The following is a 144,179-nucleotide window of genomic DNA, read 5'->3' on the forward strand; positions in this document are numbered from 1 at the left end:
CATCACAGTGAAGCGAATTCAACGAAAAGGCTAGAAAATAACAGTACAAGAGGTCGTTTTCAGCGTCCCCAACATATTAAATTGGAGAGCGGTAGCGCAGTATGTTCAGTTTGGCAGTGATTCGCACCCATTTACTTATTCGAACTTCAGGCAATGTTCATAAGGAATCAAAACCCTATAACGCCTTTCCCACCTCTGGCCGCTGGATCTTTATTCTTAGAGCTCACAACAGCAGTAACGCGACTGCACATTCTTTCAACGTCACCACAGAATTGCGTGTTACACGAGTTGTGTAAAGGCTGTAAAAATTCAACTGCAAGGTCGATGAAGGAGGAAGAAAACAGGCGGACAGGATGTCGTCGTTGTTTATCGTATCCTAGACTTTAAATGATTTGGTGAACGTTTGTGTGAATATCAGTGCAATATCTTCATCATCAACATAATTTGTTCTCGTGATAGAGAAAAGCACCTGCCAGCGACTTCCAACCACTGTGAACTGCACTGCTCGAGTTAATTCTTTTCGAAAGGAATTTAAAATTCATTCGTGTATTTAGGTTAAGGTATTTTGTTACTCCAAGTACTGTCTCTCGGTAGACATTTTGTAACCTCATTGGTCCACTTGCGTTTCATCTCATTACTTGCCAAGCCGAAGTCCATTGCTTTTTCGTTACTTCAACTATCATATGACAATAAATGAGAACAAATGTGAGAAGAAATGAGAACAAATATGAATGATGACAACATATTGGTGGAAGCCAATATCTTTTCTCTGACTCGGGATGCTTGTTTCCTGTCTTGAAAGTAGCCATAAAGAAAAAATAGAAGTTGCGTTTATTAGAAAGAGTGCTTAGTCCTGATAAAAATGATAGCAATATCATCGCATTCTTCGATCAAATAACGAAGATATGAAAGAAAACGTGTGAAGCAGTCGCGACCCCCAAGCCAATTTTCCGCAACTTTTCTATGACGTCACGGAACCTTTTTTGTACGATTGGCGGCCGCCTAACTGACCTGTCGCGACGACACTTGACTGGACGTCTGATGGGGACTCTTGCTCCATTTGACCGCATCACTTGAATGCTAACGTGCAGTTAACGCCCTGAAAATTATGTTTTATTGTTGGCCCGTATGACGTCATTCTTGCTCATAACACGTCACTGTGGCGCAAAATGTGAAAGTTTTTAAATACTTCCTGCTTGTTTTTTCGTTAAAAAGCATATTGTGTGGCTGTAATGGAGTTCAGTGAGATACTGAATTCTAGTTCTCTCAAAATAAACGAAGTTGTATTTACTTTTCATGTCTCGTTTAAAGGTTAGTCCAGCGACCTTTGTTCCATGGCCAGTGGCGCCTATCTAAGCTTTCTAGTTGCACAGTAGGCCACTAACTGTCGGCACAGTATTTCATAACCAGTAGAAGGTATTTGTTGTGTACATTTTTTTCTTAGTAATAAAGGCAGCCTATATGTATACTTTTAATTATTTGGCATTGCTTGTCGAATGTAGCCCAGCCGTTACCTACTTTGTGTCGAATCCACTCTGAAAACCTCGCCAAGGTAGTTATAATTCCTTGCTTGCATTAGCTTTCCTTTGCGAGCATAAAGAGGGGGCTACCAGCATGTTTGTTTACAAATTATTTATATTTGGTTTAATATATATTTAGCCGTTTGAGCAGGTTTTCTTACGGTGATCGTGTCTCCAAACGCTTTGATGCGCAGCGCTCCACGTGACATGTGTGATTTCCCTGAGTGCGCTATTCTATTTACCTGTGCTGAAAGAATCCTGCTGTTAAGGCTCTGTAGCCTCGAATTCGAGTTCCGTGTACCGGCGTAGACGGCCTGGGATCGAGCACCAGCGGGCCTAACTTCTAATTTTTTATCGAATGTTTTCTAATAAACTCAATAATAATGGTTGTTTGGTATGCTTTAGGTGGCTGTAGGTTCTATCTACGCGCAGCATATGACCATGTTTGATTAAACTTGAACTTCATGCGAAGAAGCGTGTCACGTGGGGTGCTCAAAAGCGAAAAGTTAGGAAGTACGCTTACTGAAGGTCCTCAAGCGCTTTGCAGGCGTTCTCCAAATTCACTAATCAAGAATATGCCGTCAGCAAACCTCAAGGGGCTCAAGTTTTCTCCATGTACCTGTAACACGTGTTTCACCCCGTGTAGTTTCTTAAATGCCCCTTCACGAAAAGCCGTGAAAAATTTCGGTAACATCGGATCCCCCTACATTACTCCCCTTTGATCGGTAAGTTTTCTCTTTCCCTGAGCAGACTTAACCTGCCAGGACACCTCCTGTGGGATCAATTCAGTATCCGTAAGTACGTTTCCTTTATATGGCATTTTAAGAAGATCCCCCAACGAATTTTTAACTGATTTCTTGAAATAATACAGGCATTCACACCGTAGTCATTAAACCCATCTACATCTTATATTAGGGCATCGTAAAGTACCTCAGCCAAAAAAACTGCTTCATGCCCATCAGATAATTCGGAGTCTTGCTCAACAATGTTTTCTTTGCTGATCGGGGCGTTTTTCGGCAGCTGAAATTACGTAATTGCAGCGGCGTAGCGGCCATTGGCCACCTTTCCTTTAGCTACAGCAGAGAAAGCATTCGATAGCAACCTCTAAAGAAAGCCACAGAATCAACGCTGAAGCGGAAAGCGTATCTGCTGTGACGAGAAAATGAGACAGTGCCACTGATGCTGGCAATAACTGTATCTTTCGCAGTGCTTCCAGACCAGAGGGAAAGAGCACAAGCATTTCTCGGATGCGTGGCTTAGTACCTTTATAGCTTCTGGTTCTCCTGCGGTGTGTGCTGAAGCAATCATAAATGCTACCCGCCGTGGGGTCTCAGTGGCTAAAGTGTTGCGCTGCTGAGCACGAGGTCGCGGGTTCGATTCCCGGCCGCGGCGGCCGCTTTTCTGATTGAGGCGAAAATAAAAAACGCCCGTGTGTACGAGATTTCGGCGCACGTTAAAGATCCGCGGGTGGTCAAAATTAATCCGGAGCCCTCCACTACGGCGCGCCTCATTTGCCTGCTTTGCTTCGGCGCGTTAAACCATACAATCAATCAATCAATCATAAATGCCAAAAAAGTGATTGAAAAAGTCTTGCTCATTTTTCTATCACTTGATCTAGGACATGGATGTGCTTATTTGTAGGATATCATTTTCTCAATCGAGCCTGTTCGCTCGGTCGTTCGAATTACTGGCCGTTGCTTACGGCCTTAACAGCTACACTGAAAAACTTTGTGTCACGTAGAATACACTGATAGGGCTATAATTCTTGGTCTCTTTGACGCCTCCCTGATTATGAATCAGGGTAATGCTGGCGTTTTTCGTGGCTTCTTTAAATTTCTGATGCGTTCTGAAAACGTCTGATCCATCCCCGCATTCTTTATGTGATCTACGGCTACGCCGTCTTCACGGGCAGCTTTTCCTTGTTCATGCCTCCGAGTGCATTGCATTCTTTCTTACTGGCTACTGCCCGTACCTGACAAGCTAAACCTTACAGTTCAGTAACCATCCCTGTTTCCACGGTGTTGACGAGCAACCTGGTTTTAATCTGTTTTTCTATTTGTTATCACATTCAAGATTTGCTTTGTCTAACCCAGCCCGCTTCTGAGTGCGTACGCTCTATATTGGGCATTCTAAAATTCAGAGTCCTGTTCATTATTTCGCAGAAAGGTCTGTCATCCTTACAGTAATCTTTTACGCCAAACCAGTGTAAGTCCTTGCGAATTGTGACTACATAATCAAATATTCTCATGTTGCCCACGGACCTCTATTCCCGCGTGCATGTCGGCCTATTGTTGCATAAAATCTTCAATCACAAGCGGTAACCTTCCTTATTGCTTAATTATTGGTGATTTGACCTCCTAGCAGAAACCTTCAATGGACTCGTCGTCGTAACTACACGTTCTTGCACAGGTTGGTGCTATCTGTAGCAGGTATCGCTTGTTTTGCTTCATTGTAGCAGCAGCGACACTGAGTAATGATGAATGTTTCTACGTTACCTGCTATCTCTGTGTGGACAAAACTGCAACCTCTATTCTCTCTTCTCTTGACGTCCTCAGCAGCCACACATTTCCTCACTACTACACCGTACGAAGCTTTTTCGTGTTCGTTGAACCTCGCATAATTTTATTATATCCCAGTTATTCTCAGAGGGCTCCCATAATAGTGTAGCTAAGCTTGCCCTTCCAAACGGAGTTCGGCTATTCAACTTTGCCAAGTTTGTCTTCTGGAAGTGGCCTGTCAGAGCGAAAAAGATTGAATTGACTCTTTTATATTGCTTGCCAGATTACTACCGCCGGTGGTGGGTGTACAGTTTTGGTGTCTGAAGGCCGATGGTTAAGTGTTAGACTCCTAAAAAAATGTGGCCTACACTATACCTGCACGGCCGGACCTTTTTCTGTTGATAACGAGCTGTTTTTATTCCAAGGAGCCTTTCTAGTGAAGCGAAATATATCAAGACAAAAACAAACGTCGAGGCAGGAGCTTATTTTCTTCCCTTGTCACTGTGCCTGCTAGCACTTTAAAGCAGCGGGTTTTTTTTGTGGGTCGTATTTTGGCAAACCGAGCACATGTAGCACATTCAGCCTTATGTTGTGGGAGCTCATTTGGGAGCGCATAGGCAGCGTACCAAAACAAAATCTTTCAAGCTCACACAGCTAAAAAGGTTTTGGTGGTCTGCGCAGTTATTAGTGTGGCGTGCGAACCGGCCCCAGAGATCCAAAGGACGTAATTTCTGCAAGCAGTTGTTCGGCCGCCAGTATTTTGTATACCAGTGCAAAAAAGAGGTAAAATAGCATACTTTATGCAACATGCTGAGAAGCCAAAGAGTGTGACGACATTAAGGTATTCGGCATGAGAACATGAATTGGAGTAAGTGTTTAAAAAATATCGTTTGTCTGCTCACTGCAGAAACCAATAGAACACTAAAGGGTACAACACGTCCTAGAAAAGAGTTAAGTTTTAGTTTTTTGAAGGAAGGGGAAATATGGCACAATATTGCTTTATTAGAAGTGTTAGAATAACGGAAAAGTATCATTATCTGAGACAAGATTAATATCCTTCGTGGTGGCTCAGCGGATAAGGCATTGCGCTGCTCAGCACGCGGACACGTATTCAATTCCCGGTTTTCTGATGAAGGCGAAAAGCAAAAACGCCCGTGTGTGCGAGATTTTGGCGCACGTTGAAAATCCCCAGGTGGTCAAAATTATTCCGGAGCCCTCCACTACGGTGCGCCTCATCGGCTCTGTTGCACCAGCGCGTTCAACACTACAATCAATCAATTGTCACAAAAGGGATGACTTACATAATTACGAAAGTTATAAATTTTCCAAACTTGAATACAAGAAACAGCAAGCGCTATCCTATGTCTTTTATAAACCCTTGCAAAGGCATAAAGATAAGCGAATTATATTTTAAAACAATGCAAGAGGACATCATCCCCGGTGGTCATAAAATCCAACTCTAAACTTACGTGGGCAACACTAAATACAAGCGCACGTTCCCCATCCAGAATTTGGGGAGTGCTTGTGGTTCATACAGTGCACTAAAAACTTCACTACTTACGCTGTTTCCAAAGTTATTATAGTAATCCATGTGAAGTGTAAGACACCAAACGTAAGCATCACTGAAGCACTTTCAACTCTAACTTGTTTTCGAATAAATGTTATGCGCGTCTTTTTGTGCCCTGTACACGTACGTTAAGAGAATAAAAACTGAATATTTGATTAACCCTGGTCTTCCTAAAGCGTACGATATAACAGTTGTTTTATTACGTTTCGTAACGCTTTTATTTTTGGAAACAAGGATGGCCCGCTTCCATTATTCGCCTAATCTCTACATACGTAAGAGCTCACACAAAATTACATCACCACTTCCGTCTGTCCTGACTTTCCAATTTCTATTGTTCTATTGTTCCAGGCAATCAATCCTTAGAAAATTCGAAAATAATAGAAATATTTTCGGGGGGTGGCCTTTTACCTGTAAACAATAGAAGCTGTCGCCGTACACTTCAAGTTTTTATACAAAGACCTGTCAACTTGAAAGTTTCATCAAGGGAGCTGTGGAGGTTGCCAGGCAAAGAATAAATTAAAGGAGCTTTACCCGGTAATTTTACGCCTCGCTTTATTATAGCCGAGCAATAAAAGCTGGGAGAGGGTCGCCGTCTATGATCTAGGTGACAGGCACAGAGTAAAAACACTTTGCGGGATGTTTTGTTGGCGACTCGGTGGTAGCAATGGTCGATGATAGCAATGGCCTACGGTTTCTTTGCTGTAAACTGTCTTGATTTCACAGCGCAGAAGCGTACAAATTCTTCAAGAACGTTTCGGTGAATCGCACCCACATGCTCAATGTGTTTTAAAATGCGCTGATGCTGAAAGAAAAGCGTTTCCCAGAACTTGCAGTGTTATACAGATGCGCCATTGTGCAGCGGAAAAACTAACTTCTAATCTAATCTAATAAATGAAAAACATCTAATAAAAGAAGTTACATGCGGTTTCACAACATGATTGAAGCACAAGAGAATAGGATAGTGGTCAGTGATATCAATTTCCGAGACTGCCGCATCTGGTGGGGTCAGAAGATTGGACAATGCATGATCAATAAGAGAACCATTACTATTACAATTTGGTCTAGTTGGAATATTAATTAAACATTCAAACCCATAGCTGTTCTACGAGCTGAGATAGTTTATTGTATTAGGCGAGAGATCATCCAGTAAATAATTGTTAATATCACCCATGATAATGACATTTTTATTTTCAAGTGAAATGGTTTTAAGAGAATGCTGTAACTTTGTGGACAATTCGGAATCTGGTGAAGACCGAGAGTGGTTCAGCGAACCATTGTTCAGCAAAAAGTGCTGACGAAATTTGAACAAACAGCCCTGAAACACCCTTTAATCTTGGCGATAGAGGGATTGCTTTCCAGTCAGTTCACTTTGACGAAGCGGCATCTTTCTATAAAACATACTATCAAGCACCAGATTCAGCCATATTGATGGCACTTGCTGGCCTTATCGGTATGGTGATGGGGAGGCTTTCATTCGTCCTTACACTTAGTCGGATGTCTTCCGCAGCACATATAACTTGTGTACCTACTGGGAGAGAAAATGAACAAACATAGGGGTCCACGAGGTGAAATTTGGCGCGCTACGCTATGCCGTGATGTAAGAAGTGACTGGCTCATTGCGGCAACGCTTTATGTCACAGGAGGATACTATGATCATCGGCGTAAAAATCATCATATCAACCGCATAGGGTGACCGCCTGTGCAATGAGCACAGCTGGAATGAACACAACGTTTCTCTGGCGCCTTTTGATGGGCAGTTGACCTCGAAATAAATAGGAAATATCACGCTGCTTGTGCAGCGGTAACAGTGATATCAAATGTACGGTTGTCTTTCTGAACTAGTGGATACAGGCGCGTGCATTGAATATTCCAATAACTACCCAACACGTACATATTTGAAATATTTCAATCCAATAGGTTACGGAAAATTGTGGCAGTGAAATTTTATTCTAATTACAGTCGTGCCACAATAGAATGAAACCACTTAGCACAACAGGTCTTGCACGGCAAGCTTAAATCGTGAAGCTTAATTTATGAAAAAACCAAACTGGAACAGTTGTTTCAGTCGACCCTACTTCTAGGAATAAAAGAGCCATGGGATAATGTAATGTAGCCAGGCACGCTGAAACAGTACGTTTGGAATGACGTGTAATGTTGAATATCAATAATTTCAAAGTAAAACCTGGCTCCTTTTGATAAAAATATTGTCGCCGACCTGGGCTCGGGAAAAAGCTTCTTTCCTGATACCTCAGCCGCTACCGTATATTTCCTCAGGTCGCAGACTAGACTATGAGATTTCTCCACAGCTTGTTTCGGTGTCTTCTGGTCGACGCCAAACGGACATTGTACATTTCGGACGCCTAACGCCCTAAAACACGCTAAATTCTTCCCCTGCACGTTAGTATCAAGACGGTTCTTTTCCTGCCAGCAGTATGTTTCAAGACCCGCAGCGATGGCTCACAGGTACAGCACTCGCCTCGTATGCGGGAGGTACTGCATTAGAATCCTGCTTCCGCCGGGCACCCACCGGTGTCTTTAATGGGTACAGGCGTCCCAGGTTGAGCGCGGAACACTCGAGTGCGGACCCTTCAGTGCGGACGCCTGGAAAGCTGCCTTTACCCTTGCGAGGGGCCCCTGACCCTTGTACATCTGGCGGGGTCCGCGGCCATCATGCCGCGTTGCGCCGTGGCCGGGGCGGAAATAGTCTCGCGTCATGTCCTGCCACAGGCGGTCGCCAGTTGAGCGTCCACCGTGGCTGTGCAAGGCACCATGTGCATCGTGCGCCTTGGTGGCGCCGGGCACGTACCGGTAAATACGTATAAGTGACTCACCGGCCTGGCGCTCGGCCCTTCAGTGGGAATACAACGCTTGGGAAGTTCACCCGGCTTGCGCGTGAAGTCGCCCCTATGTGTTGGGGTGGCTGCAAAAGTGCAGGAACTTTTTTGGACCGACAGCGATGGTCGAGTGGTAAAACACTTGTAGCGCAAGCGGGAGGTACCAGGTTCGATGCCTGGGCCACCGGAGACCCACCGGTTTCTTTAAAGGATACAAGCGTCCCCGTACCGTAGCTTATGTCGACGGTGGAACAAACGCTTTGAGATTGACCACAAGCAGCCATGGGGCCAATGTGGTAGGTCCGTCGAACCCCTTCGGGCGTGGTCTGGGACCGCTGGGCACACACAAGCTCAAAGGGTACAAGCGCTCCCTGTCTCGGCAGGGGATAAAGGGCTTCAACACGCACTACCACTACGGCAAACGTGGTATGTTGCTCGGGAGCCGCTGGTCACCCACCAGAATAAAAATGAGGACAGGCGCCCCCCGTACGGGGATCTAGTGTATTGGAAACCGTTACACCACGTCGGTTTGTACCATGGTGTTCATGAATGTGGGAGCTACTTCGGTACCACAGGCAACCAACCAGTAAAATTGGTACAAAGCCCGTGATCATCGCCGGGAGTGCTCTTGACTAAAAAAGACGGCTCGATACGTATTTGCGTTGCATATTGAAGGCTTAACAAGGTGAACCGCAAAAACATCTACTCATTGCACCACATTGACAATGCTCTTGACTGTGTGCACGGTGCGGAGTTTTTGTCTTTATTAGATTTCCGATCCGGCTATTGGCAGGTGCCGATGGCCGAATCTGACAAACCGGAAATATCCTTCGTTACACCCGCATTTTATGAGCTTAATGTTCATCCGTTTGGCCTTTGCAACGCGCCAACAAAACTTGAACAGATGATGGACAATATATTAAGGGGTCTGAAGGGCAACACGTGTATCTGCTATTTATACGATGTAGTGTTTCCTCCGATTTGCAGACACACCTCATCCGGCTCAAACAAATTTTTACTTGCCTCATGGCCACAGGACTACAGCTAAACCTGAAAAGTGTCGCTTCGGAGACCACAAATTAAACATCTTAGGCCATGTGGTGTCCAAAGAGGGCGTTCTACTGAACCCGAAAGGCTGCAAGCAGTCGCAGGGTTTCTTAAGCCGACGTCAATGAAGGCCCTCCACAGCTTCATTGGCCTCTGCTCTTATTTCCGCTAGTTTGTTCGAAATTTCGCTTCTAATATAGCACCCCTAACAAGACTACTGGGCAGCGACAATGGAATATCTTCGTGGTCGCCGGACTGTGACAAGGCGTTTTCTACTTTACGGCGCCTGTTGACATCACCACGTATTTTGCGCCACTACGACCCCAGCGCCCCTAACGAAGGGCACACGGACGCCACTGGTGTCGGCCGCGGTAGTGTTCTCGCACGGCGAAATTCCTGTTATCCGGAATACGTCGTTGGGTATGCTCCCCGGACCCTCCCCAAAGCCAAGTCCAATTATTCTGTAACAGAAAAAGAGTGCTCGGCCATTGTTTGGGCCTTGGGCAAAGTCCGGCCTTATTTATACGGCCCCACATGTGACGTTGTTACCGACCACCACCCTCTATGTTGGTTGTCGTCTCTCAAAGATCCCACGGGACGGCTCGCACGTTGGGCGCTCCGGATTCAAGAATACCACATTCGCGTCGTGTACAGATCAGGGCTCAAACTCTCTGATGCCGATGCCCTCTATCGCTCGCCTTTGCCGGCTTCGACGGTGTGCCTCGATTAACCTGAGTCCATCGTATCTGCGCTCACGCTTACTGACCTGACCTTTCACCACCAACAAGACCCCTGGGTCTCGTCCATTACGACATGCCTTACCGCCACGACAGCCACCTCAAAACCTTGAGCACTACGACTGCAAGGAGCTCATTTCGCTGTGCGGGAGGGTCTTCTATACCGTGGCAACAATATGTCTGACGGAACGAAATGGCTGCTCGTGATACCACGCCATCTTCGAGCCAAAATAGGTGCAGATTTCCACGCCGACCCTCAACACGCCCGTGCTGCCGTGTTGAAAACTTACACTAGGCTTCATCAGCGCTATTACTGGAGGAGAATGTACAGTTTTGTGCGCAAGTGCATCCGTGTTTGTGAGGCCTACCAACGACGCAAGCTACCCAATCCAAAGCCTCAAGAGGAATTGGAGCCTCTACTGTGCCCTTCGCGCCCAGTTGATCAGTTTGGAATAGACCTTTACGGACCCTTACCATTCACGCCTTCTGGGAACAGGTGGATTATCGTCGCTGTAGACCATCTTACGCGTTACAGCACGCGACGGGGCCCTGTTCTATCTTCATTAATTCATCCTAAATCATGGTTCCCCTAAGGAGCTACTCAGCGACAGGGACGAGTCTATGTCCCATGTTCTCGCAGTTGTTCTCACTGAATGCAATATTGGTCACCGGACGAGCACCGCCTACTACAGGGAGACAAATGATTTGACAGAACAATTGAATTGCACGCTTAGTAACATGCTTGCCATGTATATAGCTTCCAACCACACTAACTGGGTCGTGGTGCTTCCGTTCGTTACTTTCGCGTACAATACTTCAATGCAAACCGCCACAGGGTTTTCTCCCTTTTTCCTTGTTTACGGACGCGGGCCCTAATGCACCATGGACAACATCCTCCCATACAGCCTCCATGCCTCGGAAAGCAAGCCCGTCTCCAAGATAGCGTGACACACTCAAGAATATCGCAAGTTAGCTCGTTCCTTCACGCCCATTGAACAAAATCGTCAAAAGCACCAACGCAAGGGTGGGTCATCCCACCCTCTTTCCCCCCAGGCTCTCCTGTTTGGTTATCGATACCGGGTACAACGCCTGGCATGTCTTCTAAGTTTCTTGCCAAATATCACGACCCGTGGCGGGTAACAGCGCAAACTGGACAAGAACACGAAAAGGGAGAGACCGAAACAAGGCACAAACGCATATCGCATCATAGAGCGCGCATCACCACTGAACTACCTCGTCAGGCCTCCCCCACTGTCTGGCGATCTTCGTCGCTGTGGCAGTTAGACTGTCCATGCCAACCGTTTCAAGCTTTAGCACGAGCCCATCGTCTCGCCCGCGCCGTTAAGTCGCCAGGATGGTTCCTTGTCAACCGGGGGTGATTGTAACGAAGAAAAGATCCCCAAATCAAGGCATTCAAGCGTAGGCCGAAATCCAAGCTGAACCCGGACAATCCCCACGGAAAATCCCCACACACCAAGCACGAAGCGCGCTAAGCGCGATCGTTATTAGGGCCGGCTTCACCTGCTTCTTCGGGCCTCCCTTGCTTGATCCTCTCGGTTCCTTGGCCTCCTAAACGAACTCCGCTACAATATATATATATATATATATATATATATATACATATATATATATATATATATATATATATATATATTTATAAATGGACGTTAGCAAGGCATGTAATGCGAAAGCAAGATTAAGGGTCATTAAGGGTATTAAGGGTTGGTCATTAAGGGTAACAGAGTGGATCCCTAGAGATGGCAAGAGTGGCAGTGGGCGGCAGAAATATAGATGGGCAGATAAGATCAAGAAGTTTGCGGGAAAAAATTGGTCGCAGTTAGCGCAGAACCGGGATAATTGGGGATCTATGGGAGGGGCCTTTGCCGTGCAGTCGGCGAAGATAATCTGGGGATGATTATGATGACAATATAGAAATATACCGTAAAAACCCGTGTATGATACGAACCCGCGTATAATACGAGGTGTAAGTCGGGGACAGCAAAATTAGAAAAAAAGTTTCATCCGCATATAATACGAGGTAAAGAGCACAGAAAACATTTATTTGCACTGCAGTTACCCTTCAGTCATTGTCAGTTTTCGCTGGCACTGTCTCCCGACGTCCGTTCAGTCATCGTCAGGTTCGCTGCCGCTGTCTCCTGAAGTCGACTTGTTGGAAATGTCTTCCCACAGAAAGTGGTCCTCAGTGCCATCAAGGGCGTTCGAGATATCGCATTTCTTAAAAGAGCGACTGACGAGCTCCTCTGGGATGCTGGCCCACGCATCCGTGATCCAGCCACAAAGCACCGCTGGAGAAGCCCGCGTCAGCCATTCGGTAGCTGTCACTCACGGGTCTCCTGACCTCATCCCCTCTTGGTAGCAGGACCTGTTGCAGTCTTTGAAAGGCTTGTTGATGCAAACGTCTAGCGGTTGCAGCTGGGATGTCATTCCTCCTGGAATGACAATGAGTTCATTGCGGGGTTCGCGCAACAACTTCTTCACCGAATCGGCCAGGTGGCAGCGAAAGGCCTCCAACACGAGCACTGACGGGAACCCCCAACAGTGCTCCAGGCCGCCGACACCACACAGACTTTATCAAGTCAAGCACCAGTTGCTTTCTCCACCCGCGAATGCTGCTTTCGGTGACGCCGAACTGCCGTCCTGCCGCGCAATTCCTGATGGTCTTGGTACATAAAATAACTTTTCTTTTAATTGCCGCTGAATGCTGCCTTCGTGCACCCGACATCGTGATAGACTTGCGGTGAACGTGCCGATCCTTCGCGTGGTCAAAACAATCAAAATGGCGCCAGCTGAGAGGAGCAGAAGCCAGCTAACGCCACCGCAAGATGGCCCACCCTCGGCTGACACCGAAACCTAACGTGCAAATTTTCGGCTGAAAACTTTGGGATCCACATATAATACGAGGCACAAATTGTACATAGTAAAATTTGGAAAAAAAACGTCGTATTATACGCGGGTTTTTACGGTATATATATATATATATATATATATATATATATATATATATATATATATATATATATATATATATATATATATATATATATATATATATATATATATATATATATATATATATATATATATATATATATATCTATATATATATATTTATATATATATATATATATATATACATATCTATATATATATATATATATATATATATATATATATATATATATGCAGAAACATAGGTCAGCAGTCTACAACGCCAAAGGAGGCATAGGGGTGTGGTTAGGCTCTTTTCTTTTTTATTACGGTTAATGAACTACACATTTTTTGTTAAATATACAGAAGAAAGAAAGAAAAACACGCGCCCAGAGTGGGGACCGAACCCACGCCTTTCGATTACATGTCGAATGCCTTACCACGCCCCGGGGGTTGAAAAGAAGGTCCCCTTCTCCCCGTGTAGTCAGAGTGGCGCTGGCCACCACCCTCAAGTGTCAGATACACTTCTCGTAAATATAATTAGCCCAGAAAGTGAAGGAGAACACAGTCGTCCAGATTGCCGAATTGGTAAGGCATTCGACATGTAATCGAAAGGCGTGGGTTCGGTCCCCACTCTGGGCGCGTGGTTTTCTTTGTTTCTTCTGTATATTTAACAAAAAATGTATAGTTCATTAACCGTAATAACAAAGAAAGAGCCTAACCACACCCCTATGCCTCCTTTGGCGTTGTAGACTGCTGACCTATCTTTCTGCATTTCCTCAACGAGCCCCTCATTTCCTTACTATATATATATATATATATATATATATATATATATATATATTTATATATTTGTTGTTGCTTGCTGTTTGTTGCTGCTTTTCTCCCCAAATCCCCCCTCTCTCTTTCGTTTGCCGACAAGCCTATAAATGTTGTCTTGAGAAAGATCGGCATCCGATCGAAACGTCGACCAATAAACAGTTTTGTTAGAAGCTGTACCCATTTTTTACTATTTGCTACGGCAACCAAAGACAGCCCGTCTCTAAAGTATATACATATATATATATATATATATATTTCTTGTTATAACAAAGACAGTGGGACGGGGAGGAATTTCGTTATAGGCGGCATTTTATTATAACAGAATACTCGAAAAAAGCTAATCTAGTGGAGCTTTAATTGCCACAGAACCGCAAGGAATCAAAACTAAATGTATTTAGTGAAGGAAAGCTTTATTCAGGTGCAAGGAAGGCAGCTAGCTTTGGCTTGTTCATGTCCTTGCCGGGCGCGAGCATCCACTGCTTCAATTTCACCAAAGGTTTGAGGCTGTGGTCGCGGTCATAGAAGTGGCAGTGGCCAATTTACAGGGGTGCGTGCGGACGGCACAGAACGCTGCGCGAGTTTTGCGCTGGCAAGCGAGCAAATGCCGTCGCTCGAGCCTGAGGTTGCGCTTGTTGCGCTCAAAAAACGATTACCTGCTCATTTTGGGGGCACTGCGCAATCATGAAGACTGACCGGTTTTGCACTACGGGATTTCCATGATCTCTAGGTAATTTTTTCCTAGGTGTGCATCACTGCAGTTTGCAAAAGAAGAGTTCTTCGGTGCCCCGTTGTCACAGACACTGCTAATTATACAGTTCGAGTGTGGGTGTTCACGCAGCGTCGCGTCCACGTCATTCACCAATGTCTAGGAACAAAATTCAATGACCCTACGACGCATTCGGGCCGTTTGTGCAAAGTCGGATGGCGCGAATCCAGTATGACCGGCTCGAGAATATCGCCGGGTGAGGCCAGCTTGCGTCGACCCGACATGTTGGAAGCATGACTCGCCGCTGGGTCGCCGCCGCTCGGCGATGCCTCCGCTCGCCACGTATCTCTAAGCGGGTCAAGCTGTTCGTGTACTTCGAGTAATGCGGCCTAAAACGCATGTGTTTAGATCGAGACCAGAATAAATTTCGAATAAAGCAATATTTCGAGTAAAGTGATTTCGCTACAACGAGGGATTACTGTATATATACCCAAATGCATACATCGTATTCTGCACTCAGAGGCACTGCAATACACATTCGCCTACATATCTACCTTTTCTGGAATTTTTCTGCAGCGCCATGACCTGATTTTGGCGTTTACTTTTGTACGCCGTTTAGAAGGTTTTTTCACCCGCTTGAATGCCTGCTCACCCAGGTCTGTTTAATTAAGAGTCCACTATGACAGGGAAAATAGAAAAACGAATGGTGGAGCGCAATTACTCACGCCAGCTACAGACAAAACCTACCTGCCACGGGATTTTATCTGCCACGCGTGTACAGGACACCTGCCCCGATCTAGGGAAAAAATGAAGGAGAGAGAGATGACGAATATATGTTTTGTGGCCAAATAGGGTATTGTTTCATCCTATTCTGACAGCGTTTGCAGTGCAACTGAGAAGTTCTTCATTAAGCTGCTCCAGAGTGCCTGCGTAGCATTACACCAGCGTTAAAGTGAGTAAAGTAGGCATTTTTTGAAAAAGACACTTGGTTAGAGCAGAAAATGCCAGCCTAAATAAATAACATCATCATAAGCAACGTAAAAACTATGTTAAATTTACATCAAGCAGGAGGAAACGAATTTGACCACTTTTACGGGCCAAGCGGAAAAACATAGGTTCCCTTCGAACAAAGGCCATCTTATGCACTATCTTTGCCCCAGTAAGAGGAGTTGCTAAAGATTTCGCCAACCCTTGTGCACAGGAAAAAATATCAAGTGTTAAATAATAGGTTAATTTTTAGCATGAACTTTCGGGAGTGCTTTCCTCTAAAGAACCAGGATGCAGGTTGCCGGGGGCAACCTTGCGTTTTCTCTTTATAAAAGTAAGTGAAGAGGATGGATATATACATTCTAAAGAGCAGGATATAGGTTTTGTATTCTCTCCTTGTTTGTTCAATCTCTCGCTTGTAGTTTCCGGGGTACGTGCAAGTAATGTAACTGTGAAACATATGTAATCACATTGTGGCGCGCAAATCCCTACGTACTCTCAGGCAGGCATTTGCGTACTCGTTATAAATTTTACTTCCACACAAATCGCCATCACCGTTTCAAAAACCGGTTGTATTTTAATATTGGGCAGTGTGAAAAAAAGTCAGTAAATAGGAAGGCAAACTTCACGTGTTTAGGGTAAATTTAACTACTCTACGTGCCTGAAGGGTATTTAACAATGACAACTCCTGCTAGGCCCGCCCAAGGTAAGCATATTGCGCAAATATAGGAAAAATATAGAGATGCAACAGTTCAAATATTGTTAAGACTCAGCAGCCGTCTTCGGGGGAGTGTACGAATTTTTCGATGTGGTCAGATGGACAAGCACGGATTTCCCAGTTATGGTCTTTGAGCTCCCACTTTGGAAGTGCATGGCGATAAGCGATCAAAAATCACTCTTGGAGAGTAAACTGCGATAATAAAGTGCATGAATCCGTGAAAGTGTGCCCATTGAAAAGCGCAACGGCATCAAAAAAAGAGGAGATAAATATCTAGTTACCCTTGTTGTTATGCCGTATGTTACATCATCACAGGTCCGGTTGACGAATTCTTGTAATATGTGTGAACAGGAGAGCACGCAGTTTATTGCCGAAGGCCTACACGCAACCCAAGTATACCCCATTACACCAGTAAAACTATCCTTTTGTGAAGTTAGATATAGATCATGACGGCTTTTCGTTCATGCGAAACGGCATCTCTCAAGAGTGTTGAAAAGGACGCAATGAGCTGTATATTGAATACCCGTCCCGAAATCAGCTTGTAAAATTTGAGAATATTAATAGGGGAAACCTCCTTTTGTGGCTCGTATTTTCGAAGGTTGTGCTGAGAGTTTATATGGAGCCTCGTTTTGGAGGAACCCCAGATTTTTCGTAAGACAAGTTCTTGTTACTTTTTAAACCGTTTTCACCACCATATGACCAGGCACCACTGAAGTCCTAAAAAAGGCCTGGCGCACATTTCAAGTTTAATGACAATACACAGCCCAGCGGTACTCGTCCTCTTCTAGTCGACTGTTTTGTGACTCGCTTTCTTCCAATATGACAAAATAGCAACTAGCCCAACTGACCATTTTGACACACAGCCAGAGGTTAAGGACTTATTTGATTTTAAAGGGCATGCTCAATAGGACTTTTCTAAAAACAAAGAAACGCGTGTAAGCAGTTGTGAGGCAGGCGTTGTGTTAAAAGCAGAAGAGAAAATAACAAACGCTTCTGGTGCTGCCGCATGAAGTAATGCAAATACCTGCTGCGGGGTGTAAATCACCTTGATCATGCCGTATACCAAAGATCGGCGTTTATTTAGGTTGGAATGCCATGGACACGAAAGCAGTTCTTAAAGTTTGGGAAGCGAAAGTCTGAACACGAAATGGAAGGCTTAAGACGTTGTTAGCGCTTCGCGGTGCCAGTGTTCTCCATACTCTTTCTGCTTAAGACTGTTTCCTTTATGATGACTCTAACGCTTTTAAAATTCTTTGATCGTACTTGGAGCTGTTGCGCCTATATTTATGCGTGGAGCCGTTTAAATAAAGAATTGGAGACGGCAGGGAATTTTTTGCTATCCCTTCAGTATTTCGGCGTCCTGTCGTCTTCTGTGTTTATCTGCGGTGTAGTGGCGTTGGCTGCAACATCTCGCTAATTCCAGGTTTAGGCCTGTGCCGTAGAGCTCTTCATTGTAAGGAACGCTCGCCAAAAAGCCGTTTTGCGGTTTGTATCTATGACGAAGGCTTTTTTGGTCAATGAACGAATATTTGCTTTCGCTATGAAAACGAAATGTTCTAAACGAGGAATAGAGTAGACTGTCGTTGAACATCTGTTGCCGAAGGGCACCACGTTTTGGACGATCGGGCCTCTGACTAAATTTTTTTGGACGGTTGGTCCCCCTATGGCTACATACATGAGCCGAACCTAACCAGAACATCGGTGCACCACGAAGCCGTGGTGATGGCTGTTTCCTAAAGTCAGCTCACGGTGACCTTCCGCCAATGACCGTAATCGTAAAATGAGGAGGAGCGTCGAACTAGAACGTTCCCACCCAGTTTAAAGGATTTGCGGAGTAGGCCTGGTCGTTCACAAGCATTTGTCAACAGAGTTCCCGAGCTCTTGCAGACGGAGGAATGACCGCGCTGCTCTCCACTGTCAGACAGGAAACTGAAACTGGAGATCACGTGCCCAACTGTAGCTCCTCAGGCAATCGCTGATTCCACCGTCGGCAACCGCCGGCAACTGCGCCGCCATAACAAAGGCATATAGAACGTGCTTCCCGTACGAGAGGGCCTGGACCTAAATGACAGCGGTATAGATGGGTTCTACGGCGGTATGCTGAATGCTTCTGGCATCCCATGTCACAAAGTGAAAAAGGGCATACTCGGGATCCACACAACCGAGAATGTCTGTTTCGCATGTTTTCTAAGCATGCAGCGGGACAAAAAGTAGAATGCGAGCACAGAATTCTATACCAGGCCATTGCGAACGTTGCGCCACCGAATGCCCCCAAGAGAATGGCGATACATAATAACCACGAGTCTCCTCTACCCAAACTAAACCAAGATAATTCAAGTGAGAAGGCTGCGCGGGACCAACTGAGTCACTATCGTTCTGGAAGACTAAGGAGTACGCACTGCATCCACTACCGCGGAGCAAAGTATATGATATGCGGAGAGGGCGGCAGGGTGGGACATTGGTCCAGCGTGTGCCCCCTCCAGCCAAGATAGAGAGAAACTTTGTTCGTCCAACCCGTTTTGATTATGGTCACTCCGAGCAAGTGAGTGGTTTCCCGTGTCCTGCACGCCCTGGCCATAGCCGGCCGGCCGTGCCCTATCTACCAGATAACGTACAAAAAAACTCTTGAGGCAAGAGCACACAAGAAAATAATAAATCCGTTTCAAAACGCGCTTTATGTAGACGGGGTATCCCCATAGGTGACAAAATGAGCCGGAAATGATTCGTGACCTTGTATCCTAATAAAAACGATACTCGGACAGGCACCAAGGACACCAGGACAACAGCGAACGACATTAGAACGGTGAATGAACACGGGCCTTGCGCTCGTCCCGTCCGTCCTGTGTGTGGGTTTTTTTTTCGCGCAAGGCCCGTGTTCACTCACCAAGATGACCAACTCGCCCAACAACAAGTTCTTCTAGACATTAGAACACCCGTCGTGGTGAAACATCGCCAGCACTCACGAAGCGTGAGGAGCCTGGTAAGTAAGACAATCGGGTTTATCGCTATACCTACTCCGGTCTCCCTGCTTACGCTTAATAGAGGAGGAGGAATGGCACTCAAGTAGACGCTCTTGGAGACGGCTCCGCCAGGCGACAACACCGGTAGAAATCAAATTATCAGCACCAAAGTTCTAGCTGAAAGTGCTATCAGGACTGGAAACCAGTCCAGGCAAATGTTTTTAAGCAGAAACATCTCCCAGGAGAAAAAAACAGACCAAAGTGCGGGGTCTCGAACAAAATGGCTTCGTGCAAAAACGTGGAAAAGAGTTGCATACGCAGCTCATTCCGGTAGAGGAACGGTCAGAAATTATTTAAAGTGGCGGAGATAGTCTCTACTCAATAAAATGCCCTCACGCAAGAAATTGGCAATGCAAGGAATCAAATGGTTACTAAACTGCAGCACCGTAAAATTCAGAAGAACCCGTTCGTATAATTGAGGCAGAAGCAGAAAAGCAATAAAAGTCTCAGGAGCAGGTTTTTGGAAAAGATTGATTGATAATAATGTTTAACGCGCCGACGCTGCGCAGGTGATGAGGTACGCCGTAGCGGAAAGCTCAGCATTAATTTGCCCACCTGGGGATCTTTAACGTGCGCCTAAATGTCGAACACACGGGCGTTTTTGCTTTTCCAATCAATCATAAAAACGGCCTCCGCCCAGGGAATCGGACCGGCGCCTTTGTACTCAGCATTTGGGTAAAATACCGGCCCCTTATCCGCAAATAAGACACGGAGGTGTCGAAGCCGGATTATTCATCGGCCAAGCGGAGGCAGGTGGTTAAAAATGCAGCACGAGAAAGCCTGAAAAATGAGGGAATAAGCATACATGCAGATGGATGAATGATATATCAATTCGGAAGAGATAAAGCGCGAAATCAAGGAGACCAATTGTAAGCAATGCTACCAAACTTTGCCGCAAACATTGGCACCAAACCTTGCCGCGACCATTGGTACCAGAGCATTGCCGGTTTAAAGCAGATTAACCGAGAATTTGTAGAGGCCGTTGATATACCCAACATGGAAGCAGAAGTGACTGATGCATTTGGCATTCATGTATGGTGACAGCGACAGTGAAAATAGAAATGAAGGTTTCAGGCGCCACAAAAAATCGACATGATCTTCTGACGTCGATCAAAGCTCGGATAGATGAGGGCTAGAGAGGGCAGATTGAATAACTTTTCAAATTCGAGTAACATGGAAACAACACATGCAAACAATAGCATGGTAGCCCACAAAAATGAATACCAGTACGGACGCGAATGACATTAACAAGACAAAGTGCCAAGGGAGAACGGCTATCTGGGTATATCTGCTTCGCCCGTACCCCGTACTTTCGAAGCCCAAAAAATGTTCATAATAAACAGCAATGATCCTGAGTTTACGGGCGCACTACGGCCGTGGAACAACATTGATGGCTGTACCCTTTGTGAATCGACATCAACCAGAACAAAGACTGCATTTACGTGTCGTGTTAAAGCGACCGCAAAAAAATCCGGCCAGGAGATCTGGTATCGAAAGAAAGCGGTCAAATAAAAAGCAAGAGGTTAAGCCTACTGCGTTTATGGATAGTTTGTAGCTGTTTATTATCCGTGAAGCTATATATGGCGTCAATTCTCTGGAATGCTGCGAAAAACTTAGATATATGCAATCACGCAAAAGGCGAATAAATAAGACTGGTTTCTCATAGATTGTCACACATTAAGGACGCAGCCTGCGCCAGAAGAGAGTGGGGATAAATCGAAAATAATAAAAGAATTACCGAGCAGCTCAAGGGCGAGAGAGGTTAAAGGGCACAAAACAGTGAAATAGTTCCTTTGATTCCTCGAACGTCTATTATGCAGAAAGGCAATATAACAAAGGAGGGTGCTGATTTAAGCGTTCTAGACCCAGAAGCATTTACTTAAGAATAGATTTCGGGATCATTTTTACAGAAACAGTTTCACGGCAATATATATAACTATATCTACGCTGCAGCACGATAAAAGCGACGTTGCCATCAGTGGAAGCAGACGAATGTTAGATTTTTGACCGACCCTGCTTCCACGTACAGGAAAGCTACTGTATGTCAAAAGAACCATCTCGTGAACATACAAATTTCAGTCAGTAAAAGTAACTTGTGAATTTCAGTCATCTGTTTACAAGAGAGGATACTGAAAAAGAAGATGCTTTCTCCTTATGTGTTGTTCCCACAAGTAATAAAATTAAAGATGTTATCGAAGTAGGCCTCGCCGGCTTATCCCTTTCTCAAGAGTCCTTTCACAGCGACAAACGTTACTCTATGGTAGCAAATGCATTACGGCTGCCATGGCAGTACAGTTTCACTGCCTAAGCGTTTATTGTTTGTTTTACAAAGCTGCCTTATTCGATTCGTGGATTCTTCGTTAGGAGCTTCGAATGATATTAGGGCTGGAATTTCATCAATCAAAAAATTACGGACATGCGCACTCCAATTAGCACTGAGTTCACGGCGCCTTCAGCCAGCATTGCGCATTCGACGGCTCAACGATAAGCGTAATGGTATTATTTAAAGAACTCGCTTTATAACTGGTACCTGCAATGCGCTTTTCCTGGCTGGGGACATAGCGTGGCTCAGTGTTATCGTTAGCTGAAAAGCATTCGCACATACCCTATAAAAGCAATTGGGCAATTGTGATTTCGCAGCCATGTTGCACACTCACCAACAATTTCCACAACTCATTTAACGGATATTGACCTCTAACGACGACCGCGACCATTACAGCCTCCATCCTGATTCTCAAGGCAGTAAATACTTCCCACTTTAAAAAAGTAGGCCGTGCTAGGTTCCCTCGTAATCGTTATCAAATAGTTTTACGTCACGTACCATTCTAAATTCCATAATAAGGCGTGTGTTTTTCGCTGCATGAACAGATTTATTTATTAATCAATTAATTAATTTATTTATTTATTTATTTTTGAAGTTTACCGTGGCCAAGCTAAGCTATACCTAGCCTATGGGGTGCGCCTTAGCCCCGGCTCAGGAATAATTTTGACCACTTGCGATCTTTACCGTGCGCCGAGTTTGCGCTTTTCTCCTCCACAAGAAAGCAGCCACAACGGTCGGGACTGAAGCCGCTGCAAAGTTTGCTATGTTGCAAAGTTTTGCTTGAAACAATGAGGTTTACTAAATTGCAATGACGAGATCTTCTCTCCCGAATACTACACACGATTACGTGCATATAAAAACACAAGGAGTAATTCAAGTTAATGCATGGTATGGAAATGAAACAAAGTGTGCTTAGAGAACAGCAGAATAAAAAACCCCCATCTCAGGGGCCCTTTAAAGGCTAACCAACGGTCGTACTTACAGTGGCGTTAACAACGGTGGTTCTATCTCACTACTCCGGGCAGTCTCATTACGGCTGAGCGTCGCAACACGGCGGATAGTCTCACTACGGCGAAAAGTGCGCCACGGGTGAACGTCGCAACATGGCAGAAGGGGGACAGCTTTAGCCGTTCAAAGGATATGCAGCTATAGTTCATCTCACAAGCTAGCTGCAGCACTGTGGAGGCTACATTGTTGTCCCCCTCAGGGCGCCTAACTCACCGCGAAGGAAGCGACAAAAGGCGCCGGGGCCGTGCGGTGCCACTTGCCGAGAGGGGAGAAGGGAGTGTCCTTTCAGGCCCCTCTTCACGGCGGATTAGGCGCCCTCAGTGGGCGCACTATTGATAACAATGTAGCCTCCACAGTGCTGCAGCTAGCTTGTGAGATGAACTATAGTTTCATTCGGCATTCTCGCAGCGGTGCGTTACGTGCAAGAGCCTGCATGTATATGTTGACGCGTCTTTTCATCGTTTTCGGGCACTTGTTTTATGTTTCGCATGTTTATTTTTTACGGCTGAAGGTGGTGGTACGGTTAAATGTGCGTTACAGCTGAAAGCCGCTGTAACAAATCACCAAGAGCCTACCAGAAAAAGACATCCCCCTCGCGAGGGGCACGATCAAATGCACAGCATTTCCGAGGGGGTGCGCCGGCGAGTCGTATCTCTCGATCGCGGGACCCGTGTCGCCATCTTTTGGAGGCGCGGGACAACTTGTGGCGCTTTCGAAACAAACGAGAAATGAGTGAAGGATATAAGGCGCTTTCGGTGCATCGACATCTGTGTGGGTTTCGTGGCTCGGTCGGTAGTGCACCGGGCACCTTGCGCTCCGCCCGCGGCGTCATGGGTTCGAAACCGGGCGCCGGAAACTGTTATTTCTTCCTGGCTGCGGACTACGACAAGACGCGCATGCGGACTACGACAAGGCGCGCATGCGGACTACGACAAGGCACGCCAACGCCGCGTGACATTGTGAGTTACTAAAATGCTATGCATTTAAAAGTCAGTAAATATGCAGCCGCGAGATTTTTCCCTCTGAGTTCATACCCCGGAGAAGTTTCCCAGTCAAAGCTGAACGTCATCATCCCAGGCCCTTACGTGTTTCCCGAGCTTAACCTACGTTCGCGAACTATAGTTTCGATTGCTGGTTAGGCCTGTTCTTTTCATGCGGTCAGGGAGCTTGCCATTGAAGGACACTGGAATGTTGCTCAATATCAAAGAGCTTCAAAGCACACTCTTCACTTCTCACTCGTGTCATCACTCTCTGCCTTAACTAATTCTCATGCCTGGCTTACTCTTGGCTTCCCCGTACTTTGAGCCCCTCCCCCAACAGAGCGTCCAGGTAACATCATTGTTTGAACATGTTTAAAAGGCACTGCGATGTCTTCCACGCAGCCAAGTCGAGGGAACACCTGGAAAGGATAACATGCTCAGAACACGCCTGTTAGTGTTTCATTATATATACTAGTGGGAACACTGGTGACACGGTCTAGGCAAGCCGTGCTTTGGCGAGCATGCCACCTGTTCTTGGTATAGCTTATGAATCTGCTGAAAAGTTCCCTTTCGCGAAAACAAGCAACAGTGCTAACACTAAGTATAACAAGCAAGTAAACGGCGAACAAGGTAGGCGATATGTGGTAATGTAAATACAGCATAGACATAACGAATAAAGGCTATCCGCATGAGTTTGGCAGCGTGTGTAGTAAACTGTGGAATTAACCTTCCACACATGCGCACTTCCTCTCGGTTATGTTCCGTGTCGAGTTCCTCACACACACGTGAGCACAGAGAACTGTCCAGGGCCCCACAGCCCAACACGGCCTCGTTTGCACCTGGTCGCATGGCATCCACCGTTAGAGCAGGAGTATCTGCAGGCAGGCGTTTTTCCGTCAACTGCACTTCCGCGGCGAGGCCCGTGTTCACAAGGTAATGAATGTCGCGGAGGCACGTTGATTCCGCAGGAGCTGCTGCAGGGCCAAGGGCGGGGAGCACACGGGTGCTCGCTGGCGGACCGGCCACTGGTGACTTTGGCGTACCTGCGTCGTCATTTGTGATGGTACAGTTTGATATTTGATGTGCAGGACAAGTAATTTAAAAAGCCAGCTTTCAGAACGGTTCAATACTGATGTTGCAGCTCAGTTGTGTTGCTCTTGCTAAGTCAATAGAGAGAAGCGTGGTATAAGTCACTGAGACCTATTTGCCTTTGTGGGCTGAACAGCTGTGGTGCTCGTCAGCAGAATACCAAATCGAACACAAAGTAAATTGTGTAAATGCTTTATATGGGCACTGCCCTCTTCAGTATTCATATGCTTCGTCATACGCAGACTAAATGTCTCCATCGAGCGCTCTCTCGACGTTAAAGACTTGCTCAACTTTTTGTTCTGAGCGATTGCAATCTTGCCTGGCAGCACGGCCCGCTTCGTGATCAGCCGCCTCCTCTCCGGCTGCCTAGATCTTTGTATTGCCCCTTACCTTTTGTTCGAGGCACAAATTCAGAGAGAGTTCTGCCGCCGCCGAAACAGTGACTCCAATTTTTATGAAAGCAGGTGGTTGCTCCTAGCAACGCGGAGGGAGTGACGTCGGGAGCAGATGACAGTAGTTTTGTTAGCGACGCTGTTTGTCCAATCGCATGCGGTTATATGCGCTTTCTTCTTTCAAATGCCTAAGTGTCTAATTTAGATGTTTGTGAAGCGGGCGCTTTAGCCCTACACACGTCTGATTTTCACCCAATCCCCCACGTGGGTACGTGCTCCGGGCGCTCTCACGAGACGCACGCTCACTTGCGTTCGGCATTTTCTTGATACTTTTTTTTCTGTTCAATGACGGCGCAACCAAGAGCTTAAACAGCTTTGCTGTGTATTTGTCCGCCATTCCCGTTATAGGGCAGGACAATACTCCGAATAAGGGGTGGCCTAGTACCACGTCACCTTGCCTTGCCTGACGATCGCTTTCCCATGTCCATATGCTGTTTCAAACACCGGTGCAGTATTGAGACAGGAAAGAGCCTGATTCCTTCTCCCGGTGTATGCTTTCCCGGAATCATTGTTCTGTTGAAGAGAAAAACTATACGTTTTTCTCAAAAACTGTTCGTAGATCCCCAATATTTATGCGAAAGTGTGTGCCTAGCGTTTACCGAAAAATTTCAGAAAGCCAGTGCACTAATCGCTATTCATGACTTTTAGGCCGACAATGTGGATGCTTGCAATGTTGCGCCTTTTCGAAGAGGAACTGGAGCCACTGCAAAAGACACGAAAAATAACTAGCACGGCTTTCGACCCGTGCAACCTGTTTCTGTTGGCTTCCAAATTACTCCAAATGACCCTTACAAAGCCCAAAACTACTATTATTACTGGATATTGCACCCGATACCATGGGTGGATATTGAACCAGTTAGCCGTCTCAGTGCATTTTTTACGCAAGAAAGCTATTAAAAGTTATGTTGATGTGGTTCTTGGCGATACAATGAAAAAATACTGCGGCTGCCTTGGGCTCATTTTACTAAAACGTATCGAATCTACTATGTGAGTATAAATGGCGAGTGAGGCTGTGCACAAGATACATTACGCACAATGTAGAAGAATGTATTTATTTTAGCGAAAGCCCTGAATCGCTCTTTGAGCGGATTTGAGCACCCCTAACAAAAAAAAACTGCCACTTCGGAGGCATTCCATTGAATGAGGCGTTCTCTATCACCAGGTGTGTCATGTTGGAAGCTAGAGAGAAATGTGCAGCCGCCATCAGCGTAAGGGCTTCACACAGTGCCGGCGTATAGTCGGCAGTAGAGAGAGGACGTCGTAAAGGCTCGTAAATGCAGATGAAGACAAGGCAGGAACAAGGAGCACAATTCACCTTCGTCTTCAACTGTCCCAATACACGGCGCATGCATTAGCAGCAGGGAAAAGCGTAGGATAGAGGTCGAAGCCTTTTAAAGGGTTGACGTGCATTGCAAAGGAAGACGTGGCCGCTGATAAAATACAAAACCGCATCGATGCTTCCGCGTTGAATAATGTGCGCCAGGCATTGAGCCGGAAATTCCTACTCTCGTATTTGCAGTTAATTAGATGTGCTTAGATATCATCGAATTTCAGCAACAAAGTACCTTAAGTGCCCGGGCTGTCGGTGTCTCCTGTCTTCGTCGTCTTATGCCATCAAAGTAAATAAAGTTGTGAAACGACGGTCAAAAAGCAAGTGTATAATGAACAAAATCTGGTCAGAATAAAGTAACATGATTTAACCTCATTTAAAATAAGAGTAATTGGGATTTATTTGCATTATAAAAGAAGTTTGTTAAATTATATGTCGAAATTGGTTTCAAACGACAGATTTCTCCTTTAACGCATATTTATTAGCATTCAGTGGCGGGTGACATGCAGACAACTTACGGCCAATCAGTGTGTCATTGAATGGCTTAAATTAGCTGAAAACGCAAGACAGGGCTCCACCACCTCATCAAGATCACGATTGCTAACTTTTAACTTGGGAGTCCTGCTCTGGTACCCCTGTACACCGGTCCACAATGCATGCTTCGCCACTCCTCAGGTTTCAGGTTAGTTGAGACGGCCCGATACCTTCCTCATAGTATTATAATGGTAGTCACATGGCTTGCAATTACCTATTAAAACTGAAAATGACTTGTTTTATCTAGTGCGCAAATATAGGGCTAATTGCGGCTGTTAAGAAGAATCCCATGCATTCATACAGAAGAGAATTGCACAACTTTGCAGCATTACTCTGTACTACCGATTTCTTCGTTGTATGTAAAACTTTATAACAATAATAACCATGTTTTTGACCATTTGTCATATACTTTGCTATAAAACACTTTGTAGGAAACATGAGCTGCTTGCGTAACCGTTTAATGTCTGTAGGTAGGAACGGTTAGAGAAAACAGCGAAACTTTTCTACAAATTACCATGCAACAATGTTTATGACCAATATTTGATAAGACAACTCTATCATTGGGGCGTGTTTCATATACATCTCCGAAACTGCTAATTCACAGTGATGAACAATAGAGCGAAAAACCACGGCGCCCATAACACCAGGTTTTCATAGAAAATTTCGTACGGATTGCTGAACCTCCAGTGCAATTGGGAAATAACAGAATTTCTTTCGGCTGTGAGGTAACGTAGCAGAGTCGCGTGCCTACAGTGGCCGTTCTCGCTTCCACATTTCTACTAATATGTCAGAAGAGACAGGGACTCGCACGAAAGTGGTAAAAGGTGGGCTGTTGTAATCTTCCAGGATTGCAATTAAGGAAGATGTAATAGACAGCGCGAGTAGCTGTCTTTTAGATTAAAAAAATAACGCTCAGCTTCTGGCAAAGAATGCTTCCAAGTGTATGAGCAAAACCTACGTTTTGTATACACCTCCATTCCAGACCATATTAGAAGGTAAGAAACCTTTATAAGCTGTTTTAGGTCCCCGATTTTAAGTAAACATCTGACCTACAAAGGTGATGGATCATGCGCCGGAGGAAGTTCGTTGTTTCCACCCCCTAAAATGCGCCAAGAAAGGCCGCGAGCTATATTTGTGCCCATGACAGGTGGATGGGGTAAGGGGTGGCAGTCGAGCTCCACGTGGAAGTTTTGAGTACCACAAGTAGGGTATCTTCTCATGCTTAGCATTGTTTGCCGGGTACCCCCACAGCCAGGACAGTGTAATGCCGTCCCATCACAGAAACATGCAGATTTGGCGGAAGTAACACCTATGAACGTTATAATAGCCTAAATGAAAATATTTTGTCGAACAGAAATTTGAAAACCAAAAAATAGGAAAAAGAAAAGAATAGCAAAAATTACAAACCGTTTAACACCATGCATTTCCACAAAGATCCAAATTTGGTGGGAGTAACACCTGTAACCGTTTTAATAGCGGGGATAGAGGTGATTGATCAAACAGAATTTCCATAATATCGATAAATAACATACAGAAAATAGAGAAAATGGCCAACCGTGCACCGCACTGCATTTTAAAATAATGCAAATTTGGAATAAGTAACACCCATAATCCTTATAATGGCGGAAATGGAGATAATTAGCCAACCATAATGTTGAAAAAATGAAAAACTAGGAAAAATAAGAAAAAACGAACACGACGAACTGTGTGACGCCCTTCGCTTATACAAAATTGCAGATTTGGCGTAAGTAACACCTGTTCTCGCTATATTACCGAAAATAGTCCGACAGAATTTCCAGAACAATTCGCCGTAACGAAGTCACAGTCTAGACAAGCGGAGTTATAATGCTACACATTATAAAATCTCTGAATTTCTGCAGATATTTTTTTCTTAGGTTGAAAGGTCTGTTGTAATTATCGCACGCAACTATGGACCCAACACCAGCAGCCTTTGAGGGTGATTCCTGTATTTTGCCACCCTGACAGATACCTGAAAGGCAGCCCAACAACTTGCCGACCTAGAGTCCACCTCAATGCGAGTGCCACCGAGTTCAAAAGAGTTGTCCTTGTCCTAAAAGATTTCTAATCCTCAACAAGACCTAAGAACACTCCTATTATGCCCGTCTTCACAAGCAACCTTATGTTAGAAGCTTGCTTCAAGAACGACTATGTGGAGCTTTGCCCAGCACACGTTCCGAAAAAATTCGTTGCGATCCCTATTGAATCTTGCAGTCCATTCCCCCCAATACGTAGCCTGCTGTAGCACCGAGTTAGCCCGGGGACCTCGCACTTTACGAGCCTGTCAGAAGGAAACCGGAAAGACCTTTTGCACCCTCAGAAATTAGGAGAATCTAAATGGTGTTACCACGTGCCACCTGACGCACTTCGCTGAAACAACCGTTTTCCAAAATGAACTGCTGAAAGGTGACCGTATATATGTATATTATTTGGAGTAGGAAGGAACTCCTAAAATATCATACGGCTGACAGTAAAGGCGTTTAGAGCGCATTTCACATTTGATGATTCAGGTAATTCAACATTAACCGCCGTAGGAGTAGACTGTATCAGCACCACGAGAACAAAATAGCGAAATTCTAATTACTTAAAAAGATGTTTTGACCAACTTGTGGAAAATGTGCTTGACTAGGTTGTCTCCGTGAAAAAAGGATGGTGGCCGGAGCTAGACATATTCTATTTTGTTTATATCAACCATGCTAGGCCTTAAAAATTACTTTTTTTTTGGTATCCAAGCCTGTAAGTTTTATCTTCAGACCACCGTAATGTTCAATGGGCAGTGTCAGAAACTGTGCCATGAAATTGCTTTCTTATTTTATTGTTTGCAGCTTTCAGTTGTGCAGGCTAATCTTACCATGCGCTGATATTGAAAAGCCCCTGTGTTCTTTTCGATTAAAGCCTAGTTTGATTACCCCGATTAAGGGTAAAGCAGTCGAATGTGTTGACTGCTCACCCCGCGTTTGTTTTCTTGATCGGCAATATTATCAGCTTGTTCGAACGTTTCTGAAATGAAGAGCCCTTTAAAAAAACGAATATCAATTTTCTCCGTTTTTAGTTAACCGCAGTTTGATTGTGCGCGGCCTTTGATCACATTCGTCTGCGTTTGCTGCTCTGTCATTTGCCCGAAAACAAATTTACGCTACAAAAAACCCTTATTACTATAAACGCGTAGCGCGTTTTTCGATAACGTAAAATAAATATAAATGTTCAAAGGATATTGTGCCTAATAAAGTTGAAATGTCCGAGAAGTAATAAATATTTTATTCCTGATCAGAAATGTTTGTGCCAGACATTTTTAACGCCTCCTGTGGTCATCTCACATGCTCGTGCATATATTTAGTAATTGTTGTCATTTGGTCTGTGTGGAATTTATTCGCTGCCAAAGTCGTTCCTTTAAGCAAGTTAAACTTCGTAATACTTTTAAGCTAATTGCATCGCAATCAGGTATTTCTGCACCTAAAATGTTTACTCTAAAGCCGCTTTAAAGGTGCAGCCGCGCTGAGCTCCCTATAACGAACGCATCAGTGCCCACAGCGGAAACAACATCATGTAGGTTGACTGGAAAGAGCTGCTCAGGTATTCCGTCCATGAAAAATGAGACATCGGGAGCCACTAAAGGTAAGCCGACTTCACCTCTTGCAATTTTGGTGTACTTTCTCTTTTCAGATTCATTCGCAGGCATCGTTCAAGTCCACCGAGGGAAAAGCAGAAGCGAAGAAACGGCAATCATGGGCCTTACAGGGGCCGTCATTTTCAGCGTGGTATTTGCACCTCTTCTCTGGTTCGCTCTTCAATATGTCTTAGGCCTCCTATTAAGGCGTCAATTACCGCCTGGAGCGCGACTCCCGCCAATTCCACCTGCCAGCAGTTTGTGGGGGCACGTCGAGGTCCAGACCTTCAACTTCTTTAAGACGAAAGCACTTGAGTGGGCCCGAATGTGTGGGCCTGTGTATCGGTACGTCACAAGCTTTGTCTTTTGACTCGGAAGGCAGCTTAAGAATCGCTGTAGTTCTAATAGCTGTTATTTAGGTAGTTCCGAACAGTTTGCCTTGTAAAGAACCATTTTGGAAGAAACATGCGCCGGACTTATATGGTTGTGAATGTGGTCCTTGTGAGAAAAACTTAGTCCGGCTGAGCTTAGTGGATTTGAGTTGAAAAAAAGGGTTGTAGTTGGTAGTAAGTGAATATAAAACTTTAAGAGTGAGTGACAAAGTGGCTAGAGTTTGCCCAAGCTTTTCTGCCTATTGTATGTCAGCAGCTATGATGCGCCAGGTTATATGAGTTTAAATAGTCGTAGGAAGTATATCGGCGTTATGAATTTAGAAAGGGAAGAAAGAGGGTGATGTTATCTGCTTTCACCAATGTGCTAAAAATAAGCACCTATGGCAGTTTGTCTTGCTGAAAAAGTATAGTACAGCAAGTTCACTGGTTCGTGATAAAAACTGTGTCATGAACACTGCAATGTTTTTGTATGTGATGGAATGTAGTAAGACAGAGGGCGAAAAAGTGCGGTTTTGTTGACGGAATTTCACATATTTGTGTGCTTGCCTTGAAATAACTAAGCATTCACAACGCCAACCTAACTAATGCCATAAGACAGCCTTTGCTAATAGTTGAAGCACGACACAATAAAGGTAAAGACACACTGCTTTTCGGCAATAGTTCTTATGGCAGACTTATGAAACGCAACTTTTTGTGACACAATAGGCACCTGCCAGCGGGTTTAGCATGCGACGCGGCAACGGAGTGTACACGGTAAATAGAGCGTTCTCGCACTCCTTATTATCGGTATTATACATGCGCACAGTGTCGACCGGAACCCGTCTGGCCAATTGTGCATTCGCCACGCTAGGGTGGACTAGTCACGGGGTCCGGCCCTCGCCATGCTCAGGTATTCCTCACGGTGGGGGGTTTCTTCCTCGCCGTGCCTGCGCGCGCAGGCGCAGTCGGGTGCCGGCCAACACGGTAACCACGCAGCAGACGGAGCTTAAGGCGGGCTAAAACTTTCCATTGTCTCGCAACAATTCGGTGCAGTTTCCCGGTGGCGGCAGTGTCGAAGCCCACAGAGCAGCCAGCTGCGCCTGTCACGGTTCCCTATGGAAACGTTTGTACTCCCGTCACGACAGGTGTTCGAACTCTGTATTCACTAATAGCGTGGAGGATGAAACCTACCTTCCCCCGCAACCTCCTGTCCCCCCCCCACCCCCTTACAGACAACATTTTTTTCTCGGCGAGTTGAATTCGCAAAAGCGGCCCCAAGCTGTAGGTACATCTGTGTGCATCAATCACTGTGCACTCATGCGGCGCCAGGGCACGGCCGCTTGATGGAAACTTTTTTCCATCGAGCGGCCGTAGGGTGCGTTGCGGGCTATTCGGGCAGGTGTGAGGGTCGGTCGGCACACGGGCGCGTTCGGATGGTCGGCGTTTGCAGGCATGCTTTTATAGCATTATATTTTTCCTTTTCTTGCGTACAAACTAGCGGGGCTTGAAGTAAAATGCGGTTAGTATGCCAAGAGCCACATTAAATCGAAGTTTCTCTAACGCTGATAGGGTTGGCCTTGAAACACGTTAGGCCGGGTTGAGGCTGTTGGCGCAACTGCAGTAAAAGCGTTAAAGAATGACGTCATTTCGCGTCTCAAGCAACTGAAGTGGCAATAGGCCATTTTTTACATACAAAGATTGCGATATGCCGTTTGCATCAGTAGTCTGAACATAGCCTTAGTGCCTACAAAAGCGTCAGGCGGCTTAAGTGCTACCGTTCAGCCTTTTTGTTAGTGTGATTATCATTTTTGTCAAAGATAATAACAGCACCGATTCCAAAAAAAAAGATTTAACATTTTTCAATAGCAGTCCTCTTTATTTTCAATAAAAACTGCTGCTCGCTTTTTGCCTACAGAGTGCTGAGAGGCAAATGGTATGCTTCCTGGCATTTTTAGATGTGGAAAACGTTTTTTAAGGCGATAATAGGGCATTCACTGTTTTTGTTCAGACGGCAGCAAAAAACACTCAATAATAATTCAACACTTTTTACCAAGCCCTACTGTTTATGTGAACATAGATTACTGCTTATATTACTACGTGTTCTTGCGGAGCTGTGCGCATATAGAGGGCGTTTCCTGCCTTATTTTCTGTCCTTGTGGGAAAATAAATGGCAAAGTATTCGTTTGGACAATATTGAGAAAAACATATTATTACATAATTACGATGTACCGCGAAGCCATGTTTACTGGAGTGCCGATTTATAAATTTCGCATCGCAAAAAAGTCAGGTAAAATCCACAGCTTAAGTTGTTGAATGAGTCAAGACAGAGTGACGCTGAATGAGGCAAAGCAGAAAATTTGTCTTGCAGATCAATATTGAGTAGTAGAAAGCCGCTGCAAAAAATTGCAAACCTCTTAGCGCAGTCGTGTGCTTCCTTTCAATGCCTCTATAGACTGAAGTTGAACGGCTCGTCTATGGTTGTTCTGAACGACTTTAACAGCGTCAAAAAGTTTCTGAACACCAAGGAAATTCTTAATCGCGCCCGGAGCTTCGAAGTTCGGCCGGAATATTTTCAGGGTAAGTACAACGTTTACTGGCATCTGACATTTTCCCTGGAGGATACCTAAACTCTCGGCGTTAGCATACGAGCTACAAATTTGGAAGGTTACACAAAATTCACAGCGACATTTTTCGAAATTTTGTAACAAGAGAAGGTTCGAATAAGCTTTCAGTTTCAGTTGACTCGACGAGTGTTAGGGGTTTCGAAATACGTTACCCACCGCGAAAATATCGAGCAAATTTTTATTCAACTTGGTAAAAAACAAATGTTATTGTACAAATAGTCAACAAAATATTGTGTGTATTGATTTCTACAGGAGGATGATGCGCATACTTTACTACTGACTTTTGTCGGCTCCGCCGCAGATACCATGTTTGCGGTTACTCGGAACACCAACTTTCCAAATCCGGGCATAAAATTTTATATTGTAATTTATAACATTTTTTTCGGCGTTGGAAAAAAAGAGATACGGTGACAATTCGGCCTTATTACTGTAAATGTGTGCAATTGATTGCTTGTGTTGTTTAACGCTCCCAATTTACAACCGGGCTTTGAGCCGCCCATTATTGGAGTGCTGCGAAATTATTCCGGCCTCCTGGATATCTCTAACATACGCCTAATTCTAAACACCCTAGCATTTTCCCTTTGCGCCACCACCTGAAAATCAGCCTCCGCGGCAGTGATCAAACCCGCATCATTGAACGCTCCGGATCCACGCCTTACCCACTGACACATCAGGGCAGTAAATGGCTCAAAGTACCAACGAAAGCGCACTTGGTACGATAATGGCAATCATTGGAATAGCCAGCATTTATTAGCAATCTAGTTTACCTAAATACTTTACTGTATTGATTTAAAGGCAAGCGGGCGAAATTATTGCCCGAGCTTGCTAAAAATTATAATTAGTCACTTGATAAATCTTGCTCGAACAACGTGGGTACTTCTTCTGGACAACAGCGCAAAAAAGACGTGGACGAACGGAGCGGAGGGGACAGGTGCTTTGAGCTTTGTAATTTAGCAATTCCGTTTATTTCCTATGGATGTGAACAAAACATTTTATCAGTGTTCTCTGTGTACTTTACTCACCTTGTGCCCAAATGTACCCAATTATTCAAAAGAATCGGTTATGAGGGTAGGTCAACCTTAGCGCTGTACAAATTTCTCAAGTTGGCAGCGACTGCCTTCAAGCGACTCACGCAGAAACCCTTTATTGACTCTCTATAGTACATGGTGTGGAAGCTGTACGGACTCAAATCGGTTGTTTGCACATTTTGTGTACATATTCAGGCGAAGCTTTATTGTTGTCACTTATTGCGCCTGTAATGCAAAAACGAATTAAAGAAAGAAAAAATGCTTGCCTTGGGTGCATACCAATTGTGTCCCTCACGTCATTAAACCGTCGTCTACCCGTTCGCTGTACTTCGACGTGGTCGAAGTGGTTTGGAAAACTCCAGCAACAAACAAAGAATCCGTCACAAGAAAGCTTCGCGTTCAACCATCGTCGTATTTTGATGGACGGGTACATGATTTCCTTACTTTGGGTGGCTATTCATACATCAAGAAAAAAACTATGCTCCCAGAAAAAGCAAAATAAAAATGGCGTGAAGTACCATTGCTAGCAAAACGTGAAATATATTCTATGTGTGCAAACTGCGTCGTCAGGAACGCAACGAATGTTTTCTACACAATTGCTCCAGAAAGCCTTACTTAGCATGTTGAGGCAACCCTACCTCACCACTAACAGCTTCTTTATGAGTTAGACCATAAATGTGCACCACATTCTGCTTTTTCTCGAGGGTTCTATCAATCGACAAGAAAATCGCTCTTCCCTCCTCATTGTAGAATCTGCAACAATATCATTCTAAATTTATTATTACGAGAAACTTTCAAGCTTTTTTTCATGGGCAACTCTAATTAGTTCCTTGCATTTCAATCGGAATCAGCATCTGGCGATAGTTTTTCTTGAAGAAATGACGGAGGCGTCTTGGTCTCTGCAGTTTCAACCTCCCGAACAGTTTTTTGTTTTTGTGCATGTTCCGCTCTGCTGTATTTTTTTTTAATGGGTACCGGTCGCTACAGGAGGGGAAAGACTCCATTTGTATGTGTTGTTATTGGCCGGCTTTAGTGTGGCTTCCTTTCAGCCTCGTTTTTAACGCAGCTTTGTTTTTCGTAAATTTTTTAAAGTTAAACACACAGGGGCCTCCCAACTTACGTGGGTTGTCAAGTCGCGAAGTTAGTATACGCAAATTGACTCAAACAAAATATTTTATAACAGGATAAAAAAAAGAGGCCCGTGTGCTTGTTGGCAGGTAGGCCCCTTTAGTATTATACATGCCGAGGGCGCGAGCGTAACATTTCCAGCGTAGCACCGCACAAGCCTTTATACTGGCACCAAAAAAGTTTGTACTTGGCATGAGTTCTTTTGAGGGCGTGGCCATATGAGGCGATCGCCTCAGGTAAGCGATAATAATGTATCGTTTGCAACTTGCATCACTGGAAAATGTTTCGCATAACTCTTTCGTTCCGGAGCATTGAAAACATAGGTTCGTATCTGGTGCAGGCCCGTGCATTTTTACGGGTTTGTTGACAACATTTCGTGCTTTTTTAACAAAATGACTGCTTTAGAAACTGTCTGCAGGATATCTAATGCGCAATCGGCACGTTGAAGCTTCTGGTATATTTCTATTTGCGCATAATATTCGCCACAAAGCAACTTTCATCATATTTTCGCATGTGTGATTTTCTTTGCTCTAGCAAGAGGGCAACAGTATGTAACATGCAGACTAAGCAAAACGGTTACAGCTGTAGAGTTAAAATATCATTCCATATGACTGTGCCCCTGTCCTCCACTGGTGCCGTTCCGTCCTGAAAGAGGACCAACTTTTTCAGAGGACATAAACAGTGCAACAGATTCGGCGCTGCATACACCACCTGAAATTCTAGAGTTCTATGTTTGCGCCCTCCATTGTCAAAAGTTTTGCTTTGTAGGATTGGGCTGGTGCTCGGAATGTTAATGCTCTGTCTGAGAAACTACCACAGTAATTTGAATTATCTCCGGCTTACGATAGACGTATACAAATCAAAGTCGTTGGCTAAATTTGCAAGTGAACGCACTTGCTTGTTGCCATATGGTAAGTTACGCAGTACTTCAGATAAGGTTCATGTTTAAATAAAAAAAATTATGTGGCTAGATTTCTAGCGCAACGAGCATATTTTTCTCTTTTTCTCTGTGTTGCGTTGCTGCTCTCTCATGTTCAATGCGAAGCTTTCTATCTCGACGAGCCAACAGTTTTTTCTGGGCGTGCGGCAGGGGCGGCAGCGGAGGCGCAGGAAGCTATTCACTCACGGAGCACAGCGTAGATGGCACGGCGATAGGGCGTTATTATCCACCGTTCCGCGTGTTCAGTCAAGTAGGCGCGTCGGCGGGACCCTTCCGTCGGCTTTGCCGTCTGCTTTAGCGACGGTGTTGGGCCATTTTATTGGCGAAGCTTTGCGTCCATTGCGTGCTTACTTTGCACGGCTTGATTAACCTGTTCGACAGCGCCTCCACGTTAACCCGTATCCGACGAAATTAAGTGGTTCTACAGCAAAGATAAGTTAAGGATTGTTTTGCAGTCGGGAAAACAAAATGTAGGGGCCACTTGCAGACATCTGGCCGCTAGAGAAATGCCACCTTTTACGCTGGGCTGGTCACGAACGGCACTGCGTTTTCTATATTGCTGAATAGCAATTCGGTTGTGTGTTAACAGGCTTTAGAAAAGACGAATGGAGCAACTGGTTCTTATAAATAGCGATTATAAAAGTTCCGTCAGCTTTATCGCAGTTCTCAAACTTACGGAACTATTTAGTTTCAATCTGTATAAACTCCAATCACTAAGCTCACGTCGGGTTCGATTCCCCGCTGCGGCGGCCGCTTTTACGATGGAGGCGAAGAGCGAAAACACCCATGTGGTCGAGATTTCGGCGTACGTTAAAGATCCATACGTGGTCAAAAATACTCCGGAGCTCTCCACTACGGCGCGCCTCATTGCCTCAGTGACGTCGGCGAGTTAAACCCCACAACCAATCAATCTAAGCTCACATGCCGGATTTTTTCGGTGCCTGCGCTTGGTTCGCGCCTGGTATATCCATGAACTAGCACATCAGCATGGCAAGGTTCCGCTGTTTCACCCTTCGAAACACGCTCCTCTCCATTTTCTTTCTTCCGACGCACGACAGGGCAACAGCGGCAGCGTCCGCTGATGGAGCCCTGCCGTGGCCGACGCTGCTGCGTTCGGGACAGCACCCCCGCGAATCCCTCGTAACGTCTGGCAGAATCTCTCGTTTCACTCTTTCTGGAGCCACGTGTGTGATTTCGAGTGGCATCGAATGTGGAATTGCTGTGGGGGTCTTTCACACCTGTGCTTTCCAACCACCTGAACAGGGTAGATTGGAGCCAATTTTTTAGTTATACCGTAAACGATTGTTACTTCGAACTGGAAGGAAGCCACACCTCATTTCGAATTATTGAAAATTCGAAGTAAGGAAAGTCAAGTACAAAAGCCGTACAATGTGATTGTGGAGCTCTAGAGCATGTCAGCAGCTGAATGCTTGAGAATAGATCCCTTTGAAGATGCTTTTTATCTTTCAAGGAGAAAGCCAGGCCTTTTTGCTGTAACGAGCGCAAGACCTTCTTTTCGCCTACTCCGAAACTGAAGACGAGACGGGCGGCATTCCATCCTGTCAATTCTTCCGACAAATGGCCGCACTGGCGCTTCGTCCACCCCCTTATCATGGTGACTGGCAGCGACCGCAGGGGTCTACGCTTCTGACATCAGAAATGATTCCAACTTTCAGAACTTGTGTCCTCATCCGCGTAGTCAACAAAGAAGTTCCTCCTCAATTGTTCTCAAAGGGGGTTTAGATTACTTTCACCCGATTTAATTTCTCTCTTCGGTTTTCTCCCATTTCTGAAGGCGACGAAGTCTCGTATGTAGGCTGCGGGGCTGTTTCTCTGGCCGTGCACCGTGCCCGAAGCTGCCGGTGCGTTGCGCGTAGTTCAAATTATGCGTGGCTGAGGCCCACGCGTTAGAATTCACGTCTTTTTCAATCTATAGGCTGCTATGAATATTTGGCCGTGGAAATCATGCAGTTTCAATTATTCATAAATTCCAAAAGTTCAAGGTATGAAGTAACGAGCTTTCACGATATCATTTTAAAATATACGCACGCTGATGTGTTCTGACGGGTAGAATATAAGCATGATGTTTACTGTGATCAAAAGTCGCACAAAAAGTTCATTTTGAGGTTTTTAGAATCTGCTGCAACACCATTCTCACTGATTTTCCTGTAAACAAAAAAGATAATGCGGCCCAAAGAAAACACCCCGTTATGTGACCCAGAAAAAAAACACAGCCCACGTGTGGCATTTCTTCCTGTGTGTAAACCACAGTTACTTCATCCCACAACATATTTTTTCCGCAACATTATACCCAGTGCTCATGGGGCTGCCTAACTGAAAATCAAATTAAGTCGCTGGCCAACGCACTGTCATGCGAGATAAAAACATCCAAGTAAAACACTAGTTCGTGTGCAAGTCCGCTGAAATATTCAAGCTCTGCGTCTCGTTTATACACAATTATGTATCTTCATAATAATTATGTACAAGTATGTTTTTCGTAATACGTATATAAAGCACACATAAAATTAAATGCTAACCTGTGAACTCTATTTTTTAGGAGTGGGTGACCTTAACGGAGAACCCTGGAACGCAAACAAAAGGTTTTGCATGACCATGTTGCGGGACTTGGGATTTGCCAAAACGACCATGGAAGACAAGATGATGGTGAATATACCCCTCTTGGGTGGCAGTTTGCAATAAAAGATGCTTAGATAATACCTGAATTGCAGATGACGTACAAACATAGGGCTGCTTACTATACTAAACGATCAATTCAGTCAGATTGCATTTTTAGTGCCGCAATTCCAAAACTATGTGTCTTATATCTGGCGTTGCTTGGTTGTATTAGTACCAACTTCATACCACGGCTTTTTTTCTGACACGGTAACGTCTGGTACGTGACTGCGTCAACCTTAAAAACTGGTCAGTGCCACCAAGAATGAAAGCACAAAGTCCCAAGAAAAAAGACGGGGGCAGCGCGTGTCGCTTTGCACCCTCCCGCCGGTGCGCCTGAGTGCCATTTTGCCGGCTTTCGCGCCCCTCGAAGCGACGTCCCCGACCAAAAATATATGCATTTGCATGGCGCTACCCCGCCGTTTCAAAACGACGGCCCGTAGTTTAAAAGAATTGGGCCCCACGTCTCAACTAGGTGCCTCCGAAAAAGGACGCACTGCTGCTTTTGAGCTGGTTTTATACCCCCCCGGAGGTCCGTTGCAGCCGCAACCACTTGGAATTTCTCCAATAAGGACTCTCCGTGGCCGCAGTTTGAATCCGACGAATGGAGGAGAAGCGATTGCATCAGCCGAAACCGCTGCGACGGGAAAGGAAAGGCGACTCAGCGGCGCTGTTTCGGAGCGTGTCGCTGCATGTCAGGTGCGGGCAATCGTCCGAGGCGTGATTCGGCCTAGCCGTTGCGACGGGGAAATGACAGGCGACTCTCCTGCGCCGTATCTCATGAAGTTGGGATCACGTCTGCCGCCGGCGGTTTCACCAAGGCGCGAATCGGCCCCGCCGTCGGCGCGTCTCCACGTGGAGCGAATTTGTGTCGGGCACTCTGGAGCAGCAGCTGGTCGACCTCTTCCATTTTTTTATATTTTTGTATCATTCCCTAAAAATGGAAACATTAATATTTACCAATGTGTTACGAAAATGTGTTTGTATAACTAAAAAAAATCTTGTAACACGACAAAGCAAACCTGTTCGCTACGTGAATCCGCGCTTAAGCCCAATTTAGCGACGTCTATCAACGAAATTGTTCAAGCGAAAAACCCTAAAAAATTTTGTGCTGAATGCACGAATGTTGTGCATTTCTACAAAAACTTCTTCTCACAAGAATGTAAATATTTCATAATGAAGTGAAAAATTTGGCTAAGAGGAAATTTTTCGGAAAGGCAGCCGAAATATTACACAAAGTGCTCCAGTTAGAGCTTTCAAATTTTATTGGAGTCTGCTCGTTACATTTCTATACAAATACACATAATAATATATATTGATTAACTATGAATAGGCTGCGACAGCCACATGAGATTTAAGAAAAAAACGAAAAACACTCAAGTTCCGGCACTGATAAAAATAAAAACCTATCTTCGAACTTCCTGAACTTTTTGTCCAGGTGTTTGCCTTGACGTGTACTTCTATTATAGTTAAAGCATGTTGCATTATCTCATTCCTGGAGTGCGTACAGCACGAGAGCGAAGCCCTACCCACCGCTCCACTTACGGCGCACTGTGGTGATAGACTTCACCCAATGTTTGATAAATACTATATATTCTTAAAAAATGCAACTTATCTCTTTACAGAAAAAATAACTGAGAATTAACAGTAATAATGTATTTTAACGCGCACGCTAGCGCCATAAAAACAATCTACGCCCAAGTTAAAGTCTGTTGTTTTGGTTTGTATGCTGTACGCCCAACGTGATTCAGAAACAAAATAATGGAACATGTTTTTGATGATAATGCATGCACATCAAAAACAACTATTCTCTTTTTTTCTTCCAACTTTCGTGCCCGTGGCTGCCTAGCTTTTTTTTATAGAAATATAATATTCTGCGTCCTTTTTAGAAATGTAACGGGCACTCAAGGATTTAGCTTCACCTCTTTTTGTAATATTTAGGCTCAAGTTAAAAAAAATTCTCTGTGCTAAATCTGACACTCAGTTCAAAGTATTTACATTCTTCACCGCAATAAATCTCTTTAGAAAAATATACATCAGGTTAAATACATCATCATAGATACAGCATTATCAAAAATATACATCAGCATAGAGTTTACGAATTTCGCGTGACGAATATTTTGTACAAATGCGTCGCTAAGGTTGGCCGAGGCGCAGAAGTGGGTAGCGGCTGGGGTCTTCATTGTCGCGTTTCAAGTTTTTTCTTCACTGATTCAAAATGTTTTGCAGGGATGATATTTCTGAATCTGAACATCTCTTTAAGCAATGATATATAAAATTATATTGAAAAGATCGACCAGCACAGCTTTCTTCATTCTTACATGAAAACCATCTTATTGCTGCTGCAAACAGGCCAATATAAATGCGAGTAAATACATCATCATAGATAAACGCCAAAGTTGGCAGAACGTCTCAAAATACATTTTGAATTGGAAATTAAGGAGCAGTGGCAACGTCACTCTTTGAACGCACTTGAAAAGAGCAACGTGTGCTGCCCCAAATTCGGCCTTCAGTGGCATACTTTACCCTACTTTAACCTTATTACCCTTTCTACCGTAATAGATCCGCATGTCTTATCAATGCACGCACCTGTTAGGTTTCACGTGCTGCACCGAAAACATTCTGATAGCTGAAAACAACACTCTTACTCCATGTACAAGCACTTATGAAGACAAACTTATAATGACCTGATGGACGTCTCGTCACGTGATTTTTAATAACGGTGAACTTGCTACGTTATTCGCATTGAGAAAATAAAATAAAAAAGGCAAAGTGTTATAAATGTGCGTACATTTTAACAAGGCGTTTGCGGGATCGGGTGCTTAGTAAGCAATATTCGGCTTACGTAAATTTTACGTCAACAGGTTTTCTGATTGATTGATTGATTGTAGGGTTTAACGCGCCGACGCAACGCAGGCGATGAGGGGCGCCGTAGTGGAGGACTCCGGATTAATTTTGACCACCTGGGGATCTTTAACGTACGCCAAAATCTCGTACACACGGGCGTTTTTGCTTTTCGCCTCCATCAGAAAAGCGGCCGCCGCGGCCGGGAATCGAACCCGCGACCTCGTGCTCAGCAGCGCAACGCCTTAGCCACTGAGCCACCGCGGCGGGTTCAACAGGTTTTCTGTGAACCGGCGTCTCTAAATCACCTTAACACTCATGGTGTTTTTTGTGGTTTCTAGGTATTGCGAGTGGATTCCTTAGGAAGACATTCACCACACATGCGAGAGAACAACGCTGTTCGCACATTATGTGATTGAGAACTCTATAAGAGAGCTCTTGTGCTCCAGTCTATTCGCGCTATAATGCGGCCGTTGTTAGAGTGCTTCAGGAACATAACTGAAGCATTCACGTGTGTATGGAGCGAATTTTGTAAGCTTCAAGCGTTACGTATTGTATATCAAATTTTAAGCAATCGCTGCAAAAGCCACACGACCAGTAAATGTGCTTCTTAGTGTGGCCAGCAGATCAAACAATGCCGTAATAGGTTAAAGATTAGTACACTTTTTATGTGTTGTCTGCACTATAGAAGGTCTGAAATGAATTATCGCAGGCATCCAGTATCCTTGTAGTCCTAATTGTTCATCGTTGTGTCAAAACAATACGGGCTAACATATTTTTCAGAATATTTGTCATGCGGTACTCTTAGACGGCATACAACTATTTCATCCCCTTTATTGCCGCGATGATTTTTTTAACAATAATAAAAGAAACAAAACAGCTTGAAATACACGCAAAATCTTCGGTGCGCTCCCTTGTGCTACATTTTTAGAGGAGAATTGAAAAATGTTTTCGATAGAGTGTTGAATACGTGACCTGCTTGTAAATAATCAATAGTTTCAACCACAGTTACAAAGTCACTCTTTTTCTGCGCCTATTTAGTTATCATCGACGATAAAGACTTCAACCGCCATGTGAGTCATTTTGGAATGCCTTCGCGCAACGTTCCCGCATACAAAGATTCGATGTATGTTCTCCTTGGAGATTTTAGGATTCTTTATTACGTATATAGATTTCAACGTTGCCTTGGAGAAGTACGCATACCTGGTGTGAACAACTCGCCACATTCTCATCATACTGCATTACAGAACGAACCGCTCAGTTGAGTTCATTTTCAAAGATAAAAGCTGAACATTCACTTTGCTTGGCCAGTCCCATTACAAAACTCACAAAAGAACCTCTCGTAAGATTCTCGGAGCCAGAGATTATATTAAGTTGCTGCAATTTATGTTTGCGAATATCGTTCACATACCAGGTATTTTCAACTCATAACAGATAACACAGAAGCGGGTAAAATGCAGTCGTTTTTCCGAAACCAGCAGTTTTACAGGACAGGTGCGACACTAAGCGCCGATGATTACAGGCTTGACCCTCTTCAACATTAAATGACACTTACTGGTCGATGTGTTTTTGCCTATGACTGGGTAGATAGAAACTAAATACCTTACATATCAGGGACATCTGTATTGTACGGAAATTCTCGATTTTAATACCGAAGTGGTTTAGCAAATCGTTTGAGTTTGGTATCCGCTGTTCAAAATACCAAGAAAATCCGAGCGCTCTTGTGTTCGTGCCTGGCGGTGACCTCCCAATATCTCCGGTCACGTTTGCGAAGGGAAGCATACCCATTCAGAGAGATTGGCCAAAATTCGCCGATAACAATCAAACAAACAAAATACTCCATAGTTCGCCGCCATCGTGGCAACACTTGCTCGGAACGAAAAAAACACCTCATAGCGTACCGCCCCTCTTAGATGACGTGAAATGATTATAACTTCCAATAAATGAAGCAAGCTCACACTCATGGCAACAATGATGTTTCGTGGTGGCAGCGAAGAAGCAGCAAATCAGCTGCAGTCATTAACTTAAAACGTTGTGATGGTTCTTGCCTTTTCTTTACCTTTACTCTCTCTCGTGATGGTAGTGAAGGCTGCGTACAGCTTCGCCACCTTCAAGTCTTCTGCGATAGTGTGAGCTTCCTAAATTTTTTTGAAGAAGCCGAACTCCAAGGCTAAAGCACAGTGAGCCCGTATTCACAATTTTGTGTACGAACACTGCCCTAGGCAAACCAACACTCATAGGCGTATTGTGTGTTTTCCCTGTCGACTTCACAGGAGGAATTCAGCTACCTTGACGAAAAGATAAGAAAAACAAATGAAGCACCGATCCACATCAAAGATTACATTCAGTACTGCACCTCCAGCAACATCGCCTCCTTCTTCTACGCCCGTCGTTTGCCCACTGATCACCCGAGTCGCCAGGAACTGCAAAAACTCATTACGGATGTGGTCACAAGTATTCAGACCGTACCGATGCTGCTTTTCTGCCCCAGGCCTCTGTTGTGGATTATGAGCCGCCTGCCATTCACGAAAGTTGGACAACTAAAGGCGGCTCTTACCGCGCTTGAAACATTCACAGAGTAAGACATTTTTTATCATAGGGCTGCTAGCCACGTTCTGGCGTTAAGTATGGTGAAGACATTACGGGGTTAAGAAACACGTGCCCAATATTAGAATACAAGCGCCATTTCCACTCGTAGGGAACTCTGCTCCTTGAAAATGAGAATAGCTAGCATTGAAGGAGAGTTGGCATGACAAATGAAGGCTTGCTACTATTAGTATAGTTGAAGATATGTGAGAGACAGTTATTTTTGAGCAACGTGTTCTTAATATTGTACTCAGTTATGATTAAGAAGATGTCACTATTTTGTTTGAGAATTCTGGGGAATCTAGGTAGAGCGGTTTGTTTTATAGTCTAAGTATGTCATGCATGCTCCGTACGTTTTTTAGTGCGAGGACTTGTATAACGAGTGCAATGCGCAAGCGCTAGGGGTACCTCGTTGTTTTGGCGTGCGCACGTGAGTCTGAGCCGGCGGAGAGGAACGCAGAGTGTTTGCATTGTAAAGAGAAAATGAACGGTATATATATTGTGGTACTGGGGTTCTTGCACCCGGCCGCGGTTCCTCAGAAAGACACCGCGCCCCCTAAACCACACCTGTACTGGAGTCCCGTGCCATCGAGGTCCACTCCTCAGCCAATCCGGCTCCCCACACCCAGTCAAGCCCAGCCCGCCATGTTCGAATATCAGTCATGTCGCGCCACATCTTCCTCTTCAACTGGCACATGTCCATTCCCATTCCACGGCATTTTCCCCGCCACTATTGCCGTGTTACCACTATATATATATATATATATATATATATATATATATATATATATATATATATATATATATATCTATATATATATACGTATATAGAGAACCAGAAAATGTGAAATAAGGGTTGGCAGTCAAGAAAACCTCGGAAAGCAAAGGGAAGTTTGTGGTGGGTCAGAGAAACCGATGAAGAATTTTTTTGAGTCAGAAAGAAAGTGGTGAAAAAGTGCCCGCCGGGTGGGATCCGAAGCCACGACCTCCAGAATACCGGTCTGGTGCGATAACCACTACGCTACCGGCGGGGCTCCTTCCCCAACACTTTCTCGGGTATTTATGTTAAGGTATTTTTTGTTTCCTGCATTCGGGGGATGTAGCCAGTGCCACTCGGACTACTCGGTGTGAAGGGGACCTTCTTTTCAACCCCCGGGTCGTGACTCGAGTGTCTACGACATGTCTAGAGTGGTCAACCAGCGTTGAACCTTCTTAAGCTACCCTTGACACCAAGACTGCCAGAACAGAGGCCCTCGCTAAGCATGTAGCGAATCAGAAAATGGGAAATGAGGGGCTCGGTGAAAGTAAGACAGAAAATAAGGGTTGGTAGACAAGAAAACCTCGGAAAGCAAAGGCAAGTTTGTGGTGGGTCATAGAAACAGGTGAAGAATTTTTTGAGTCAGACAAAAAGTGGTGAAAAAAATATATATGTATATCAAACAAACATGACAGACACACGTCGTTCGGCACCAATAAATATTTCGGAAACAGCCGACTAGCACTGGGAATGACGACTGCAACCGTGATATGTGTCCTTACCGAGTCCCTTGTCCCGTATTTTTCTGTCCTGCTACATGCAGTACGAGGGCTCTGGCTCCAGCAGTTCGGATATGCCAATTGCTAACCACGATCTCCGACCACATCTTACGTGGCGGCCGCTGGGATAAAAGACGTTCTAAGTCTCCGGCGGTGCTCGAGGGGCGGCGCTAGTTCACCGTCCTCAGAGCACTTGTAAATATTGCCGCGAACCATGCATTGGTTTGTTTATTTGTGTTTTGCTTTTACCGCCCGGCTGCGCCGGTCTGTGTTATCTCTGCGCCAAGGGAAGCGCGTGTTCCATTCTTCGCCCCCCCCCCTTTTTTCTCCTGTCTTGCTCCTAGCCGATATCGACATACCACGCGCACTCGCCTCCCGCGACCTTCGGCATTTCATCTTACTACCTGCTTTACACACACACGCAAAAAGGAAAAAGGAAACAAAAAGGAAAAAGAAAGAAAACAGAAAAGAAGTTCTTGAATGTACCGCAAAGCTCCGCGTGAGTTGCACCCGCGCATACCCCTTCTATTCTTCTGCGAACACTGACCTCCCCAGTCGGAATTCTTCAAACTAGAGGGGCTGTTGCTGTTTACGAGTTTTCTCTCTTACACACAGTTCTGTAACCTTGTAATGCACCCCCATGACGCCCCTCTCCTCCCCGATCTTTTCGGAAGCCTCTTTGAGGTCGCCCGGCCCCACTGCAGCCGAGGTGAAGCCGTTCCACCATATTTGCTCCGACTCTCGCGTAGTCTTCCCTCTTTCTCTACTGCGGGGTGGGTGGTGGTGGTGATTTATTAACAAAGGAGGGAAGAGAAAAGGCCTGGGGATATTGTTGAACTCAACGGGAAGTTCACCCTCATACGACCCAGTCCAGGGAAGGGGATTGGGGCTTCAAAGGATAGGAAGAGAGAAGGGGGAAGAGAAGAGCGGTAGGAGAGTGGGAGATAGTCTATATCGCGTTCGTTTAGTCCATGACTCGATGGCTACAAACGCAGCGCTAGTCCTGTTGTAACCAGGAAGTTGACTAGGTGCTGGAAGACCTCCCGTCGGATGGCGTCCGGTCCCGTGGGGAACAGGAAGTCTTCTAGCTTGTGGCTTGGGGCACCGAGTCGCTGGAGTTCGGCCCGAAGTTGTGCCCTTGCGGTGTCGTGCTGCGGGCAAGAGCACAGCAAGTGCTCTAGCGTCTCGGGCTCTGGGCAGTCAGCGCAGGTGGGGGATGCTCGGCGGCCTTGGTGGTGCAAGCGCGCTCCCACGTTGCAGCAATTGAGCCGCAGGCGAAGAAGGAGCGACCGGGCGTCTCTGCTAATGCGTCCGGGCAAGACCCGCGGGGCCTGGCCACTGACTACTCGGGCATCTGGATGCATGGCCTCCACCACTCGTGCCAGGATAGTCCTTGCAGCGTCAAACGACACCACATCCCGGGAGGCTGGAACCCCTGCCTGGCGAGCAGCACCTTTGGCCAAGGCGTCTGCAACCTCGTTGCCCGTGATGTTCACGTGCGATGGCAGCCAGTGAAGTCGCAGTGGACACCCCTGCGCTTCCACCGCATGAAGCTTGGCCGCCAGCGACCGCTCAACGTAGCCGCTAGAGCTGGCTGGCTGGTCGGCGGCACGCAGACGGAGGAGGGCAGACCGTGAGTCAGTCAGGATGATGGCCCCCCGGTCCTGGGTGCCCTGCTTGAGAAGAAGGTCTGCAGCCAAGTGGAGTCCAGCCAGCTCTGCGTGGGTGGATGAGGCAGGGAAGGGCAGGCTGCACACCTGGCTGGTGCCGAGTTCTAGGGCCGTGCAGGCGGCTCCGGCTCTGCCCATCGGCTGTTGTACAGATCCATCCGTGTACACTTGCAGATATCCGGCAGCGTCGCCCTGCAGCAGGGCAGCCACCTCTTGGTGGACGGCCTGGGGTGGAGTCGACCTCTTACTACGGACCCCCGGCAATGTGGTGAAAATACGTAGAGCCTGCCCCATGCCTGGGGGTGGTGGCTCCAGGCGTGGCCGCTGCGGCAACGCGATGTGGCTCTCGTACGTACTGAGTAGCATGCCCATCCGAGAGTTGGGCCGGCTGCGGTAGCGCTCAAGGAGTGCCACGCCGTCAGGTGTGCCCTGCAGGCGGTGGATGTGGTGGAGACCCACCTGCAGGGCCCGCATCTGGATGGGCCAGAAGCCTGCCTCCGTGTATGTCGCCGCCACCGGAGATGTGCTCTACTGCGGGGTCCTGTCACAAGAACCACACCTCCCTTTCTCTCTCGCTATTTCACTCCTTTCAACCGACCGTTGACTCACTCTGCTCGCCTCCTTCCAGCCCCGCTCTTAACAACACCTTCCCCCTCTCTCGCCAACTCAATCTGTATTTATAAAACAGTGTGCCAGAGATTGACCCTGATGCCTTATATATCAGGGTTCATCAGGCCTTATATATATATATATAAGAGAAGAAAAACTTCGAACAAGGTAAATAAAAGCACGATTGTGGCCTACGTTTCAGCAAAGAGAACTTGCTTTCCTCAGGGCCACAATCGTGCTTTTACCTTGTTCGAAGTTTTTCTTCTCTTGTGTTCTCTACCATCTTCAAAGTTCTACTACTCCCTATATATATATGTATATATATATATATATATATATATATATATATATATATATATATATATATATATATATATATATATGCTGTATATATGGGTAGCGAACCGACAACACACCAGTTGGTTAGGGTTCGGATTCGTGTGAATTATTTCTTCCAGATGAGTACTACTGGTTGGACTAAATTCCGTAGTGAATCGGTTCGATGCGTCGAATCCCCGGTGTTTTAGTTGATTATGTGGCTGCATAAAACAGCGACGGCGATAGAAGCCGACAGCTCGAGCACCCAATGGACTTGCCCCTAAAACAACGGCAGGTTGCCAATATGTTGGATAAGGCAGCTCGTCATACTGTGCGGTATTGTAAACGAAAAAAAACCCGGTCATCTCCACTGACGAGAAACTTTAGGGAAGGCGCTGCATACAGTGTATAAATGTGCTCTTCGCAGCTCTGCCTTTTAGCCCGCGGAGATTAAACCGTTGGGGGGCAGAGGTATATAGCTTCGCTGTAAAAATTTCGTGTCTTTGAAGCACGAAGCGTCCTAGCGCGTGGCGTTGGAAAACGAACGTCACGGTGTGTTCTTTTAGTACGCGCCACGTTACATTGCGAGGCGTAGGAAAGTAATCGCCCCACTGTTTCAGTACCGTTACTGCATTAAACGCCTACGACGACAGGATACGCCGACAGCACGCGCCCCTACGGCACTTCGCCTTTAAAAACGTGACTATGGCAAGGATAAAGCACGATATATAATCAGAAAACTCAAGGTCACTGGGAGAAGGAGCTAAGCTTAACGACCAACAAGCTGAATTAAGCAGCGTCAATGACGCAGAAGGGCATGCTGTCGACGTGCGGACCCCTGTTAAAAACTACAGTGACCGAACCGTCGCAAGCGCTTTCACAGAGAACTGTTTTAGAATACCAATTAGGATGATACTGTAACGTATGCCCCATAGGTGGAGATTAGTCCAGTGTCACAAATTCTTGAACTGTAGTTTGAAGACCACGTCAGTCCAACCACTTTAACAACGCAACGGAAAGCTTTTTAAAACAAGGCCGTTTATTTTTCGTGCTTCATGCAAGGCATCAAAACTCCACGCCTATCTCGCAGCAGCGTGTTCCCTGTTTGTTCAACGCCCCGTTGAGAAATATTTTCCAGCGCAGCATAACTACTGGAAAACAGTTAAGATTCAGTGTGCTTGCAATGCAGACAACATAGCTCTCAATCACGAGGAAATGGGTGAATGTTCGTGCGGATGAAAATCAGACTTTGCGTACTCTTCTCCGCGATGTGTATGAAAACACAAGAAAATACATTCACATAAAAAAAAACTTCGGAATGAGTTTGTGCCAGTTGTTTACGTTCGAAATAGACCTTAAAATATTTCGGAATTTTCATTTATTCTACATTGTTTTGTGGGTTTCTTTTATCTGTAATTTTGGGTTATGTTGTAAGGTTAGGTGCAAGACAAACGCGGAACATGCGGTGCTACGTACTGAAGTTACCTGGAATATGATTCGGAAACCAGTTTCCTGGTGAGAAAAACTAAAACGAGAAATTATACGCACGACACCAAGGTAATAGGGAATATTTCAAGTGATAAAGTATTTGTAGGTTGTGTTAAGCAATCGAGTGGAATGGAGTCAGTAAAGAAGTAAAGCATTTATGCTCGAGCGATTGAGACATTTAAGACGCGGCCATAGTACTATCATGGCGTGAGGTCTTCATGTTTCGAGAAGTTGCACTGTTTTGGAAGCCGCTGGGTCTTTATGATTTCAAGCAAGAAAAGATTTTTTAAGGAATCTTTAGGCCCCACGGGGTAATTCTCCTTCAAACGGTGTTATATCAGTGCAACGCAACTTGCCACACCGGACGAGATTCGATCAATTCTTTTAATTTGAAAACCCTAAACAAGCTGTATGCCACCTTTTCGCGAAAAATAATCGTTAGGCTTGGTGTGAACGAGAGGAAATTTGTTGGCTGGAAATATATTTATGTGCGGTTTCAAGGTACTTTTTTATCATGGACAAAGCGGCTTTCGCTGTGCGTAAAGCACCACATTGGGCCTGTATTTCTTCTGTAACAAACGACTCCTTCTTCCGCTTTTTATTAGCAAAGGGGATCTTGAAATAAAATCTCGGCGGCTTCTGGAGTGCCACGGTTCGATTGCAGCAATACATGTTTATGTCAAAATACTACAGAACTGTTTCCCCAAAAGCAATTTGTGGCAGGTCGTTCAGCCCTGTAGTGTCGACAAAAGCGCCCCGCTCAGGATATTGTTTTCGTTGGGTGAACAATATACAATTGGCATCCTTTAAACAGGTCCTTCTCATTTCGTGTTAAAAATTCGTAAATAGCTCTTCTTTGATGTATTTTTTTATTCTGCTTACAGGAAAATAACTTAACAAGTTATGCCCAACTAAGAGATTTCAATTTGCTCGTCAACCCTAAATTACCTCGAGCTGTTTGTGGTCACCTGACTTGAGACACCTGTGAATTTCATTCGCAGGAAGCAGATTTTAGATTACAAAGCTGACGGAGGGGCGGATATCAACCAGGATTTCATTCATGGGTACCTGAAGAAGATCGAAGAAACACAGCAAGACCCTCGTTCACTGTTTACGCGTAAGTAATACGGACTCAAGCTGATGCTGAGGGTCTTGTTTTAATTTATCGGAAAGCAATACTTATGCCAAAATAAAAACGAAATTACCGAACCGAAAACACCAAACTATTGAACGGCCATAAGAAAATCTGTTCACTTGGCTGAGTTTTACTCGAACGGACATGTTTGTTATGCGTTGTTGTACAAACTTCTGCGATTCTTGGCAATGTTCACGCTCTTGAATAGCTGTCCTCTTTATCCTGGAGAGAACACAAGCGGCGTACTCATGCTTTGATATAACTTGAACTAAACAAAGAGAGCACACGACAGCACCTGCTATGTGGTGTAATGCGAGCGACGACGCTGAGTGGCTACTATTGTGGCATGATACAGCACATTTGTGAGCGCACTCGTGCCGTAAAAACGGCGAGCCAAGGCTGTGCCCGAAGAGCGCGGAAATATATTTGCTACAACACGGGAACGGTCAACAATTTTCCCTGGCCATCTCTCTAACCCCTCTTCTTGGGTACATGCAAAACACTTTAAGGGCATTACCACCATCATCAACGTCATTAGAGCAAGTTAATAAAACTGGCTCGGCTGCAAGACGTTTACAACACCAGAAACGGCGCAAGTCACCAAATACAAGCCTCGTTTCAAAACACGTGTAATTATCTGGGATTGCGAACCTTGTATTCATCGTTAAAGCTGAATACTCTGCCAGTGGTCTACGTCGGAACTTTCCAGAAATAGAATTGAACATTCCGGAATTAGAATAGAACAGGTAAATCCAGTTGTTAGGACCTCTGAGTCTACGGTCGCGGTAGCGCCCCTCCAGGGTGTGACTCCTTAATTATCCATGCCAAAGACGATGTAGCGAAAGGAAAATAGAAGCCAATGGCAGTAAAGATTTCATTCATGAATATCTGGGTGTAGGGATTTTAGTTCCCTAAGAAATTTTAGCAGTGCTGCAGTTGTGTGTCGAGCTTTTTCTTCCTTCTGGTAAGGGCCATGCGTTACACGGATACTAGAGGTTCTCCAGCCAGTCGGTGGCCACTGTCGTTGCGGTGGTGGAGGTGGTAACACGCATTTATGTCATGTAAAAGGCATGCAAAGATAACACGTTATGCTTTATCGAATTTTGGTGTCTAGGGGACAGGATTACGTAATGGGAATTGGGAAAAATTTGACACATCCACTGGGGTACGAAACTAAAAGAAATGGTGAAATGGTGAAGGACAAATGTCTTGGAAAAGTTTCGTACAGTTGCCAGCGGGCGTCATTGTTTGCTCAGATTGAGAAGACTTAAATAAAGCCAATTAATTAAGCTGGGTGGGGTTGCCAATCCTCCACATTTTATGGCTTGCTGTCAACACACCGCAAAGCGAGGGCAGTCCCACAAGTTGTGTGCAGTGTCGTTATTGGTTGAGCGCCACGAACGCTGGAGATCATCTGGACTACCGTATCTTGTTGCGGGAAAGTGAGGTGTTCTGCCTACCGAGTTTTAATACAGTGAATGATAGTGCGCCAATACTGAGGAATGTGTGAACGCTTCACATATAGCGCCGCTCGTCGCTGAGACTTGCTTTCCACCTTGCGGCGTGTGTAGAATTCCGAGCTCAAAGCAGGTAAGCAGGATAAGGTTTTTCCGCTGTTCTCGCAAAGTTCTAATCCGTCTACTCGTCCTGAGATGACGTAATGGCGCTAAGACAGAAGTAAGCTGAGGAGGACGTCCATATTCAGACGAGGGTGAGCCCTGGTGGTGCAGCTTTTCCCAGTTGATGAGTCCCTTGCGGCTTTTTGGCGCAAGTGTGTGGACCTGCCATTGCCTGAGATTCCCGCGTGAGCCGGTGTCCAGAAAAAGGTCACAAAACGACCGCGCATCCGCACCGTGCTGACGCGCTGCTGGATATTGAAGATGACCTCGAGAGGTTTTATCTGGTAGTTTTAGACGGCGTAGGACGTTGATCGCGTCTCTAAAAATCACCGATTCTTTCAAACGTTATCGCTTTTCTAGCCATTGAACTCGCGTTTCTAGCCATTAAACAGGTCGCTCAATGGCTATCAGCTCGGCCATTTCATGCATCGCATCCGGAACACATGAAGGCAGCCCCTGCCCGTACAGTTAATTGGTCAACTGGGACATCGCGAAAAACCTGAGAGCCGTGTTGTAATCCTAATCTAGTCGCTTAAGTGTCAATGCTGGTCGGTCCAGTTTCTCTTCTTCGGTCTTCCAGCCATAAATTCCGTGCGGTGTCCCGGGTTTGGAGCACTTGCGGGAATATCTGCTGTCCACGGTGCTTGCGGGAACGGCCTTCTGGGGTCTTGCGGTTGCTGTTTGAGATGTTGTGTGGTGCCACGTCTGCCTGGTGTCACAACTAGGCAAAGCGCCTCTGCTAGATGCCGGTCGGAGGTGAGGTCGGCAAGGGTGTTCGTGCCAGCATTTATGTAGAGGTACAAGCTGGGAGTCTGCGCTGGAAGGCCATGTGCGATTTTTATGCCCCGCATCTTCAAAATCACGAGGTTATTAGCCTGGCACTTCGTAGGGCAGACGTATGGTTCGATGTATAGAATCTTAGATTACATAGGTTGTCGGTGTAGGTGAAGGAGCGTCTTGGTAGAACAGCGCAACTTATAACCTGCTCACCAATTGAGAATGCCGAGAAGTCGCATGCAAATATCTGGTAGTGCGCCAACTTGACTTTAGTTGCGTAGGTGTGGGTCGACTATGAGGCCCACCATGCGGACTTTAAACCTCTGATGTATTGGGAACGCCTCACCGGAGGCTCCCGCACCCACCGATAAAGGGCGCTTAACCTTGCCGAAGCCCTTTCTTCCCCCTCCCGCTAAGCAAGGGAGGGGGGAGGGAGCCTCCCATTGCTTACGCTTGGGTGACGATTGCTTTGCGCGAACTTTAGATTTTCCAAGGATAGAGCGCTTTTGTTCGTAGACAGCGCCCGTCGACTTGTGAGCCTACACAAAAAGACCCCAGCTCCGTGGTTTTACCACACTTACCCCCGGTGGAACTGGGTTCAATGTTTGGTTCTTGCGTTCCTTTTCTTCAAGGAAGGCATTGTGTTAACCCGCTAGGGTTTTTTGCTTTTCTCATTTCAAACACGTTATGTTTCAAAATGAGATTGCCCAAAAAATTTAGGCCAGTTGGGTAAAATATATAATAATGTCATTGAACGAATATACCAACTTCTGCTGTCTTGTATGGAAGCTTGGGGGCATCGCTGAAGCAGCAGAATTGCCATCCCGACGCACAGAGCGTCCCAAATTGCCAGAGAACAACTGTGGTTATCAACTGCGTTTGCGAAAGCATCATTTGCAATTGAAGGCATTTGCATTCTCACTACGCCTTTGCTCTACGGGTATTGTTGTCTAATGTTGTAGCGGGAACGTTCAGCAACTTGGCGTGGTCCGCTACCTTTCGCTCAATTTGCGTGCGAGCGCCACGAAGATGTGTATTCGTGAAAATTTTGAGCTATACTACACCGCGTTCCAGGCATTGCCAGAAGCGCTTGCTTCCTTCTCTTAAATTATTGCGACTCATGGCACATAAAAATTGTGAACCAGCCCGCAAGCCCTAAACTTACCCAACAGCTCACGCTCTATTGTGTTTTTACGCGAAGCATGGAGCATACAAGCTGGCTCCCTAATAGCGTATAAATGACCTTCGCTAGCAGCCCTGTTCTTTATAAGCGTTAGAATATGGGTGGTGGCTCGGTATTACACGCTTTGCAGTCACGTTGTATTGGAGTCTTATTTCTGGTCACATGCCGAAAAGACACTGATTTTTTTTCCAGCGCGCCATTTATTCCATCGCCAATAGAATAACCCCCATATACATATAATGCGCGTACAGCATAATTACCACCGTGGAGTTTAGCCTTTAAATATTAATTTGAGTTCCACACCTGTAGAATTGCGCAAACAGCGGAGCTTATTTCGGCACGGTAGAGGCCACCATCCGCAGACGAGTGCGTTGCCCTCAATCCCACATGCTCGGTATGCGCGTACTCCCGTCTCGCCCAAAAAGGAGTGCTTGTTTATCGGTGTTTAGATGTTGAGTTCGAGCTTGCGTCTGCCTTGCGCACGAGCCGAGATCTTGCAGTGGACGGGTGTGGAATCTACCCGAGAACATGTCTGGGCTCGCGGTATCTGACCAAATGTGGCGGGCCGGCGGAGGGTGCGTACGGCCTAAGGAGATACCCCCCTCACGATCCTGTACGGCGAACTGTCGTTTGACTATGGCATGCGTATTTGGTTCCCTCGGCACGCTGCCAAACATCTCCCGCTGGAGCGGAGGTCCCTCACAATGCCAGGCGCCATGGTTTGTACGTTCTGGAAGCGCACCCACGGAGGTGTGATAGTGTGGCGTTGCATATATACGGAGGTGCACATGAGGTGCTTGCATATATCTTAAACTGAACGGCCGTCGCTGCGGTGGTACAAAGTTTCACGCTCGCCTCGGGTGACTGGTATCATCGCGAGATATAGCGAGCCCAGAAACAGCTCCGCTTCGTTGAAAGCAATACGGGAAGCGAAGTGCCTGGGTATTGACGTTTTTTAGTCCACTGTCCTAATTTACCTCTAACGACTCACTGTTTTGAGACACCGTTGTTGACGCATGTGGCGGGTACTTCTGGGCCAACTTCAAACCGCCTGGAATCCGATGGGCATTTTGAAAGAGCTCAGTCATCGATCAGCCAATCTGAGGCATTGTAAAACGCCGTAACACAACGCCCTTTGTCGTTTTGAGTAAAAAAACTAAAGCAGTTCCACTCATTTTGAAAGCCTTCGACATCCGACGCAGCGATTCGCCAGCGCCTTTTCTTGATCAGTTTCAGTATTAGCAAGGCAATGATACCAAAAGTACTCAAGTGAAGGCATCGCTGACGCAGAAAAGGCCAATTAAAAGATAGTAGATTGAGTGTTCATAATTTTGGGTAATTAATCAATTATTTCCTTGTGTTTTCTGTATTTTATATATTGCTTACGTACATGCGGCCTATCAACGGCAGCCTCCATTTCAACGGGGCAGCGCCACGATCCCTCCCAACAATTTAATATGTGTAACCTGCACGTCCGTTGCGCAAAGTGATACACATCAGCTTCGCAACGCCAGGGGCACAGGCTGGATGCCGATCACGGCGTTTACGTTTTTGAAGCCTCTGTTTGGGCACGTGACACCGTGACCCCACCCGGGCTATGACGACCAGCCGGACTCCTTAAGAGCGCCGCAGTTAAAATCTTTTATTGGGCCTAGTAAAATTAAATGGTGCCGGCTACCGATCACTTCTAAAACTTGTCCCAAATGCCGAGTATGGTATAACCTCTCGCACTTTGAGACAAACACAGAATTCCTCCCCAACTTTTCGGTTGGAGAAGACTGCAATTGACATGGCGTTTTCTCAAACAGTTCCGCGCAGAAAAACACTGACGGCGACATGCATGTATTTCTTTGTGGAAGACAAAGGCCATTGGCTGCTGTATATGTTGGCGATTGTACCCTAGATTCTTGCGTGCGTCCTCGCAGTATACACGCAAGCGGCAGAAGAAGGCCGGAGACTCCTAGCTTTCTCCCATTTGAGAGACATTGTAAGGTGTGTCAGCTTTTTATAGGGTGTCTCACCCTACTCAGTCGGAAGGAACTTGTCACGGAACACAAGTGTTCATCACCTCGGGTTTTATTGCCAGTCTGAGCGTATGGCCCGATTGTTCCTCCCAGTAGCCTTGTGAGAGTATTAAGAGCTCAGCCGCGCTTGTCCTTCACGAAGGGAAATCAGAAACTCTCGGTGCATGGTCACAAAATATAATAAGTAAAGCATTTCCACTCAGTGTGAAAGCTGTCGTAAGTGCAGAGCAGTGATTCGCTATAATGTGTGGTGGCGTTCTTATCCACTCACTTCTACCACCCATCACGCACTTCGCCGCCCTGTCTTACTCCTTTCTAGATAAATATGCAATTCAAACTTCCCGCTTTTGCAATGCACGCGCGCCTCCTGGCTGAAACTGCGCCCGCGAGAGTTCTGTTCTATTCGTGCTTACTTTAATTTTGGATGCTCGGGCTGTTTTGCTTAATTTAGCACTAGTAATTTTTTTCTTGCGTGTCTGGAGCATTTCTGTGTCATTTTGAACGTGCTATTTGTTTCTTGCGAGGCCGCTTTTTTCGCTTACTATCGCAAAAACCAACCCAACGAACGTTATTAAATAAATAAACGCTGGCGCTGCCAGTTATATACAAAGATTTTGCCCTAAATGTAGCTAAAGTTTTCTTTGCGCTACACAACGGGGAGATGCAGGACGAGTGCAAACGGTTCAAGAGGTTGATAAGGTTATGACTATTTAAACCACGTTCTTTTTGAAGCGTCAGCATGGCTCCTTGACGACGGTAGACCAGGCTCTTCTTGGGTCTGTTATCTCGCTGCGCCGCCTTTCGGCAGTCGCTTGACATCGACAGTTAGCGAGCTACGACGACAACGGCAGCCCATAGTGTGCTTTGAACTGAAAATGGAGCCTCCCAAGACTTACCAATTGTATTTAGTATCTCCTAAAAACAATGTCTAAACATAAATCTGTATGCAAACGTGTCAGAAATTTATCCTTGCGTTGCTGGGTCAGAACCCGATGTGTCACAAATCGGTGTGTGAGAAGAAGCCTGTTTCTGTAAGTGTTCAAAGGACAATGAGGGCTCGACGCAGGAAAGGGCAGGTGCAGTGCAGGAAAAGGATTTGCATGAAGCCGGACTCCTTCTGACCCTAAAAATATACTGAACACTCTTCCTATTTGGTCGCCACACATTTTCCAACTCGATCACAATAATTACCGCAGCTTCGGGGCCTTCAGAGTCATTCGTCGTCGACATCGGAACCTTGCTCACTGTGCAAATGTTCGTCAAGTACGAATATGTTCCGCATTTGGACTTTCATCAGCCCCCAACGCTGAGCCCAAATACACTTAATATTGAACTTCACATGGAATCACCATGCCACATTGGGACTTCTGGTATTACTGAGTGGTAAATAGTGAGTAATGATTTGTAAAAATTATTTTTTTGACATGAAATGTATTTTTTTAGGCTGAAGTCGTCCATCCTGATGATGACTAATATAATGATGACTTTGTGATCTTCTATACCGTTATGCAGACCGCTACCTGGTGGGCAACGTGAACGTGTTCATCATAGCTGGTACAATGAGCACAACCTTGACGATGTGGTGGCTCTTATTAGTTTTTGCCAAACACCCCGACACAATCCAAGCAAGGATCCAACGAGAGATCGATGAAGTGGTCGGATCAGACCGAAGGCCCACGTGGGAAGACCGAAAGCAATTGCCTTTCACCCGGGCTTGCATTTGGGAGGTGGAACGCTGGAAAACTGCCTCACCGCTTGGGTTAGCAAGGGAGTAAGTCATCAATTGTTTATCTGCCAATGCCATCTCTTGTTGAACCTGACTCAAAAACGCACCAAATCGACTGCAAAATATACTGAGAAATGAAAACGGCCGCTCAATTCTTTTTTCATGCCGAAAGGAAACTGTTGCTAAGATGTCTTCTTGCTAAAGCCGAGAGGCATCATTGGAAAGTCTTGTGAAAGTGGCTAAAACTATCATTCAACTTTTAGTTAAGGCACCCAGTTTAAGAAGTGCCAAAAGCAACAACCCAGCCTGTTTCTTAAGGCAGTGCGCCGTGTCATGTCCAACACGCTTTCAGTTCGAATGCAGTCTGCAGAGCAAAACGAGGATTTGCTTTAAATACCTATCACATGAAGGCAACTTTATTAGCACGTGCGCTGGTTGTTTAATCTAGTCCTTATTCGACAATGCCATACATTGTCAGGAATGCTTATGTAAACGTATTTTCTTACGTGCGATTCTGTCTGGTGGCAAGACACACTTCGTTGCGGAAATTAGGGAGGCCAAGGTATTTTCATTAGGGGTGATAAATTTTTCTGCTGTGTTTTGTTTGGATATCCGTCCTGTATACTATCTGTTTTTTTTGTGGTGGCTCATTCGGTTCCTCCTTCATTCTTTTTTGTTTACTGAGCATACTGCCCGCGAATTCCCAGTCATTTCTGTTTGAGTATAAAATGTGCACAGTGACACGAATAATTCATATGGAATTTCGTGCTGTGGGTGGCCGTTCTTTTTCCCGTCCATGCCTTTATTTTGAAATACCGCACACACATTGTAGCAACGTGCTGAGGAATTCGCCGCTAATTGATCCAGTGGCAGTTTTGGGGCATTAAGGAAGGCGGGTTGACCGCATGCTTTGAACCCTTTTACTATTCTCTGCCATGATTAGTTGACCGTAGGGATACTCTGATGGTGCTCGGAAAAATGCCTTTTGCGTTTTCGGGAACACTTGTGTCTTTTAATGTTTCATACCTATCTGTACACGGCTCTGTGATGCCGATTACCAGTGTATATCTGCGTTTCACACTTTCAATCACTGAGCTGTTAGTCGTTAATAAACAGATAACTGCTTTAGAAACGCCCGTGTTATCGCCTTCAGCCTGAGAACCATCCTGGCATATGCACTGCTTGTTGTACCGTGCTTTGGGATACAAAAGGTCACTCGACTAGGCTGATCATTTTTTTAGGGAATGCTGTTTCTGCTGTAACAAGTACAAATCACTTTTACAATGGTCACTCAACGAAATCCTCCAGCACCACTATCATTACTCTTTGCGGGTGGCCTTTCGTCTCATTGAGCGCGATTTGTTGGGGTAGCATCTTACAATCTCACTCAGCCTATATGCGATGACTTGGATCATTGAGCACATACAATCGCACCTACAAATACATACGGAGCTCCATAACCAATATTGCGGTAATGCTGCAGATTGGAGAAGTTACATATAGCCGTAGCTCCAATCTAGAGGAACACCTCAAGGAGGAGCTTTATCGCATCTGCTGTTTATCTACCCATAGTACAAATCCCCCGACTTGGCCAAATTCCCAACCTTAGAAACAGTCTCTACGCTGACGACATCACCGTGTGCGTCAATGCGGAAATTAGCATAAATTTAACAAACCTTGCAGGAGTGTGTACAATTGCTGGTAACGGTAGCCTATAAAGCTGGTCGGGCACGCTACCTTAGCAAATCGGAGTGGCTTTTACCAACCCCCAAAGCATGACGCAAATTATTCCTGAACTTAATAGTACACACACGATATAATCCCGCACCAGAATTTGCCACCCTTCAAAATTCCACGAATGCTAAACAAAAATTTCACAGCGAGTGCGCAACTTCTGCGAAACCCTAAACGGGACGTCACCCAAGGTTATGCCTTATCCGTAGAATTTTTCATCTCTAAAAAGGCAGTTTGCCTTTCATGAGCGAAGGAGTAAACAAATTTAGGAAGAGCGAAATTAATTACACCAAAGCGAAAGTGTCCAGCGAATCTAGTAGTTAGTCCCCCAAACTATTAGCGAATGAAAAAAGTTATGTCTAAAGATGTATTACGTGTATTGATGTATTTTTGTGTTTTTTCTTGTGTATCTTCGTTGAACATGCGGGGTTTGGGCTTGCCATTGTGCTTTAAGTGATATTTCTGTTTTGCCTGTATTTGTACGAATTTCTGCTTTCTCTCTCTGCCCCCCCTCCCTCCCACTGTTATGCCTCTAAAAGGCGCTGTGGCCACTATAATCAATAAATAATAAGAAGACTCCCCCAATTCCTGCCATACTCGAAACCCTTTGCGAATCGGCGCTTCAGCCTCTCTACGCGCTTCCACTGCTATCTTCATGATCTTAGGGGTACACAGCACAGCAGAAGAGCTCAGAAACGGTCCCATTCTAACCAAATGGGTAATTTATCTGAATCCCCAAACAAAAACCACATTCTCGAAGAATTAGGAAATGAGCTCATAAATTCTCGGAATTACAGGTTGACGGTGTCCCCTGAACAGTAAGATAAGCAGACTTCAGATTCACCCCAAGGAAAACGAATGCCATATACCATGAAAAAAGTAGTGAGCTGAGGGAAAACGGTGTGCAGAAATGCTTTCGCATAAAGTGGAGAAGCGAAATCTACACATATGGAAATTCAGATATTGTCCTGCATGCACAATTTCTTTAATCAGTAATCACAACACCTCTTGCTACCATTCCTAAACTTCCCTACCCTTCTCACCTCAACCCGCGGTGGTGGCTCACTCACTAAGGCATTGTGCTGCCGAGCACGAGGATGCCGGTTCGAATCCCGGCCGCGACGGCTGATTTACTGATGGAGGTGAAAAGCGAAAATGCCTGTGTGTACGAGATTTCGGCGCATGTTAACGATCCCCAGGTGATCAAAATTAATCCGGACCTCTCCACTACGGCACGCCTCATCGCGTGGTTTGCGTCGGCGGGGTAAGCCCTACAATCAATTAATACCTTCTTATCTCAAATCCTCAGCTCCGGAGTGGTGGCTAAAGCGCTCACGGCAACTATAATGCGGACCTTGCCACAATCGCCTCCGATTCTAAGATGAACATGCAAAATATTGCCGTAGACTTCTTATACCCACAGGCATCAATAATTATACAAATGCACCCATGGCAATTACCAGTACAACTACTATGAAATTCCATGCTCGCTTGCGTGATCTGGGAAAATAACGTTCTCATATAATGGTGCCACATCCACCTCAGTCAGCATGGTCTCATATCGAGAACAAACAATGCATTGCTACCTCTGTCGCAGTAAACCCCCCTTTGCCAATGTGCTTCTGACACGGTAAAACGTGCCGACGTTGTGGTTCCGCCGAAGCAGTACCTTTCGGACCCCAACCAAACTCACCTTCAATACTGTTGCCTTGGCACCTTACCCAAGTGCAAAGCTGCCGGACGCTTTACAACCCTTCCCGACATCATATGAGGATGCATCAGAGACCCTTTTCCCATTTGCTCCTAATGCGCAGTGGGTGAAGGCGCAGGCTAGCTCAAACAAGGAGATCAAAATCTGTGTGGTCATGAGAGCCACTAACGTAGTGGCCCGGCATAAACGGACGAAAAAAAGGGCCTTCTATCAGCTCAAAGGGCCATAGAAGCGCTTTCTTTCACGTTGTCGTTCGCAGCGGTCAAGTTTGCAATGCACTGCATATCTTACGAGCGCTCCATCTTTTGCAGACGGTTGGTCTCTGTGTCTATTAATCTCTCTCCAGTTTTCTTCGCAGGCGACGCTAGCCGCTTTCTGTAACTACTCATTAACCTCATTTCCACACACTGCTTTTTCCATTGGCACGACTAATCCGGCGCCGAGTACTCGTGCATTCGTCAGAAGAATTCCGACTAAACTCTAATAAATATTCTTAGAACGCTGCCATAGACGCCAGTTATTCCAAGGTCAGATGATTTTGTGAAGTTTGTAAGCTTTCCGGCGGAAAAGAATGACATTGGTGGCTCCCGAGAAAGAATTAACAAAGAGGACACACGATATACATTGACGGTAAACGTGCATCAGGAAATGCGCTGATAATAAGCAAGAATAAGTGGCAACAACGGATTTTGTCGTTGTTCTGAGGAAGTTTTTCTAATAACGCGTATCGTACTCGTTGTGATTTCCGGAAAGGCGGATGCTGTTTGCTCGGCTGCTTTTCGGCTAATGACCCATTTTTCTGACTAGTACGCTTGCTGCCCGCAGAGCAATACTTCGTCACCGAAATCAGAACGCTGTCGTGAGTTTTGCAGGCCTGGAGGGAGGTACGGCTCGGCATTGAATTGTCCAGGCCGTTCGACGCTAGCTTTAAACTCACGGAGTAGCCGAATTCTCCTCACGCTTTCTCAAGGTGTTTTGCTTTCAGTGTATATGTTTAAGTTTTTTTCTTCCCCGCGAGAAAAGTAGCGGTAGCGGTCTACTCTCCTAGCACCTCCTAGAAATGAAATATACACTTCCAGTACTCTTTAAGATAAGCATTGCGGATCACGTGCCAGTAACAAACACAAACTCAGGAAATGTCAACCCCTAGCTCTGCAGAAGTTTTAGTACCTGTTACCTCAGCCACCCCTGCGCGAAGAATCTCTTTAATTTGCTTTCCAATCTAGTGTGTTTGAATTATGTGTTGTAATACGTGATGAATATGTCTACAAAAGGTCAAGGTCAAAGCTACATACAATGTACTTTCGTGGGCGGTGAAGGGAGTGTTGATTTCACTGACAAAAAACTGAGTGACCCAGCAACTGTAACATGGCAGAATGTCACGCCCCTCACGTTGAGTACTTTCTATTCCAGCATCTTGAACATAAAATGTAGTGACGTATACATTCTCAGGCGGCTGACGAAGCCTACGATACATTTATGGCTACACTCAAACGCGTGTATTTCTGATAATTTCAAGGAAATCGTTGTTAAAAAAGACCGCAATGCACGCAAACCTTGGATAACCCAAGATTGCATAAAAATGCTACATAAAAAAACAACAATATTTAAAAAGTGTCAAAGCACTCAAAATTATTCTGATTTCGCTGGTTTCGAGCAGTTTCGTAATAAAATAACTCGTTCGTTAAATCTGAAAAAAAAGATATCTGCAGAAGCAATTTTGCCGCGATTGCATTGCTGCTCGGGAAGAGCTCAGGTTTTGAAAAAGCCTAACTTTTTACTAAATAGAGGGTATAGTGCACATGACACTAAAGAATTGAACATCGAAGGCAGCTTGAAGTAACGCTTGGAACTTGCTGACAAATCCAAGTAATTCTTCAAAGAAACTGTGAAGACTTCACTCAATCCAAATTCTATGGGGCAATCGTTACCCTCAAAACCTCATAATATATTCCTACAGCCTACGGATGAACAAGAAGTTTGTTTAATTTTTTCAGCTCTTAAAAACAGTACTGTACGTGATGTATACAACATTTAAATCGCACCTGTCAAAAATGTTATTTACATCATAGCTCCTGTGCTTGCATACATATATAGCTTAGCATTATCAGCCCGATGCTTTCCAAAAATGATGCAGAAGTCTATAGGGAAAGTATTGTACAAAAAGGGAATATGAATGGTACAATCAACCAAAGGGCCATTTCAATACTCGACGAGGTTTCGAAATGCTTAAAAATATTCCATAAGCGCATCGTGAATTTTTGTTCGAAATATAATTTAATCTCGTTATCGCAGTATGGCTTCCTTCTAGGTAAATCCACGGAGACAGCACTGCTCGCTCAAAAACAATGCTCAAAAACAACTGCTTTGAAAAAAAAAGACTTGTGTTTTGGTGTCTTGGTGAATTTCTCGAAAGCGTTTGACTGCCTCAGCCACAACACGGTTTTCAAGAAACTTTATCTATATGAAATTCGTGGCATCCCAGCTCTTCTTATGAAATCATATTTTCAGTATCGTGAACAGTGCGTAAAACTAGATATTTTTATACCTTTATTTAGGTCAATCTCAACTGGGGTGCCACAAGGTACTGTTTTAGGGCCATTGTTATTTGCCTTGTATATACACGATATTACAATAAATAATGTTAAACCATTTACATTATGTATGCTGATGACAAAAGCATATTGTTTACTGGAAGTAATCTGCAGAGCTTAATTCCACTTGTGAACATTACAGTACAGGACATGCAAGCGTGAAGTTAACTGCCTTTTATAAAACTAACGAGAGAAATGCCATTCTGTTTCATACGCGAAAACTTCCTATTTCTCTTGACTGTCTTCTATACTTGGGTGAAATTGGTATTTCGCGTGGGGATGGTGTAAAAACCCTTGGCGTGTACTTTCATAGGGATATGTCATCGGATGTTCACGTAGATTCCGTTGTAAGAAATATGGGTAAATGTGTTGGTTTTCTTGCCAAAATGCGTTCCTTCCTTCCAGTGCTAAACACACTACTAATTTACAACACACTGATCTTGCCTCGTTTGAATTATTTTTTTTTGTGCGGGGATCGGCCTCAAATACCAACCTCAATAAACATCGTAAGCTTCATAACAAAAGCAATTAGGTACATATCTAACGTAGAATACTGTGCGCCTCGTTTTAAAATAGTGCCATTATACAAAGTTTTTTATGGTTACTTGGCCCTTCGTTACAAACGAGCTGTATATAATAACAATGAAAGCTGTTTAAGTGTGTTTCATCTGGAGAAAGCTATTTCGGTTTATAAAACTCGGAACCAAGATTACTGGTACACTTCTTTCTGTAGAACGAATTTTGGTCGGCAAATGCCTCGTTATACTGTCCCTCAAGTACTCAAAAACACTACTTGAGAACAAAATTAGCGTAGAACGCAGTAGTATCCATGTGATTCGGCAAGCGCTGTTGTAGGTTGCTATTGTTTCTTTTCTTCTTTTTTATTCTTTTCTTTTTTCGAGTTAAACTGGGAAAGTGATAGTTGTATGGTGGCTCTAATAAACTTTGTTATTGTTTTAATGTATTTTTTCTCAGAACTGTGACATGTGTCCTTTCTTTATACAATGTACGTTTATGTAGTGCACTTCTAAATATGGCTAAGTTTTAACGAAGGCATTTTGATGCTTGATAATAATTCCAAGTTTTTTAATTCCTGCAGTGTTTCCTTTTGCGTGTGTGTGCATCTTTACTAGTGTATGCGATGTACCAAAGTTTGTGTTCAAAATCTCGCTGTCTGAAATTTTAAAGGCGGGGCTCGGGCTTCCTCAATTGAAACAAGTCGCTTTTTTCCCGGGACTACCCTCCTCCACGTGACAAAACGAAATAAACGGAAACTGAAACATAACTAATGCGGTAAGAAATTGAGGAGGAAGTTTTCGGTATAGTTTTCGGTGTTTTTAAATACGCCTTTTGACTGTGTACAACGGCTCATGGCGGTACCTACGTTTATACCAACATATTACTACTACATTACTTTGCGTGTAAAACCCAATATTGTCCAGTTTAGTTATACTCGTTCATTAGCGCAGTTTCAAAGGTTAAATGAAATACGCCTCTAAAGTACATGCAACGTCGTCTGAAGCATACATGGTAATATTATCTTTTCTGTTTGAAACATTTTTCTGATTTCTTTACTTGTATCTATTGGCCAAAATGCGGGAGCTGATACTTTCATTTTTTAGGAGCTCGGAGGACGTCGTGATTGACGGATACTTCATTCCCAAAGGCACTACTGTGATTCCAAACTTTTGGGCTTGTCACAATGACCCAGCTCGTTGGAAAGACCCTCAGAAATATAACCCGCAACGCTTCTTGAATGAAGATGGAGATATTGTATCACAGAAGCCAGAACAACTGATACCATTCAGCTTAGGTGAGAAGCCGTGAAATATTAGTAATTTTGGAATGTCCTTGACTTGTCCTTTGTATGTCTTCTCTTATGTGATGTGCTATTATTTAATTAATTAATTTTTTATTCTTTATTTGTGATTTCATTTATTTATTTTTATTTATTTATTTATTTATTACCTTTAATTTATTTATTTACTGTTTTCTCCCGCGCATTAAGGTATAGTGGTGGCAAATTCTGAACTCTTTATTTTTCTTGGAGATGGCAGAATAAGGACACATCGCTAATACCGTCATACAAACACACACACACACACACACACACACACACACACACACACACACACACACACACACACACACACACACACACAAATAAAACATTACAGGGCTGACAGAAATACTAAAAATCACATCCGAAGCATTGCCTACTGTCCTAGGTAGCAGCTTATTCCACATGCTTAACAGACCGGAAGAAACAAGTTCTTAAAAATGTCTGTACAACACGTTTCAAGACATTTTCACCTATGGCCACTTTTTCGTGAAATAAGTGGTGGTATAAACAAAAAAGATGCCAGCAATCATGCCCGTTTTCTAAATATGAATACGATAAAATAAATTGTTTTTTATCCTGTTCATGTTCACTCAGCGGCTCAGAGTTAAGCTGTTTTTGTAGTAATGTAATACTGAAGCGGAAATCAGAATCAACGTCGGAAAATCGGTTGTCACGGTTGTGAACATTGTTTAACATTTCACAAAGTAGGGAAATTGTACGTCATGAGCGGTGCAGACGTCTTCAATAATGAATCTTGCATTCTTTAGACAAAGTTGTTTTACTTTAAGGGGAGCGGACATTAAACTGCGTCGAATAAAGTTAAGATTTGGGGAAGCAGAGAAAGAGACACGTCCAACCTGCATTTTCCAGGTTAGGTTGGACCTAAAGTAAACACGGAGTTAGTTTTTCAGAGTGTGAAGGTTCAGATTGTCAGGGAGTTATTTTATTAGAGTAGTAGTACGGTGGCGGGAAAACGTTATCTGGTAGCATTTTGCTACATTGACAGTCATTTCTCATTTTTGACACCTGCGCCGAATATAAAGCAGGTCGGTTTGAAGAAGTCTTGTATCAAGTAAAGTTGTATAGAGTTAGAAATGGCACAATCATCAATATACAGACGAACTTTGCAGCTTAGCTGGAAACAATATCTTTGATAAATACAATGAAAAGCAGGTCCATAAGAACAGAATCCTGCTGAACTCCGGGAGGAACACTTGCATTATCAAATTGGGATAATGCAAAAAAAGAAAAGAACATGCTGTGCGCAATTTTGTAGTGTACATTACCTTGCAGTGTAACGCGAGGAGAGATAATGTGTGTAAAAGCGAGAAGTGAGGACCACCCACAAAACCCCCTAAAATCGAAATACCAAAATGATTTACTCGCTTTGGCCGAACAAGAGAAAATATCCGTAAATTGAACAATCTAAGTTGTGCAGAAAAAACCAGCCGGGAAACCATATTGACACCTTGTGAAATAGTTACAACCGAATTGTGTGATTATCACACAACTAATTGTGATCAAAGATTTTTCCGCACACACTAAAAGTTACAAAAGTTGAGCCACCACCATACGGTATATACAGTATGCTTTTCGAAGAGAACACCCCCTGAAGTTGTCAAACTCAATTCAACGTACACAAGCGCCTTGGAATAATATTCTAACTGTAAGGAATTCGAAATGAGAATTAACCAACGACACTGCCAACGAATGTTTCATGGAGTGACAGTACGGCGTGGTCGTAGGCGAGGTGAAAATGTTCGGTACGTTTTTGATACCGTGTAAGTCTTAAGTTCTTAAAATTCTCATTCAATTGGTGTGATATTCAATGTCATGGATAGGGGAAAGTCGATGCTCAGAGTTATTGACATTTTTTTAGGTGAAACACGGAAGAAAAAAGCGGTACCAATACAGATTTTATTAGAGATAAATCGAGAATCCCCCTTCAAGGACATCAGGGTCATGATGCACGAGCGATACAAGCTACCACAAGAGCTTTGAGCAAAAGCCTAATGTGAAGGCATTTGGATCCTTCTGACATGACTTGCAGAACGGGAAAGCCAAGCTCTGGGGGTTGAAGAATTCTTACGAGATTAAAACGTATCGCGTAGTACCGCGAGCGTATCGCGAGATTAGAAGGTATCGCGAGTAGCTATTTTGATTCACGTTATTCAACATAAAGTAGCCATGCAGACTAAATACAAGTTTGCTATCTTCAAAAGATTTTGTGTTTTATAATTGACCCAGCGCTTGAACGGTAGCAGACGATTATTTATTTAGTATGACATTAAGCAATTTTAGTTAAAATTTTCATTTTCTCTACAAACTGTGTGGTTTGTTGTTTAGTTTGTGTTTTGTGTTGTTGTTTAGTTTGTGTTGTTAAAAATCATATCACAAGCATTGTCTACTATCCTAGTTAGCAGCTTATTCCACATGCTTAAGAGACAGGAACAAACAAGTTCTTAAAAATGTCTGTACAAGACGTTTCAAGAAATTTTCACCTATGGCCACTTTTTCTTGATATAAATTGTGGTATAAACAAAAAAGATGGCAGGACTTATGCGAGTTTTTCTAATATGAATACGATAGAATAAATTGTTTTATTTGCTTTTGATGTTCACTTAGCGGCTCAGAGTTAAGCTGTCTTTTTAGTAATGTAATACTCAAGCTGAATTTATAATCACCCTCAAAAAAGCGCTTGGCACGGTTGTGAACCGGTTTTAACATTTCACAAATTAGGGAAATTATGGGTCATGAATGGTGCAGACATCTTCCATAATAGATCTTGCATGCTCTATACAAGTTGTTTTACTTAAAGGAGTGCGGACATTAAACTGCGTCGAACAAAGATAAGATTTCGGGAAGCAGCGGAAGAGACACGTCAAACCTGCGTTTTCCAGGTTAGGTTGGACATAATGTAATCACGGAGCTAGTCTTTCACAGTGTGAAGGTGCACATTGTCAAGGAGGTATTTTATTAGAGTTTTAGTACGGTGGCGGGAAAACGTTACCTGGTAGCATTTTGCTACACTGACAGTCATCTCATTTTGGACACCAGCGCGGAATAGAAACCAGGTCGCTTTGAAGAAGCGTTCTATTAATTAAGGTTGTAATAGCGTCAAAAATGGCACAATCGTCAACATACAGGCGAACTTTGCAGCTAGCTGGATTACATTATCGTTGATAAATACAATGAAAAGCAGGTTCATAAGAACACAATCCTGGATAACTACGGAAGGGACACTTGCGTTATTAAATTGAGATAATGTAAAAAAGAAAAGAACATGCTGTGCGCAATTTTGTCGTGTACGTTACATTGCAGTGTAACGCGGGGAGAGATAATTTGTGTAAAAGCGAGACGTGAGGACCGCACACAAAGCCGTCCTAAAATCAAAATACCCAAATGGTTTATTCGCTTTTGCCGAACAAGGGAAAATATCCGTAAATTCAACAATCTACGTTGTGCAGAAAAAAAACCAGACCATAAACCATATTGACACGTTGTGAAGTAACTCAAGCTGCTGCGGAGCATCGTTTCCCATTCGGTAGAAAGTAATGTCGTCGTGAAACGTGCCGTTCGCTCGATAAATATGGTCACGTAAGGCAACATCGGTTACGCCAATCGGCCAATGTAGTCTGTGACAAACCCAAACATTTGCGTTGGTGTGCTGCTACAAGAAGGATAGTGAGCGCTGTACCAACAGCAGTACGCATCAGTACTTCTGTGTTTGCGTGTCCTTTGGTAACTTCCATTGCGTACGCCACCATTCTTATGGCTTCAGAAAGAATGTACCGTAAATATAAGCCGATTAGCTAATTGGGCAAGCCTGTAAGGCCTGCATTTTTTGCGTTTCGTTTTGTCAGCCTCAGCCTATCGCAGAGGTGGCACATGCGACGTCATAGGTTGTATTCCGGGAAATGAGCTAGTGGGTCACCTGGCCAATACATTTTTTCCTAACTATATAGCTTATTTGAGTGATGTTTACGTCAAAAGTGGTGTGAGAAGGATTCTAACGAGGTAGTCTTTCGAATTAACCAAAGTTCGGTTTTTTGCATGGTCTGTTTAATATTCTAGGGCACGACACGTAACATGTTTGCCTACGTATCGCGGTTGGTATTTTATCGATGGTCTAACTTGTAGTGCCGATGGTGATGCCTGGTGGAATTTCCCCCACTCCACGCATATTCTTTTTTGCTAGCGTACCTTTTTTGCCCATACTTCAATACTGATGGGCAGCGGCCAACTTTAGCTATGGCTGCTTAATTCAGCCTTAGCTTGCAGCCAAAGACATGCTGCCACAGCACACTGCGTGGCGGGCTGCGTTAGCTGGCGCTGGGTTGAACATGGTAGCAGCCACACGCCGGCGGCTGGATAACTGTTTCGATGTCGAGCGGACGCTTGTTTTGAATACCCTCAAGGCAATTTCATTAAAAAGGAAAATGTGTAAATGCATCACTACAATGAAGAAAACAGAAGTACAAAGAAGTACAAAGAAAACAAAGAACACACAGCAGAACGAAACGAAAACGCGTTGCTTAATGTAGCGACATGAGAAAAAAAATGGTTCCAATCCCCTGAGGTACAGGGAAAGGAAGAATCGAAAAAAGGCTTTTGTTTTGCAAGAAGGAATGCCAACTTTGTGCTCATGGCCTTAATGGAAAATACGCATGAAGGGGGATGGAAGCGTCGTGAAGCATGCTGCGTCAATATACAGGGGGATCAAAGTTATGTCGACAGGCTTTTTTAAAAAAGGCGCTTATATTTACGTGAAGACGACCTCTACAGTGAGGTTATGCGCCAGGGTGACACATAAATAGGAGGCAAATATTAATTTTGAAAGCTTAAATAGATAAAATTGGATAATAACTTTTTAGTGGCTTCAGTAACCAGGGATGTTTGTATTGGAATGTTAGAGGCAATCTTGTTTCTACGCAGTTTCAATTGGCGGAATTCATCTAGCGCATCTGTACTCCGAGATATCAAACCGGGAAGTTCAATCGCGGGTTCGCATGATTACGCATGCAAGACAGTCTTTACCGGCGCAAAGCTTCTCCCTTTTCTGACGTGTCTGCTGTGTACGGTGTTTAGTTCGACAAAGGGGTGGACGCACAGGAAAAAGTGATAACTGGCACACATTCATTCTTCCCTGAGTTATCACAATCTACAGTGATTGGAACCGCTATAAAACCAGAGAACAAAAGGGAGGAGCTATGCGCCGGTCTTGACTTCTAGCATGCGTAATCATACGAACGGTAATTAAACTTTGCCATTTGGTATCTCGGAATATGGATGCGCTAGAGTAATTCTGTCAATTGAAACTGCGTAGGAACACAATTGCGTCTAATTCTTCAATACAAACATGCCTGGTTACCGCATCCACAAAAAGTTAATTATGCAATTTTAATTAATTTTTTCACTTTCATCATTAGTTACCTCATAATTATTTGTCCCCCTGGGCGCATAACCTCACTGTAGAGGTCGTCTTCGCGTAAATCTAAGCGCCTATTTTTATAAAAAGCGGTTGACTTAAATTTGATCACCCTGTATTTTATTCAATGAGCACAAGCATTGCGCTTTGCGTCGTGACGTCGGAGATGGGAGAACAAAGTTAGTTTTTATACTGGAAACACTGACTGCTCGCTGTTAGAAACAATAAAACGAGCAGCGTCATTCTGAATAATTTCTAGCTGCTTAGGCAGCACTTCAGTACATGGTTCTCACATCAGTGAATCATGGTAAACTCGTAAACGCACATGGAATTCGAAAATACAGGTTTTACCGAAGAAGGGGCGAAAGAAAAATAGCGTCTTGTTTACCGAAGCATTCGGTTGGGATTATTGGTGATGTTCTCAACATGAAGATTCTAAGACAGGTCTGTAGTGATTAGAACGCCCAAATATTTATACGAAGTAACGGCGTCGAGGATTTTACAAAGAAGAATATATGAGCACGCGGTAATGGGGATACGAAAAATTCGCGGTTATGCGCATTTTTCAGTTTGCTAAGAAATAAAAATCAAAATACCAAAATCAAATCTCCCATGTACTGCACCAATATGATATAGCATTAATGTCGGACTGGAGTGTGCGTATGCCAATATCGTTTTCTATTTTTGGAAAAATGACACAATGGGCAGGAAATAAATCCACCCATGATAAGCCGCATTCAGGCAAATCATTTATGTAAATGACAACAATTAGGTGATCAAGAACGCTGCCCTAAGGTGCACCAGAAATAGCCGGGTTTAGAGATAAAATGGTGTCATTGGCCGTTACAAATTGCTGGAGATGCAAGAGGCAGCACTCAATCTTGTTTATTATTCCTGTATTAAACTAGTATTAAAGACCTATATTAAAGACCTTTATTTCTTTTTTTTAGTAGAAGTAACGGGTGTGAGACTTTATCAAACGCTTTTGCGAAATAAAAAAAACGCAGTCGGCACAGGAACGGTTGTGAGGAATGCAATAGTAAATTTTTAACAGAATAGAGTAATAAAGCTTGTGAGTAAGCAAAATTACCTGGGTTTCACATGAAAGAAACTTCCGAAGACCAGGCTGCGCGGGGTCAAAAACAAAGTGGATTAAAAAAACCTGACAACATGAGGATAACTTTTATGTTGTAAGATTTTACACTGTACGCTTGAGATAGACATTGGCCAGTATTATAGGGGGGACGTTTTATTTCCAGATTTAGAGACGTGCCACATTGCCTATTTTCGGATCAGCAGGAGTATTATTTATTTAATGATTGCTTAAAACGTTTAGTTTGGATAAAAAAAGCAGTTGTATTTGGTACCTTTAAGGAATTTAGAATTCTAGCGATGAACGCTACCGGAAGAAGAAAGTTTAAGTGAGTCAATAACCTTCATTATATTCCACTTGGGTCGATCTGCAGAGGTGACATTGGTATAGAGGGACGACACCTAAAGTTGAGTAAGCAAGAAGTGTAAATGGATGAGAAGTCATCTCAAAACAGTTTGTTTAGCACACTAGTACATTCATTAACGGGCATTGGTTCGCCGTTACGTCACTTAGCGTTACACGGGAATCTTCTGTAGGGTTAAGGAGGTGCCAAAATTTCCTGGGATTATTTTGCAAAACGCTGGGAATCATATTTCTTGAAGAATTTTTTTTGCAGTCTTTATATCATTCCCTGGTGAGCGGTAGAAAAACCCCCCATAAACAATGTGAGAACCCGCCGCGGTGGCTCAGTGGCTAACCTGTTGTGCCGCTGTCACGGGTTCGATGCCCGGGCGTGGTGGCCGCTTTCTGGTGGAGGCGAAAAGCAAAAGCGCCCGTGTGTACGAGATTTCGGCACACGTTAAGGATCCCCACGTGGTCAAAATGAACCCGGAGCCCTCCACTACGGCGTGCCTCATCGCCTGTGTTTCGTCGGTGCGTTAAACCTTACAAGAAATTATAAACTATGGGAGATGTCTTTGCGAATTGGAAGAGCCGCTGCTTCTGGTATGATAAGCGCGTAAGATTTGGATTAAACCAGGGAGCGTTCGGTGTACAGGATATTTATCGAGCAGGTAATAATCGCTTTGCCAAGTCAATGTTCTTGCTGTTTAAAAAAAAAACACGCAATTGCATTGGAGCGATCGTTCATCGAATCCGTCTAAGTAATCAAGTATAATTAAATGGAGTTCACGGTTCATTTCTCAAAAGATTACTTTGCGATAACTTCGATTGAAATTGTCGTTTATAAAAAAATTTTGCACTGGCATCCTAACCGGCGAGTTTACAAGGGCTTGATCGCTGAGTCTGAGCGTATATGTTATTTGAGAACATAGGTGACGGCAGATTGTAAGGAAAATATCTAATATATTCGGGGTAGTGGGGGGCTACTGTTGTAGGTTCGGATACTATTTGTGTTAAGTTAAAGGATAAGCATAAATCCATAAAGTTTTGGGCACTAGATGAAAACGGGTTTACAAATGGTGCTGGGGCACACCATTCAGTTTGTGGGGAGTTACATTCAACCAAAGGGAAAAGAGCACATGTCGGGTTTCGGGATACAACCATGTTTATAGCGTTATGACGGTCGCTTACGAACGTGAGCGAAGAATTTTGGGGATGATAGCATGCACGCCAAACGTAGTCTGTGATACGACAGCTTAGAAGACACCCATGCGATTTCTAAAACAGACGTCATATTTGGTAAAAAGGATTCGAGTTCTTTTTGACAGCCACGAGAATGCCAGCTTGTCTTGCGCCCCTATCATGGCGATAAAAGAGGAAATGGTTAGAACAATGAAAAATTTTGCCATCGTGTAAATTCCTAAGTAGCTATTTCAGTTAACACTACACTATCTGTGGATTAAGAAATAATAGGTGATCTACTTGTGTGCAGCGACTGATTAAGCTTCTGATATTGGTGAATAAAATGGAAGCATGCGTTGATTGCAAACTACTACCATTACCCCTCACTACCCGTTATCTAGGTGAAACATAGAAGGGTGGTGGGGAGGTGGGAATATTGCGAGTAATGCTTTCTTGAGAATAAAGAGTAGTTGATTCAATCACAGAATCTGTTATGAGGTCATAAGAGTAGTAGCTATCATTTAAAAGGAGTTTTCTATATGTAAGTTTGAAAGTAGGAGAGTTTGGCTGCGATTTCGCAAAGAAGAATATTTTTTTACAAAGTAGACGTGTTGCGGTCGAAAAGCCTTCGGTAACGTTGACATTGCACGCTTTCTGCTTATTCTATGCATAAAGCGCGTTATTTTTATTTTAAAGCGGAAAAACACACCTATTTTTGAACGCCTGCCTAGGCTGAAATCTGTACAATGCGATGCGCGCGTTCAATGCCACTTATCTCGCTCTGGAGGCCAGACGAGATCAAGCCAAGAATTTTCCCTTCCGTTTGATGGCAGCTTTCGTCTTGATCTGACAACCCATGAAAGATAAGGGGGTCCCTCCCAGCCCTGTCTTCGAGTTCGTCAACTCGATAATGAAGAAAGGATTGTTTTTGAAGGTCGTCAGTTGTAGACTTTACATCAACCTCGATGCATTCGAAAGCTTGCAGTGTGTTTTCAGTGACTGTCAATCTAATTCAAATAGCAGCCTGTCCGGCCTCAATACTACCTTGACTGGCATGAACCTGCCAAACACTTATTTTAAATGCAGAGCATTTCTTTAACTCACGATGTCACCCGGCGTTGTCGGCGTTGGCACGCCTCGGCGTCCGCAACAGCCGTTCCAGGTGCGCCCTCTCCCCCACACCTCCTTGCCTGCTCTCCGCTGCTCCTCGCGTGTTCTCTTGCATTCATCGGCGGTCGCAGTTGATAAGCGCCCTCTCCCCCACTCCTCCTCGCCTGCTCTCCGCTGCTCCTCGCGTGTTCTCTTGCGCTCGTCGGTAGTCGCAGTTGATAAGCGATGGAAGCAAGACCTTCAACTAGTACCTCGACGCAATCCAACATCAGCGCCGAAGCACCAGTTCAAAACGTCGTACCATCGTCTTCGTCGACGGCGGCAGACGACAAGGTGGCGAGGCGGCGGGATGCCGACGCCGAGCGCAAACTTCATAAGCGCGCTGCCGACGCCGAACTTCGTGCACGCGAAACCGCGGCCAGGCGTCAACGTCGACAAGCGGATCCCGAGCAGCGTGCACGAGAAGCAGCGGCCAGGCGTCAGCGTCGAGAAGCGGACCCTTCGAGTCGAGAGCAAGACACAGCTTCGAAATGTCAGCGTCGGGCCGCGGACCCGGCCGTACGGCAACGAGAGCCGGCGGCGAGCAAGCGTCGTCGCCTGGAGGCCGCCGCCGTCCCGGAAGCCGCCGTCGCGGAAGCCGTAGGGCAACGTCAATGGGACTTTGGGGGTGCCGACGCGCGCTTTCACCCCACTATGTTCTGCATTTACACGTGTCCCTCGCGCGGGGGCATGCGACGGAGGATTTTTACTTCGTTATTGCGTATTTGTATTGTGATTATCTGCGCTTGCACAGCCTTTAAAAAGCTGGAATCCTCGCGATTATTGCCAGTAACACTACTAGAACGAACGTGACTGTTACGGATAGGACCAAGGTTCGTTACGACGTCCGCGAACAACAACAATTCACCACACTATAGAGACTCTGTCAGAAGAGCGAAAAGCAGCCGCGGGCAAAGCAACAGCTCAATGCGTTTATGATCTTTATTCATTTCATGCGAATGATACAAGAATGCCCACACTGGTGTGGAGTCGCAGGCGAGAGTTCATTTAAGAAAAGATCACAGGCGTTCGCTCTATCCAGGCTGCTACCAATGTTCCCTGGCGGCGAGAGTGGTGCCAGAAACGCGAGGTCCATTTTAGGCCAGTACTGGACCAAGGCGTATGTCGGCAAAATAGCCTGCCCGCTACCTTGGCACTTATCAAAACCACATATTTCTTTGATCTTGTGCAGGCGCTGTGCGGTGATCTAAAGCGCTTCAGAAACTCACTGAGATGGGTGTTGTGATGTAAAGCTTTTAATAACAAACCTAGACTCTGCTACTCATGTGCAATTGCTGATTTATACATACTTATGGCTATGTGTGCGTCATATTTGAGTTTGACAATAGCCCCAAAATTATTGCTATATCAAAAAAATCATTACTAGCGTACGTATATATAACATGCCAACAAAAATTTGTGAGAGCCTATTTTGCTTCCTTCCTTCTAAATTTTCCACAGGCCGCCGATCGTGCCCTGGTGAAATGTTCGCATCCATGGAGGTTTTTCTGATGGTGGCATTCCTGCTGCAAAAGTACAACGTTGTGCCAGAGCACCCAATTCAGTGCGACATGGACAATCCGGACATTCTTGTGCCAAAACAGGTTAATGTGAGGCTCCGATTTTTGCCTCGCAAACCTTCAAAGGTTGGAGGTCCTCTCGCTCCCACCGTTTAACGTGGGCGTACTAAAATAAAAGCACTTTGAACAGAAACAAAATAAAGACTGCCGAATAGTGGGATCAAGGGGAAAGTAGTTATATAAATGAACTGAACTTTTTTATTATAATTACAAGCAACCGGTTTATTATGCACTGCAAAAATAAAGAATTACTCAAAACTTCATTACGTTCCTAAATAAATGAGAAGAGCCGCGCCGTTGGTACTCTTCCGCACCCTTAAGAATTCAGCGCAAACACTGGCTTAGCTTTGTAAACTCAATCCGACGACATGGCCCCTGTGTCAAACGTATAATAAGCTTGGTGGCATCCGTCATTTTTCATGAACTCCTCAGCGCGTGCGATGGATCACTCAGCTCTGTTTTAAAAAATTTCACCATCTTCCAGTAGGGGAACCCTGAGTATTATGCGAAGCAGCCATGTGGTCGGGCCATTTCCCATTAGTTCAGCTGCGCGAGCACTCATTGCAACGGTAGCAGCTTCTTGGCGGAGTTGGTGTTTTCTTTCGACTTCGCGAGTCAGAAGGTTGGAATCGGCCTGTCGCCGTTGCCATTTCATGGCAGCGGCTCGAGCCCTCTTCTCCGTGTCGCTGTCCGCGGCGCTGACACTGGCGTTGACACTGATCATCGCGGCGTTGCGGGAGGAGAATAAGGGGAGCGGAATGAGTCATTCATACCGCGGAGCTACAGTGGCGCCCCCAGCGGACTATGCAGAGGCTACCGCAGGTGTTGCCATTCGTTGCGCAATTCCGGAGAGGAGCTTCAAGAAGAGAGGAGGAATGCTGGAGAGGAGAGAAGAGTCCGAGAGGAGAGGAGGAATGCCTCGCATATTACTCAGGGTCCCCCTACAGAAAGATGACGACGGTGGTTGAACGCGAAGCTGTTTCGTGATGGATTCTTTGGTTGACCAATCCCTAGGGGCATCCTGCCACAATCACCATCAGCGGGGACCACTCAGGGTTCCTATGCGGGAAGATGACGACGGTGGTTGAAAGCAAAGCTATCTCGTGATGGATTCTTTGGTTGTCCAGTCTCTAGAGGCATCCTGCCACAATCATCATCAGCGGTGCATGGACAGGCATGCGCAGTGGGGGTGTGGTACTCATGGTTCCCCTACGGCAAGATGATGGCGGTGGTTGAACGCGAAGCTATCTCGTAATGGATTCTTTGGTGGCCGATCCCTAGGGGCATCCTGCCAAAATCAGCATCAGTGGTGCCTGGCCAGGCATGCGCAGTGGGGGTGTGGACGCCGCACGGTGGAAGGAGGGACATAGCCCCGACAATAAAATGCTTCGCATCCAAAATCCTCAAAGAGGAGCCACTCCACTCCTCCTACCTACCTACCTACCTACCTACTTACCTAACTACGTACCTACCTACCTACCTACCATCCTACCTACCTGCCTACCTGCGTACGCTTGTCAAGGCGGGCATACGCACTTAGGGACATTGGCCAAGATTTTGGCGACCGCCCGGTGGCTAAAAAACGCAAGAAAATACCGAGCGCTCGTGCGTGCCTCGCGGTGACCAACCTTCATCATCGGTGCACGTTTGCAAGCAAAAAATACCCATTTGGGAGATTGGCCAAGATAGGCCTAAAAAACTCCAACGTTCGTGGGAAGCGTAGCAACACTTGCTCCAAACGAGAAAGACAAGTCATAGTGTAGGCACCAGCAAGGTGATGTCCAATGATTATCAAATTCAAAAAATGATTGAAGCTCACAATTATTGCAACAATGATGATGTAACTGTCGTTGCCGCAGCGAAGAAGACGCAAATCTGCTGCAATCGTGGACTTTATACATCGTGATGGTCGTGAAGGTTACGCCTTGCCCCGCTAGCTTCAAGTATTACGCGTTACTGTAAGCTTCCTTCATTTTTTTATTTGGCTAACCCGTACCCTAGGTCTTTTGAGGTGGACCAGTTGTTAGGCTGTTGGTTTGACGGCGTAAATATTCTGAGTTGGACACCCGGGACCTCACTAATCACATTTTAGGTTGGCGTTATCTAATCTGCAGATAAAAGAAATTAGCGATCTGTCTTCGCTTTTTATAGCACTATATGTATAGTATTTGCTTCGGCGATAGTTATTAGTGTGAGGGTTCATACTAATCCTAAGAAACAAGGTTTTTATTTATACAAAAGCAACTTCTCAGTTATGATTGTGAAATTGACGCATATAAAAGCATCTCTTTGCCTTTCCACTTCTGGCCCTATAAGACATGTTAAATATTCCATTTAAAGGAGCAACAGTTTCATAACAGACTTCAGTGGCGACCGTAGAGGGTGTGAAATGGGGCCTGAATGTTTTGGCTGTAACTGTAAATTACAATGCAGCCGGTGTTTCGGAAAAGTTAGGAGTGAGAAGGCTTTACCGCCTTTCTTTCTCGTTGAGAACCTCGAGCAAAACACTTCTCGATGGAAGCCATGTGGGATTACTAAGATATGCTGAGCCAAAATTATCAAACCCCTCTGCTAATACCGCAATTTGTTTTCCCGATAATGGCTGGAGGTAATGTGCTTCCCCAATAAAATAATCAACACGTCAAACCTCGAAGTGTTTTCTGGAGTATACTAGGTGCACAAAACCAGTTCGCCACAAAAATGAAACTACAACAACCAAAATTCTTCCTTCGTTTAAGGTCCCAAAGCAAGAAGAAGTATGGAAGGTTTTTCCTCTTAGCCCCAGCTACCTGCTCCTTGTTAGGGTAGCAACTAGAAACAGTTACAGGCCTAAAGGTGTGGGCTCGTTGCATCGCACCCTATTGACACCCGCTTTCTTGTAAGGAGCCAGCAAACTTTTACTTGTTCAAGCTGTGTGCGGCGGCGTGACACTGTGTGTCTACCTGTCGCGTGTGTGAATGGGCCAAATCTCTCTACTTCATTCAAATTGCAAGGTGCAGTCAGTTGAAGTACTAAGAACACTCTCTCAGCAGCTTGAAAGGGCCTTCCTGGATGCTTCCGATCTTACTCACTCACGTTGTGCACTCGAACAAACGGCAGTAGGCCTGGACTGGTAGTGAAGGTTCCCTGGTTTCAAGGCGTTAGTCTTTATAGGTTTTCTAAAAGCGAAAGTATCGGCTTTCTTGTCACATGTCTTTCTATCAGTCATAGGGACCCCAGCACGAATAGTCAATCAACCAATCATGAAAACTACTTAGGGAGGACCATTTTAGGCAACTGAAAACAATGCATGGGCTTTGTCATACTTATTCATTTGATGCAGCGTCAAGAAAACATCACGCGTGTTTGCGGCAGCGTCAGTACGTAACCTCCAGATGCAACGTTCCTAGCATTTTAGGTAAACATTAGAGCATTTGTTTCGAGAACCGATTAAGAGTAAACAAGGCGTCAAAAAAGAGTTAAACATTGGTGCTCCCCCCAGATGGTGAGCTAGCAGGGCGAGTGCTACACCATTGAATACAAAAAAACCGCGTTATTTAAACTACGGGAGGGTAAAAAAAAGGTAGACGAATAGCATGAGGCGTGCCGGTGACTAACGCTTGGGGCACGCAATAGAATGACAAGGTCATTGCCCTTTGACGACGATTGCAGCAGAGCAAGCAGATAAGTGGTCATTTCCTTGTTCATAAATATTGTAGTTTATGGTGCTCCCATCAGCGTTATTACCGATCAAAATGAACCGTTTAGAATTGATCTGGTCCTAAAAATCCTGCAGTTGCGCGGTACCCCCGTGGGAAATGGACCGGCTATCACGTACAGACAGAAGTTTTAACTGCGTGCCCAAACAACATAGCAGTTGACATGCCATGCATGCAAACCGAGACGAAAACAACACGCACGGCATTTGTTGGAATACCTCATTTCGAATAACACTGCTTTTAAACCAGAAAATAACTGAATGGCGCAATTGTTTTTCATGGCAAATACGCGACTGACATGTACGATGCAAAGATCTGTCACCACAACAGCAACAACAACGTACAGTAAAAGCGTGTATCGAACGACAATAAGCACAAGGCTGTAACAGCGCTGAGACATACGCCCCTACAACCTCCGCCACAAGACTGCCGTATTTGACCCTGGTGGATAAATCTAGTCATGTACACCTGTCCGACGGTGAGGACCGTGTGGAAAGCGGCTGAGGTGAAAGTGCGGACCTTACAAAGTCTTGCGCTAGGTTACGAACGTACCCTGCAAGGTTCTTTACATTGGTTGTTCCATCAAAGACGTCCCGTCCGGTGCAAAAAAAACGGCCCCAATCTATGATGTGAAGGTGGTTCGAAAGCAAAGCTGTGAAAAACACGTACAGCAATTGCCCGTGCCACGTCACTTGAATTCACACACGGAGCCACGTCACTTGAATTCACACACGTAACTTAAAACCAGTGGTTCTTCCAGCTGTTGCCTGGAATTGGCAGGGGTGGTGTCCCAAACGCAGCGTCGTGTGCCACAGCCGGGCTAGAGCGGTGGATGCCGCCGCTGTAGCCCGACCGTTCGTCACCGGAAAGGAAACAGAAAGAAGCGTCTTTGGAAGAGTGAGCCAGCGGAACCTAGAGATCGTGATGCGGTAGCGAGGGGCGAGGCCAGCGCGCGTCACAAGTGCAGACACTGAAACAACACGGTATGTGAACTCAGCGGCTTTCATTGGTACTGATTTATATTATAATGTATATTATATTATATTACAACATTATAATATAATTATAATAATATAATGGTACATTATATGTAAATGACCTACTACTGGTTATTAATGGTGCAGAGCTACTATTGTACGCGGAGGATGCCGCTTTAATGGTTAGGGGGGAAAATATGCGAGAAATCGAAACAAAAACCAATATCAAACTATCAAATATATCAGATTGGTTCAAGGCAAATAAACTTACCATCAACGCGGACAAACCAAAGTAAATGATAATTCATTCCCGACATATGCCCATAAATCTAGACCGCATTCAAATAAAGTTAAATAATTATGCACTCGAAATCACCAATTCATTTAAATACCTAGGTGCTTTATTGCAAACATGTCAGTTGGCAAGTTAATATAAACTCAGTGTGCTCAAGGTTATCTTCGGGCTGTCATGCATTGTAGCAAGCGAGAAGTTAATTCGACCTTGCAATATTACAGATTTTGTACTTTTCTCTCGTCCACTGTCATTTGTCTTACTGCATACGTTCATGGGGTAGGACTTATACTGCATACCTGGAACCTTTACGAGAATTACAGAAGCGCTCATTAAGAATAATAACGCACTCAAGCCATGATCATCCTAGCGCACCCCTGTTTAGTAAACTACAATTTTTACCAATGGACAGTTTGCTTAAACCGAAAACAGCCATTGCCATTATTGATATTATAACGTATAACCGCCCTGTTCATTCGTCCATTCTTTGCTCGTCATCTCGCCCTACGAGGAATTCTGCTGCTGGTAATTTCAACCTTCCTCCTACCAATAACGTATATGGAGAACGACAACTACAGTTCTTCGGTACCGAAATAAGGAATACATTGCCCCAGAATATAAAATCAGCTGTTAACTTTTTGCTTAAAATAAAGAAACATTTTCTTGCAATAATAATGAGTCTCCGTCACTCCTTTATTAGCAACAAAATCGTTCAACTCTTGTCTAAAAGTATCACTACGTCCAGAGGAAGTTTACTGCGTAGTTGTTATTACTCATTGCCTTTCTTTTATTTGTGTATAAAAATTGCATGTTTGTGTTATCTTACCCAAGTTCGAGTTTGTGAATATATATGTTTGTGCAATGCCCTGACCTTCTTTTCTATATTAGCAATGTTTAGCATCCTGTATTTTGTATCCTCTTACAATGCCTTTTATTGCAACATTGGACCCTATACGAGCCTCTGGCTATGGGTCCAAGCAGTTGTTTTGAACTATCATGCTGGATTTGAGAATCAAGTGAAGTGAAATAAAGCTATTTAGTTAAAAAACTTGAAAAATTGCGAGAAAGCTGAGGAAACATTTATAATCGCTATTTATCAGAATCATTTGCTCCTCTGCCTTTGTAAAACCTGTTAGGAAAAAACCGAATTGGTATTCACCATTTTGGAAAGCGGAGCCGCGATCTTGGCAGGCAGCGCGCAAAAGGTAGCGTTTCTCTAGCAGCCAGAAGTATGTATGTGGCCTCTACATTTTGTCTTCCCGCTATTGCAAACCAATGCGTAATCGACCAGACTTAGGGGAAATCCACAAGATAGATTATGTTTCCGGGAATGAAAGTTGGACATCCACCTAAATGCAGCCAAGCGGCTTCACAGGACAGCTTTACAGCTTTCTCAGAAACTTCGCAGTGTAAGAAACGTTCGTCCTGTTCCAGGATTCGAATCCGGGACCACTGCCTAAACGGAGCAGTCGCTATACCAACTGAGCAAATCGGGAGGCTAGCCGTTTGTAGCGCGAGAGCGAATTGATAAAAAAACTCGAAGGGAAGGACAGGTGTTAATCGACCAGATTAAGGGTAAATCCCCTAGGTGGATGACGTTTCTGTGGAGGATAGTTGGACATCTACATAAATAAAGCCAAACGGCTACAAACGAAAGCGAATTACCTTTCTCAGAAAGATCGCAGTTGAAGAAAAATTCGTCCTGGTCCATGATTCGAACCCCTGACCACCGCTAACCGGAGCAGTCGCTGTACCAACTGAGCTAGCGAGGAAGTTCGTGTTTGTAGGGTGAGAGCGAATTTATCAAACCTCGAAGTGAAGGACCGGTGTTAATCGACCAGATTAAGAGGGAGATGCCCCAGTTGGAGTAAGTTTCTGCGAAGGAAAGTTGGACATGCACCTAAATGGAGCCAACCTGATACATTAACACTGAAGCCGTTTTCTTTGCAGGATTGCTTTGTAGCCGTTCGGATGTATTTAGATGATTGTCACTTTTCTTCGCACATAACAAATCTTTGACGTATCGTTCCCTTACTACAACTTAATCCGCCTGGCCCGGAATACCCAGGAGATGCTGTCAAACAAGTTATTCAAGCGGTCCGAAAAAAGCGCGCACTGGATCTGAAGCTGCGCCAGGACAGCGCCAAAATATCCGTTGCTACAACAGAAAACAAAGCCAACTAAATATTCCCGCAGACGCGCCCGCCGGTTCGGCGCACGGGGAACGCTGGGTAATTGCTGCCTCCCGCTGCGCCATCTACACTGTTCTCATGAGTGACAACCGCCCTCCGCTTCCCCGGTCGCGTTGGGAGTTCCTTGTTGCGCACGCCACGAAAGAACCGTTGGCTGGTGGAGTTAGAAAGCTTTGCTTTAAAAAGTTCCAGAATGTGGAATGTTCGTTTGACATTGCTGCAACCTCCGCCTTGATGGCGTTCGGGAAGTCCGAATAATGCGCTGCTCACATTCACAGCATTTGTGGGGTACTGTTCGATTCTAACGGAACCGGTTGCGTTTTTGACAGCTCTACGTTTACACGGGATACAAAATGTCGCGTTGTTACCGGATAATGCCAACAACCACACGTTTAAGGTAGCACCACGCGTCTGGATATAGGCATTCCACCATGGTGTTTTGTTCAATCTCCGAATGAATGATACGTGCTTGCACCGTTAAACGTCCGATGGCGTGGAGGCAACGGCCCTAAGCCGCATGCCTCCTCGCTCGTGTAAGAGGTCAATCTGCAATTTAGAGAACAGCAGTACCAGTGAACTCGCTTTCTTGAATCTGCAATTGGGGCCCGCGTTAAATAAATAGTCTCGTGTGTCCGTCTTGGTTCTGCTTCTGAGTCAATGCACCAGGTAACGCTGGTCTCGAGGGAATAGGCAGGAAGAATTTCATCTGCCATTCATCGAACACTGGTACACTGGCGATGTGATGTACTGGCGCCCTACCTGTTTCTAGTTTCCCTATTGAGGAACAATTCCTAATATCGCACCTTGTCTGTTTTTATTCCCAGTGCGCAGTCATTTTGTAATAATGCTGATGGACTTGGCCCGTACCGCCTGCCGCACAACCTCGGTTCCCAAAATGTTTGCTCTAGAAAACGGTGCGTTAACTTTCACCCCTACCTTCTCCATCCAGCTTGTACCCCCTCCGGTTTTGCAAAGTGTTTATGCTAAACTTCGCTACTCTCGCCAACACTCGCTTTTAAAACACCCCTCATGGCCTCACTCTCGTAACCCCGCTCCTGGCAAGCAGATGCTGTGAAACCGACGCTCTCACCATGTTGCTCTATCTCTATATATAAAACAGGGCCCTCTTTCTCACGCTCTCTCATTCTTTCTATGTAAGGGTCCCCATTCTTAATATAACGGTCCAATGTTTCCCGCAGTTGAACATACAAGGCAAGTCCTGTCAAATGGTTGACTGCGAGATACGTTTACACTTTGTCGTGTTAACTGCTTAAACTTTGCGCTTCATACGCTTGTTCAAATTTAAGACATAGGAAACATTGCGGTGCTTTCACTCCCTTGCCGAATATATTATTATTTTTGTGGTATTTCATTGCAGTTCAAACAGTTGTTTTCGCTTATTTTTTCTGCGTATGGTTTCAGAAACATTCCATGCGGAATAACGCTAGTCACGGAGGGGTAGATAACTGAATCCGCATTGCTAAGAAATAAAAACTACGAAACTAATTATGGCTTGCAGTTTCTGTAGCAAGAACAACCAGAAACTCATTTGCCGCATTTTTAGCTGCCTGACGAGAACAGGACACCTGCACGGGATTTCTGAACAGTACTGACGTACACTGAGCAAATAATTTATTTCATATACCTTTCCATCAAGGTAAGCTATCGTTCATGTGGCTGCAATCGCGTTGTGGAATTACGTCGGTCTTGCATGCCACAGAGTCTGTATTGTACCTCGTCAAAATTTTAGGTGAGTATGTGGGCTTCTTAATAAAATTTAACACGGGTGCAAGAGAAAAATTACACGAGGTTTTTAACCTAAATGAAAAGGCATTGTGGTAAAACAAATCGGTGTTTAGGCTATGCGGGTCAGCGGGAGTTGCCATCCTTACTTAGTGATTGCGCGGAGATTCTGGGTGTCCATGTGTTCGTAAACCGTGGACATTTTGGTCTCAGCGATGATTGTCTGAGCACACTTTACATCGTCAATGGCAACACACCTTAATTTGGCATGTAACCAGTCTTGTGACCTTTTTTAAGCGTGTACTGATCTTCGGATTTGCCCTACAGAAGCTTCACTGAGCCAGCATGACACGCTCGAGATTTCGACAGTACAGTTTCCACAAGAGAAGCTACAATTCGACTGCATTTAAAGCATATAGGGAGACGGAGGTGAGCTCGAAAATATCAAAATTGAGCGTACAAAGTTGGCCTAACTGGCGATAGAAATTTTGCGTGGTCAAACCCGCGAAAAAAAGCGGAACCACAACAAAGAGCACCTACTCAGGACAAGTCCGTATGATTACATTTGGTGCCCATTTTGACCTTACAAAGGACCAACCAATTCTTTATTGTTGTTTCTTGTGCAGTGGTCTTTTTTGTTTTCGTTTTTATGCGCTTGTTACCAACTCAAAGTTTATGTTACCGTCATTTGGCAATTCCCCCCCACGGGGCACCTTGAGTAATCTTAGTGACGCTAGTGGCGCCACCTTGGACTGCGAGCCCCATACTCACGCTGTAACCTACCGTGGTAGGAGTTTTAAGGTGAAGAGCAAAAACTACAAACGGTGGCCGTCGGAGCCCAGGTCAAGCTCCGGCGAATAGGTTCCCTGTCTGTCTACCAGGCAGGGAGCTCCGGGACCTCTTCCGCTATCAGGGTAAGGCTGACGACGAAAGTAACCCTATCTCCCTGCTTTTATACTATAATATATGGTATTATTACCCCCCCCCTCCCCCTCAGCATGATCGCCACCGAAAAGGGTCCGCACCGAAGTTTCATTCCCACCTCTTTCAACAACAACTGTCTTTTCAACAACCATGAATAAAACTATTCTCGTTTTCTTGTGATTGGGTCAGCTGACTCAGCAAGGACATTCGCTTCGCAGTCTGTATACCTGGTCTCTAAATTTCTTCAAAGCACCATAGTTAAAAAGTATCAAGCTAAAAACCTTAACACGGTAGAAATCCTTGAACTACTCAATACCGAAAAACAAGCCCGCACTCCTCTTGAACAAACCCACATCCATGACCTGGACACCAGGGTCACATCCCACCGGAGCCTGAACAGCTCCCAGGGTGTGATTTCTGAGAGAGGTCTCCTTGCGGAAACGGTTGCCAACCTTCTCAAAGGTTTAAAGGATCAGGGCGTCACAGCCATGCACTGCGTCACTATGCACAGAGACGACAAGATAATCGCCTCAGAAAATATTATCCGGACCTTCAACCACTCCTCTCTTCCTGAATATATCCACGCAGGCTTCATTCAATGCTCCGTTCGTCCTTACATTCCGAACCCGCGTCGCTGCTTAAAGTGCCAGCGGTTCGGGCACAGTACAACCTCTTGCCTGGACAAAACGACCTGTACGAAATGCGCCGCGCAGGACCACCCCACTGGCATTTGTGATCCTGACAACCCCACATGTGCAAACTGCAGGGGCCCACAAGCCGCGTACTCCCAGAAATGCGAGAAGTTCCAAGCAGAAGCAAAAATAATCAATCTCAAGGTCACAGAAAACATCACCTTCCCAAAGGCGCGGAAGAGTATTGCCTCTTTCCCCCTGGGTAAGCACGCTGATGCAGCCCGCCGGGGGGCGGAGCGATGTCTCGTTTCCATAGTGACCCAGTTCATCGAGTCTGACTTGGACTCTCCTCTACCCCCCGCTTGGTTTCCTCGGGCAGCCCAACCCGTCACCACACCGCTTGCTGAGGCAGCAGCAGCTGTGGTGGCAGCCACATCGGTTGTGGATGCTGCTGGTCCACAGTTTCCTCTCCACCGGCCCAAAGCATATGCGAGGGCACGTAGGAGATGAAGATAGAGGCCGCCGCAGAAGCCCGCTCGTGCGCCTCACTGCCTGTGCCATCTGTGGTGCTCCCCACGCCCTCGTCACTGGCAGTGCAGGCAAAGAACAACCGAAAGGGTACCAAGTTTAAGGGTACCAATTCGACCAGATATAGTAACAGATCAACTACAGAAATATGATTGCCATTCTAATCTCATTAAAATATCTGATAGTTTACTTAGGAACCGAATGATAATACACCCAGATGACAACATATAAGTAATTAAACTATTACCTGTAGGATCAACTCAAGGATCTCCATTAAGCCCACTGTATTGGAATTTAACTATATCAGGATTGTTAGGAATAAAGGTTTTAAACGGCACTTTTATTCAAGTATTTGCAGATGATATATTAGTTCTCCTAGAATTTATGGCAAGAAATGAAGCAGAGATAAAAGTCAACACTGTTTTAAAAATCTATCCACCAATGCGTCCACACCCATGGAATAACCCTAAACCAGGATAAATTAGAGTATGATTATAGGGAAGCAATACGGTAACCACCCACCATGTACTAATTAGCGAAAAGGAAAATTAAGAAGTGGTAATGAAATGAAGCGTTTGGGAGTTATAATAGATAAGAAATTATCTTTTTTGCCGCACCTTAAATATTTTAAAGACAGAGTTGCTTAAGTTATACAACTTAAACCGAACAATAAAAATGGATAAAAGCTCTAGCCTTAGAATTCTACAATAATTATATAAGAGAGGAATAGAAAGAATAGTAACATATGTATCACCCGTGTGGAACAGAAGGAAGGTTGCTATAGTAAGGAAAGTAACTTCAATACAGAGACTCCCATTAATTATGATAACTAAAGCATTTAAAACAGCATCGAACGTATCACTCAATGTTATAGCGGGCATACCACTACTTTACCTAACTGTCGAAAAAGAAAATGAACATCATAAAATAAGTAAGGAAAACAAAGGATTTAGGTAGAAAGACGAAGTATTTTCAGGTCAACAAATAAAGAAACAATACGATCATTGGGGTGACTATCCAACTATGAAAATGAGTATAGTAATTACTGAGCACGAGGAGGATGTTAACTATCGTATATATATAGATGGATAGAAAGGGAAGAGGAAGTCGGTGCAGCTTTTGTAATTCTAAACGAGAACAGTGAAATAATAAGGAGTAAAAAATTTCAATTACCTGAGTATTGCTCAAACTATGAAGTTGAAGTTGTGGCAATAGGAAAAGCTATAGAGTATATAATACAAAACAGAGACAACAGTCAATACCAACTTTTTATTAACATTTGTTCTGCGTTACAGGCACTTAGAAATCCGCTAAATACAAACGCAATGATCAATGAAATTAAGAAAGCATTCGCACAGAATAATTTGTTAAATCTTGAACTTAGTTATGTTAAAGGACACTCTGGATCGTTGGGGAATATTATAGCAGATGAACTAGCAAAAGAAGCATCAAAAGATGGAGAAAAAACTTTTGTACAACTTACAAAACTTTTCATTGCTAAGCAGCTTCATGAAACGTTAATGAACGATTGGAACAGTAATTAGAGCAAGGAAGGAAAATCAACCTATACATATACCTGGATAAAAAACCATAAATTCATCCCAAATCATTTCCCGACAAATTTTTCTTCATCACAGATATTAACAGGACACAGAAGATTTCCGTTCTATTTCTTACGATTTAGGACCACAGAACATTCACAATGTAGTTGCACAAGAGAAGCAGAAAAGTTCGATCATTATTTAATAGGTTGCCATCTATTGACTGAAGAAAGGAGAGAGCTAAAAAATTGGGAGAAAATATAGTTATAGGAAACCAGAAATCATTAAGAACGAGAATACAAGAGAGATTGTCAAAAGATTGGTTTATCAGATTGGTGAGTTCATTTTGCAGAAGTAGGAAGGTATACTGCTAGTAACATAATATAACCAAATAACAAGAGGTGATATGATACGCAAATGGGGTAGAAAGGCCATTTTGGTGTGGAATCTTAAGCCTTTATTTTCCATCATGCCCTTGGTACATCACAACATATCATACCAACATCCACAAGACATCAGAGAAATCACAAAAAAACCCACTCACGCTGCAAGATGCATGATAAATCACATTAAGCTTTTTTAGGCAATATTCTTCAAGCCTAAAGGAACAATTCTTGAGTCAACTCTCAAGACCAGAGCAAGAGCATGAAGAACAAAAAATACTGCTGTGACCCCTTTTGTATTTTATTTCTTTTTCTTAAACCGAATAATAGCTCGCTGAGCCTGCCCGTTCTTGACGCTGTGGTGGAGCTGATGGAGATCGCTCAATCATTTATTCTTTTTCTTTCTTTCTATTTTTTCCCATCTTTTTATACCTTATTCCTAACTTCTTATTCTTTCTTTTCTTTATTTCCCTTTCATTTCCTTCTCCTGTGATACATCTGTGGTGCAGGCTGGGCTTTCTTGCCCATCTCACACTCTGTAGGCGGGTGCGAGAGACCCAGTAGAAGGCGTGGGGTACCCTTCGACGGTGCCCCACGTCACAAAACCTCCTTTTTTTCAAGCTGGCAAAATTGTTAGGAAAACGTGTGCGCCGTTAGGCAAAAGGAGATAGTTGGGGGTCATTCATAACACCAATAAACTACTAAACAGACACAAAAAAAGTATGGCCACGAATATGCTAACTCAAGGGACAACGAACCCACAGCCTACCTCTGGTAAGCACAACAGGGGACACATTCGAACACCAGGTGACACTCTCGCATAACACTTCCAACACGTGTCTAGTTCAGCACACTACACAAACATTTTCATTAAACACAAACAATAGGCCGAAAAGAAGTCTATACTAGATAACAATCGATTAACATCTTATAACTCAGAGTTTTCAATGCATGAGTTTAGGGCTGCTTTGAGCACGTGTAAGTCCTCAGCTCCGGGTCCAGCCAACATCACATATAAAATGATATAACACCTACACACAGACACACCTAAAACACTTCTACATGTATAAAATAAAATATGGCTTTCGGGGCACATTTCACATTCTTGGAGGGAGGCCATAGTAACGGCTTTCATGAAGGAGGGAAAGGACCCATCCTCACCCTCAAGTTACCATCCTATAGTCTTGACGAGCTGCCTGGGCAAACTTCTTGAGAAGAGGATAAATCGCCGGCTCGTGTACTTCCTTCAATACAACGGTCTTCTCGAAAGCTGCCATGCAGGCTTCAGGGTGGGGTGATCGACGAATGATCAACTTGTCGCACTTGATTCGTACTTCAAGGATGCCTTTGTGCATATACAGTACTGTGCAACTGTATTTTTCGACCTCGAGAAGGCCAACGACACCACTTGGCATTAAGGGATCCTTGGTGACCTCATGTCATTCGGTGTTTCGGATAACATGTTAAACACTCTTGTAGAGAATTGTTGTTACAAAACCTACACTCACCAAAATGCTAAATACAATCGGTATAAACAAATGACGTTGCGGGGCCCGTATGGGCTCCTTGTTCACATATGAAGCGAAAAGCGGCTCGGCCGTATTTATACATGCGTGGAGCGGTGCAAACCGCATGCGTATTTTGTGCGCATAGGGCCGCATATCCAATTAAGAGCGTGTGGGGTTGATTGGATGTTAAATGATTCTCGGAGTAGGCGGGTCGATAGTATTTTCTTGGTGGCAATGATGCTGGCCGAATCCCAAGCGATTACGTGGCCGGTAACGTTTTCGTGTTCTGCCAAGGCGTTTAACTGGGTGCGGCCGTTTGCAACGTCGTATTGAAATGATTTTATTAGATGTGTAATCTTGTTTCTATTAGTAAATAAATGCGTCCTAATATTTCAAAAAATACGCTCACGAGAGCGTTCCTGCCTTACTGCATGCTCTTTGGACGAACGAATCACCTATGGCATACCCGTGTAGCTGATAATGTAAATTTTTGTCATCTCATAGCCCCGTAACCTAGGCTGTGGTGTATGACGTTTCGCCTACCCAACTCGCACGTTCAAGTCAAGTATTTCCCGCTTCGCTTGAAAATTACTTTTAAAAGGTATTCTTGGAAGCCCGTGTACAATTAGTGCGGGCGCTGCGGCTGGCAAGCGGAAAAGAGCGATTTCGGCTGAAGAAGGACCAATGACTTGACTGCATTTAACAAACTTAGCAATCTAACCTTTACCCGAGCTTTGTGTAAATGAAAGCCAACATTCTTGTCACTGGTAATTTAAATAACGGCATTGCAGATAAGACGTCACTATACGTTTCTGCAATCAGCCAAGCTACAGATTGGCAGGACAAATTTTCATCAGGGTTTCCAGCGGAAGAAAGAACGGTGGAAAGTCGTGTTACGCTTAAAAAGAAGATTTTCTTGTATTACCCCATTGTTTTTAAATACTCCCGTCCAGGTATCAAAGGCCTGAACAAGTCGTGTATCCGCTCGTACTGCTGCCTCCGACTAATGTGCTTGAATTCTGACTGACTTGGAAAATGCAGAACTTTACAGGCGGAATTATCTAACGGCTATGTATGGGGAAAAGTATATAAAATTACTCGCCTTTTTCTCGCTGAATGATTATCACTTGTTCGTCAGCATGCTTTGGCACTGTAAATTTGGCCGCGTATCAGCTGCTTTTCGTTGCAAATGTCGACGGAAAGAGAATACCTCCTTCTCTTTCCCGCTCACCTGTCGTACTCTTCCTCTGCTGTTTCGTTCCTCACCAGATAACAGGCTAGAGGTTTACTCAAGTAAATTAAAATTTACCGCTTTCCACTGCTCCAATTCGGTTGCCTCGATGCCAGCGCAGCCATAAGGCGGAGGCTCTCCAGAGTTAATAAGCTCTACTAAAACGGTTCTACAACGACGTTTCCCTTCTTGAGGAGCGTTCCAGCCAAAATGCAAGGCTATTTAGTGGAACCTTTCGTTGCTCTTGCCCTTTGATTTTTTTAAATACCGCCAAGTAGCACGAGCGGCTGCAGGCAACGTTTTTCTGCATTTGATGTAGTATTTTATTTTTTGTCACAAATACCAAGCATCTGTAATGTTTTTAATAAAGGAACACTGCAAATATCTTTCATGTATTGATCTGCTGCCTTACCTTACATTTGCGTGATGTCTTGACCTTGATCAACAATTCTGAAAAGTATGAACATTGACACCGGAATTAGAAGTTTATATTTAGCTGTGAGTACGCAAGACTATTGCGAAGTTTCTGCTTCACCTTGGCCTGGTGGATGAATCAAGTCCCATACAAAATGGTACACTGACAGACAGACAGACAGGCAGACACAAAAATGTGCACCCACCTGGCGTCTACGAAACCGAAACTGAAACTGCCTGTTTCGTGTGCTTAGCTTCATATGTAACACTAGTATCACATGTAAAAATGTAATAAAGACCTAATTGTGTTTCAACGCTTGATTTGTCAATTAAAGTAATTAGAATGCCCCCCCCCCTTCCGGCCCCATTCCAAAACGCCGGCAGGCCTGCAATGATTTCCACGTGTTGTTCATGGCCTGGAGAACGTTGCCTGGAGACTTCCCGCGCGCCCCAAAAGATCGGCGAATTGTTTGCTGGATTTGTATACTTTCACTAGCTCACTTTTCGTACTGGCAGACACAGTATAGAGTAGTTTAGAGCGCAAAGAAGCCGAAAACAAAAAGTAAACACCAATATCGAATGACCAGCTGCGCATCGCAAAGGCATCCCATCACAGCACTCATACTCCAAACCAAGCAAGAAAAAGCGAGGTGCCACACGAGGAAGACCCGAGGCGGAATCAAATACAATGTGGGGGATTTTAGCTCTTCTGATCATTTTATATCAGCGATGCACTTGCTTGAAATCTTTTTTGTTGATTTTCTCAACCTTTTTTTTGGCAATTCTTTCAACTGAAAACATTCATAACTCTTTTCCTAATAAATATTTTTTTAGTGAAACTTGACACAATTCTTTTCACATTGCTGGGTGTGCAATGTAGTTGAAGAAATAAAACCGTGCCACACGTTCTGATAAGCCGCCGTTTACATCAAGGCACAAGCAGTGGAAACGCACTTTTTTTGGGGTATTTACGCAGTACGCTTCGACGATTCATTTGATTTTATTAATTTATCATTTCCAAGTGATAATGCTATCCCTTCCACCCATTGTGCTATTGTTGAGTAAATTAGGGTTATGAGTTTACGCGTGAGACCCCAACTTAATAAATTTTCGTAATAAAAATATAAACAAAAAACAGACAAACTTAAAACGCTACCATTGGCCCAAAAAGCGTTTTATGATGTAGACCAAACCTCGGCAATTTTTGCCGATTTTCAACGTTTTTACCAAGCACTTGGCCTCATTCCTTAATGGGAACAAAGGTAAAGCAAGGAAGGAGACGCATTTGATGAAGAAAAGAGCCGGCTGCCTATAGAAGTGGTTAGAGCAAGAAACAGTCACAGGAGGATAGTTTCGGGTCGTATTTCTACAGAATTTTTTTTAAAAGGCAATGACCAGTACAGTAGCTGAGAGCTGCAGCGAGATGAAAAGCCACTTTAGCGTAGGTTGAAGAACTGGTCAAACCTTCTACGCACCTTGCTTCTAGTGCATTAAATATGGTTGTGTGTCAGCTACACCACTTTCCCCGCACATATTTATCCCATCATGTAACTAACTCTCAGTCATTTTAGATATTGAAAAGGATATGAAAAAGAAGAAGAGTTTGGAAAAACATATGCTCTAGCCTCACTCCAGCTCTACATCATGACGTGTTTGTTCCAATAATTACTCAATTTCAAGGATCTTGGCGGATCGTCCATTTCGTAGTTTTTGTTTGACGGGGAAATAGCTGTAGCCTGTTCCACAAAATTATTCTGAGCCACACTCGTATTCTGAACATCTGAATTACGTGTTCATTAAAGCTACCGACAAACTATTCGTAGCTGTTAGGTGCGCCGGTCCGAACGGTACTAATATTAGAAATCTATGATAAGGAAGAAAAGTGGAGATGCATGCACCCATTAGCTCTGAATAAGCACCAATTACCGCCGAATGAAAAACCACCTACCGCTACCAAAGACGAGCCGATCATCGAGAAAGCACCGCCGGAATGGTCAGCTGAAGACGACGCTTGGCTGTTGGATACGCGAGTACAAGCCAAAGCAAATACGTCACCCTTATATCGCTTTATAACTCCGGGTCATTCGACGGAGTCGAATAAAAAGTGCAGCGGTGCAAAAGGGCACAAAAAAGCGAACGCTTGAAAACTGGTATTGCGAAAGCCATAAAACGAGTCCACTTTCCAAAGAAGGAGTGCTAATCACTTCCTATCTGTGGAAGACAAGGTGTCTGATGAACGGCGTTTAACCTTATATTACCTAGTCATTTAGTTGTAAATAAAACGAACAGCTTGATATTAGAATAATTGGTCTATGTCAGAATCACGGCAGATGCAATGGGATTTTCTCGCTTCGCGGTACATTTTGGAACGGACTGCTCGGATGCCAAGGTTTGCGAACGCACAGCAGCGACACGGGCCGAGAGATCCAGGATAAAGAAGTAGAACGCAAATTCGAACAGGTGCAGGTGTAGGTGTAGCCGGATTGCGACGGAGGTTTTGTTCTTTTTAACAGCGAAGCTGTTGCAGCTCGCCGCACTGTGTGAGCGGTGGCGCGTTAAAAATACCAAGCTAAAAAAGCAAGCCAAGCGCTCGTGAGTCCCTGCTTTCCGCGGCCTCGAAGCGTCCCCGGCACGTGTAGTGGCTTTAGCAAAACAAAAACCGGAGAAAGCCCAGACTAGCGAAAATATGCCTTGCGCTGGAGAGCGCGTGCTATCAAGGCGACCGTCGGGTGCGTCTGGCTTGCACAGTGGCTTCAGAGCAAAAAACTGGCAAAAATATCTTAAAGTGTCCGCCGTTGTAACAGGGCCACAGCTGTCGCGACACCTATTCTACGAAACCTCGTCGCTGCTTCAGAAACGCCGCATACGTGTCGTGCCTTTACGCAGCCGCGGCGCCGCAGCTGTCGTCAAGCGCTGTATCGGATGTATTGCTTGTCATGAGAAAAGACAATATCGATGTGTATGACCAAGACTACTACTAGCACATTGCGAAGCAACGGATGAATATGTAAGTGAACAATTTGAAACGTCCAAGTGTGTGGTGGCGTGTCCTTCAGTGCTCATGTAGAAGGAAATTTGACAGCTTCGCTATGGTTCAAGCCTTGCGCGTCCTGTTAGTATCTTCGCCCGCCGGGTTTTGGTTTTTCAGGTTAGCGCACGTGTTTAAAAGACAGCTCGTGCGGCGAACAAGGAGTATCATTGCAATGTCGTGATGTCACCGCGAGATCTGTTTCCGCGTGCATCTTCATTAGTAACCCGAGTCGTAGAAGTCAACAACGTGGTTGTAATTCTGAGTATCCGTGTTAGTCACCGGACGGCCTCACTTACACCGAACCAACACATAGAAAACAGCCAAATTCGCCTCCGAAACAGCGGTGCATCCGGGGCCTGGTCTGTGAATATCACAGAGGTTTCGTGCCTCACATATGCTTGGAACTGTTTCTCTTTTACCTAACTTCTTTACGGTATACCCTAGGTGTTAACAGAGGAACGACCGCAGCGATACCGAAGCCATGGCTTCCCTTAGCGGGGATGACCACTTTTACTCACAGGGTAAATCCACGGTGATGACCACGACTGGCGCATATCCATCGGGAGATTTATCATCCTCCCGCGCGCGCAACGTGCGTGTCGGCCGCTCTAGAAACGCGCTACAGCACACCCTACTTGTTGGCCGGTCGACAGCTTCTCCAGCTGGCACCATGACTGCGCATCGGCAAAATTCCAACATGGCCGTCTAGTACATGTCTTTTCAGATGATATACGCGCGGTGAGTCTCGCAGTTAATCCCAAATCTTGAGCACCAAGTGGGCTCTGATCACAAGGCGCTGATGCCTTGCTTTAAAGCCTCTTGACCACCTAAGCCCTGCGGTACGGCTTGAATGTACTGATCCAGTTCATTCTGGCTTCGCAACGCTGCAACTTTTTCCCTGAGGCGCAGCTTTCACCCGGCTGGGGATATAACATTTCCCCTGGCCCGCAAGAAAGTTGCTAGTGGATAAAAATAGATCCGAAACCGTAAACTTTCTCCTCGTTCCTGGAGGTCAATCTTTGCAAAGCTGTATGGAAACCCTATTTCCTCTGGCTGTTTCAGCGGTGCTTGCACTGTATTGCTGTTTCAGGACAGCCAAGCGCCCAAAAGGTGACGCGGACGACAACCGAACTATGCGCCCTGCGTCCTGAAGGACTTCATGTCCTTGAATCTTGCTGCGATTGTCCTGAAGATGACGGCCTACACCTGGAATGTGGTGGCGTCGAACGGTGTTGTTAGATCGATTTTGAGCCTCCCGTGAATTTGTTTCTCTAACTGCGTTCCTGACGAGCGCATTTTCCTGATAGGTGTCAGCTGCCGATAAGGTTCTTCTGTTTTTCTACCTGGCCTGGCACAAGGACGAGAAGTGGCCAGCAAAACTTTTTCAGCCTACCTGTCTTCAGGTACCTAGAAGGATGCATATATGCGTTTGGATACAACCTCCCGCACTACGTCTCCGATTGGTGCCAGCCGGCCTTCACAAATGTCCGGTAAAGGTTCACCCTTCATCAAGTGGGAAAAAGGTGTACTCGAACTCAAGCTCACACGGTAATGGCTCTATCCTTTCGTTCACGTCATTTACTTCACGTGTTCTGTCGTGTACCTGGACGGGAGCAGCTGAGGTGTCCTTGTAAGCGGCTGGTCGGCCTCGCGTTCTTCACAGTTGTTTTTGGCAGCAACGCTCGACGCTACCTCGGTGCTAGCTCTCACGTTGTCAACATCTTGAATGTACTGTGGGCCGTCGTTTCGACATGGCACCGACACTCCTTGCACCCACATGGCTCACCGTTGAAAGTTGTAACCAGCAACATTGGCTGGACAACTGGCAAAGTCCACGGGTGCGAGCCGCCGTGGGAGGGGTCGTGTGGACGAGGTGAAGTTTTTTTTCGGGAACACATAAAGATGGCTGCCCCAAGAATGTTCCAGGTCAATCGCAGCCCACTGAGGGACCCGCATATCTATTCCTGGTAGTGCAAAATGTCGTACCAATCGTGTTCGAACTCGTCGCCTTCCAGCAGCTCACCTACCATATAGTTCTGCTTGTTGAGTTCGGCGTCCTTCTGTTCGAGCTCGTTGATATCCAACTGCAAGCCCAAAGCAGATGGTGAGGGAAATTGCCGAACCTCAGTCGCTGCCCTTAGCAGCATCGTAACAGCAGCGCGCAGAAGCTTCCTCAACGAACGCAGGGCGTCCAGGTCCTCACCAGCTTGGTAATCGGGGACGTACTGTTGATCCCAAGCATGGTACCCTGGACGTGATGGTGCGTATCTGCGTCCTGTTGAAGGTTCACGTCGGTCGCAGGTGGGTGGTCTGGGCAAGACAGCTCGACCTCCGGCTCAGAGCGGTGCAACGGAGGTCCAGGGCAGTCAAATCACATGGTTCTGCGAACCTCAAGCCGAATGGGACGTCGGTGGTCTCCTTTACCGCAGGTGTTTATTCTCCCGGACTTAACTGCACGAAAATATTAACGGAAGAACGACCAAAGTGAGAGAGAAGCCACGGCTTCCCTTAGCGGGGATGATCACTTTTACTGACATGGCGAATTCACTACGATGATGATGACTGGCGCATAGCCAGCTGTGATTTATCACTTGGTCTTAAACATTCTATTTGCACCATCAGTGCACAGTTTGCCAAACTTGTCGTTGTACTATTTTGATTTAACGCTCTCGTATGATTCATGTTCTCGTGCCCATCGTTTACTCTGTCTGTTGCACTCTAAACCTGTATTTATTGTTTTGGAGTTCAAGGTTTTGTTTCGTTCTTTCCTGTTCTGTCGGCAAAAGCCGCGCATCAGACGGCAACTTCAATATCAATTGTTTTTTGTCGAGTAGATGAGTTTCTGGTCGCGACAGAGCTAGCAATCACGCGTTCAAGGCCCTAGTCCTAGAAACTATGAGCCCAAAGGAATTTTTGGCACAAGTGGTTCAAACATTCATCCACATTTGTAAACACGAGAGAAGCCGAGGAACCGTTTGCATTCTTTGTTTAATGGCTGCCTGAACAGATCGCGCGCTGGCTCTGCGCGGAGCTGGACTTTTCTTCTCCAGAATCGATTACGCTGACATTTAACAGATTCCCACCCGCCAAAGGGCTGCTAGGATGGTCTGTGGGGCGCTTGTTTGAAACAGTCCTCGAGATTGTGAACGTGTTTTGTTTAATGCCGATTCATCTCCTTGCTGCTTCGCCTTAGAAGACACACTCGGGTCATACAATCACGTGCCGCATACTTCTTCACGATTCTGCACATTTCCCAGAATTTGGGGAATCCGTTGCCTCCCACGAGGACGATTTAACCTTCTTCTAACGTTTTCGCGGTTGTTGCCTTTTTGCGTAATGTTGCTCCGACTTCCTTCAGGTACTCTCGATGCCATCTTACCCACCAAGCCCTTGTTACCTGACATCGGCTTCTCCAGGCCTCTTCAATATCAGCGAGAATGACCGACTGTTCTTTCTTCAGCGGCAGTCGTCCTCCGATGTTGTCCGCAGGTGTAATTGGCATGGTCTCGTAAGGAGCACTGTCGATTTTTTAAGGCTCATTCCACCTTTGTAACAATGGTTCGCTGCTCTTCTACAGCGAATATCAGCCTACCGATGAGTTTTCGCATGGAGGTCCCAATGCTTCTTATTAGGCGGTCATAAAATCCTCCCTAACTCTGAAACACCATTTTTGGCACGTTGTACAATTTATTGAATTCAATCATCCTGGCCGCTACCAGTATAATGTTGTCGACTCAGGTTTCATTTCTTTCAGATGGTGCCTGATCGTGGCCGAAAGTACGAATGTGCTTGCTGTGACTCCGAATGTCACTCTTGCGATTCTCTGGGTTTCAATTTCATCTTTTAGTCGGGAGTGGTCATCGTGTTTCCGCCATTAAAACGCAAAAAGTCTCGATCGTCTTCATTTATGCTCTTTTGCAGCAATATTGTTTCGATGCCTCCAGTTGGTGCTATCTTTTCTTTTCGGAAAAGTGACAGTATGTCTGCGCTGAAGTTTTGACAAGCTTCTGAGTTGGCGTGGGGCGATCTGTTTTTCATCGAGCTTGCCGAAGCATTAAAACAAGTTTAACTATCGTGGTTGCTCAGTCCTCCCGTATTACTGCATGGTGGGGCATATAGTAGGAAAGATAGGTCGTTGTAATTGTTTCTTCTTCAACGGTTCCGGCTACTCCGGAGGTGTGATATTCCGATACCACCTTGTTATATCTCTAGTGAGAATCACTCTTATTATCGCTGGTTTTTCACTCCAGTATCCTTTCCTTTGCAATTTCTTTGTTGGTGTCCAGGTTCACTCTTTCTTTCCACGGAAGACCTACAGAGCAGCGCCCATTCTTCTTCGTTATTTGCTCCTCGAGCAGCTCCACGATTTTTCTTCTGAACCCGGTTTACCATGTGTAATTGTTCCGCTGGTCGACTCCAAGTTACCAATTTTCTGCTATTCGTCTGGCATTCCTTTTTCGGCAGCTTCAATGTAAAGCTTTATGACTAGCTGTCCTTGTGTTACTTTCAGCTTGTTTTGCTGCCATGGTCCTTGAACTATCCATCCAAACGTTGTCTCTGCACCCATTATACTTGTGACCTACTCTTATTTGTCTCGTGAAAAACCCCCAATAAAAATCACCGCCTATTAGCAACCCTATCGATCTCGGGGTTCTTGTTCTTTGTGTCTCGTCAGCAATCGCCAAGTGTAGTTTCTTCATTTTTTCGCAGTTTTTTTTGTCGGTCTTTGCAGGTAATTACGGGATATAACGTCTATATATGAGCTTCAATAACGGCTGCTTGGCTTCTGGTTCGATCCCTCCAGTAACTTCTACCACGTCCATGATCTTCAGCGGTGCAATACCATCGAACGAGCCAATCGTCAACTTCTGTTGTTTGATGACCTTTGCTGTTATTTATTACGGTATTCCGACTGCAATGAATGAACTTTGGCTGCCGCTGTCAAGTAATAGTCGGGCGTAGTTGCCTGAAGAGTTTCGTTGCCGCAGTTTTTAGTAGCACGCATTGGTTTTCCCGCTGTTCAATGGTATCCATGCTGCTCGCTGTCGATTCTTGTGGTTGTACCACCGCGGCATGGTTTTCTGCTTTTGCTTCTAGCTTAATCCCACACACTGCTGTAGCGTGTCTTCCTTTGCATTGTTGGTATCCCACGTTAGCTCTGCTAAGACGTACCGTGTGTTTCGGCTGCGTACACCTGAAGCATGCCCTGGTGGCTGTGAGCGTCACCTTTTTTTCTTGCATCAGCATGCTGTCCGGACAATCTTCCGTCGAATAAGTATTTTGTTTGGAAAAGATGCACACCCCTTTTGATGACCTGTAAAAACTCGCAGTTGTTGTAAACTGTCTCATACTTTCTCTTGCCTGCTTCTGAATCCCCGATCTTTGCTCCTTCCGATTCCTCTCTCTCAAGTTTACGTGATGCGAAAGAAATTCAAGCTGTCGAGCTAGGGCTTCCGCACTTGATTTAACTGCTAGCGCGGTTTGTTCTCGTTCTTTTTTTCACTGTCCTGCCTATTCTGAGCCATCTACTTCAACTTTAACTTCACTGACAACTCTGATGCAATAACTTTCTTCAGCACTTGCATGAGCATTGGTGCATAGAACTCGGGTTTTGCATTAACGGGATTGAGGGCAAGCATCTACACTTTTAATGCTAGGAATAGCTTTCTTTGCTCTTCGGTATTCCTCGCTGCTTTTACCTTTGAAAGGTTCAGCAGTTCGCTCGTGTGCAGATGCACCGATGTTTAATGCCTCCGGAATGTGTTCTTCAATAAATGTATTGCGTGATCATAGTTCACAGCGGGAAACTGCAATCCTTCTGTAGTAGCCGCTGCCTTGGCAGTTAATTTAGCCGTCAAGTAGTTGGACTTTTGTACTTTAGTCATGTTATGCCTGTCGTGAAGTGATGATTTGTATTCAGTCCAAAATTGGTTCCACTCCAGCTTATTATCAGCACATTTTATAAGGTGCAGCTTCCGCAACTTCACTAGCTTCATGTCATCAGGCCTGGCGTTTTGCTGAGTGCTCGGTGCTACCGTCTACGTGTTAGCGGAATTTATGGTGCTTGGGATGGACTCCCCAACGCTTATCCTAAGCTTCGATAGGATAGGCAATATCGTCATGTCGTATTAATTTATTTTCTCAAATTCACTGTCTCCATCTTCTTCCGTTACATATTCCTCTATTTGGTTCTTTGCGTCTTTTAGTCGCGCTTCTATCCCGTTCATCTGTGCTTGCCATGACGAAAGCACAATTCCTTCGGCTCCTGCTCCTATTGCTGTTCGGCTGTGTTGATGAGCTGGGTTATTTGCGACCGTAAAGCCTTCCTCTTCTTTATTACAATCTATTTGATCATCTTCGAAAGTGGTTATCTGAAGCTCACTTATGTTTCAGTCAGTTCGTCGGATCCAGTTGATTTCCGCGGTAGTCTCTCCCTGTCTCGACCAGGTCGATCAGCTGCTCCAATGCGGCCGTCTTCTCCGCTGCTCCAATCAAGGTAGGCTGTTGGCGTTAACTACGTGGAGGTAGAAATCCTGGTCTCGGCACCGCTTGTAAACGCGAGAGATGCCGGGGATCAGTTCGCATTCTTTTTTAATTGCTGACAACTGATCGCGCGCTCGAGCTGCGAGGAGCTGATGCTCTTCCAGTTGAGGGTAGATAACGGTGATATTTAACAATATTTTACAGCTTTGACCGCCAACTCTTTAGATTACCGCAGCGGCATCAATAGAGTTCCGCAGTATCCGAGCTAGGCAGTGCAGTGGACATCATGCACGTTACGAAACGCAGACCCGTAGTGCTGTAGCGTAAGTAGAAAGGTATCGTATTGGTGCAGAATTTAACACATTGTCCACTTTGGTAAGGACGGTAGCCAGCTACTCAAAACTTAAGCAACTTTTCCTTAGCTTTTTTTGAAACAACCGCTGAGTGTCCGAATCATTCTTTGTAACATGTCTCCCAAGCCCAGGCCTAATGGGAAATGAGTTTTAGGTGATGTGGGTGTCCGGGAAATAACTTTAAATCTGGAAATAGAAACAAACTTGGCATTTCCTTTTTTACCTAGTGAGTCGCTGTACAAAAAGCTAGATAGAGCATTGACCGATTCATTTTCCCCGACTAACCGACAATTTCAAGATGTCCTTGAGATTACCAATGTAGAAGCGTAGATTTCTCACACATTACAGTTTGATGCATGGTGACAGCGAAAACGGAAAGCAGAGTGTCACGAGTGTCAAAAACAGACAACCGCTGATAACGTCCGCGCAAGTTCGAAATATGCCACGGCATTCAAACGACACAAGGGATAAAATGTCCCATTGGGTGGTAAAAACAACGAAAAAAGACTGGTCTAGTAGCTGAACAGAATGAACAAACGTACAGACCGCAGTGAAGCACAGCTTTTGTAGCCGCTGTTTCGCAAATACACTGTGCTATCCAACGAGCAATTACTCCTTAGAACACACAGAAAGGATCCTGAGTTTAGCGGCGCAAGCGCGATACAGTACAATATTCACGGCTGTACTTTTATTGACTGGCATTAGGGAAACCGAAGTGTACTAGTTAAAAAAGAAGAGCTAACGACTACTACATCACGGATCTTCGGGAGTTTTTCAGGCTTCGTGAATCTATGGATCGCGGAAAATTTTTGCATTTTCGTCAGAGACTTCTCGCTTATCGAAGGCGCAACCATGCAAAATGAGAATAATCTTGTTTTTTCATATTCCAGAGAAATGAAACTGGTGTCACTGGTTTGTCATAGAACGTCACACATTCAATACAAAACCGGCACCAGTGAATGCGGATAGCGCGGATAAAGCGGAGATACGTGGGGCTGATTAGATCAAGCGCGAGTGAGCCTAAAGTGAACAAGGCAGGGAAGTAGTTCGTTATATGCCTAGGAAGTATATAAAGCGGAAAGGCGTACCAAAAAAGAAGACGTATTTGGTGAGCAGCAAAGGGAACGTATGGCCATCGAAACGTTTTAGACTCAGAAACAGTAGCGCGAGGATACTTTCGGTGTGTATGTGTTCATGAAGCGTTTCGAATGGCAATTCATCAAGTAAGTAGATCTACGCTGCGGCAAGATGAAAAAGGAGTGGCCATGCCTTTGACGCACAATATATCTCGCTGTATGTCTTAACCACGTTTCCCGCATATATTCTATCCTCTCATGTAACTTTGAGTCATTTTCGCTCGGGCGAGGATATAGAAAAAGAAGATGCTTTGCCCGACTCCTGCTCAAACTCACCTGTGGTTTGTTCAATTAAAGCGCTGATTAGAATATTTATTCTCAATAACTTCATCAAGGGTAAAAAGTACTAGTGTGTGTAGACTAATTATCTTGGCTTCCCCTTATATACTGTAGGGGTGCATGACATACGTTCTCCTAGTTTTCTAAAGTTACAGAAAAAATATTTGTACCTGATATGTACAAAGATTGGAATGGGGATGAGACTGGAAATCCGTTATAAGAAAGAAAATCATAGACGCATACATCAATTCGCCATAAATATACCGTACCTTATTTATCAATTGCTCTGCAACGGCTTAACCTCAAGCACGGAACAACAAAAAGTGGCGTCTTTCCCACGTTGAGTGCGGCTTTTATAAATAAGTATCCGGTGTATCTCTAAACAAACCCTCTGCGAAGTTTCATGATGACGTGTTTTTCCCCATTATAACACAGACATTAAAGAGCGGTCAACAGCTTGCTGATTCGGAGTCCAACCGCAACCTGCATCAAAAGCGCCGCACTTTTCACAAAGAACATCAACAACTCAAATGCACGTAGGTACAGTATAATCACTACCATCTTAATTGGCGACAAATTTTTCGGAGCGTGCAATGACAGCCAGTATACGCAGCCCTTCCTAGCGCATAATGAGAAAATACTAGGCCGATCCTGATTCACTCTAGCAGTCAAGGGCACACACTATGCCCCTGCCACCCCACAATCTCCCAGTGAAACGAAATGCAGCGTCGTGCCCATTCAACTTGACTAGCGATTTGCTGCGGCACGGAGTCCTGCCATAGAGTGGAAAATAAAACTACGAAGCCCTTTTCCTCCATCGCAAGATAAGAGTACAAAAAAATCGTCAGCAACGTGCCACGTTACCGGCTCCGTAAGAACAAGTTCCTTCCGAATTGCGCCACTCAAAAGTGAGTAAATTGTTTTTAATACTCCCTGGTACCGCATGCACACCCCACAAATATCATCACTGAGAGCGGATGAGTGTGCAAGTAATAAGAGCAGAACTACCAATTATCAAAAGTGCATTACCACAATATCAATAAAATTGCAGAATGCTTTAAACATTACAAGACCGTTTCGACGAACTTGACGAAAAGGTGCTCTGCGAAGGTCTTTTCCTCACAGTACGACTGTTCTCGCGGCTAAAGTTCCCCGCTAACGCATCAAAATGCCTAGAAGTAAATATTTACGCATGGACCTCAGCTTCGTTTCTACAATCAATTGAAAGGAGGGTGTGTTCAGATAAGGACAGCCAGGGTGGTGTCATGACCATTTTGTTTTAGAACAAAACTTTTAGGGTGCATGGAATATTGTATCCTGACCAAGGACCTGGCAGCATTTTAGCGAGAAACACCATAGTTGACGAACTAAACAAAAATATTAGGACCCGACTGGGGAAAGCCACTTCTCAGTCTGCCTGGTGTGGAACTTTGGTGGCCCATAAAACAAAAAGAAAATTTTCTAAATGGTTATGTTCTCTACACGAAATATTTGCAAACATTTCTGCTGAATTCAGTGATATTGACTTCTTCGTAATTATATTTCTTCAAAAATTATTTCCCAAAATTAGTCGGAAAATCAATGTCGTTTAAAAATGGCACTTTTCAAATTTTTTTGTTTTTACCCATCGGCTCAAAATCCAAGCTCTCAATTTTTTTGCCTAGTTTACCGAGGGCAGGCGAACATTTTGTATCCTTCTCATAACTGTAGAAAAGAAACTTTTCAAAATGGCGCTATGTGAATTACGCAGGAAAATGCAAATCTCTGAAAAAGAGCCAAATTTCGACATCATTATAAAAAATTCATGTCTATCACTTTTCTTGAAATTTTCCCAAATTCTGTCTCAATAAATGAATATTCTGAAGCAGTAAAAATGTTTGGCATTATTTGTGTTTGAATGTTGGAAAATGAAGTGATACTTATCCCTATAATCCAAACGTGAGCGTTCGCATGCTTCTGTATGGCGGCAAAAGAAAAAAAAATGTATCTAATGGATCGAAACGCCTTTTTAGGACTATAATCAGGGGTTTTATTCAAGCCTGTACATAATATTTCGAAATATTTTCGACCTTTTTTGTTGGTTTATTTTGTAGTTTCGAAGCGCGCTTCCACACCATTGCAACTTGAAGGAAGCGTACACCTTGTATTGCTGCTCACAATATATTAGTACCCATGTGACGGCTCGTTTTTGAGAAAAATTTGCAGAAGGTTGTAAATAAACTACTGAAGAAGGGTGTGAGAATGAGGTTTTACAACAAATAGCAGTGCTAACTGCGGCAGTCCTGTGAGAGGCAACAACTTGATACGCAGCGTTGTTATTCTTGGCTCCGTGTGTTTCTGTTGTTACGCCAAAATATAAACCGTTACGAATCGCAAAGCTAGGTTTTTACACTGTTCAAAATTAAAGGTTCGTAAGCATAAATTCCGTTATTATTGCCCTCAACGATTGCCTGGCGGTCCGTCAACTGCCCAACTCATAGAGGTTTGTTCCTTACAGCCAATCGAGAAACAGCATGTTTTTCAACAGCTTACCGACAGAAAGGCTTCAAAAAAATTACAATTATTCCGTGCGAAACACGTACAATCAAGAACCTATCAGGCCAGAAAAATGCTTGGACTAAATGGGGCCGTCACTAACGCGCTTGGTAAAACGCCAAAATGACCAAGCTCAAATGCTTTGTCATCTGCGGACCTCTTGTGCCTGACTGATGAGAGTTTTATCGCAATTCACGAGTTTCGAGTCATTTCTCCCTGATCATCATCATCGTGTGCCCCTATCAGCTCCCGGGCTCCTGCTTGCGCTCATCTGGGGCACCAGACAGCCAAGAAACCTTCTAGGGGCATCTGGTATTTTTGAAACAGTGGCTTGCATCTATACGGAAGCACTCGAGTTTTGGTGCCTTTCTGCGTCGTTTCTGTGAGTGTTCCCGTTTCGTTCTTACTGAACCAGACTAGGCCAACCCTGAACAAGTAGCCTTTATTACCTAAGTTGAATATGGTGGAATTAACAAGCTGAATATGGCTAATTATGACTACAGAGACCAGTTTTCGTTTTCATTCACATTATATTTTTTAAAAGTTGTAAGAACAGTCCCATTTATTTGCCTGAGTTCGTTGCACGCTGCCATTCTCCTAGCAATCTGGCAAAAAATCGTTTCGGATATGACTTCGTTTTCCAAATTATTCAAGAATAATGCAATACATTTTTACCGCTTCAGAATATTCATTGATTGAGACAATTTGGAAAGATGAGAAATGACGTCGAAAGTTGGCTCTTTTTCAGAGATTTGAATTTTCCTGCGTAATTCACATAGCATCATTTCAAAAGTGTCTTTTCTGCAGTTAAGAGAAGGGTACAAAATGTTCGCCTCTCCTCGGTAAACTAGGCCAAAAAATTGAGAGCTTGGCTTTTGAGCCGATGGGTAAAAACAAAAACATTTAAAAAGTGCCATTTTTGAACGACATTTCTTTTTCGAATAGTTTTGGAAATATTTTTTGAAGAAATATAGTTACGAAGAAGTCAATTTCGGTGAATTCAGCAGAAATGTTTGGAAATATTTCGTGTAGAGAATATGAATATTTAAAAAAATTTCCTTTTTGTTTTATGGGCAACCAAAGTTGCCACATCGGGCACACTGAGAAGTGGCTTTGCCCAGTCGCGCCCTAATATTTTTTTTGTTCGCCAACTATGGTGTTTCTTGCTAAGATACTATCAAGTCCCTGGTGAAGATACAATACTCTATGCACCCTAAAAGTTTTGTTCGAAACAAAAAATGGCCATGACACCACCTTGGCTGTCCTTATCTGAACACACCCAGGAATGAATTAACGCGGAAAAAGAATACGTGTTAATGTTTCGTTTCAGACACGCATTTTGCTCTGTTTTTGTTCGAAGTTACGTCATCCCCATGCGGTGTTGATTGCAATTGTTGCCTTCAAAATTGTGTTCATCTGGTGAGCCACAGCTGCCGTCTTAAATTTTAGATTGCGCAGCATGTTTTGTAGCTTGGTTGTGCTTATTGTAAGGCAACCGTAATACTACACTGCTTGTTCCTAGATCTATACGTGCGCGCGCCACGTGTTTTCATTGGTTTGCCTACCCGAAAGCCCGTCCAATTCGGATAGAATTTACGCAGGCAAGAAGAGGTCATTCATTAGCTGTCTGATCTTTTGCACAAACAGTAGAATTTGCTCGGCGACGGCGCTGCCATTCTGAGGTGAGCCATTGTTGACGATGGAGCTGATATTAGAGGACCACAATTCTGGTGTTTTAGGGTATGGGCACACTGGGGGGAACTGCGTTTAGTTTAGTTGTTATTTACACTGTTTAGTACTGACTTCAGGCCACCCAGGCATTTATTGGATATAGTCACAAATGTGCTACATAAAAATTCGGCTTGCTTCGCTATTGAGATATGAAGGAAAGAGATCTGGTGGTCTTACTACCTTCAAAATTGGTTTTTCATACGCCTGCCCCTTTCTTATGAGAAGTATGGTTAAACACAGAGGCAAAATTACTAGGCAGAAGTAAATAAAATAAGGTCCCAAACTCCGCCTCCTCAACTCCAAGAATACAACTTCCAAGGTCAGAATTGGCACCAGTGTCGGCGGTTCCGAATTGGTAGATCCCAAAGCTAACGCCTGCGCTATGAACAACGAGAAAAAGTGTGCCCAAAGGCGATTGTGGGAAAATCAACACGGCGATAAAAATTATAGTAGCGCAATTGGATAGAGGCCGGTACAGTAAGGCGATGGACTGAGGTTTTGGTTTCGACAACTGGAAGCGTTTTTTTTTCTTTCCAAATGGCTACTTGTGCTATTGGTACCCTCCGCTGCTAACCACGTGCACGTCGTGCCTGTGAGGTGGCGCAGCACGTCGGTTGCCTGATTACGGCTCAAAGGTCCCGGGATCGTGTTTTCAGGCCACCCAAGCAACCCAGACCTTGCGCCTTCGCAATTTTCTCTCATAATTCTTGGCCTAGCATTTTTCCCTCTTTCTGTTAGCGATTCTCGGACAGAAGAGCCCAATTTCCTGTTAACGATGCTCACGGACTGAAGAGCGGGATTTTCTCTTAGCGATGCTCACGGACAGAAGAGCGGAATTGCCCGTTAACGATGCACATGGACAGAAAAGCGGAATTGCCTGTTAACGATGCTCACGGACAGAAGATCGCAATTTCCTGTTAACGATGCTCGCGGACAGAAGAGCGGCATTTCCTCTTGGCGATGTTCACGGACAGAAGAGCGGGTTTTTCTTTTAAGGATGCTCACGGACAGAAGAGTGGAATTTTCTTGTAAGGATACTCACGGAGAGAAGAGCGGAATAGCCTGTTAACGATTCTCACGGACAGAAGAGCGCAATTTCTTTTTAACGATTCTCACGGATAGAAGAAAATTTCAAAAACTCTTCTGTTAGTAGCAGTCATCCCTGTATTTTTCCTTCACTCATCCCGGCAGCGTTACCTCATCCCATGCCAAAATCAGACCGTTTGCTTCTTCTACATCATGCGAAGTGACACTGCCTGCTTTCAAGCAAAGACGTGTGATCTGTTCACCGCTTAGCTATCGTGTTATTTTGAAAGACCATGTTCTCGATGTATTGGAATTTTTATACGACGCAAAGACCTTTAAGGTAAATGGCAGAAGATAGAATGGCTCTCCTCGAGATCGACTGATGCTTCACGTGCACTAACATTGGTCAGCTTCTTCAACGTTTCTTCAACGGAATAGTTGTTGGGAAGATATTGTGCACCTTTCGGCTACCAAAACGTTGCGCCTTCCTCGAGTACACAAAAACGAATCTGAACAACTATTCTTATAAAAAGTGTTTATTGTGTTTCAGAAAGTTGAGAAGTGTTAAAGCCATAGTAAGACTTTTATTTGCATTTTTATTATTCTGTTTTGCTAGGATATTCAGACGCCGGTTTGCTAAGCTCTCGCGTAAGTTTATTTATTCAGTGAATTCTTGTGATCCCTTAGTTGTGTAAGTTAGCAGTTGTCAATGTTGTTAATTGAAGTATATGACCTGCCTACAGTTGGTACCTTATAGCATCATTATTACTTCTTTTACGCCTCGACATGTTTTCTCTAATGGCTCTGTCGAGGTGCAGTACTACTGATCTTGATGTAAAAAAAGGTAGAAGTGCCCTCATTGGAAACAACGCCTGGTGTTTATGTTGGAAATAGCAGCCCGATAATTAGGCAACATAAAATATAATTTTGAAAACAAATAAACGTCTGTGGATTTAATATCTCACTTTTTTGGTGCAATTTTTGCTTTCAGATTTCTTTGCAACCATCATACAAGGCACTGAGTGAGGGGGAACAGCGGCGTGTCCGCAGTCATGGGCTTGACTGCAGCCATCGTACTTAGCTTGTTGTTTGCACCGCTGGTATGGTTCGCTGTTCAGCGCCTTTTAGGCCTTTTTCTCAGGCCTCAACTTCCGCCTGGAGCGCGACTCCCACCCATGCCACCAGCGAGTAGTTTTTGGGGACATGTCGAAGTCCAGACGTACAACTTCTTTAAGACAAAAGCACTTGAGTGGGCCCGAACGTATGGTCCTGTGTATAGGTAGGTTGCAAGCCTTGTATCTTGAAGGGATAAGCAGCTTCTAAAGGAGGCTGTACGTCTACAAACTGCGATTTGTGTAGTCCGGAATTGTTTTGCGCTTGGAGAAAGTTTTCCGAAGAAAAAACCCTTGTGCAAATAGTGAATCTTGTCACTAGTTTGGCTCATGCAGTCGAGTTTATTGAACTTTTTGTGCACTTGGGGGTATAGATGGTCATTAGTTACTAGATTGCATAAAGAAGTAGTAAGTGGAACATCAAGCTGGTCTAATGCTTTCTTTTTATTGCTTGTAAGCACATAAGGTGCGTTAGGTTGTGTGGAGGACGACGGTCGAGGAAAGTACTTTGGCGTTGGGCCTACAAAAATGGAAAAGGGAAGAAACAAGCCGATGTGCTTCGCTTTTACAAACGTTTTGTATGAAAACCCCAGTGGCCAACAGGTGTCCAGCAAAATAGCAGCACAGCAAAAGCTAACGTCTTCGATTTCAATTGTGTAATGCAGACCGTTATTTTGCGTGTGTGAATAAACGTAATATAGTGAAAATACGTGCAGTTTGTGACGAGTTCGTACATATTTGCGTTTCCCCGAAGCATTACCCCGTCTTGAAAAAGCAAAGAAAGTGCTGCCGTGACGCAGGTTTGCTAATGTTTGAAATACGACAAAAAATAGGCCATAGGCACTGTGCGTTTTCTCCGTCGTTTAGGCGCTTTTCTGGAAGGCAACCTTTTATGAGCACGTTAGGCACCTTCAAAGGGGTCTACTCAGCCACGAACTAGTGCGTGTTTACAGTATATCCGGGCATTGGCCCTTGTTGTATAATGTGAAAGGTCGCCCCCATGGCGGCGGTTCCGAAGCCAACAGGTTAGCTTCCTTTACCCGTGGCCGCCCCGGTGTAGGACGCTGGGCTTCAAACTGCGGCGGCATTTGTTCGATCCCCGCATTCAGTAGTAGCGCGGTCGATGATCCGCAACGCAATTTTCTCCACACAATTGTTTTCAGCCCGAGCTAGTGTTTGCTAGGCGGAATTAAATTGCAACCGCGCCTGCTGGCATCGATAAGTGCTCTGAAGCAGCGCCAGCCTAGCAGTGTTGGAAGCTTTGCGCGTCGTTCGTGCTCACGTACGGGTGTGTATACGGTCCAGTTCTGTAGTCCCGATTGCTCGCGGATGCTTGCAAATACGCTTCGTACTTTTCAAGTTCACCCATGTGACAAGGCCAATCTAGAAACTCAGTTTGGCTATTATTACTTCGCGTCGTTACTTGACAAAACACCGTAAGGGTAAGCCAGGAGCTATCATAATAGCAGTTCTCCGGAACACTCGAAAAAAATACTGTTTGGTTAGCCTGGGTGCTATAATTATTTGTAGTTAGTGTAGAGGCAGATCAGTGCCCATAAAGGCATTAGTTCAGTGTTAGCGTCACTTTAAAATATATTGAGGAGTTTGAAAATTGTTCTAAGACAAAAGTGTTCCTGTTTAGCGTTTTACTGGCGGTATTAGCTTTCGCAGGAATTTCATAAAAAGACTGTAATTTAAACTTCCGGCAACAAAAAAGATTCCATTTCCTCCACCAAGAGTTTCTGGTACTTTTAAAGGAATATTACGCTTGTTTTACGGGAAATAGTTGCGGAATATTAAAGGCAAGCAAGGTGGTCTGTTTGCAAACGTGTTATTGTTTTTGGTTCAGGTTATAAAGTAAGGAATTACAGTCACACGGTAAAGAAAACCTTAATATTTTTCATGAAACGCGAGAGATTATTTCCAAGAAAAATAACTACGCTTTACAGAATACATGCAGAAATGCATGCATATACACGTGTCGTGTCTCTCTCATTCACAACTTTTATAAAAATACTTGAGACATTCCATCTGCACAATTTCGAACTAATCAGCTATTATTCTGAAGTTATTTTCTTCTACATAGCTTGTTGTTACTGCAAGCTCAAGGGGAAACATAATATAGCTACGCAAATTTAATTAAAATGCACAAGTTTCCTAATGAGATAAAATATGATTGCATAAAATTTGTATGACAGAAACATGTAAGCGGCAGAAAGAAATTGTATGAAAATGGTTCATCTGTGCATTTTCTGCTCGTCTTCAATGCCTATACAGGCTGAAGTTGAACGGCTGGGACATGGTTGTTGTAAACGACTTCAACAGCGTTAAAAAGTTTCTGAACACAAAGGAAATTCTGAATCGCGCCCGAAGTTTGAGGGTTCACCCAGAACATTTCCAAGGTAAGTTCAACGTTTCCTGATACGTGGCATTTTTCAAGAACAGTAATTAGCCCGTAGCCATTATCACACAATCAAGGGATAATGTGTCACAAAACATTTATGTCACAAATAGGAAATAAACAAATTACAAATATGTATATATTCTGCAATTTTCACTTGATTTTATGTGTGTTAGTAGCGTTTACATATATCACCAGCAGCGAAAATACCCAGCAAAAATTCTATTTGAACAGTTGAAAAACGAAAGTAAGGAAAATACTGCACGTTTTCATGAGAAAAAAAGTACTGCGTACATGATGTAGTGCTAATTTTGTTCCCTACTCAGCAGGACTACATTCGAACAAGTTTCACCAAGTCTAGGATAGTCGTTTTACATGACAATTCATAGCTTTTGCAAGGGTACAGTCAACAAACAACATCGTTTTCAGAATACCCCGGTAACGGCGTGAATGACCGACCGTACCAACGTAAGGTGACTTCTTACGGTAATTTTAATACTTCCAATAGCCACCATTTATAATTAATGAAGTTTACATGAATAATTTCATGCGTTAAATTACAGTACAACGATGCAAATTCTTGCCGAAAGTGCTATAAATACAAAAATATTTATACATAGCTTTTCTGTTGGTATAGCCTCATTACCTAAAAGCAATGTTACCTAGGTCACGCATCAGAATCACGCAGCAATTTTTAACTTGGTATTTTGAAAGCACGGTTCGGTTTAATTTGTCATGTAACGTATCATAAGCGTTCTTCATGTTCTTCGCTCTGTTATGTTCAGTAGTAAGAAGTCCGATATCTATTTTTAGATATTCAGTTATTTCTAGCATTTTCCACCGAACGTTTCTGAATTATTCCTTGGAAATTTCTCTGCATTCTCTTTATGCAACTGAAAGATCTTTATGGGGTTTCTGTTCAGTTTTGTGCGTTAGAGCGCCAAACTGTAAACTTCACGTGGCCTTCCGGATGAAGACGTCGTTCAGAGAATCAATTTAAGCGTGAAGCACATTCCACTGCGTCTGCCGCACAGCAGCATTTCGCTAATCATTTTGCGTTTTGTACCAAAACCATTCTTACTTTCCATGCTAAATCTCTAAGTGAAAACTACCCGTACAAAAACAGAGCAAGATATTGTCGAGTAATTGAGGCAATTGTAGCTCATTGCGTGGACTGCTGATGCAACCTCTCCTTCACAGCATGCGGTTGTTGACAGCATCATTTTTAGGCAGGTAAACCCGAAATAGTTCGTTGTATGTTGCGCAGGAATGTATGCAAACAGGCTTCAGCCCTCCGGCCGTCGCCACTTGACGCTTTATTAGAGCTTTCTATTCAAGGGTTCTTTCCTCCATACTCCCTCATTATTTTGAACAGCATAAAAAGTGCCCTTGGATGCTTGCGGCTTGCGGGAACGAGACTGCAGAAATTTCACATGAATCCTATAACCTGTTAAGGGAACCTACCAGAAGTAAAGGAAGATAAAATGATGCCAGGTCCACCTAACAAACAATACTTTTCCTTATTACTCCACGACTCCTAGAAATCTCATAATCTCTCTTACACCTAGATGTAACGATCCTTTATTTAACGAATTCCTGCATTTCACGAAGTATTTATAATCCCCACTGCCAGTCCCACTGAAACCCATGACTTCGCGACCTCGCTGTAACAAAAGCGTTGGGACGGTTAACCTTGACGTAATAAATCCGCTACGCTGATTTTGCCTTCTTTTTTTCCAATTCTTCTGGAAAATCGGTTGGAGAAATGCCCCAATTTGGCGAACTTCGCCCGCATCGGGAACTACCTTGCGTTTCCAGTGTCAGTGCGGTGTCGGTTGGGTGCTAGGCCTGGCTGTCAGCGTGTAGTCGCGAGTTTCCACCGCTATCTGTGGTGTCAGTTCGTGGGTCAATATTTCTTCTGCCAGAAAAGGTAAATTTTAACTTTTCAAAACAAGCTCGCAGTTTTATATGCGGTGTCCGCCGGCGATAACGAAGAACGTCATCGCTAGGTACGGTATCCCAGCTAGCTCTTCCTCAGCAATTCTGGGTGCGACCGACTACAAAGTTAACAAAGAGGCGCCTTGGAGGATAAGTTCGGTCCTTGAGACGGGTAGTCTCAAGGACCGAACTTATCCTTTAAGGCGCCTCTTTGTTAACTTTGTAGTCGGTCGCACCCAGAATTGCTGAGGAAGAGCTAGCTGGGATACCGTACCTAGCGATGACGTTCTTCGTTATCGCCGGCGGACACCGCATATAAAACTGCGAGCTTGTTTTGAAAAGTTAAAATTGGCACCAAAAGTGCCAAAAGGTAACGGTTACACTTAAAGGAGTACTAACACCAAATTTTGACGCCTAAAAAATGATATCATTGGCTTCAGTAGTTTGTACAGATGCCTCACAGACATTTTTTGCAGCGATCCGAGGCCGGAATCACATCTAAAATCGATTTTGATTGCCCAGGCCGCGAGCTTTCACAAATCGGCAGCACTAGCGAAATCGCTTTCGGCGTGACGAAACATCGGCCTGCGTGTCTGGCTGGTTCAGGGTGACGTCATATAGTCGTTTTCGGAACCGGAAACAATATCCTGCGCTGCTGTTGTCGGTGGCATTCGTTTGTGCAGGAGACGTGGGCGTAGCTGTGTGAGCAATGCTTGTAAACGTTGCGTGTTCGACGTCTTTGCTCTTCAGTTCGCGGCCAGCGCATGGTATTCCCTTGCACTGGTGCCGAACACTGCGCGATGTTGACGGGCATCGCGGGGACGCGGTGGTGGGCGTCGCCCAGCTCGCCGTGGTTGTGGTATGGCAAGCTGGTAGTATGCGAAGTACTGCTCGTGGAAGCCTGTCCGAGCAAATCGACGACGACGCCAAGATGCATTATTTTCCATGCGACGACACGCAGCGCACGTGGACTGAGTTCGTGTGCCGCGGCGGCCGCTAGAACTGTCGCCCAAGCCAGCGGGCTCGGGGTTGCACGGGTCACCTTGGGTGTTGGGAACTTTAGGCTTGGTATCGTTGGTGTCGTGGCGACTATTTGATCGCTGGTATCTGTACAACTGCGAAAGACAATCCGTTACACAACTTTTCACCACACTGTCATGCCCTTTTTCGCATATGGAGCTTTATTTTGGCAATAATCTCCGTTTCGGCGATCGGTGACCAAGACATCTGCAGCGGGCTGTTTTGATTTAACGCGCAGGTTGCGCCATCTTTCGGCCGCTAGCCGCACCGCTGTGCCGACAGTGCTGGGTAGGAGCGCCGAACCTCCGCTCCGGTCAGCATAGGCTTACCATCGCGGCAAATATCTGAGCGCCACTTTTAAATTCAGCGCTGATAAGAACCCCTAGCACAATTTGTCAACACACTAACATCTACTTTCTCGCATGTGGAACTTCTTTTTTGCGATCAGATTGATTAGAAGAGTGGCGACAAGCTGTTTCTATAACGGTCTGCGCCGGTTCGAGCCGCAGTGATATTAAAAAACGGACGACGGCGAAGACATCGCCAGCCTAATCGCCTGGCCAAATAAAGTTGTTCTGTCTGTCAGGTGGCTGCGACTCATCCGAGTCTGACGATTCAGACGACATGTCGACTGCGCGGGCGAACGCATGAAGGAAAGAAAAGTGTCCCTGACGTCACGGATGAGACCGTCACGTAAGGCTGGCCCGCTTGCAGGCTGGCCTTCGAACGGCCATTTTCCCGCGCGGCGACCAAATTTGAAATTGGTTGCAATTCTGTGTTGCCGGCTGACGGCTTTCGGTTCGATTTTCGTAATTACTGGGCCAATAGGTAATCTTTACAGCATAAAAACTGAAAGCGAGAAATTTCGTGTCAGTACACCTTTGAGTTACGATCAGGAATGCGTGGGTAAGTGGTCTTGTTTTTTGGAGTTAAGTGAAGTATTACGTTCGTGGAAAAGCTGGATGCGCAAATCACGCAGTTTTCCAATGTGATATAAATCTCCACATTGAGTTCACCATAATTGCAGGCTAGCATTTTGGTTTCAGTACTGCTTCATTCACGTGAGTAATAATTCGATACTGCATGTAGCATAAACCTGCATGAAAAGAAAATTTGAGAGTTTTTGTCAACTTGGTTATATCTTGGTTTGGCTGTGAGAAAGCTTCCCTTTGTCCTTCTCGCCAAAATTACAGCCGAAAATTCCGCCGAAAAGAAAATTTTCTGGCACGAAAAATCATTGGCTTTGTAAAACAAATTTCCGTTGTGAAGCGAATCAAGCGCGCTCCTCTTAAAGCGGCCCCGCACGGGGCACCTTGAGTATTCATGGTGACGGTGAGCAGCGACACCGCGGAACCAGAGCTCCCATACATAAGCCGTTTCCAACCGTGGCGAGGTGTTTAAAGGTGAAGGGTAGAAGCCGTAAACGGTGGCCGTCGGAGCCTTGGGCAAGCTCCGGCCGATGGGCTCCCTGTCTGTCTACCAGGCAGGCACCTCCGGGACCTCTTTGACTAGAAGGGTAAGGTCAAAGAAGAAAGTACCCCAGTCTCCCTGCTTTTTCTATGCCGTATCAAAAAATCAAACCCCCCTCCTAAACGTGATCGGTCCCTGAAAAGGGGCCCCACCGAAGTCTTGTTTCCTTCACTTCCAAGCATGAGCTTGCCCAAGCCAGACTACTATTCTCGTTTCATTGTTTTTGATTATCTTGACGCAGCCAACCCACTCGCTTCACAATCGGTATTTTTGATTACAAAATACCTTGATGGAATAATTGGGAAAACGTAAAATACCAAAAAACAACGCACAGGTGAAGTGCTCGTAGAGGTAAAAAACAAGCAGCAGGCAACCACACTCCTTGGTCGGACAAAAATGGCCGATCTCGACATCAGGGTCACACCCCACCACAGCCTGAATAACTCGCAGGGTGTGATCTCTGAGCCAGACCTCCTAAACGAGACAGATGACGACCTTCTTAAAGGATGAAAGGATCAGGGCGTCACCACCGTGCGCCGCATCACGATGCGCAGGGATGATAACATAATCCCCACGAAACATATTATCCTGACCTTCAACAGCTCATCACTTCCTGAACATATCAACACAGGCTTCATTTGATGACCCGCGGGCTTCATTCCGAATCCGCGCCGCTGCTTTAATTACGTGCCAGCGGTTCGGGCATGAACCAACTCCTGCCGTGGCCGTCTGACCTGCGCAAAGTGTGCCCAGCATGATTACTCATCGTACAATTGTGCATCATCAACCCTCACCTGCGCCAACTGCCAGGGACCCCATGCTGTCTTCTCGCGAAAATGTGAAAAGTTTCAACTAGAACAGAAAATCATCAACATCAAACTCACTGAAAACATCACCTTCCCAGAGGCGCGAAAGAGGTTCGCCTCTTTCCCCCTGGGCAGGTACGCCGGCGCGGCTCGCTGGGGTGCGGAGCGGCGTCTGGTCTCAGCGGGGACCCAGTACCGCGAGTCGGACTTGGTCCCGCCACCGCCCCCCCCCCCCGGGGTGCCGCAGGCAGCCCACCCCGGCACCACACTGGTTGCTGAGACAGCAGCGGTTGTGGTGCCAACCGTCTCTGTTGGAATCGATGCAGCTCCTGCCCTTGCCTCCCGTCCTCCAGTGGGTTGGAGGGTGCCGAGCGGATGGACACCGGGGGCCCCGCATCGGCTCCCACCGCCACCGCACCGCCCGTGCCACTTCTGGCGCACCCGACACCAGCGACGGTGGCGGCTCAAATGAAGGGCCCGGTTCGACGGGCACACCTAGGACAACGGACGACGAGATGGACGTCGCGCCGTTCTTGCCTGCAACGCAGGGCTAGGAGCGGCCTCCGACGTCCAAGCCTACAGAAACGCCCAAAAACCCCAATCCAAGACTCACCGCCCCGAAAGACGACACATAAACATACACACTCAAGTAGCTCTCACACTAAATAATGGGTAGAGAAAACATAATACAATGGAACTGTAGAGGTCTCCTTAAAAATCTTGACGACGTGTACAAGATGCTGCATGCCAATCAGCCAAGTCTCATGTGTTTTCAAGAAACGCATGTAAACTCCAGTCACGCAAATTTCTTCAATAGTTACATGGTAGTTAGAAAGGACAGAGATGGTGGTGGCACATCCTCCGGTGGTGTGTTTATCATTGCCAGAAAATCCTTGGCATGCCACACTGTCAAACTACAGACTGTCCTAGAGGCCATGGCAATTCAAACCATAATCTTTAATAGGCTTACAACAATATGCTCTCTTTACATCCCCCCGACTTCCAGCTCTCTAGCTCGGATTTCGAGGGTCTGGTAGATCAGTTACCCGAACCTTTCCTTCTTTTAGGCGACCTCAACGCACACAACTCTCTTTGGGGCTCTGCTCGCACGGATGCCCGAGGTCGCCTTATCGAAAAATGTCTTACATCTTGGGGAGCATGCCTATTCAATAAAAACAAGCCTAAATACCATAATATAGGACACAACACAAACTCGCACCTCGACTTGGCTATTGGTTCTGCAGTTCTCTTTCCATCTCTTAAGTGGGATGTTGGCACTAACCCATATGGTAGTGACCCCTTCGCAACCACATTAACATACATAGGTAAAGGCCTGAACAGTTCACCTCCCCATAACAAGTTCAATGAAGCTAGAGCGAACTGCAGTTCATTTACAGAATTATACAAACTACACCACACATCCTTAGCAGTCCTACACGTTGAAGAAGCTACCCAACTGATCATGACGCACATCCTCCATGCCACCGAAAAGTCCATTCCCCAGGCCTCCAGTGCTCCGCACAACCCAAGGAGGCCACGGTAGAATGAGGACTGCAGGCGGGCGTTACAAGCCAGAACAAGGTGTGGGGTGTCCTTCGCAGGTACCCCAAGTCGGCTAACTTAGTTTCTTTTAAAAGAGCAAAGGCCTTGGGAAAGCGCGTGCGCTGAGAGGCAAAACGGGAGAGTTGGCGCTCCCTCATAACATCCGTAAATTCATACACAGACACACGCAAGGTATGGACACGAATACGTAAACTTAAAGGACAACATACACATAGCCTGCCCTTGGTCAGCACGACAGAAGCCACACTAGAAGATCAGGCTAACACACTTGCACAACACTTTCAACACGTGTCAAGCTCTGCACACTACACAAACACTTTCCTGAAACATAAACCTCTTGTGAAAAGAAGTCCCTACGCGACAACAAATCAAAGACTTCTTACAACTCCCTGTTTACACTACATGAGCTGAGGGCTGCTCTATGCACGTGTAAACCTTCAGATCCAGGCCCAGACAAAATTAAATATTGTGACGGGGATGTTCTGTAATGTACTGAGCCGACGGGTATGCGTCAGTGTCTGTGCTGGAGAGAGGGTCTGATGAGAGCTCAGCAGCTAGAAGAGGAAGTCGACGACGATCGCTCTCGACTTGGTTCGTGCGTGAATCTGGACACTCTGCTCTGGCTTTCCCTTGTAAATACCTTTGGTTAATACAATACCTTCCCAGTAACATTTTTGGTGTGAGGTGCGGGGAACGACACGCCCAGCACGGAGTTCCGCAGCGGACGGCAAGTTCCCCGACCAACGATTGCGCCCGAGGGAGCTACCGCGACTGCATCCCCATTCATCGTCATCTCCCAGCAGCGTGACCCGGGCACGTTCTGCGGCACAGATGATGTTGACCTTGAAGACTGGCTGAAGACGTATGAGCGCATTAGCGCTCATAACAGGTGGGATCCCGCCATCAAGCTTGCGAACGTAAATAATTCTCTGAGGGGAGCGGCAAGGACTTGGTTTCGAACTAACGAGGAGACGGTAACAAGTTGGGACGACTGTAAATCCAAGCTGCGCGAGCTGTTCGGGAACCCTGTAGGCCGTCAAACCGCCGCTAAGAAGGCACTGACTTCCCGTGTACAGACCCCTACCGAGCCTTATGTGGCGTACATTCTGGACGTGCTATCTTTGTGCCAGAAAGCTGACGACCAAATGGCGGAAGCGGACAAAGTCGGGCATATCCTCAAGGGAATAGCGGACGACGCTTTCAATTTACTCATGTGCGAGCACTGCACAACCTTGCAATCAGTCGTGAAGGAATGTCGCCGGTTTGAGCAGGCAAAAGGACGTCGCCTGACTACTAATTTTACACGACTTCCAAACACCGCTCCAACGTCGTCGTGCGAGGATCACTGTCTTTCCGAACGTCGACCCCCGGAGACTGACATGAGCCCAGCTATGACGGGAAGTCTGACCAGGCTTATCAGACGAGAGCTCGAGGCTATGGCCCCCACAACGCTTCCCCAATCGGAAACGTGCCTTCCGTCCATCCCTCTGATCCAAGCGGTCGTTCGGGAAGAGGTAGCCAAGCTCGCCTTTCAGCCGGTTTGCGATGTGAGAGCCCCAGGCGTTCACGCGCCTCACCTTTCCTCGAGCTACGGCGGCCACAATGAATACCACCCGTCCACCTATCGTAGCCGCTACCTTTCGGAATGGAGGACACCCGATGACAAGCCTATTTGCTTCCACTGCCGCCGAGTTGGGCATGTTGCACGGTACTGCCAGAGGCGTTCACCATTCTCATTCCAGCAAGACCTTTCCAGCTACATGCACCCTGATCAAATGCCTCGTCGCTTTACTCCACCGCCTCCGCCGCAACCAGTAGACGTCAACGCTCCGTTCCGCCGGTACAGGCGTTCGCCGCCGCCCCAGCGCCGTCAGTCCCGTTCGCCACAGCCGCCCCGGCGTCCACTCTCCCCGACGCCGTATAACAACTCCCGTCCGGAAAACTAAATGATGCAAATCTCAGAGGTGATGCTGCATATCCGACAACCACCGAAAATCCTCTGTTGACGCTTTGTACACGGAAAAGTTTACTGAAGATTCAAGTTGACGATGTTGCCGTTACTGCCTTGATTGACACGGGGGCACATATGTCGATTATGAACTCGGAGCTTCGCCGCCGCCTTCGCAAGGTGCTTACCCGCCCCACTTCACGTGTCCTACGAGTCGCTGACGGAAGTATGCCCACTGTCGCAGGGATGTGTGCAGCGCGTGTTACTATAGCTGGCCGACAAACCGTCGTGTTGTTTACTGTACTACACCAATGCACTCACGACGTTATTCTTGGCCTCGATTTTCTCGCGGACCAGTCAGCACTTATCGATTGTTCGGCTGGAGTCCTTCACTTAGAGCTGCCTTCTTATCACGACCACGACGACGTCGGCAGGCAGCACTTCTGTTCCTCAGCCGACGTTCGTTTACCGCCCCTAGCCACAACGCTCGTGTCCTTGCAGCTGTCCCCCTTGTCCCTGATGGTGATTACCTCGCTTCGCCTCTTGCTGACGTACTCTTCGCGCGTAATGTGATGACGCCGCACGCTGTCGAAACGGTTTTGGATGGTCGCGTCCGACTGCCGTTCACCAATTTTGGCTATACACCGCAGGTTATCCCAAAGGGAATGTCGCTAGCTACACTATGTACAATTTCACAGTGCGAGGTGAATGCATTAGCCGATGTCACTGGCCTAGACTGCCAGCGTGAGGCCAAGCCCACTTCACCTCTGCCGCTCGATCTCGAACCCATGATAGCCTCTAATCTGCCAACTGTACACGTGAGGGAACTCCGTGATTTATTGTCATCGTTTAGAGACATTTTTGACCTTGACGATCGCCCTCTGGGACAGGCCACTGCTGTTCAGCATCGCATACACACAGGGGATGCCAATCCCGTACGGAGACGACCTTACCGGGTGTCCATGACGGGACGCCAAGCCATTCAAGCGGAAGTGGAGAAGATGCTTCGCAAAGACATTATTGAGCCTTCCCCAATTCCATGGGCATCCCCCGTTAGCCTGGTCAAGAAGAAGGATGGTACATGGCGCTTTTGCGTAGACTATCGTCACCTCAACAAGGTTACTACTAAAGACGTGTACCCCCTTCCTCGCATTGACGACGCCTTGGATTGCCTCCATGAGGCCAAGTAGTTCTCTTCCATTGATCTCCGAACTGGATATTGGCAGATTGCCGTTGATGAGCTCGATCGCGAAAAAACAGCTTTCGTAACGCCGGATGGCTTTTATCAATTCAAAGTAATGCCCTTCGGCTTATGCAACGCGCCAGCCACGTTCGAGAGGATGATGGACTCCCTGCTTCATGGCTTTAAATGGTCTACTTGTCTCTGTTATCTTGATGTCGTCATTGTTTTCTCGCCCGCGTTTGAAAGCCATCTGGAACGACTTGCGGCGATCCTTGACGTTTTCCGACGAGCAGGACTACAGCTGAATTCCAAGAAGTGCCGCTTCGGGCGACGCGAGATAACAGTACTCGGCCATCTAGTTCACGCCACTGGAGTCCGCCCCGACCCTGAAAAGGTTCGGGCTGTCAGATAGTTCCCTCAACCTCGCTCGCCCAAAGACGTCCGAAGCTTCGTAGGCTTGTGTTCCTACTTTCGCCGCTTCATTAGAAATTTTGCGACTATCGCCCAGCCGCTAACTGATCTCCTTCGCAAGAACGCTACCTTCTCGTGGGGCCCAGAACAAACGGAAGGCTTTCAGACGCTCACAAACATACTCACTGCTTCCCCCATTCTGGGACATTTCGTCCCTGCGGCACCCACTGAAGTCCGTACCGATGCGAGTGGACACGGCATTGGCGCTGTTTTAGCGCAACGACAAGCAAACGGCGACCGAGTCATTGCTTACGCCAGCCGTCTTCTCTCGTCGTCAAAGCGGAACTACGCTATCACGGAGCGCGAATGTCTTGCCCTTGTATGGGCCGTAGGAAAATTCCGTCCGTACCTCTACGGGAGGCCATTCACAGTTGTCACCGACCACCACGCCCTTTGCTGGCTCTCCTCCTTAAAGGACCAGACGGGCCGCTTGGGGCGTTGGGCTTTGACCTTACAAGAATACTGCTTTACTGTCTCCTACAAATCTGGTCGTACACACCAAGATGCGGACTGCTTGTCCCTGCATCCCGTCGATCCACCTGGTTCCTCTGCCCAGGACGCCGACGCCTGTGTCCTGGCTATTTCTGATTTCATTCGTATTGAGGATGAACAGCGTCATGAGAACATCTTACGAGCGATCATGGACAATCTGCGCTCATCTGCACACGATCCTTCGCTGCAGGCGTACCTAGTACAAGATGGGGTGCTTTACCGCCGCAACTTTCGCCCTGACGGCCCTGCTTTGCTCCTGGTTGTTCCGCAACACCTTAGAAGGTCCGTGCTCCGTCAACTGCACGATGCACCTACTGCAGGCCATCTAGGTCTGACATGCACCTATGACCGCGTCAGGCGGCGCTTCTTCTGGCCTGGCCTATATAGGTCGGTTCGACGCTACGTCAGTGCTTGTGACGCCTGCCAACGACGGAAAAGGTTAACAACGGCTCCGGCTGGTCCCTTACAGTCCCTCGACGTGCCGAGCGAACCGTTCTAGCGTGTAGGGATGGACCTCCTTGGTCCCTTCCCTCTCTCAACCTCCGGGAAAGAGTGGATTGCCGTGGCAACGGACTATGCTACCCGTTTTGCTATTACGCGGGCGCTAACTACAAGTTGTGCGACTGATGTCGCTGACTTCCTCGTCCACGACGTCAATTTACACCACGGCGCTCCACGTCAACTTCTCACCGACCGGGGACGATACTTTTTATCCAAAGTGGTCGCTGATCTTCTTCGTTTGAGTTCCACGACACACAAGCTCACCACTTCTTACCATCCCCAAACCCATGGACTTACGGAACGTTTTAACCGCACCCTTACGGACATGCTGTCTATGTATGTCTCCGCGGATCACAAAGATTGGGAGTTGACGTTGCCGTATGTGACTTTTGAGTACAACTCCTCGCGCCACGATACGGCTAGTTTTTCACCCTTTTATCTCCTCTATGGACGTGAGCCCACTTTGCTGCTTGACACCTTGAGGCCCTCATCGATCACTCCACCGACCGAATATGCCTTCGACGCTATTTCTCGAGCAACTCTAGCCCGTGAGGTCGCCCGCGCCCGCCTTTCGACCTCCCAGGTTTCGCAGAAAACCCGTTACGACCTTAAGCACCGCAACGTCTATTATCCTTCTGGAACGCTCGTATTGTCATGGTCTCCTTCTCGCCGCGTGGGCCTCTCTGAAAAGCTTCTTCCGCCTTATCATGGCCCTACAAGGTCCTCCGGCAGGTCACCGATGTGACGTATGGGATCAGTCCTGTTGGAGCGTCCACATCGTCTTCCACGCCGAAGACCGACATTGTGCATGTACTGCGGCTGAAGCCCTACACTTCTCCTAGCTTGGACGCAACACCTTAGTCAGCACCGAGTCGGTGTTTCCGGCCGGGGGGCTATTTGACGGGGATGTTCGGCTATGTACTGAGCCGACGGGTATGCGTCAGTGTCTGTGCTGAAGAGAGGGTCTGATGAGAGCTCAGCAGCTAGAAGAGGAAGTCGACGACGATCGCTCTCGACTTGGTTCGTGCGTGAATCTGGACACTCTGCTCTGGCTTTCCCTTGTAAATACCTTTGGTTGATACAATACCTTCCCCGTAACAATATACAATGATTCAGCACTTACCCGCAGACACTCTTGTAACACTCCTTCACCTTTACAACAAGATATTTCTTTCGGGGCACATTCCAAAGTCTTGGATGGAGGCCACAGTTGTAGCATTCTTGAAAGAAGGGAAGGACCCTTCCTCTCCTGCTAGCTATCGACCCATTGCCCTGACCAGCTGCCTGTGCAAGCTTCTCGAGAAGATGATAAATCGCAAGCTCGTGTACTTCCCCGAGTACAACGGTCTCCTCGAGAGCTGCCAGGCAGGCTGCAGAGCTGGGCGATCTACGAACGATCAACTCGTAGCTCTTGAAACATATATAAAGGATGCCTTTGTGCATAAACAATGTTGTCTTACGGTGTTTTTAGACATAGAGAAAGCCTATAACACCGCTTGGCGGTAGGGTATTCTCAGTGACCTAAAGTCAATCGGTGTTGCGGGCAACATGTTGAACATCCTTTGTAGTTATATGTCGGAGAGAACCTTTCGCGTCAGAGTTGGCTGTGCACTGTAAAATGTTCACGTGCAAGAAAATTGCGTGCCGCAAGGTTTAGCGTTGACCTGCACTCTCTTCTTAGTAAAAATGAACTCTCTTGGAAAGGCACTGCCACCTCCAATCTCTTATTCTATGTATGTAGATGACGTGCGGATATCCTTTATATCGTGTAACCTGTCCATCTGCGAACATCGAGTCCAGCTCGGCGTCCAGACATTTGTCGGCTGGGCTGACGAGAATGGCTTTAATCTTAATCCCGCGAAGAGCTCTTGTGTCCTCTTCTCCAGGAGTCGTGGAGTCCACCCGGACCCAGACATCACTCTTGCGAATGTGCCGATTCCTGTGAACAAGGAGCACAAGTTTTCAGGTATTTTATTTGACGAAAAAATTACATTAATCCCACATATCAGGCAGATCAAATGCAAATGCTTAAAATCAATGAATATTCCTAAGGTCCTCTCACATCAATCTTATGGGGCCGAGAAACAACTCCTGCTGCGCCTATATACAGCCTTGGTGGGTCTCGGCTCGACTACTGCAGAGTCGTGTATGGGTCGGCTACAAAAACAGCACTGAAAATGCTCGACCCAGTGCAGCATCTTGGCCTTCGCCTCTCATTTGGCGTATTACGGACTAGCCCTGTTGAAAATCTATATGTCGAGTGCGACAAATGGTGCCTAGGGCATCAGCGGGAGTATGTTGACCTGTTGTATGCATCCAAGATCGTGTTTCTACGCCACCCATCCTTTTAATCCCACCATGAACGATACATCAAATTCACAACTTTTTTTAAACAGGCCATCTATTTCCTTACCGTTCTCTCTCAGAGTTAGGGAGGAGACTTCTGAAATCAATATCCCCCTTTCAGACACGCACAAGTCACCCATTCATAATTTCATCGCACAATGGCATCTTCGTCCTGTATCATGCGACCTGTCAATCACTCTTGTAGAAAAAAATAGGGTATCCAGGAATCAATTCTGCGGCAAATCCTGTTCCTGCAGGACAAGTAGAGGTGCGCAGAATTCTACAGTGACTAGCCAAAACTGGTTCTACTGTCTCTTGTGCAGCGCAGGGACCACATTTTAGAGTTATCAAAAAAAAATTTTCACAGCAGTATTTACAAGGAAGAAGAGTATGTCATTTTACTCGTTTCAAATCACACCCTCGAACATAAGATTCCAAAGTCCATCGTCTATACAGATTCTCTAAGCGTTGCGCAGGCATTGTCATCAGGAAGATCGTCAAAAAACTATGTAACCAATGTTCTTTTAAAAGTCATAATGACTGCATATGCTTCAGATTTAGAAATAACCGTGTGCTGGGTACCATGTCACTGCGGGATCCCAGGCAATAAGACCGCTGATCAAATGGCTGCTGCTGCTTTCACGACGACAGTTGACATAACAACAGTACCTTACACCGACCTAAAGACAAACTTCATGCGACAGCTTCGTAACACATGGCAACTACACTGGAGTCAACAAACAGACAACACACTACACGTAATAAAAACACAACTGGGACGCTACATAACTTACTCACACAACAGATACACTGAAGTCGCCCTGGCTAGGCTGCGGATAGGCCACACACATGCGACGCACTCCCACCTGCTCACTGGAACTTCGGGACCCACTTGTAGCAGCTGTGGAAAGAGCCTATCCGTAGTCCACATATTCACATGTAGAACACTTGACACAACACGGCACAAAAATTTCCCTGAATTATACAGACGACACATTCCTTCGCACACATCATATTTTTTAGCCGACGAACCAATGTTTTTTAGTCAGCGTGTTTTCATGTTTTTAGCTGAGGTGAACTTTCTGCAGCTCTTGTCATATCACATGTAATCATCCTGGCCCTATACACCCGCCATCTCCATTGTCTTTTGTTTTGCATCACTTTTACTTTTAGTCACATGTTTTAGTATTTACGGTCTCATCACAATTCAGTAACTTCTTTTTTGGCGCTCTTTGCGCATAGTCGGCCTTGCGCCAATAAAACCCAACTATCATCATCATCATCATCCTCTTAAAGGGGAACTGAAGTAAATCTGTGAAGATCATCTTTTTGCTTGCACTGCGTAGACGGGCTCAAATAACACACTTTTCATCATTAATCCCGAGGATAAGGCGGCATTTGTTTTACAAAGCCAGAAAGAAGAAAACCACCATGCGCGGTTTGCCGCGGCCGCACTAAGTGTAGTGACGTCAGTTAAAGGTGCTACATGATTGGACGATGTGCAAGATTAGAATTCAAAGAAGTTTTTGCTTTGGTTGAGAGAAGAAAAATGTTTGGCATCCGGTGTTATCATTGTATCGAAATTCTCGACATCTAAGTAATCGGTATAACGCGCTTCGGCCTTATTGTCGGATGTAAAATGGGACAGATAATCCTACCAGCACAGCTTGGAATCATAGCAATCACTAGCCGAGGCGTACGCAGTGGATGAACGCCTTCCGGGTTACCGCTGACAATCGAATGCTAGGCGCTTTCCCCCATTTTTGGAGCTTGCCTGGCACGTCCCTGTACCGTAAAAAATGTGCCCGCACAACGTAAGGGTTGCTTCATACCGGACGGTGTCCACTGCACGCAAGTAGTCGGTGCTTTTGGCAACTGCACGCCAACAAGAACTCGCTAGCACATCGGTGTCAGCCTTCACGTGTTCTGCGAACTCGCTCGCTGAGAAATGAACGTTACGAGGCAAAAATGGAAGATTAAGTATAGAAAACGTGGGCTAATAACAAAGACATCTACCTAAACGAAAAACATGCTCTCCTGGGTATTCGAACTTGCGGGTTGCAAAACAGCATACCTAGCGGTCCAGACCACTCGGCCACAAGCCAATGGGGCAAGCGATGTAAATATAAAGTATATTACCTATAGCAGTTTACATTATTTTTAGTTTTTGAATTTCAAGCAGCTTAGATCACTATTTTTGTATAGCGGTCATGCAGTAAACGTGCCCCAAATTTCAACATTTTATATATTGCGACTGCATTTCCTAGACGCAAAAGCGTTCTCAAGTGTGTGGTCAAGCTGCCGACTACAGTGCTTGCTTACCCAGCACAAAGACGTGCTTTCTGCACTCTGGGGTTACGATGTACGGTAAAAGTTAAGGTTAATTTTATTTCCTTTGTATTTATACTAACGCCGATGACTCTTCTCCCGCCTTCAAATGGCCTCGGTGTTTTCTACTAGCCTTCCAGTCAGCGAAGCGTAGCATCTGCGCTTGGGTAGAACAACTTGGGCTTTAAGCTTGATGCAGTGTACAAACTAGAAAACTAAAAGCACATTCCACCACGCGGAACTTGTGTCGTGGCGTAGTTTCAACTAGGCTAACGAATGGCGACGACCCACTGGCGGCCGGCGGACTAAACGCTAGGCCGACCTATTCTGTCACAGCGTAGGCGAGCCGGGTAGTAGCGCAGTAAAGCCAAGACATCTTTTGGTGACCGTATGCGAAACGCCACAGAAATCGGCAAGGAGGGTTCAGGGAAAAGAATAGCATTTTCGAATTGATTTTTCAAAAAAAAAACAGTCACATAAAAGCAGCGAGAGTGTTCGAAAAATGGCCTAGATGCTCCAGACTACACGTTGCGCTACTAATCCCGCAATGTTTACGAGCTGTTTCAGTGTCCTTTTAAATATCTCATACCGGCAGGCACTGCCGAGGAAGTCACTCTTCCAGGCACAAGTTATCCGTTCCCCTGTATACATTGCAGGGAATCTAAATGTACTCAAATGGGTGTCTTAGCATTGGTTTTGCCAAGGTCGCTAATAAGGAGGATATGTATTGCCCTGAAAAAACAAAATAGGACCCAGAGAAATCGCAAAATAAAGCGTAAATGTCTTAATGACGTGTAGAATTGAAAATACAGATATTATGGTTGAGAATTACCGTGGTTGGATAGCGAGGTATTTATTTCAACAGCTAACAGCTTGTTGCTCCCGAAATGTGTAGTTGAGCGAGTTTAGGAATACCTACTTTGCAACAAAGAGCTTCTTCTAAACTAAACGTACATCTGGTTTTATTTTTATTCGAGCATTTCGTCATTCTAGGAGAAAAAATGTTCGTTACTGCACGTTCTGCAAACTGGACGAATGGCCTTGCGAAGTATAACCGCAAGGAGAAATCTGCGGGAAAAATATTTATAAATAATGGCCCATATTTTGTGGAAATTGAAGCCTAATCATCTACGGAAGCTTCTTTTCTAGGCGAGAGCCTGTGGAGCACCCGTTCTGTGTAGTTTTAACCAGAAGGACACACTGTTGGAGCATATCTTATTATACCTGGTTTCTGAAATTTTGTTTGTGGCATAGTTTTATATAAAATTCCTTCAGCCTCGTTTTAAGCCTGTGTGTTTCTCGGTTTCTAAATATTCACAGTGGGTTTCCATGTTGACGGGTTCGTTTGGTAAGACGGCTACACACCTGATGGTTAAGGGGCAGTCGTTACTGCGCTACATTGAAAGCGTACGACAACGTTCGCGCATGAAATGTTTCTAGAATTCCTCAGTACGCTTCATAATATTAGACAAAAAAATGCTAAATCTAACTGCCTTCTATTTGCATTCGTCAATTCATCCTGAGGCATATCCATGAGGCGTTTTTTCTGTAGTTCTCCTGTAAGTCGTCTATAAACGCACGATGGAAGTAGAATGGTGCAGTGCGTCTCCCGTTCATCAACCAAGGCCCTAAAGGAGCCAGGAAGTCAATATACAACTTCGTGTTACTCAAAAAGCTCAATTTGCAATACACTAAACTTTTTCTCTGCTACAGAAATTGCTCTGTGCGCCTAGAAACAGGGAGCCACTAAATACATTTAATGGCGCTGTTGCTTCGCTAATTGTAAAAAAAGGTGCAATATAGCGATTTGAGATACCTCAAAAATCGAGTGTACACTGTCGTGCAAGAGCACCCAGCCGAAATTTCATGGACCGGGCTACGTTCCGACAGCGAGGCCGATTCGCGCCCCGGACAAACTATCCGCGCCAGACGTGCCCGAACTTGCAGGCACCGCAGAAGCGCCTCTCATTTTCCCTTCTCAGCGGCTGGGCCGAATCATGCCTCGGACGAACAGCCTGACGCAGAAGTGCAGCTAATGCCATGAGGCGGCGGCTTTGGCTGACGCAAATGCTTCGCCTCTATTCGTCAAATTCAAACTTCGGCCAGCGAAAGTCCTGAGTGGAGCGGTTCCAAGCGTTCGCTGCTGCAACGGACTCCCGGAGGTTAAAGACGTGCCCGGTAGCACAGCGAGGGCGCCACTTTCAGAGGTACCGATCCGACACGTGCTGTCGCCTTTGTGCGACCCATGCAACGCTTTTGTTACCCTTGTACATACTATATAGAAATGTTGCTTCAACGCTTCGTCGGGCCGAGATCTCCATCGCTCTGCTCTGCGCTGCGTCCATAGCGGACGCAGCAAGGCGACGTGGCCGCAATGGTGACTGCGCTTGGATGGCCAGTCGCAACAGTGGTGGCGGCGGTGAGAGGGCCAAGTCCCAACAGTGAGTAGCAGCTATGGGATCGACCGGCACCGGTGACTACCCAGTGTAGTAAGCGCTCAACATTTTCTCTCAGTTCACCACACTTCCTTAGCAAATGTTATGGTGGTGTAGAGAAGGGCTGAGTGAAGCCACATGAAAAGCCTTGATTGTTTCAGGTCTTCAAAAAGTATGTTGGAACCAGAACTAGTGCCGAGAGTGTAAACAACTCACTCTTGGGGATTACTTGCGCGTGCCTTACTAGTAGCTGATAGTAGAGGAACGGAAAAGAAATTCTAACGTGGGCAATCGGTGAGAGGCTAGTGCAAACGACGGAGGACCTTAAATCGAAGGAACTAATCCAAATTTGCGAAGAGCTAGGACTTGATTTGGGCCGTGCGAAGCAGAAGCAGGCAATAATTGAGGTCTTGCGGAAGGAGAACATAACGGCTAAGGAAGTCAATAAGGCCAGGGGTGAAATCAAAGATCGCCGTGAGCGCGAGGAGGCTAAAGAGCATCGTGAGCGCGAGGAGGCGAAAGAGTGCCGCGAGCAGGAGAAAGCTGAAAAAAGGGCGCCGTGAGCGCGAACATGCGGAAAGGCAGGAACGGAGGAAGCTTCACGGCAGAAACGGAGAGAGCAAGCCGAAAAGGAAGAATGGCCTGGGTTGATGAGGCTATACTTGAGGTTCCGGCTGTGCTCCGCGGTATGCAGCGTGACTTTTCCAATGGTTCAGGCGAGCGGTCGGAGAATTCTGGACCAACTCCAGCCGTTCGCTGTTGCCAGGCCAGGGCCCCAAGATGGACCTTGCCAGAAAAAATGTGAAGCTACTAACGCCGTATTCTTTGACAGTGTAGCCAACCAGGGAAACGAGAAGGGCGCAGAGGCAGCGGAGCTGCGCCGAAAGACACATTTCGAAACGCTCAAACGGGCCGCGAGTGTTGACTAGTGCATAACACTCACGAGATGGCAGGCAGGGAAGCTCTCGCAGAAACTAGATTCTTCCCGAGCGAGCGATACAAAAAAGGACGCCCAGCAGCATAGCCCGAACTACGAGAAGACGGAAAACTCTTGTGGTAGGCCAGTGGGGTGGCGGCTGAAGGGGGTTTTATCAAACAGTTAGTTGGAGAAATCCAGCCGACACAGCAAGGCGAAATGAACTGTACGTGGTCCCCAGTCTGCGATCACCGGTTTCTCAAAACGGCAGGTTCGGTTTCGAAGCGCTGCCCCGAAATTATTCCACTAAGGTCGTAGCTAACGACACTAAAAAGGAATGTGGCACCATCTTCGAGAGCAAAGGGGTACCTATATAACATAACGGACCAGCTCGGCCTTCCGAAAGAGGGCCGTCCGCGTTCACTGATAACGTTTATGTGCGTGCCTCAGTTTCAGTGATCTCAGCAGGAGGCGCAGAATCAAGGGTGGCATTGGAGACTACTTCCAACCGGAGCGCGCACAGTGCGTGAGATACAAGGTTTTGCGGGAGAGTGTGTACAGCGAGACTTAGCCTCACGGGCCACCGGAAACAGGAGGTGTTCCTTCGGTTGCGAGCTTGCACTCGATCGATGTGGTTGCAAAGCACACGAGCTGAACACGAAAAACGAGCAAGTCCCGATGCCCGAGTTGCGAGACGAACGAAAGCTCAGACGGTAGCTTAGTCGAGCCGCCAACCGCCGAAGTGGGTTGTCATCCCCACCGGCGGGGAAACCCCAGCTGGCCCCGCCGTGCGAACCCAACTAGAAATTGTCCCCAGTCCTCGATAGCTGCCATGCAATCAAGTTAGCGCACAGCTGTAACATTCACCTGCATTCCAGCTTAGTGCAGCGAACGTGCTTAACGGGAAAGCGACGATTGGGAGCCCTCTGCTGTGAACGAAACCGAGACGGGTAGGCATGAGTGGCTGCAGCTATGTTTCATTTCAAGTGAGATCCACGCGTGGTTACGGGCGTCAGCCCTGTGAAGATTGTATATAACCTGGGAAAAATAACGTGTTTCGAATGATGAAACGACTCAAGGCAAAGATCTACAGGTAACGCAGCGTTCGTTTCCCCGTTCAGAACAGTCCGTCCCGTCATGTTGAGCATCGGCATCAAAAACAGGCCGTATTGTTCCTGCAAACTAATGGATCACGTGTTTCATGACCTGTCTGAGTATTCGGCCCCTTACCTAGATGATGGAGCCATCTTTTCTAACACATGGAAGGAGGATTTACAGCACTTAGAGCCTGCTGACCAGGCTCAAACAAGCAAGCGTAACAGTCAAATTTTCGAAGTGCCACATATGATGCGTTGAAGTGACGTATGTAGCGCATGTAGTGGTAGCACGGCCGAAGCAGACTGAGAGAAATCAATGTAGCCCCAGTCGCGAACTATCGCCAACAAACCACTAAGTCCGAGGTAAGGTCTTTTTTGTATGTGGCTGAATATTACCACAATTGCAGGAAAGATTACTCCACACTTGCTAGCCCTTCAACTGACGCTTTTAGATACACTGAGCTTAGTAAAGGTGGAATGGGGCACCGCGAAGAAGGATACGTTTAAAACGCTGAAGCCAGCTCTGAGCGAGGAGCCAGTTCCAATTACCCCCCTTCTCGAAGGTTTCTTGTTTCAGTGTCATGTGAGCGATCGCGGAGTTGGAGCTGTACTGTGCTAAGATGATGCGAATGACCCGGAACGACCAGATTTCTACTTACGCTGCATGCTAACTTGCAGAAAAAAGGCGTACAGTACATCCGAAAACGAATATGGCTGTGTCGTGTGCGCATTGTAGAAGTTGGCGAGCTTTGCACCCGGTTCCCAGTTTGTTGTAGAAACTAATCATTGCCCAATAACCTGGTTATTTAACATGTTGTCTAAAAGCGATCGTTTGCTAAGATGGAATATTATTCTTCACCAGCACAATCTTGTCGTTCGCTATAAGAAAGGAGAGTTGAACTCTAACGTGTTCGAAGTAATGCTACTTCTGTCCTCCCCGTGTCTTCCGTTTCGTCTCTTGGTGAAAAGCTTTTCGCTTAGCAGGTAGATGGGAGCGAAATAATTGCCCTCATTTGCTGCCTCTGCTGATCATTTCGCACCGCATTCTTTCAAATCAACCGTAGTCATAATCATTTTATGTCACGTTGAATCCTTGACACGAAGCTTGAATTCTCATTTAAGAGACTTGCCTCCCGAATGAGCCTCTTGGTGTAGGGGGACCAAATTGAGATTAGACACTTCGCTAGGAGAGTTTACCACGTTTTTTGAGTCTGGTGTTCTGACAGAAGAAAGAGGGTACTTGCTTGCGCTGGCTGTTGCATGTTGTAAATTGATTCTTTGTCAACTGTTGAACGATGAGCGACTAATGCTGAGAGAGGAAGCCGGGCGACGCTGGTAGAGACACCTGGGAAGCACGGTGATGTACCTGTGATCCGGAGCTGGGAAGTGGTATGTGTTCGTGGAAAGGACAGTGGAGCCGCCCTTTTCAGGGAGCACTGCAGGTGAATCGGCATGAGCCGGGCGAACACGCGAGGCAGGCATCCGAGCCAAGTGGAGGCAGCTTGCCTTCCTGGCGCATTGTCTGGCGGCGACGGTGCGGTGGTGCCAGACCACCCAGCCCAAATTCGCTGCACCGGGCGACGCGCCAACAGCGGGGCCGATTCGCGCCTCGGCCAAACCACCCGCGGCAGACGCGCCCGAACTTGCAGGTGCCGCAGAGTCACCTCTATTTTCTCCTTCTCAACGGATGGGCAGAATTACGCCTCGAAGAACGGCCCGCGGCAGACACGTAGCTAAATGCCTGGCTGTGGCGTATTTGCCTGACGCAATTGCTTCACCTTCATTCGTCAAATTCAAACTTCGGCCAGCGAGATTCCTGATTGGAACGATTCAAACCGCTCGCTGCTGCAACGGACTCGCAGCACAGCGAGTGCGGCACTTTTACGAGGCACTGAGTGGAGTCTTGCTGTTGCCTTTGGGTGAGCCATGTAAAGATTTTGTTAGCCTTGTACATACTGTATATAAATATTGCTTCAACTTTTCGTCGGCTCGAGAACTTCATTGCTCTGCTCAGCGCCATGTGGATAGCTGACGGAGCGAGCCCACTTCACTAGACCGGTGACTAGGCTTGGATGGCCAGTCGCAACAGTGGTGGGTGCGGTGAGTTGGCCCAGTCGCAACATCAGCTTGTCTCCGTGTACCATGCAGAGGATGCAATCCATGAAATGAAGGAATTCATGCTCCTGACATTTCAAATTCGAGCAGTTGCTTGTGTCTCCATCGTCATGCATACTCAGGGCCAAGGCCCATTTTCCCCAAACGCTATGTCGTAAGTTCCACAAATAGGCCTGATTTGCATTTCCTGATGCTAACGTCGGATTGCGCTTTGCTATATAGAGGTGGAACGCCCAGCAAAGAGTCCAAAATTGGTAATCCAGAGGTGTCGGTTAGGAATATTCCGATATATTGATGCAGTGCTGTGTAAATTATCATCCATGATGGTAGTATATTGCACTACTAGTGGAGATACAAAAGAAAGGAGGAGGAATGGAGCTTCACTTGGGATAATGTTCAGCTTGGCGTTGAGGTCACCTGTACACAACCCTGTTGCGGGAAAAAAGCAGCTAGAGGGAAAGGAAATGATGGAGGCTGGTGTAAAAGAGATAGAGAAGGATTGAAGCGGAAAATAAGATAATGGAAATACTTTGAAAAAAAATAATTCACATATTGCTACGTAATGAAAACGATTGAACATGTACGAGCCAAATCATTCTCGTGCGTTTAAAAAACTTCCGTATGAAAGGTTTGTTGATTTGTTGATAGAGAAAAAAATTATAAAAGATCCAAACACCTCTACATACTTATATTTACAGAAAGGCCTGTATGCTTAGGCATTTAAATGTCAGAATGTGCGTTAATTTAGTGCAAAATGAAATAAGAACTCGCAAACCTATTTTTCAGGAGTGGGAAACCTTAATGGTGAACCCTGGAGCTCAAACAAAAAGTTTTGCATGTCCATGTTGCGGGACTTGGGATTTGCCAAAACGACCATGGAAGACAAAATGATGGTGAATATATTTTGCTTGAGTGCCACTTTGACACAAAACCACCAATGTTTTGCAAAGTGTAATCTCACCATGTTTCTCATCGTAAGAAAATATGAGAAAAATTGCCAATTGGGCGCAAAAAACAGTGCTGCTTACCTAAATGAAAATACCTTTTCAAGTGAGCCTATTGTTTCCAAAAATATATTACTACAAAATAAGTCCAAGTTAAAATACAACTGAGAGCTGCTTGGTTACAATAGTACCAGCTAAAATTTGCGGCTTTCTTTCTGACACAATCGCTTCAAATTCATTGGAAGCATATGTGTGTGAGTGCGTATGGGTTACGGCCTGGTGTGGATCAGAAAAAGAAAAATTCTACACCAGTGTTGCTTTGTGCGTTTTGCGGAGTGTGTATTTCTACCCCTTCCGAGATCATAAAACGCCGTCACAGAACGCCGTAACCTAACACTGTTACGTGAAAAGTAGGACGAAAATCCTATTATTGCAATTTAGGGTTCCACATTTCTTTCAAGTAACACTTTGCGAAATTTAAGAGTGCTCGTGCGCCTCGTATAGTCCGTGAAAGCTTAACAATACAGCGGCGTTTTCATTATTGAAGTTGTTGCTTTTATCAGCTAGCAATGGCTTCTCGCCGTTTGCGTGACGCCTGCCACGTGTAAGTTTGAGAGCAGAACTATATCCAATATGGACGCGGTCGCTTAGATTGCCGTCGTGTGGACCATCGTCACCGAGGTTGGCGAGACCCAAAAGCTCTGTAGTGATTGTGTTAAGAAAGTGCTCTAGTTCATCAAGAAGCCGCTTAGCGTCGTCTGTCTTGTGTGTCTCTTCCTGAGTCCTACCTTGTAAGTGAGAAAATCGTGGTGGGCTACTTTTATGCAAAACGGCAAAGCGTCATCGCGGATCTCGATCAGAAATTCGCGAATCCGCATCTGTTGCTGGTGTTATTGTGGAAATTGTGTGGGTGCAACACAATCTCTCTGAGGAAATAACACGATTCGCGTTCTTCTACAGCAATATCGGTGGCAAGTTCCCCGGGTTCTCGTTCCTTGCTGTGAACGTACGCTGCGCCGATGTTGAGCGCTAGGATTCTTCCACCGTGCTCTGGCCCGACACGAATTGTGCAAACGTGTATCGCGTGTTTTTGGCCGCATACGGTCGCTCGCACAGATTTACGCTTTATTAAGCGGATTGTCAATTCTTACAGTGAGGCAGGCAATCCTTCCTTACTGATTCGCGTTGCTCTAGCTTGTCTGTGTACGGACAGAGCAGCGATGTGGTGTGTTTTTTTTTTTCTGGAGAAAATACCCACAAATAAATCATTACTGCAGAGACAAGCAAGTAACTAACAATACATTCACAATTATCTGCGACCGAGTAGCTTCAAGAAAATCACTGTGAAATTTCCTTCCGCCGAGAAACTTTTCCTACCTGTGTCGGTAAATATGTTATTTTTATGCCAGCGGACATATTATCGCATATAAAAAGAAGCTATAAACGAGTGCATGTATTATTCCCGTAATCAAATGTTGGCGTTGTTTCTGGACTGTTGTTGACTCTAGTTAGTCGTAATCAACATTCGCCTTTTTAAAATGTATAGGAAAGGTAAATAAACATTGGAACTGTTTAATTTCTGGATTTTGAACTCCGTCCTTAGGAAAGCGAGAAGCGTGTGGCTCCGTGACGTGACCACGTATTTTTTTATACCTAACAAAAAATACACTTGTCTGCAGATTTTTGTTATGCCTGTGGAGCTTAAGGTACGTATGTTCCCATTGATAAACAAAATGGCATAAGAGCAATGACTATACGTGGACTCAGGTCACATTGCCTTCCTTTTTGTCCGAATTTTTGTTTTGGAATGGCTCAGAAGTGTCTTCAGTTGTTAAAGGTGTTTCGAAATAGCTGGATTCATTTCGAAGGACTGAACCAACAGTTTATCTTCCCTTTACCTACCGGCAGAGTTTGTGTGATGGCTTTATGAGTGACAAAAATTTGGCTATTGCAGCTCTGTTTCATACCAATGGGTGTGATTTAATGATTGCATTCCCGTGCTTGGGCAGTGAAGCATGAAAGGAGATTAACAAAACATTGTACGTTTAAGTTTTAACTAAGGGGTTTACAATAACTACTTGCAGACATCCAGATTTCCATAGTCTCTGTCATGATAAAACCGTTATTTTAAAGAGTGCCGACCTGCTTGGGTTTATCGTCCTGGAGCATACGGTTATTTCGGTTCAACACTACCTCCCACTTTTGGAAGGCTTATTATTCTAGTAAGCGTGACAAGAGCTGTAGAAGCTTAAAAAGGGACTGAAGGTGGTTCACGTTAAAAGATCGAAATTTATAATGGCAAAAACTTGCGTAGCATGTAGAAATGGGTCATGCCGCCAGTTCAGAGTGCTTTAGCCCTACTTTTGAAGAATGCGCTGTTGCTTCTGGTTATACAGCGGCAAGAAGCATAGACAGCAACGATGAGGCATATAAAGATGGTTCGATGCCCGGCCTCTCCAGGCAGTGAGGTCGCTGCTTTTCACGCACACATTGTAGCTTCTGGTCATGATGATGCGGTGAATGTTGAAGTCGTTTTGTAGTACGTTAGAAGGAACTTATGCCACACTTTCAGGCTGCGAGGTCGCTGCTTCTCACGCGCACACTTGTGCTTTTGGCTTTAAAGCTGCATCAGTAATTGAAATCACTGGTGCAGCAACTCAGAATAAACACGAAGCCGTGCTTTCATGGTGCCACTTGGCTGCTGCGGCCTGGAAATTGTGTTTATAATACAAAACTTTTGCAGCAGCCCAAAAAAACCTTGACAAGAGGCAGGGAGAACTAAATATTTCTTCCCTGTTCGGTTCTGTTCTCCGATTGGTTGGAGAAGAAATATAAAAAAACAGAAATGCTGGCATGAAGATGTCAGCGTGTTTTTAAATAAGTCGCTTATATCTAATCTTCGTGTAACATTTGGACTGCATAGTGCCTAGTGTTCAGAAGAGGTGGAGTAAGAAGTGAGTGCACTTGTGTTTCCGCAAGTTGAAGTTTCATATAAGGCGGTTAGTCTTCCACGTCACAGTTTGGTGCACCTATAATGAAACAATAATGACTTCAGGAGAATTACCAAAAAGGAAAATGTCTCCACGAGTGCTCGACATGGCTCCAAAGGAACTACATGTTGGTGAATCGAATGGTTACTACACGTGATGTTTCTAAAGCCGTAACAGTTATGAAAATATATTCATGGCAGCCTGCTGAATTTCGGTGTAAAGCTAGTGAAGGTTTACTGTAGCATATCTCGGAAAGTAGAAATTTGGAAGAATGCATTTACAGGGTTTCATTGTTATATACAAGCGCACAATGGTAATGTTTTAAGGCGGCTGCTAGTGCTTCAGATTGTTTTCTGTCCATTTTCACCTCCTGACGCGTTTGAGCCTACGCGTTTTAATTTCACTTTCTATTGCGGAGCGGGGATCTGAAACTAAACAACAGGCGGCATTTGCGTTATTACATCGCCTGAACCCTCCTCAAAAATCGTCACCACAATTGAAAGCAAGACATCGTAGTGCCAATGAAACCATTTGGCGTAGCGCCCCTGTAAAATCGCGTGTCTGGTGAAGTAACAAGGATTAGACGTGCAATGTTTCGTATTCCGCAATTATCCGCTTGCGCCATACCATGGTTTCAGCGGAATCACATTTAAGAGGAATAAAACACAGCTTGTTTCTTCGGGTCTACAGCTGAGTTCGCACGACAAAATACCTTATGCGGCATTGCTATCTCCACTGTTAGCGTGCGTCATTGTGATAAGTGTTATCTGCGTATCACTCCATTCGACACAGCCGCACAGAGCATTACTTTGTCGGTTGATACCGCGACCGGTTTCCTAAAGGCACCGATAAATCCACCCTTTCCTTTCCACCCTCGGCTTACTCAATCCGTGCACTGTATCCAACAATTGCAGCGACGAACCTCCCCTATCTTCCATCCTGCGTTCACGATGCTCGACTGCACGGTGATGATGGCAGGGGAAGATATTTGCAGCCTACATGTATGGAAATCAGGGCACACCAAAGGAAAAAACAATAATTGCACGGCGACGTCTCTGAAAAAATATATCACACGAACCTTATCTTTCTCTAAGCAGACGAAGGGGAAGCCACGAGCTGCGAGCTTTTATGACCCAAAAATGGTATGCACGTTTTTATAGGTTTAAACTGTGGTATAAAAGTACAACAATAGCAGTTAGACGTGAGTTGAAGAAAAAATACACAGGAAATAGTCTGCATCAAAAATAACGGGTTTTGAGGGAGTAACAATTTTTTTTCTCAGCAAGTTTACAATGAGGCCGACCTTTTCTTGTTCCTTTAAAAGTCGTTCATTCCTAATAACAAACATAAATAAACGTCTTTATATTCACCTGGCTATACTATCAGCCGTTTTTTTAGCAATCGAATGAAAACACAGTTGCAGTGTAAAAGAATATGTTTGTAACCGCAGATATTCAGGCAGCGGCCATGCAAAGTTTGTTGGTGGAGCTTCTGCTACGTTCTTACCCTGTCAGCAAATATAGCGGAACACTGCTACTAATTCCCGGGATTGCTAACGACGGTTGTAACTTCGCCACACTGCCTCAAAAAGTGTTGCACGCGAAGGCAAACAACTATTCTGGGTGAAGCTTTACACTCCCTAGTCAAACTCAGAGAAGAAGACTTGCTGGTTTTGTGTACGTAGCGCCAATGGCACCTCTAACGTGAGCGTTTATTGGCTGGTTTGTTCAAAGAGAATGGGTCTGGAGAGGGGTAGCGAGACAGAATAAGCCTGCTTGCCGTCAGAAAAGATACAAAGCGGCGTTAGTGCATCGTTCTCTTGTACAGTCACAGTGTGGAATCTTTCGTTTGTTCCACCAAGAACGGGGCGAAAGGATCTTTTTACTGTCCAATATAGGGGACAGAGCAGTGGCGCGTGCCATTGATAAATGATACAAGGAGATTCTGGCCCTATCTAACACCGCGCAGCGTAGCGCGCGCACGGTGCTATCTCTTCATAAGATCTGAGCACCTGTCTGCATGACGATGACGTCGTGTGCACCTGCTTTATAAACCGGCAGCCGTATCTGTGTGTGCTTTTTCTTGACGTGTATCTTGAACTGAATCCACTCTCGGCCTCGAATAAAGCAGTACCCCACTGCTGCCAAGTCGTCGTGCTCCCGTCATTTGCAAGCCCAACAATGGCGATAAGGATGGGATGTATTCTACGCAGCGAATAATCACAACAGGACAACCAACTACAATGGCGAGTAGCAGCGGGGTTTTTGGGCACCTTCCGGAATTTTCGCCGGAAAAAGGTGACTTCGACGTGCACGTTCAAGGCTTCGATGCATTCGCAACTGCTAGCAAGATATAGAAGGCAACGAAGGAGCAGGCGTTCTTGGAGCTCATTGGGGAGGCTCTTTCATAACGCTTCAAAACCTGTGTTTCCGATAGTACAAGTTCTACCGTCGAGACCAACGCCCCGATGAAGGAATCAGTGACTTCGTCGTGAAGTTCAACAAGATGGCAGCCACGTGCAACTTCGGCACGCTTCTGGAAGAGGCGATTGGAGACCTTTTCATCGTGGGTCTACAGAACGATGCCATCCGCTGCAAGCTTCTCGCGACGGAAGACTACGACCTTCGAAAAGGCCTACAGCTTCCGGTTGGAGATGGAAGCAGCACAAGCACGATCAACAAAGTACGCAGCAACGAGCGAGCAGGCAGCGCCGGTGCCATGGAAGACGTCTTCTGGCAACGAAAGACTGCAGCATCAGGTAAAAAGAACTTTCCGCCTCCAATGGCTCATGTTGCGTGTACTAGGTTGCGGTAGTGCACATGGCGGAAAGAAGTGTCTGCATTTAGCTAGCAAGTGTAATAAATGCTCGAAAACGGCACACTCGGCGAAAATGTATAGAACTAACATCAGCTCTGTAACTAGCGTAGATGGTGCCACTGATGAAACTTTGCGGTTCAAAGTGGGAACAACGACAAAACTGGTGGAGTATTTTGGAAGCGTATTTACTCCGAAAAGGTGGAGATGTAAATTGACACTAGACCGGCAGTGTCAATAATGCAAGAAAGCGAGTTTCGAAAAATGCTTCGGCACAAGGAGCGTCAAAAGACAAGCTTAAGGGAAACAGCGTACAACGGAAGCTCAACACCAGTAATTGGACGTGTTCTGGTTCGTGTAACCTATGAAGACAAGGACAAAACTATGCCTTTGATCATTGCGCGAGATGTCAAGGGTCTTGTATTTCGAATTGGCTGGGCGTGGATTGGTTGTCGCAAGTGCGCTTAAACTAGACCCCTGTGACGTCCGTAAACACGGTAACAACAAAGATATTGAAACAAAAGTACGGTGGCGTGTGTGAAAAAAAGTTTGGCATCATCAAAGGTTAAAAAGGAAGCTTGGTGTTGAAGGAAACTGCCCTGCTAATTTTTTGCATGACGAGGCCAGTGCCTTACGAACTTCATGGAAGCGTATAAACTGAGTTAAAAAGCTTGAAAAAAAGCAGACGTTATTTATAGAGTCCCACACTGTGACTGCGCAAGGCCCCTAGTCGCAATCTTGAATTGCGACAAAAGTGGTGACTTTTGTGGTGACTATCGTGGTGACTATCATGTGACGGTAAATTCGCATTTAAAGATAAATCACAATCCTCTTCCGCTGCCTGGAGATATTTTTGCACTTCTAGCAGGGGGTACAGTTTTGACTGTTTTGGACTTGCGAAAAGCACATCTTCAACTATAGCTTGATGAGCATTGCATAAAAATTCTAACGGTGAACACACACCTTGGGTT

At 45.3% G+C, this 144,179-nt stretch overlaps 1 protein-coding gene across 2 annotated transcripts; it reads left to right on the plus strand.

Moving 5' to 3' along the window:
- Positions 1 to 15,498: 15,498 nt before the first annotated feature.
- Positions 15,499 to 77,825, plus strand: LOC144147325 (vitamin D 25-hydroxylase-like). 2 transcript variants are annotated; one of them, XM_077679441.1, is made up of 9 exons: positions 15,499 to 15,632; positions 30,803 to 31,091; positions 33,570 to 33,694; positions 39,395 to 39,501; positions 44,628 to 44,932; positions 51,563 to 51,678; positions 58,812 to 59,070; positions 66,687 to 66,877; positions 77,563 to 77,825. In XM_077679441.1, exons 2-9 carry the CDS (start codon positions 30,865 to 30,867, stop codon positions 77,775 to 77,777), a joined length of 1,545 nt encoding a protein of 514 aa, XP_077535567.1. In that variant the 5' UTR covers positions 15,499 to 15,632; positions 30,803 to 30,864; the 3' UTR covers positions 77,778 to 77,825. The 2 variants fall into 2 exon arrangements, with proteins under 2 accessions (XP_077535567.1, XP_077535568.1); XM_077679442.1 differs by having other exon boundaries at positions 15,529 to 15,641.
- The last annotated feature ends 66,354 nt before the right edge of the window (positions 77,826 to 144,179 follow it).

The sequence above is a fragment of the Haemaphysalis longicornis genome, unplaced genomic scaffold (genome assembly GCF_048455015.1).
Source record: "Haemaphysalis longicornis isolate Haplotype H1 unplaced genomic scaffold, Haemaphysalis longicornis Haplotype H1 scaffold_7, whole genome shotgun sequence".
Lineage (NCBI taxonomy): Eukaryota > Metazoa > Arthropoda > Arachnida > Ixodida > Ixodidae > Haemaphysalis > Haemaphysalis longicornis.

Coding starts and splice junctions, on each gene's coding strand:
- LOC144147325 (XM_077679441.1), top strand. CDS start 30,865: ATGGGCCTTACAGGGGCCGTCATTTTCAGCGTGGTATTTGCACCTCTT. Junction 39,502..44,627: donor CCATGGAAGACAAGATGATG/GTGAATATACCC, acceptor TCGACTTCACAG/GAGGAATTCAGCTACCTTGA. Junction 44,933..51,562: donor GCGCTTGAAACATTCACAGA/GTAAGACATTTT, acceptor TTTCATTCGCAG/GAAGCAGATTTTAGATTACA.